The sequence below is a fragment of the Lagenorhynchus albirostris genome, chromosome 3 (genome assembly GCF_949774975.1).
Source record: "Lagenorhynchus albirostris chromosome 3, mLagAlb1.1, whole genome shotgun sequence".
Taxonomy (NCBI): domain Eukaryota; kingdom Metazoa; phylum Chordata; class Mammalia; order Artiodactyla; family Delphinidae; genus Lagenorhynchus; species Lagenorhynchus albirostris.
In genome coordinates this window covers 63,340,409-63,484,587 of record NC_083097.1, presented here as the reverse complement: position 1 = coordinate 63,484,587, position 144,179 = coordinate 63,340,409, and the positions used below count along the sequence as shown (strand labels likewise).

Genomic DNA, 144,179 nt, shown 5'->3' with positions numbered 1-144,179 from the left:
TTCAGCCCACATTCTACCTTTTTTGGGGGGACTCCGATGACACCAGTGTTAGATCCATTTTTATTCCAAGTGTCTTGAGACTGTGGGTTTTTTTCAGCCTATTTTTTCTGTTGGTCAGAATGGGTAATATCTATTTCTCTAATCTTCATGTTGATGGAATCTTTCCTCTGACATCAACATTCTACTACTGAGCACATTCATTGAGTTTATTTTACAAATTATATTTTTCATTTCTACAATTTCCATTTGTTTCTTCTTTATATTTTCTGTTTCTTTGCTGAGAATTTCTATTATTTTTGTTTTTTCAAGTGTGCTTGTAATTGTTCAATGAAGCATTTTTATAATGACTGCTTTAAATTTCTTGTCAGATAATTCCAACAACTGTGCCATCCCATTGTTGGCACTTGTTGATTGTCTTTTCTCATTCAAGTTGAGATTTTCCTGATTCTTGATATGATGAGTGAGTTTTCTATGTTTTCTGGACATTTGGGGCATTGTGCTTTGAGACCCTGGATCCTAGCTATATCTTCTCTTTTAGCAGGCTTTGGCTACACTGTGCCAGCAGGGGGAGGGTATAGGAATCTAGGCTACCTATGTGGCCTTCACTGACATTTTACTCTGCTGGGAGAAGGGGCTCAGGGAGGAGCACCTTGTTACCATCAGGTGGGAGTGGAACTCCAAGGTCCCTTCTCTGACACCTCTGTATGTACCACCCTAGAAGAAAGAAGGAGGAGTGCTTCATTACTCCCAGGCAAGTGTGAAAGTCTAGTGTCTCTGCTCAGTATTTGCTGATGGGGCTGAGAGTGGAGGCATGGCATTTTTTATGCAGTTTGGCCAGAGTAGGGCAGTTTTTTAAAAAGGTTTCTGTCTTGCCAGACTGTTTCCTCATCCCTTAGCAAGAGAACGCGGGCTTGTGGGGGTGGGTGCACGTGCATTTTTTGTCTAAATGCATTGGCATTTCTGGGTTATCGGCTCCCAGTATATATAAGAGACAAAAAGGAAACTCAGGGAACTTAACACTATGCTGTTCTTTAAGTCTCAAGGTCCCTGGCCAGTACATCTCCTTATCTCCATCTTTCAGGGTCTTCTTACATTCATTTTATACATAATGTCCAGGGTTTTTAGCTTATTTAATGGAGGAATAGGGAGAAATGCTTCTGCTCCATCTTTTCTGGAACCAAAAAGTTCAGCTTACTTAACAGAAGATACTGCTTTTTTCCCTGAATAACTCTACTGCCCCCACCTGGAGTAATGAGAGGAATTTTTCCAGCACAGAACAAAATCTAGACACACATCTATTCTTCTAAAGAAGCCAAGGTGTCCTTCCCCAAGGGCCTCTGCTGCCTGGTATGCCCACCATTTACTAGTTGAGGAGCAAGAAAGGAATGTTAGTAACAGTAGATCCAGGGAATAGGGAGATTTATGAGAAGAGAAAAACTGTTTAGGGGTGGTTCATCAGCTTTTTATTTTTTTTAACTCAACTACTGCCCACACTTCAGTGGATAATATCAATAAATAGGAAAAGGAATATGCATTTGAAAAGGGAGCTTTAAAGGTTCACAGTTAAAGTGTTATGTACTTTTTCCCCCAGAACTTCCTCCCCAAGGTAATGATTAAATAAATAAAGAAAAAAAACCCTTTCCTTTGTTTGTTGTGGTTTTTATTTAGATCTTTACTTATTTGGACCTGTAAATTCTCACTTTTGGTTTAAGTGTCATAGGATCTCTATCTAATAACTACAAAAACAGATTGTAAAGATGAAAAATGTGACCACAAGTTGACACTGATGGTCATTAAAGACCAAACTTACCTAACCACTGAGGTAATGAATAATGTTAAATGTTAATCTTCTTGTTCTATAGCTATTTCTTGGTTGAAACAAAAGGTCTATCCTAGGTTTGATGATTGACATGCCTGGAGCTGGATATACTGTTGTTTTTTAAAGAACTGCCTTTTCTTCTACTTTTGGTATTTTCTAACTTAGGCTGCTGGCTGGCCTCTTTTTTCCTACAAGAGCTCTTCTTGCAATATGAGTATTGAACAAATTATTACGAGCTTTCTTTTTATGACAAACATCCAGGCTTCTATAGAATTGGTCTCCTTTTTGAAACATTTCTTGCATGTTTTGCTTATGTATTTTGACCTTCTCTGCCTCTGATAGCTTCTGTTCTGTCTTGTTCTGCTCATAGTTTATCTGAATTGGCTCCCCTTGTAGAGGTCCCTCTTTCTGATGATGGAATTCCTTGAGAAGCTCTACCCTCTGCTCTAAGATTTGGCATTCATTCTCCAGCAGAGCTGCAATCAAATGCAGTGAATATGTGTCTTGTTTCAGTTTCCTCACTTGTTCTTCCAGCTCATGCTTAGCTGACACCCCATTATTCGTTTGAGTTGGGGAATGGGCGCCATTATTTTCAAGAGTTTTGATGTCTGTCTGAGATTTCTGATAGGACTTTATTAGTTCACTGAGCTCAGTATGTTGCACACTCCAGTGTTTTGCTTCCTGTAGTAACTGCTCCATATTGTACCTCAGTTTGATATTTTCTTCTTGGACAAGAGGAAATCTGTGCTTTGCTTTTTCCTTACTTAGTTGAGTTTCATGAAGGGCTCTTTTTTCTTCTGAACAGTTTACCAAATCCCTTGCACAACCTTGCATGGTGTCCTTGGAGTTCTGGTTTTCCAACATCATCTCCTGTTTCTTTGAGTTCTGTTCTTTCCCTAAGTCCCAACTAGCAAGTAGCTTTTCCAATAGTACTTTATTTATTTTATCAAGTTCTCTGATTTTTTCTTTAAGTTCTGACACATCCTCAGAGATATTGGTTTCCTCAAAAGATTCTTTTGTTTCTATGATCTTCTCTTCATAACTTGTCTTATGTTTAACAATATCTTTAATTTCTTTTAAGAGGTTTTCAAACTTCTTTGCAATTCGTTGTTCAGTTGCTTCATGGTCACTTCATGGTTTTTTTGGGAAGGGAGAGAACTGCAAGAAACAGGGGGAAGTGATCCAATTTCAAATAAGGCAATGATAATCCTAGGGTGCAAAGACTCTTCATTGAGATCAGGAGACTTAAGCATTTTGGAGAGGGTGGCCACTTCCATCTCAGACTGAATTAGTAGGGCTGATGACCAGGGCATGAGCAAAGCAGAAAACCTTAGAGATTCCAGGAAGGGAAGGTGGTGGTCCTCTGTGCAAATGGGTAGAGAATGTGGAACTAAGCAGAACTCAGAGACCAGAGTTAAGGTCTGAAACCAGGAAGATGATGTTTAGGTGGAAGGTAACATCTTACACAACTTAGGGGGAAGGAGGGTGGGAAAGGGGACAAGGAACTAGGGCTCCATCTCTCCTCCTCCAGGCTTTTGGTGTTTATTCCTTGATCCTGGAAACCAGATCTTTATTCTATCACTGAACCATTGTGGCCTGTCCCCAGATTCTGTTTCCTTTGAGTCACAATAGAAACCTCTTAAACTCCCACCGGGTGACTCAAAACCTAAAGCTACTCCCCACTCCAGAAAGATCTCTACACCAGTCCTTCCCTTCCTTACTTTTCTAGGTTTTTATTCATCTCATTCAGTAACTTTCATATTCATTGACTTTCCCCTCATCCCCACTATACACAACATGTTGTCAACTGTGGTATGTTTTTCTAACACTTAAGTGCATGGCTGAGAGAAGTCGTCCCTGGTGAGGGTACCCATTCTTTCATAGCACCTGGAGCCCTTATTGGTCCCATTCTAGGAGAGATGCTACTGCAAAAGAAAGTCATCCTTACAAAATAGAACCCCAAAAATGCTGCAATCTTTCTGTGATTTTAGGGAAATAACATCAGGAATTGCTCCATTAAAAAATATGCTAATGCAGTAAGAGAATGTCTGAATGGTTTCTTAACAACACAATTACAAATTGAGACTTTTCTTGGCTTGGAATGCAGGCATCCTTTTTTTTTTTTTTTTTTTGAATAAATGTTTACTTACTTATTTGGCTGAGCCAGGTGTTAGTTGCAGCACGTGGGATCTTCATTGCCGCATGCAGGATCTTTAGTTGCGATATGTGGGCTCTTAGTTCCCTGACCAGGAATCAAACCCAGGCCCCCTGGATTGGGAGCATGGAGTCTTAGCCACTGGACCACCAGGATGCCCTGAATTCAGGCATCCTTTAGGACAGGCTTAGTAAGCTTGCTCCTGAATCATTTACATCAGGGGATATAAAAGTTTAATTACTCTTTACAAGAACTTGTTTAAAATGGCATAATTTACCTAAAGTATTTGAAACAATTAAATACTATAGTGGCTTATAGAAAAGTAATTGAAGAGTATTGTCTCTTTGTCCTTAGGAGTCAGGGCCTTGAGAATATTAAGTTCAACCAAAGAAAACATTCCTTAGGTGAGACTTTTTCTTGGCCTTCAAAATCTTGCTAGCAGGCACTTTACTAACTAGAAGTTTGCTTCTAATCTTAAAGAAAACTCATTATCTAGCAGTTTGGTTTTTTTTTCCTTAGGGAAGAGAAATTTACATTTTTTTTCTTTCACAGCTCCCAACTCACTTTGACTTTAGTTTCCCTGAGTGTCATGCTCATCTTCCAACCAGCTGGGCTCAGAGCCATCACCTCATGACCATCCATAGATGCAGTTGTGCTGGTCTTGCTTTTTACTTGAAGAAGGAGCACTTTTCTGACCCACACACAATGATACCACAGAGGCTAGAGATTGCCCTATGCTTTAAATCCATCTCATAAGGTCCAACTTTGATTGATATTTTGGTTTTTCCCTTTGACTCAAGCCATCATTTAAGATACTTTTTAAATCTCCAGGACAAGGAAACTTTTTTTTTCCTGATTTGGTAATTAATTTCTAGCTTTATTGTGTTGTAATCAGAAAATATAATATTTCTACTTTTGAAATTGGTATTTTCTCTTTGGCCTAATAGATTAACAATGTTCATGGATGTTTTATGGATACTTGAAAGAAACTGAATTCTCTACTTTCTTCTTGTGCTTGCAGTTTTTTTAATGCTTTTGGACATAAGTCTGATATTACCCTGTCTTTGATTTTTCTGGAAACTGGTTTGAAGGTAGCTTGGTCAAGATACCATGAGAATTCTCTTTTCATCAAAAGGGGATTTAAATATTTCCTTCCTCCTTACAAATACAATGAATTTCAAATAAAATTTCTGTTAATTTTACTGAAATTTGAGTTTACTGTAGATACTGAAAAACCACCAGAGTGGTCTTCTTTTCTTTATTGACCCGTAAGCCCAGTGGATAACTATGAATGTTAAACACATTTGGATTGTCTTACAATTGCTATCTACTAAGTGTCCTTAGCTTAATGACTTAAATAAAAAAAAAGAAATGTGAAAAAGAAGAGCAAAAAGCTCTTAGAGAGAAAACATGCATAGACTTTTCTTTCTTTTTAAAACCAGTTTGTCTTAACAAGAATAGAAATCATATCAAAGGCTACATGATATCAACATGTCTTACTTCTGGTGATGTTAACCTTGGTCACTTCATTAAGTGATATCTGCTGCATTAAAGTATTATAAAGTTACTATCTTTCCCTTTATAATTAATAAACGTCCTGGGGAGGATGTTTTGAGACTAGAAAATTATCCTGTTTCTCCTCAAACGTTTGCTTATACAGTATAATTTTAGTGTACAGAAGTGAATATTGCCTGCAGCAATTATTACAGTGGTAATCTAATGGCGATTTTCTATTTCTCTCATTCCTTTTATATTTATTGATTAGAGTTATTTTGTAAAGAAGAGCTGTCTCTTTTCCTGTATTTACAGCTCCATTTTATTCATTCACCTATGTATTTATATACGTATGGACTCACAGATATTTTATTTGGGGGAGGTTATAAATGAATACTATCATTTTCTTACTCACCTATGTGTGAATAATTTTAACATGATGGATTTTTTGGTACAATGAAGTATATTTTCATTTCATGTAATTCTTCTACTTGCTCAGTAGTTTTTTGTTTGTTTTGTTTTTGTTTTTGTTTTAACCAAAGCATAATAATAGCTCAGTAATGATGGCTATTCAAGGGTTAGAGTCTTTATATTTACAAAGCACTCTATGTAGGGTGTGATGTTAAATATAATGCCGTATGACTGCTTTTATAGGTATTATTGTACGTGTGTAGCCATTTTAGAGGAGAAATGGTCTGAAAATGTGAAGTTTTCAAACAAGCAAAATGTAGATGTAGCTGGATATGTCTATTAACACTCTTCCTCAGTCTGTCTTCTCTTTGACCACCAGGTGGTGCTGTGGGCTTTAAAAATTACCATATAACCGCCCCCCTCCCCCCACCAGTTCCCCCCGCCCCCCTTTTTTTTTTTTCCCGCCCCCTTTTTTTAAGTATAGGACTCTAGAGTGAGTGGACCGATGGAGATATTCCCATCCACAGTCTTATTTTATCAGAGTTTTAGAGTGGAGATTCTAAGTGACTTGCCCAAAGTTACAGCTAGTTATGATGAGAGCTGGAATTAGAGGCCACCCTCCTGCCTTAACTCGTTAAACTTGCCCAGGAAGCCAGGTAGACTGTGGAAGAATTTTTCAATTTCTGCTAAGGGTTTAGTAGAAAAAGAATTACCTGGAAGAACAGGTTTTCACAGCTGCTGAGACGGGCTTGTTTTGCAAGAATGTTGGCAAACAAACCTACATAATGCAAATGGTATTTTGACTGACGAAAATGGAAAATGTGACCAGAGACTCGCAAGAATCTAACCTTGTCCACATTTCCCTTAGAAGCAGTATTCAAGTATCGGCTAATTCAATGTTGGCAGCGACCTTATAGAACAAAACTGCTGCAAATAATGACAGTGGCTGTATGCAGGGGAAAATTTAACAAAAAAAGTGCAAAACTTACTCTCTGCAAACTACAACATATTGTTGAAAGAAATTAAAGATCTAAAGTGGAAAACCTCTCATGTTCATGGATTTGAAGACTTGATTTGTTAAGATAGCAATACTCCCCAAATTGATCCACAGACTCAACACAATCTCTATCAAAATCCCAGCTGCCTCTTTTGCAGAAATCGACAAGTTGATCTTAAAATTCATGTAAAAGTTCAAGGGATCCAGAATTGCCAAAACAATCTTGAAAAAGAAAAACAAAGTAGGAGGACTCACATGACCTGATATCAAGACTTATTCTAAAGATATAGGAATCAAGACAGTGTGGTATTGGTGAAAAGATAGACACATAGATAGATGGAACAAAATAGGAAGCTCAGAAATAGATCCATACAATTATAGTCAACTGATTTTTATCAAAGACAGAAAGGTGCTTCAACAAATGGTGCTGGACAAATTGGACATCCATATGAAAAAAAAGCAATAAATTTTGACACTCACACCTTACAAAAAAATTAACTCTAAATGGATTTTATACTTAAATGTAAAATGCAAAACTAAAATTTATAGAAGAAAACATAGGAGAAAATCTGTATGACCCTGTATTTGGTGATTAGTCTTTGGATATGACGCCAAAAGCATAATCCACAAAAGAAAAGTTTGATAAATTGGAATTTCTCAAAATTAAAATATTTCATTCAGTGAAAGATACTGCTGAAGTGAGTGAAATGACAAGCCACAGACTGGGAGAAAATATTTGTAAATCACATATGAAATGAAAGATTTGTATCCAGAATACATAAAAAACTCTTAAAACTCAACAATAAGAAAGGAAAAAACTCAATTTTAAAACTGGACAGGAACTTCCCTGGTTGCACAGTGGTTAAGAGGAGAACACAGGTTCGAGCCCTGGTCCGGGAAGATACCATGCCGCGGAGCAACTAAGCCCGTGTGCCACAACTACTGAGCCTGTGCTCTAGAGCCCACGAGCCATAACTACTGAAGCCAGCATGCCTAGAGCCCATGCTCCACAACAAGAGAAGCCACCACAATGAGAAACCTATGCACTGCAACTAAGAATAGCCACCGTTCGCCGCACCTAGAGAAAGCCTGCGCGCAGCAACGAAGACCCAACACAGCCAAAAATACATAAATGAAAATAAATAAATAAATTTATTTTTAAAAAATAAAAATAAATAAAACTGGACAAAATATCTAACCAGAACACTTCACCAAAGAAGATATATGGATGGCAAATAAAGCATTGAGCATAACAAGATGCTCAATATAATTTGTCATTAGGGAAGGCAAATTGCAAAACAATGAGATGCTGTCATCTCATTTGAATATTAAAAAAAAAAACCTCTGACAATAGCAAATGCTGTCAAAGATTTGGAACAAGAGCTGTGGGAAAGCGAAAATGATACAGGCACTTTGGAAGACAGTTTCTTATAATGTTAAACATGGACTTACCATATGACTTAACAATCATGCCCCTAGGTATTTACCCAACTGAATTGAAAACTTATGCCTATACGAAAAGCTGCATGTGAATGTTTTTAGCAGCTTTATTCATAATCACCAAAAATTGGAAGCAACCAAGATGTCCCTCAATAGGTGAATAGATGAACTAACTGTGGTATACATGATGGAAAACTATTCAGCAAGAAAAAAGGAACATGCTATTCATCCACAAATTTACATAGATGGATCCTAAATGCATTTTCCTAAGTTGAAAGAACCAGAATGGAAAGGCTACATATTGAATGATTCCATTCATGAGACATTCTAGGAAAGGCAAAACTGTAAGGATGGAAAACAGATCAATGGTTTCCAGGAGAAGAAGGGGTTAACTAGGGAAAGCACAGAGTATCTCTAGAGTGATAGAATTAACCTGTATGGTACTGGGGTGATAGATATATGACTCTGCATTTCTCAAAACTTACCAGCACAGAGTAAACTGTAATGTATAAATTTTTTTTCTAAATCAACCAAGAGGTCAGGAGACACAAGGGGTGAAACGCAGATTGTGACAATGCTTAATGACTTGCCTCCAAAGAGTAGAGTATGGAAAGAGAGAGCAAAAGTAACTTCACAGTGAAGAAAGCTGGCAAACTCTGTCTGGGCCTATTAACGTCATCAGTGTTGAGTCATGTCAATAGCATGTACCCCTTCAGTGACTGAAGTTAACATCACTGGTAATGGGACAAATACAATTTTCTGTGCCTCCAGAATGCAATGAGAAAAGACACACCATCACTTCTGTGGTATTCATGGCCAGAAATGCGTAATCTCAATCTGAACATGAGAAAATATCAGAAGAACAAAAATGGAAGGACCGTTCTGTGAAATAAATAGACTCTACTCTTCAAAAGCTCAGAGTCATGAAAGCAAAGAAAGACTGGATTTGTTTGAAGGGGATTGAAGAGGCATGACAATTAAATGCAACATGTGATCCTAGACTGGATCCTGAACTGAAAAAAAATTGACCTTCAGAAGACATGAAACTAAATTTGAATGCAGTTTCTAGGTTGGAACCCAGGCATCAGTACTTTTTAAAGCTCCCAGTAGATTTCCACGTGCAGCCAAGTTTGAGAACAAGTAGAGTCCTTCCTCTGTTTTATTTTTTAATGAATAGATTTATTTTTTATTTATATATTTTTAAATAAAAATTGTGTATATATTTAAGGTGTACATCATGATGATTTGATATACATATACATGGTGAAATAAGTAGTAGAGTCAAGCAAATTAACATATCATCTCCTCACATAGTTAGCGTTTTGTCCAGTGAGTGCACCTGATATCTATTCTCTTAGCATATTTTCTGGTTGACACAGTATTATTAAGTATAGTCATCATGCCTATACATTAGATCTCTAGACTTATTTGCCCTGGTTTTCAGTTAGAACTCAATGCTTGCCCAATTAGACCAAGCAGTTTTCCAACTCCTGCATATGGTGTTTGAGAATCCCTAGGATGTTCTGAAGACAGATTGTCAAGATGACATGCTATAAACCTAACATTGGCATACCTTTATGGAAATTGATAAGACTAATGACTATAAAACTACATTAAAAGAATTGCACAGAACTTGAATTATGTTAAATAACCGATCTTCCCTCACAATGATGTTTCTTGGTCATCAATTCTGCCTTTTTTTTTAATTTTTAAAGACAAGCTTCTATCTCTAGAGCAAAAAGGGCCAACAGTGAAATCAATCCAAGAATAAAGTTAAGAAGGGCTTCCCTGGTGGCGCAGTGGTTGAGAGTCCACCTGCCAATGCAGAGGACACGGGCTCGTGCCCGATCTGGGAAGATCCCGCATGCCGCGGAGCGGCTGGGCCCGTGAGTCATGGCCGCTGAGCCTGCGCGTCCGGAGCCTGTGCTCTGCAACGGGAGAGGCCACAACAGTGAGAGGCCCGGGTACCGTAAAAACAAAAAACAAACAGAAAAAAAAGAATAAAGTTAAGAAGAACCTGAGTAGCTTGTCTCTAGGTGTCAGATTTCAGCTGTTTTGCCTATCAGGATGCCAGGCCTTTTCACCTCCTGAAAGACCAGGCTTTTTACCAGCTATATTGCACTATTTACATCTCTACAAAATAAAAAAGAACACTACATCCTCACCCATCCTCCAGCTAAAGCCCCATTTCTCTTGTCTTTCCAAGCAAGGGGCTGAACACTATTTTGGTTTCCTCACTCCTGCTCACTCTTCACACCGCTAGAATCTGCCTTCTTGCCCCAGTACAAAGGGTACTGTTTCTACTGAGATTCCGTCGATTTTCTTGAATAAACGCTTTTTGGATTCTTGCAAGCCTTTGGTTAATTTCCAAGTTCTAAAAAGTTGATTTTGACTTTTTTTTTTTTTTGTGGTCAGTGATCTTGTTGCTTACATGGAGGAGCAGATTTTCAGAGGTCCTTATTCCACCATCCTTAATCTAAAACCACTCATCATCTTCCCCCTAAGCCCCAAACTGCCCTTCCTGCTTGGTTTCTTGTCTCCTTAAATGGTAACCACAGAGTTTCATAAACCGGAAATCTGGAAATCATCTTTGACTCCCCCCACCCCCTCCTTTCCTCCCTCCCTCCTCGGATCCAATCAAACACCAAATCCCAATCATTCCACTTTCTAAACCTCTCTCAATCCCATCTCTTTCTTCTCAACCCCACTCTTATTACCAAGATCCCATTACCATCCCCTCTCCCTTTAACCCCCACCTCTAATGGGTTTCCTTCCCACTCTATAGCCTCCATTATACTACATGCATATGGATCATTTAAAAGTGCAGAATAGGGACATCCCTGGGGGTCCAGTGGTTAAGACTCTGTGCTCCCAATGCAGGGGACCAGGGTTCGATCCCTGCTTGGGGAACTGAGAGTGCGCATGCTGCTCGGCCAAATAAAATAAAATTAAAATAACAGCTTTACAGGGACTTCCCTGGTGGTGCAGTGGTTAAGAATCTGCCTGCCAATGCAGGGGACACCGGTTTGAGCCCTGGGTCGGGAAGATCCCACATGCCACAGAGCAACTAAGCCTGTGCGCCACAACTACTGAGCCTGCGCTCTAGAGCCCACGAGCCACAACTACTGAAGCCCACGTGCCCTAGAGCCCATGTTCTGCAACAAGAGAAGCCACCGCAATGAGAAGCCCGCGCACCGCAATGAAGAGTAGCCCCCGCTCGCCGCAACTAGAGAAAGCCCGTGCACAGCAACCAAGACCCAACACAGCCAAAAATAAATAAATAAAAATGTGGAATATTGGAGGATAAGTGTTCAGGCTTGGGACTCAAGTTGATATGGGTTCCTATGCCAATTTTGCTATTTAGTAGCTCTGGGTGTTTGGGCAAATGATTTATCCACTTTGTGACTCAGTTTCCTCACCTCTAACATTGATTCTTAACTCATAGAATATTTATGAGGATCAAGTGAGAAAAATCCTAGTATTTATTACATTGACAGACATGTGGTAAGGACTCAACATATGATAGTAATATGTTATTAAGACTAAAGTTTCAACTTTTTTTTTTTGCGGGCCTCTCACTGTTGCGGCCTCTCCCGTTGTGGAGCACAGGCTCTGGACGTGCAGGCTCAGCGGCCATGGCTCACGGGCCCAGCCGCTCCGCGGCATGTGGGATCTTCCCGGACTGGGGCACAAACCCGCGTCCCCTGCATCGGCAGGCAGACTCTCAACCACTGCGCCACCAGGGAAGCCCTCAACTTTTTAACATGACTCATAATGTACGATAGCATCTGGTAGGGGTTTACTCTTCTACCGTCTTCACTTATAACTCCCTGCTTACCTTATTGGAGCCATTAGAAGTTTTATTTTCTCATATGTATGAGAACATAGAATGTTCTCTCTCAGTTCTCACCTCTCAGCTCTCAGCCTTCAGACACGTAGTACTCTCCTTCGGAAACTCCTGCTGTTTCTCTAACACAAGAAACATGCTTCTGGTTCAGCGCCTTTGCACGGCTATTCCCTCTGCCTGGGAGGATCTTTCCCAGATCTTCACATGGCTCGCTCCTTTTTTCCATTCACGTCTCTACCCAAATGTCATCTCCTTATGCAGCCTTCCATGATCACCACATGTAAAGTGGTGCTCCCGTGACTACCCCTTCAATCTGCTTAGTTGTCCTTTGTAGCCCTATCCCTACCTGGCATTATATGATTACTTTCTAATTTCTTTTTTACCTACGTGTTTTCTCTGTTAAAATGTAAGCTCTACGAAGGCAAGATTTTTGTTTTGTTCTTTGTTGTATTTCTGACATTTGTAAAATCTCTGACTCATGAAAGATACTTAAATATTTGTGGAATGAATGAATACATGTGAGATCATGGTGAGTTTCCCTGGTAAGATTTACTGATGAAGCTACACCAAGATGCAGATAAGAAATAGATACTAGTTCAGATACCTGAAATGGCCTCCTAGGATCAGCTATACGACCAATGACAGACACAGGTTCACTTTTACAGATCTATGCCATTATGACAAGAGTAAGAGATTCCAGGTAGAAACAATACCAATAAAATAGAGGCTTTCACTAGTTTCAACGGGTGGACCAAAAGACTGATCTTGGATTAGTAACTCTCTCTTTGAAAGTTTCTATCATTATGGTATTCCTGGGGTTGGTTGGACATTCACTGACTTTTGAAAAATTATTGTCCTTTGACGCACACATATTAATATCTACCTTGGGCTAGCAGCTTGCATCTTCTCGCTAGAGCTCATTCTGCAGTATGTGCAATCAGCCAGCTGTCATGACCTTTCTCATCATGAAGGGAAATCTGGGTTTCGTAAGATCTTTGTTTTCTGTACTTCATCCTCCGCTTCTTGAATTTTCTGCTTATGGAATCTTACTTACTCTCTAGCTGGTATTTCTGCTCTCTCTCTTCCTTTTCTTATTCTTCCTGAAATAGCTTCTTTGGAAGAATGCTGCCTTTCTGCCCAGGAGTTTATTAAGAATATCAGCTTTCTGATGCAAAGTTTTGTAGTCATTTTCCAGTAGAACTTTGGCTTAAATAAGTCAGCAAGATTCGTGTTCCAACATCTCTGTTTTCCAGCCCTTGCCGAGTTAGCATCTCAGCATTTAGTTTAGATTGGAAATGGCCTTTATCTTTTTCAACTATTGTTAACAAAGGCTCCTTTCGTGAGCCATCTATCATCTGTTTTTAACTTCTCAGTCTGGTCACCTGCCAGCTACTCCCGCTGCACAATATCATTGCTCAAAACCTGCGTTTCATTTTCTTTGTGAGCCAGACCACTTGCTTTGTCTTTTTGGAAATTTCTGACAAAGTTTGATTATATCACTCAGCTCCTTTCAGTTTTCTGCTCCCAGTTGTAAGTGTCCAAGTCTCTTAAGTCCAGTATATTCTTTATTAACCCTTGGGAATCCAGGTTTTGTCCCTTTACTAAAATTAACTTCATTAAAGGCTCTTTTCAACTCTGAAAGTTTGCAAAAGTCCTTGTAAAAATGAGTAATATTTCCACTGAGTTCTTGCATTCTAATATTTTATCCTGGTTTTTATATTCCTGTTCTTGGGGCCTAAAATAACAAGTGGATTTACCACTGGCATTTGATTTGTTCCTCCAAGCCCTTTGATTCCATCTTTAAGGCCATTTCCTCAAAGAGATTCTTATTTGTCTCTTGGGTTCCCCCCAAAACATCTTTGTAGCTTTGATCAGTTGATAATCTGACAACTCTAAGAATTTCTTTTTTCCCCCAAGAAGCTTTTAAATTTCTGCACAGTGCCAGTCATTTCATATCGTTTTCTCTTTATAGAGAAAATCGTTTTCTCTTTCCCCCTGGAAAATGCCAAAGTAATTACTTCTTAGTAAGACAGTTATGCTTATAGATTCCGAAGGCACTTATTGAAAATCAGGCTATGGAGGCTGCAGTGGGGGACCATGATGAGGCAGAGAAGAGAGAATGCTGAGGCCAGCAGGCGCCAAAGCTAGGAGCCTCGGCCCAGAATGGGCAGTGGGTATACCAGATGAAGCAGATTCCTGGCAGAGCCAGTTGGGAAGAAAAGTCCAGGAAGAGCTGGAGCTCAGGATTCATTGGTCCCCCAGGACCTCCTGCTGTACAGAGTCTGGGCCTGACACCCAGATCTTAATTCCAGAATCAGGCAGGGCTGGTCCATCTCCAGATCTTATTCCAGCCCTGCCATAGTCAGACTCTCTCCTCAGCAGTACAGGTAGCCCAGTGGCACCTGTGTAGGAATTAGAAACAGACATTCCTTCCAGGATACTGTCCTGCTATCTGCCTCAAGATGGTTGTAATAAATGCACGAATCCACAACGAGTAAGATGTGACTGGTACCCACTGAGTCATGCCATCGCCAACGCGCACAATCAGACAGAGTGGTCTGCCCCTCCTGCACCCTGCGGTGGGACCTCCTTCTCCAGAGGCCCCTCGGGCTTCTCTAACTCCCTACGCTAGAATGATCCTAAAAACAGGTATCGCTTTCCTTCTGGGAAGGTCTCCAGTTCATTTAACCCCTCTGCTGACCTCCTTTCCTCCAGCCTCTGCCGCTATTGCTACTTGAGATAAAAGGTAAATCCCCGAGGTTATGAGTGTCCATAGAAGCCCAAAATATTTAAAGGGGATAGTTAAGCTGCCATAAGAAATTGATGGTTTAATACTAGAAAATCTATCAGTGTAATTCAACCATCCTTGAATTATTTTGGAATCATGTCCTTTTTGAATACACTATTGGACTGGATTTGCAGATGGTTGTTTTTTGGTTTTTGTTTTGGCTGTGTTGGGTCTTTGAGGCTGCACTCCAGCTTCCTCTAGTTGCAGGCAAGCGGGGCTACTCTTCGTTGCGGTGCATGGGCTTCTCATTGAGGTGGCTTTTCTTGTTGTGGAGCACGGGCTCTAGGCGTGCAGGCTTCAGTAGTTGAGGTACACAGGCTTAGTTGCTCTGCTCAAGTGGGATTTTCCCAGACCAGGGATCAAACCCATGTCCCCTGCATTGGCAGGCGGATTCTTAACCACTGTGCCACCAGGGAAGTCCCTTGCTTATGTTTTATTTGGGACATTTCCATCTATGTTTATAAACCATGTTCTAAGCACAAAAGAGAACATATTAGCCCATTTAACTGAAAATTCCAGTGTTTATAAGTGAGAATGATTTTTAAATTTCTCTTTTTGTGCTGACCTTGGCAGCACCTGGTTTTGGTGTCACAATTAAACAACTCTTTTAAAATGAGTTGTGTAACTTTCCTTCTTTTCTGTTCTCTGAAATAATTTGTATAAGATGAAGATTAGCTGTCCTTTGAAGTTTTATTAAACAAACCTCTAAAAATACCAGAGTGAACTTCCACTTGGGCAGGAGTAAATGTTTTTAAAATTATATAACTGTCTTGCTGAGGTGGCAAAAAAAAAAAAAATCAAAAGAGAAAGGAAAGTAGGAATTTAGAAAAAACAAGAAACCATATTCTTCCTTCAGGGCATATTCAAATCCTCATAAACTTAAATTTCAGTTTTGACAGTTGAGTCTAATGCAGGAGGATAGGTGACAAAACCCATCTCAGAGTCTAATAGAAGATTTCTCTATAAATCTGGGTCTGCAAAGTGCTAAGCTCTTTGTGTAAGGGTAAAGTACAAATAAATGCACATCACGCAGGGGGCCAGTAAGGAAGCTTGCTTATCTTGATCTTGTTGCTGAGTGGAGAGAGACAGAAATGACTTCTTCAAGAATTTAAAACCAATTTTGGGGGGGCACAAGGCTGCCTGGCGTAGAGTATATTTTCCAGTCTTCTTAGCAACATGATATGGTCATGTGACTGTATGTTTTGGCCAATGGAATGTAAGTGAAAGTGATGCTTGTGTTTCATTGAGGACTTTTCCAGGTATGTTCATAAATGAGATTGATTTTTAATGTTCTTAACTTGGGCTGACGTTGTCTAGTTTGAGAGTTCTCAGAAAGGGAGAAAGGTATTGAGGTAGTCAACTAGCAGTCTCTGCTGTCCTGGTACAAGAGGTGAAGGAGACATGGAGCGGGGTGTTAACAGAAACAGAATTTTCACCTGAGCAGGAAGGATGCTCCTTCTTTAAGGAAGATCCCAGCCCTGGGATTGTCTAAGTTTCAGCTACGATAGCTGCCTTGAAAAAGAATAACTGCTGAATTAGTGATGGAATGTGAAGGGAGATGAATTATTTTTGTCTTCATTGGAAAGTCATCTGGAGCATTTTGTGGGCTAGAAGTGGGGGGAGTTTGGGGTTGAGTTACTCAGAAAGGAGAAAAAAAATGTGAGTGTGTTTGTCTGTGTAAGATAGAGATCCAATACAATTTAAATATTTCTTGAATGATCTCTTTTCCTGGATAAGCTTGTCACAGCTCTTGTTTCAAATAGGCCTGAATTCAACCTAAATCCAGTCTTCTGCCTTCCTCAGTTCCTCCTCTCATTTGTCTTAACCTGCCTCTGTGCCCCTCAAAGGCATTTCATATTAACTGCTAATCAGTGCCTCACTCTTGAGCAAACCAGGCCTCCCCCGTTCACACTGGCAGAGCTCTGGGCTCAAGGCCACGGTGCTGGTCTGAGCTGCAGTGGACCAGTTTAATGAGTTCCTTTCTCTGGGAGGAACTGCTGACATAAGGACTCCATTCAAATACCAGCAAAAAGTAGAAGATAAAATATGCATAACCCCACTGAATTCCACTGGTCCAGATACATGCCTTATTTTCCTATCACTAGGTTGGATCCTGTGAACACCTACATGTTTGTCAATGTTCTACGTTATTAGTCCTCAGATCTCTTTGCTAGTATTGATCTCAGAGAGGCAGCAGCAGTGAGCAGTGGCTTGAAGCGGGATCTTAGTTCCCTGCCCAGGAATTGGACCTGGGTAGCCTGGATGAAAACCAGGAATCCTAGCCACTAGGCCAGCAAGGGCTAGAGGCTAGAAGCAAATTTTTCCTGGCTCTTACCCAGGAATGCATTGAAAAATGCATTTCTCAAGAAGGCAAAACCGGTAAAAACAGGTACAAAGTTTATGATTAGAGACACAGCACAACAAGTGGGAGAGCACACAGAGAAACAGTTTGTTTAGTTAAGACAGAAGCAAGGCAGAGATACACACCCAGAGAGAAAGGGTGTGGGCATCCTCCCTAATGAGGAGAAGCACAGTAAAGAGGTTGTTACACCATTTATATAGGGCAGTTCTTCCAGGTCTTTGTTTACCTTTGGCCAATCATCTGGTTTCTTTTCCCACACCTGACCTGCCCTAGGGCCCTCCCCAACATGTGTGTGCAACTTTTTTCCAAGGTGGATTCCAGCCCAGAGGGCTTTGGGGGGACTTGGCATCATCTATTCTGGGGTGGTGCCTCCTCCTTTTTGACCCCCAAGGAGCCTTTCTGTGCAGTGTCTCCCTTGCCCCAAGGATGGGAAATATGTGACCTCTTGATGCTTTACTCAAACAAGGTTTAGCCCCTCTCTGTTCCTGCCATGACTGTTATCTTCAAGTGTCCTCAGGAGACAAAGCCTGGAGGCTGGTTGTAAATATCTAACCTGGAACCTACTTATCTCCTGTCTCAGGAAATGCAAACAGGAGGTTAGTTGTAAGTGTCCAGCCTAAAGCCCATCTTTTTCTCGCCAAGAAATGTAAACAGGAGGCCAGTTATAAATGCCTAGCCTGGAGCCCATCTATCTCCAGGCTCAGAACACTGTACATAAAAGTTTTTTGAAGTATGTATTCCCTCACACATTTCTAGTTTGACAGCTAAAATTTCTCATCAAATTTCATTTAAGTACATAGGATATTATTCCTGCATGTTAAAGTTTTGACATAGATTTAACTGTCACATCATTCTTTTAAATGTATCCAATAGGCTCTAAACACTATAGTGATTTTGATATGCACCACCATTCACTTAAAAAATATACAAACAAGCTTCTCGTTAACAATGGGAAATTTCTTATCCTTGTATTTGTATTTCCAATCCACCCCCTCCCCAGAATTTTATCCTCATGTAACATGTATTTATGCTTGAAAGTTTTTCTTATCAATTCTCATAATTCTTTACAACAAAAGTGTGTGTATAAGTTGAAATATTCATTTTAATTTCCTGTGACCATTAAAGATCTAAGCCTTATAAGTTACAATTATTAGTGATATAAAATTAAAATGTTATACATATTGAAAGAGCTTTAAAAAAATACTGATATAGTTTTTTTAACCTTGTAAAATAAATAACTGTGTCAGCGTGGCTCATACAAATCATGACTTCCACTTGGAGTCAATGTCCTTTTTGTCCCATACAACAGGGGTCAGGGGCATCAAGAGCATTGGTGAAGCAGCATTTCCTAAAAAAAACTGCTCCTCTGTGGTCTCGGGGGTTTTCCTCTAAGTTGTTATTTGTTCTTTAGAGTTTGATGCTGGCACTTTTTGTTTTGACCAGAGGGTGTCAGGCAAAGACAACTCTGGCAAGACTGTCACTTGTGAAGGGGGAGGTAGGAAAGGAGAGCTATATGAAGCTAGGCACAGCACATTTGGACATTAGGGATCTGGAAACAGACTCTTTATAATTATCTGTGCCTTGTATACACCTTGAATAGTGCAACCAGGTTGAAGACCATGCCCTAGAAGAACAGTTCTCAAACTCAGGACCCTTTTGCACTCTTAAAGATTGTGGAGAACAACAAATAGCATTTGTTTATTTGGGTTATAGCTATTTACTGTATCAGTAATTAATACAGATTTTAAATATTTATGTAATTCATTTTAAAAAATAATAAATCCATTTGCATGTTAGCAAAAATAACAAAATTTTTGTAAAATAACTATCTTCTACAAAACAATTACTTTTTTAAAGACCTTTTTAATGTTTGCTTAATAGAAGACAGTTAGATCCTCATATCCGCTTCTGCTTTCAATATGTTGTGGTATACTGTTTTGGCTGAAGGATATGAAGAATATTTGAACTCAGAAAGATATATATTTGGAAAAGGGAGGACCTCCTAGTTGCCATGAAGGAGTCTCAGGGACTCCTAGGTGTCCTCAGACCACATTTTAACAACCACTGACCTAGAAAAATATATGTACTTCTGACCCAGAAGATACATACAAACCTTATGAGCATGAATTTTTATAACAGCGTTGTTTTTAATAACCAAAAACTGGAAATAAGACATACCCAGTAAGAGTAGAATAGGTAAACAAATTTTAGTATATTCATACAATTAAATATATATTAGTGAAAATGAATGAAAACAGCTAGATGTATGAAAATGGATCACAAAATCGCAATGACCAAGAGAAGTCTATAATAATACATACAGTATGATGCCATTTTTGCAAGGTTCAAAAACAGGCAAAACTAAACTAGTTGGAGATGCATACAATGGTAGTAAAACTATAAAGAGAGGCAAGGAATGTGAATATTTCCAGGGTGGAGAAAGGAAGATGTTACTGAAGACAGGCACAGGGAACTTTTATAGTACAACGTTTCATTTCTTCATTTGGATGGAGGTTACATGAGTGATGGCTTTATAATTACTCTTTAAACTGTACATATATGTTTATATACTCACTATAGATATTTTTAATTTTACAATAAAAAATATATGGTTTGCAATAACAATACAAAACAAAAGGACTCAAGATTATGTTTAATAAAAAACTATGTGGAGAAAATGATATAATTTTAATGAAAGTTAGTAAAAAGACTCAAACAAATAGAGAAGTATATACCGTATCCTTGAATAGGAAGCCATTCTTGTAAAAATGTCAATTCTTTGCAATCTACAAAGTCAATGAAATTACAATAAAAATTCCAACAGGCTTTTCATGAAACTTTATAAGGTGATTCTCAAATTTACATGGAAGAGCAAAAGGCCAAGAACAGTTAAGACATTCCTGAAGAAGGGGTGGGGCTTAATCTACCATACATCAATACTTATTTGGAGGGCAAAGAATTTTATAAAGCATATACAGTGCAAGGATAGACAATTACATGAATGGATTGTAGTGAAGAGCCCAGGAAACAGATCCATACATATATAAAAAACTTGATTTGTGACTTAGAGAGTATTGCAGATGAATGGGGAAAGAACAAACTATTCAATAACAACAAATATTTGAAAAAGAAATAAAGAAAACAATTCCATTTACAATAGCATCAAAAACAAACAAAAAACTTAGTAATAAACTTAACCAAGGAGGTGAAAGATCTGTACACTGAGAACTATGAGTTTGAGGAACGAAAATGAAGCAGACATAAGTAAATGGAAAGATATCCCATGTTTATCAGAAAAATTAATATTGTTAAAATGTCCATAATACCCCAAACTGTCTATAGATTCAATGCAGTCTCTTTCAAAATTCCAGTGACATTTTTACAGAAATAGAACAAACAATCTTAAACTTTGTATGGAACTATATAAGACCTTGAATAACCAAAGCAATTTTGAGAAAGAACAAAGCTGGAGGCATCACACTTCCTGGTTTCAAACTGTGGCAAAGCTTTAGTATTCAAAACAGTATGATACTGGGACTTCCCTGGTTGTACAGAGGTTAAGAATCTGTCTGCCAGTGCAGGGGACACGGGTATGGGCACCTGTGCACCACAACTACTGAGCCTGCACTCTAGAGCCCACAAGCCCCAGCTACTGAGCCCACGTGCCACAACTACTGAAGCCCATGTGCCTAGAGCCCGTGCTCCACAACAAGAGAAGCCACCACAGTGAGAAGCCCACACGCTGCAAGGAAGAATAGCTCCTGCTCGCTGCAAGTAGGGAAAGCCCGCATGCAGCAACGAAGACCCAACGCAGCCAAAAATAAATAAATAAATAAATTTTTAAAAAAACAGTATGGTATTGGCATAAAATCATACACAGAGACCAATAGAACAGAGTAGAAAGTCCAGAAATAACCCCATGCATTTATGGTCAACTAATACTTGACAAGGAAGCCAAGAGTACTTAATAGGGAGAGAATTGTCTCTTCAATAAATGGTGCTCAGAAAACTGGATAATCACATGCAGAAGAATGAGACTGGGCCCCTATCTTACACTCAAAAATAACTTGAAATGGATTAAAGACTTAAACATCAGATCTGAAACCATAAAACTCCTAGAAGAAAAAGTAGCAGAAAATCTCCTTGACATTTGTCCTGGCAATGATTTTTTTAAAATGACACAAAAAGCACAAGCAACAAAAGCAAAAATAAGCGGGATTAAATAAAACTAAAAAGCTTCTGCACAGCAAAAGAAACAATTAACGAAATGAAAAAGCAATCTGCACAATGGAAGAAAATTTGCAAACCATCCATCTGATAAGAGGTTAATATCCAAAATTTATAAGGAACTTATAACCAATAAATAAAATAGCCAAAAAACAGTAGCCAAAAAACAAAAGCAATAGCCAGAAAACAGAAAGTCAAAGATCTGATTTAACAATGTGCAGAGGACTTGAAATGACATTTTTCCAAAGAAGATATACAAATGGCCAGCAGGCACATAAAAATTGTTCAGCATCACTAATTGTCAGAGAAATGCAAATCAAAACCACAATGAGTTATCACCTCAATCACTTCACACCTGTTAGAATGACTGTTATCAAAAAGGGAGAGACAGCAAGCATCAGTGAGAATGTAGAGAAAAGGGAACTCTGGTACATTCTTGATGGGAATGTAGATTGGTGCAGCCACTCTGGAAAACAGTATGGAGGTTCCTCAAAAAAATTAAAAATAGAACTATCATGTGATTCAACAATCCCACTTCTGAGTGTATGCCCAAAGGAAATGAAATCAGGATGTGGAAGAGATATCTGCACTCCCACATTCATTGCATTCATCACAATAGCCAAGATATGGGAACAATCTAAAATTGTCTATCTACAGATAGATAAAGATGATACAGAATATATATACAGTGGAATATTATTCAGCCATGAAAAAGAAGGAAATTCTGCCATTTGCAACAACATGGATAGACCTTGGGGGCATTATGGTAAGTGAAATGTCAGAGAAAGACAGACACCGTATGATCTCGATTATATGTGGAATCTAAAAAAGCTGAATTCATAGAAACAGAGAGTAGAATGGTGGTTGCCAGGGGCTGAGGGGTGGGAGAAATGAGGAGATATTGGTCAAAGCGTACCAACTTCCAGTTATAAAATGAATAAGTCCTGGGGACCTAATGTACAGCATGGTGACTATAGTTAACAATACTGTAGTATATACTTGAAAGTTGCTTAAGAGTATGTTCCCACTCCACATACTCAAAAGGTTAATTATGTGAGGTGATGGAGGTGTAAACCAACCCTATTATGGTAATCATTTCACAATATATACATGTATCAAGTCATCACATTATATACCTTAAACTTACCTAATATTATATGTCAATTATATCTCAATAAACCTGAAAAAAAAAGAAAGCATAAAGTATTTAATAGAGAGCATAGGGACAATTCATTGGCTATATTGGAAGAAAATTAGATCCCTACCTGGAACCATATGAGAAACTAAGTTACAGAAGAGAGATTAAAGACTGAAAGCAATATTATAAAACTTTAAAAATATATACAAGGAGAAGATCTTTATTCTCATACAGGAGAATATCTATAACCTCATGTAGGGAAGGATTTCTTAAAAGGACTGACAAATTCAACTATAGTAAAATAAATAATTTCTGTTAATCAAAAACATCATAAAGACAGTAGCCATACACTAGGAGAAAACACATATAACTGACAAAAGGTTAATAAAGGTAGTGGTAGTAGTATTAATATAATGATGATGACTTCGATGATAACAATAATAGCAAATATTTATATAAAACATATATCAGGCACTCTTTTAAGCACTTTCCGACGTTTTCAATACTTGTCATTGTATTTTTAATTTTTACAATGTGGTGGGTGTAAAATGGCATCTCTTTGTGATTTCAATTTGCGTCTTCTGATTATTAAATAATTTGAACATTATATCTTGTGTTTATGACCATTCCTGTTTCCTCCTTAGTGAAATGCCTTTTGGGCCCAAGTTTTTTTTTTTTTTTTAGTTTTTTTAAAAAAAATTTATTTAGTTTTGGCTGAGATGGGTCTTCTTTGCTGTGCGCGGGCTTTCTCTAGTTGGAGCGAGCAGGGGCTACTCTTTGTTGTGGTATGTGGGCTTCTCATTGCAGTGGCTTCTCTTGCTGCCGAGCATGGGCTCTATGTGCCTGGACTTCAGTAGTTGTGGTGTGCAGGCTCAGTAGTTGTGGCTCACAGGCTCTAGAGCGCAGGCTCAGTAGTTGTGGTGCACGGGCTTGGTTGCTCCACAGCATGTGGGATCTTCCTGGACCAGGGCTCAAACCCGTGTCCCCTGCATTGGCAGGAGGATTCTTAACCATTGCGCCACCAGGGAAGTCCCTTGCCCCAATTTTTAAAATGTACATTTTCCTGTCTCATTAACTTCTTAAAAGTTCTTTAAACACTCTAAACTCTATATGTCTTTAATCACTCAGCATAGTACTTAGGGCAGTATAGTACAGTTGTTACACACACACGCTCAAGCTAGACTGCCTGGGTTCAAATCCCAGTTTCTTCCACTTACTGCTTGCATGCCAAAGTTGGGCAAGTTGCTTAACTTCTCTCAGCTTCAATTCCTTCATCTACAAAAAAAAAAAAAAGGATATAATAATAGCATCTAACTCTACTAATTCATAAATTCTAGAGAGACCAGACTCTTCATCTGCACTGGTGGGGATAAAAGTTGGTATCACCAGGGACTTTCCTGGCAGTCCAATGGTTAAGACTCCATGCTTCCACTGCAGGGGAGTCGCGGGTTCCATCCCTGGTTGGAGAACTAAGATCCTGCAGGCTGCATGGTGCGATCAAAAACAAAAAAGTTGGTACAGCCACTATGGGAAGAGTTTGCCATTAGCTAATAAAATGCAAACTCCACCACCCAGCAATTCTACACTCCCTTGGACATGTTCACTAAGAGAAAGGGACAAGAATGTGCTGTCAGGGTCTGTGACTTTATCCTACAAGGGTTTTGACATTCCTTGGGCTTTTGTGATGTCCCCTCTCAAATCAGTGGTTGTGACTCCTCCACCCCTGTTTTTTTTTGTTTTATGTTTTTGTTTTTTTTAATAAAGTCACACCTGCATATGAATAAAAATTCAACCATGAAATGAGAATTTGGTGTTGAAACTGCTTCCTCTACCCCACTCCTCCTCATCACTGGTCTTGCTCCTTGGGGACAACTAATTGAATCTCAGTCTGTTTCTGTTTTCAGATCTTTGGGTGGTTAAGTTAACTTGTTTTATGGATACTGGCAGAAAATGAGATTCTTGGGTCAGAGACAAAGGACTTTATTATTCATAGCACAGCAAGCTGCCTGAGTATCATGTTCGTACAAGTTCTCCTTGTCCCCAAGTCCCAAGGAAGGGACACTGGAGGGGTTCAGATGGATGTGACACATAATGGGTTTACATCACAGCTGAGGAATGCTGAGCTAGAGGAATCAACCTCTTTTACAGTGAGCCTGTTCTTTGTCCTGGAAGGAAACAGTATTTCACATGTTTAAGGTTTCTGGCTGTAAGCACAACCCTGAGAAATGGCCTAAGCAAAAAGCAATCAGGACCTTGTATTCCTGCTTGCATGGAATGTACAGGGAGGCTCTGGGCTCAAAGTATATTACCTGTCCCATCATGTGCACAGCAGCATTCTTCAGAATGGCAGAAACTTGGAAATGACCTATGTGCCCATCAACAGTAGAATGGATAAATCAATTGCAATTTATTCTTTCAAGGGAATATTATACAGCAGTAAAAATTAATGAACTATAACTACATGCATAATACAATTTCATTTCAAAGACATAATTTTCAGCCAAAGAAACTATTCATAGAATATATACAATGAGATTTCATTTATAGAACATTCAAAACTGCATACATAGTTGGTAAAACAATACAGAAAAGGAAGTGAATAATTAAGATAAAACTGAGGATACACATTAACTTTGGAGGGGAAAGGAAGGGCATACACAGGTGTTCCCTATATTCTTTAAACTGCTACTGATTTACTTTAAGTAAATGACTGTTATATTTCACAGTTAAACACATGTAGACAGGTGTTCCCAAAGCATAAGCTCCTGAGGACTGTTTTAGGGTGGGTGGGTTTTTAACCCCAGCTCATTATTTAGGGTAAGTCTTCTGGCACAGTAGCTCCCTGGCTTTGATCCTTGAGACCCATGAGGAATGGCATTGACTCTTGGGACACCTCACATGGCATACCAGGGCATTTGTTTTGTGTCCTAGTATGTGGTCAGTCCTAGAGAATGTTCCGTGTGGACAGTAGAAAATTCAGGCTCCATCCCTTTCTTGTCCACCCAACAAAACACTTGGGAATGCAACTGAGGGGCAGATAATCTAGAATGACTCTAATTAATTGTCTAAAGTAAAACATTATCAAATACTGGTTTGTTAACTCTTAAATGATGAAACATTTGCCATAGACATCAGAACTGATTGTTTCTGTGGTCCCCAGGTGTACGATCAACCTCCTCTTAAAGAAGTGCCCATTCAACCTTGGGATTTGGAAAATCTGACATTCCTTGGGCCTTTGTGATGTCCCTTCTGAAACCAGTATTTGTCCCTCCTGCCTTTGTTTTATGAAGTCACATCTGCATATGTCTAAAAATTCAACCTTAAAAGAGGAGTTTGATACTAAAAAGCAGCTTCCTCTACCCCACTCCTTCTCACTACTGGACTTGCTCCTCAGGGACAACTTCTTTCAAGCTATTTTTAAAATTGACAAATAGAAACTATACATATTTAAGGTGTACAATTTGCTATTTTGATACATGTATACATTGTGAAATGATCATTACAATCCAACTCATTAACATATCCATCATCTCACATAGTTACAATTTCCTTTTTTTTGTGTGGTGAGAACACTTAAGATCTACCCTCTTAGTAAATTTCATGGATACAATACAGTGTTGCAGAACTTATTCTTCTTGCATAACTGAAACTTTGTACCCTTTGACTAACATCTCCCCAAATTCCTCTATCCCCACCCCCACCCTCCAGCCCCTGGCAATCCCCATCTACTCTCTACTTCTGTAAGTTTAACTGTTTAAATTCCATATTTAAGTGCGATCATGCAGTATTTGTCTTTCTGTGCCTGGCTTATTTCACTTAGCATAATGTCCTACAGGTCCATCCGTGTTGTCTCAGATGGCAGAATTTCCTTCATTTTAATGCTGAATACTATTCTGTTGTGCATATATACACATTTTGTTTATCAGTTTGTTCATCAATGGACATTATGTTGTTTCCGTATCTTAGCTATTGTAAATAATGCTGCAATAAACATGAGAGTGCAGATTTCTCTTCCATATCTAGATTTCATTTCCTTTGGATATATACCCAAAAGCAAGATTGCCAGATCATAAGGTAGTCCTATTTTTAATTTTTTGAAGAAATTCCACACTGTTTCCCATAATGGCTACACCAGTTTACATTCCCACCACCAGTGCACAAAGTTTCCTCAGGAACAACTTCCTGAATCTCAGTGTTTCTGTTTTAGCTCTTTGGACAGTTACCTCCTTATCCAAAACTAACACCCCCGTATCGGTATTTTCATGCTGCCATCTCTCTGGCTCTCTCTCTTGTGCATTCCTCTTCCATTTATAAGGAGTCTTATGATTACATTGGGCCTGCCCAAATAATCCAGGATAATCTCCTCATCTCTGGGGCAGTTGTTTAGCAACTTTAACTCCATCTGCAAACTTAATTCCCCTTTGCCATGTAACCTCACATATTCACAGGATCCTGGGATTGGGATGTGGACATCTTTGAGGAGCAATTAGTCTGCCTACCACAACTCCTGACTCAGTAAGACAAGGATATTAATGGCTCCACTCTCCCTTTAACCCCCTCACCTCAAACCTCCCATCCTCTGACTTCTCTCATCTACACTTAGACATCACCAAACTTTCTGTCATTTACATACTGTTCTGTACCCATAATTAAACCATTTGTAGTATATTCATGAATTCATTCTAAAATCTGAAATATCAGTACCTTACTTTATTGTACTGTATAATTCTAGGCTCAAAGTAATTTCCCCTCAGAATTTTGAAGGTGTTGCTCCACTGTGTTACTAACATCCAGTGTTGCAAATGAGATGTCTGGTGCTAACCTGATTTTATCTGGGGGAGTAGGGGTAGGGAGAATGCTGTTCCAAAGTATTTTATCCACAGGAGGTTGGGTGGGGGTGATGATGGGAGTAATTTACTGCTATTTAGGAATTTCTATTAATTTTCTTGCTTTTTCCTGGAGTTTCACCCTGGCCCTCTCTTGTCTCTAAAGGGCCTCTCCAGGGTTCTTTTTGTCAAACTAGTGCCCTCCCTGGGAGCATCTCGCTGGCTTGTGGCTTGTACTGTAGGTAGCAGCTTCCCCACCCAGCCTCATGCACCACCATTTTCCTCTTCCAGCTTTCTATCTTTCAGAAACTGTCCATATCTCTCATCCACTCTTATTTGCTTTAATGTGGGGAACTCGTTCCTTTTATTCCTTTACTATCATTTTAAAGGAATAAATGTAAGATACCTATCTTACACCACTAAGATAACTCAAGATTGATTAAAGACATAAATATAAGACTTGGGACTTCCCTGGTGGTCCGGTGGGTAAGACTCTGTGCTCCCAATGCAGGGGGCCTGGGTTTGATCCCCGGTCGGGGAACTAGATCCCACATACATGCCATAACTAAAAGTCCACACACCACAACTAAGAAGCCCACGTGCCACAACTAAGAAGTCCACATGCCGCAACTAAAGATCCTGCATACTTCAACAAAGATCCCACGTGCTGCAACTAAGACCCAGTGCAGCCAAAATAAATAAATAAATATTTTTTAAAAAAAATAGTTGAGGGCTTCCCTGGTGGCGCAGTGGTTGAGAGTCCACCTGCCGATGCAGGGACATGGGTTCGTGCCCCGGTCCGGGAAGATCCCACATGCCGCGGAGCGGCTGGGCCCGTGCATCCGGAGCCTGTGTTCCACAACGGGAGAGGCCACGACAGTGAGAGGCCCACGTAACACACACACACAAAAAATAGTTGAATTCTTAATTATAAATAAATTAATTAATTTTAAAAAGACCTGAAATCATAAAACTCCTAGAAGAAAACAGGGAAAAAGCTCCTTGACTTTGGTCTTGGCAATGATTTCTTGGATATGACACTTAAAGCACAAACAACAAAGGCAAACAGACAAACGAACAGACAAAAAACAAATGGGCCTATATTAAACTAAAAAGCTCTGCACAGCAAAATAAACTACCAACAAAATCAAAAGGCAACCTATGGACTGGAGGAAAATATTTGCAAAACATACATCTGATAAGAGATTAGTATCCGAAATATATAAGGAATTCAAACTCAATAGTAAAAAATTAAATAATTTGATTAAAAATGGGCAATGGACCAGAATACATATGTTTCCAAAGAAGATATTTGAATGGCTAACAGGTACATGAAAAGCTCAACATCACTAATTATCAGGGAAATACAAATCAAAACCACAGTGAGATATCTTGTCACACTTGCTAGAATGGCTCTTATGAAAAGGACAAGAGAACAAGTGCTGGCAAGGACGTGGAGAAAAGGGAACCCTCCTACACTGTTAGTGAGAATGTAAATTGGTACAGTCACTGTGGAAAACGTTTTGGAGTTTACTAAAATAAATTAAAAATAGATCTACCATATGATTCAGCAATTCTACTTCTGAGTATATATCTGAAGGAAGTGAAATCACTATATGGGAGAGATACCAGCACCCTCATATTCATCACAGCATTATTTATAATAGTCAAGACATGGAAAAAACCTGAGTGTCTATCAATGGATGAATGGATAAAGAAGCTGTGAGATATATAATAGAATATTATTCGGCCATAAAAAGGGAAATCCTGCCATTTGTGACAACATGGATGGAACTTGACGGTGTTGTGCTATGTGAAATAAATCTGACAGAAGAAAAATTCTGTATGCTCTCACTTATATATGGAATCTAATAAAACTGAATTTACAGAAAAAACAAGTGTAGATATTGTGAAAGAGGGGAGATAAATTCTATCACTAAATCTGCCCCTTTGAACCCCAAACCTCTTCCCTTTTGTTTTAAAGTCATTTCACCAGAACAAAAATATAAGACAAGCCTCACTGTATGAGCTGTCCTCATCTTGAGGTGCCCTGTGACCCCTTGTCCTGATTTGGACATAAGAGCGGAAATAAGGCACTATGTTTAAGCTTGGAAATCAATGGGACATGATGGGTTTCCCTTGCCCCTGCCTCCCATCACATAAGAGCTGGTAGTTCTTGGCTCAGGCGCTTCCCTGAAACCCAGGGGCCCCAGTATCAACTATGGTAAAAGAGAAGCCCAGGAGTTTATACCTTAACATTTTGCTTCCATCCAACTTCCAACAGCTGTTCAAAGGCCTGTTTGCCCCCGAGCACTCCCTGTGTAACTGACCCCCAAAGTTAGAGAACTCTGATTAGGTTATCAATGAAAAAATGTTGCCTGCCATATCAGTAAACAAAGGATGTTGCAGCCATCAAAGCCATCACATTACAGCCATCAATCCATGACATTACAGGGCCCCAAGAGTGAGTCCTGAGGGAACTCAGGATAGAAACAGGATGCCTGCCATCTAGCAGTCAGCTGCTGCAGTCACTCCGGACGGTGCACCCTGAGGAGACTCAGGATGACAAAGCACAGGATACTGGCCCCAGATAGCTGAGGTGTATACCAAAGGAATGATTTCGGTGAGCCCAGACTCTTGCATCTTCCCATATATAGAAAAGCGCTAAATGCCTTAACTTGAGATGGCTGGTTTTCTTCAACTAACAGTAATCTTCTGATGTTGTGACTACCTGGTCTTTCTTGCAAAAACGCCTATATATCCTGGCTCCTCCCTTACCTCTTCTGAGTAGTCCCTTAAAGCTATCTGAGAGGCTGTGTCCCGGGCTTAAGTCCTCAGTTTGGTCTGCCAAATAAGACATAATTTTCAACTTTTAGGTTGTGCATTTTTTTCAGGTGAGAGGGTTAAGGTACTGTCACCTCTTGGAGATTCCCATGGAGCAGGGCTTGAGGAAAGATGGTGACAACATCACCTATGGACCAGGGTCCGGGCTGATCGCCACCGTGCATATGGTTGCAGTGGACATATAGGTAGGGTCAGCATCTGGCATTCTTAAAGACATAAAAACCAAAAGGCTTTACATCTACTGGTATTTTTTTCTCCCAATCACTGAACCTCACACCTATTCTTAGGGTAGAAGCTAAAACATTCTACTCTGTCTCCTACTTTTCCAAAAGTCTCTGTGTTCCAGAGGAATTTAAAAATAACAGCAGCAGGAAACCTAGTACTGCTAAAAGGGAAAATCTCCCCAAGTTATCTCATGATAAAGGTATGAAGTCATCACTATTAACCTTTCCGGGGCGAGAAGGTAAATCTGGAGACTGACTACGTACAGTACAGGCCTTTCACAAATTGGTATCTAAGGTTTTTCTTGGGGGAGACTTTAGTCGAGACTTTTCTCTGCTAAATGGACAGTCTTCTGCTTTCCTCCTTCCCTTGTCTCTACCTCTCCAGCTTCAAGTCTACAATGTGGCCTTAACTCTGCATTTCTACTAATTGCCCCTATGTCCCAGCAAAATAAATACATAAATAAAAATTGGTGCTTGTTCCCTGCCTCAGTTTACTTAGCCACACACTCCCATTTGGATTTCATACTTTGAGGGGTGGGTCAGAAATGAATGTGCCTAAGGCTCCATTTGCTTCTTCAAAAAATGTAGTCCAATTATGGAATAGAAGCCCACTGCTTTTATATAAAGCAAAGGAATAGGAGTGTTTAATCTTGCTTTCAACCTGTTAGAATCAGCATGGGAGAAAACACAGAAAAATACTGAAAATTGTTGATTGATGATGTCAGTTCAATAAATGCATTCATTTTTTCCCCCTTAAAGCAGCTGTTTTTTAAAACTTTTCATTTGGGCTTCAGAGTTATTAACTTTCTTCACTGGGTGTATTTCCCTTCCTTTCGCATTAAAGAGGGAAACAAAAATGAAGTGTTCTTTGAAGTTTTTCTTACAATTTTTCTCAGCCATTTAAAATTCCCCTTACTGTTGAATCTAAAATGTTCTTCTGTAATTGAAATCCTATTATGAATAAAGAAGCTGGATTGTCTTTCTGTGGAACCTCAGGAAGCTTCTTTTGCTTTTCCAGTCTTCACAGAACAGTGTAAACACCTTTCAAGTGAAACCCTCAATGAAAGCCTTTTATTGATTTTCATGAAACTGTATGGCTTCACAGGCATTTAACTGGCCATGATTCTTTTAAAACCAATCACCTCCAAGGATCTCTTACTTCAAAGGATGCATCTTATGAAGCAAATTTAAAACAAACCAGCAGGAGTAGTTCCTTTAAATACACATTAAAAAGATAAGACAACACAAAGTGCTCTTATTTGAAGAAATGGGCTCACCTCTTGTTCTTCTGCTCAGGAAATTAATTAGAATGGATTAACCAGGAAAACTGAAAAGGATGCCTGCTCTCTTTTTTGTCCCCCTCCCAGCCCCCCAAACCCCAACCTCCAACCTCAAGCTTTTCTGAATGTGTTTACTTGAAATCAGCAAATGGAAAGTTTTCTGGATTGAGTTTTAAAACCAAAGAAGTCAGAATAATTTTCCTTGGTATGCAGAAGAACAGAAATGAGTTGTTTTCAGAAGTGTTCATTAGAGTTCATAATACGATTGAATAGTGATTGTAATAATTATTTGCCTGATCTACCCAAATATTTATCTCTAAGAGAAGAAATTGGAACCTTTCAAAAATCTACTCAAAGACAACTATATAGTTTAATTAAGTTAGAGACGCAAAGCCTCTCTAAACATTCCTACTGAGTTTTCTTAGAAAGAGGTAACTTAAAATCTGAGTGTAAGTGATACATCTCAGAGATGGGGGGTGTGTGGGAAATATATACATATTATATATGAAGAATATACATATATATTCTTTCCACTGATATGAAGAGTAGGCCCTTAGTCCAAGAGGACTTTAAAAATATTAATTTGTTCCTAGAAGGGTTGAGTAATGCTGAAAAACCTGTTGAACAACGCTCTACCCTCTTCATTAATTTGGAATTTGGGTTCCCTGGGGTGTTATATAGGAGTATATTCCTTTGTATTATTTACACTCCAAGGACTTTCCAAGCAAATTAATAATGTGAAATGGATTAAAGGAAGAATCTTTAAAATACTGAGACAAAACTTTTAAAGCACCCATTTGAGTGCTGAAGAATCATTAGTTTTCTCTAAGTACAAAATAACTGAGGATGATTACAAAAGATTTCTCTGGTTTTCCAAAGCATTTACCCTAAAAATCTTGACCAGGTAACACATTGTTAGCTTATTTGTTGTCATTAGTTGAATTTGGAAAAATAAAAGCACATTTCTTTAAAAAATCCTCTAAACGGGAATTAGTGGAGTAATATTCAATTTTCTTTCTGTGTTTGGATAAAGAGATAGAAAGAAAATGATTTTAAGCAGGAGTTAAAGCAAATAGGAGGCTTAGGAACAGGAGCTGGGGGCCCCAGTGACCTCAGAAGCTGCAGCTTCGGTGGCCTAGAGGGACAGAAGCCAGGCCAGAGAGAGTTCAGGAGAGTGGAGCACCAAATTTTGTTTTCTAGAAGTTTTAAGATGAAGAAAAGAGGAAAGGGTGGTCGCTGAGTTGAAATGAGGTTTTCGTTTGTTGTTTAATTTAGGAGAAATCTGACCATGTTTGGAGCTTGAGAATGATTCAATGGAAAGCAAAGGCTTAAAATGCTTGGAAGAGAGAAAGTCGAGGAGACAGGAGGTAATGGAATCAAAGGTAGGATGAGGGTACAACAGAATGATTAGAGTTAAAAATAAAGATGAATAACTTTTATTTTAAGTTAAGCAGGTCAAGGAAGGTCAATATAGGGTTAAAAGAAGGGGTTTGGAGTCCCAAAGTGTTGATGTATTCACCAAAGCAAGGGAGAAAATCAAGAAAGAGGACTCCAGGAAGCCAGATATCCGGGACGAGAGTAGCAAGGGGAATGCCAGGATGGCAGCCATCAGTAGCAGCCTGGAGGGATCCAGACTGCAGTAGCTTGGAGATGTCTGTGAGAAAGAAAGGACTCTTGGGGAAAATGGAATTGATAGATTATCTGACATGGTTGCTTATCTGGGAGAAAAGAATTATGACAGATCAGATGGACAAATGGAGAAAAATCAAGATTAGGTAGAAAGAAAGCCATGCGAGTCAAACACAACTCCAGACACTTAATACATGCTAGGTGCTATTTAAGTGCTTTAATCTGTATACTTTTATTAATCCTCAGCATTTAAAGAGGAAGGAACTGAAGTACAGAGAGAAGTCACTTGCTTAAAATCACAGACCTAATAAGCGACAAAAGCAAAGGTCTGATCGCAGGGTCTGGCTCCAGAGTCTCTAACCCTAACCACTAAACATACTGCCTCTCCAGGAAAGGGAGATGGGAATGAAAAATAAAAAGAGACAAGAAAGAAATGCTATTATTATACACTATGTGGCTATGCAATGAATAATTTTTACTAGCCAGAGTTACATATTAGTTTATGAAATTAATTACACATTATTTTATGAAAAGTGATAGAATTAGATTGGCAAGATAGCAGATAGAAGTGCTCAGTGGGTTAAGCTTTCAGCCCACATGGAACATAAAAGATAATACACAATAAATATAGTCAACAGATCAGGAAATAACCGCATAAAAATATTATTTAGGGCTTCCCTGGTGGCGCAGTGGTTGAGAGTCCACCTGCCGATGCGGGGGACACAGGTTCGTGCCCCGGTCTGGGAAGATCCCACATGCCGCAGAGCGGCTGGGCCCGTGAGCCATGGCCACTGAGCCTGTGCGTCCGGAGCCTGTGCTCTGCAACGGGAGAGGCCACAACAGTGAGAGGCCCACGTACCGCAAAAAAAAAAAAAAAAAATATTATTTAAAAATATGGAGTTGGGACTTCCCTGGCAGTCCAGTGGTTAAGACTCCGTGCTTCCACTGCAGGGGGCATGGGTTTGACCCCTGGTTGGGGAACTAAGATCCCTCATGCCGTGTGGCATGAAAAATAATAATAATAAAAAAAAATGTTAAAAAAATATGGAGGTAATAAGGAAAAACTGCTAAAGTAATTGAAAGTGGTTGCCTCTGGGGAAGGGACTGAAAGAAAGGATGTGGAGAAGGGAGATGCTACTTCTTATTTTATGTTTTGTAGTATTTGTGACATCTAAAATACATTGTACATATATTAATTTAATGGAAATAAAGGAGAATGCAATTACCATAAGGAGTGGGGTGGGGGCACTATAGCACGCCGATTGTTTTTTGCCTGGGTCCCAAATTTATAGCTATTTGTTTCTAAATGAATACTTTGTTGTTTACTTGTAACTGAAATTAATTAAACTTTCAATACTAGATTGAGATCCCTAGAGCTTTATGAGTGAAAATTGGAGAAATTTCTTCTTTTATATTTAAATACCAATAACACATCACTAGGTTTTTTTTTTCAAAGTTGAGAAAATTTTAGGGAATTAGAATAATTAATTTTATTGGCTTTTAAGCCATTTCTTGAACTGGAAATTAAATTTGTAATGAAGTTTTCTAAATTCAAAGTTAGAAAAAAGCAAATGTATGACTTTTCTTCTTTAATAACATATGTATATAACTATTGTTTTCAGTTCAGTGAGTGGTGTCTTTAAGCTCAACAGTGGCTTCTCCTTCCTAAAAAGGAAAAACCAAAAAAAATCTTTAAATTCAGGAGGGGAAAAAAGCAAATTATAAGCTGGTTATTTATAATATGTCATAAATATACGTGTATAATTAAATCGTATAAAAGGAGCTAATTTAGTTAATTTAAGAACATTTTTGTGGGCAGAATATTTCACATGGTCTGCCAAGAGCTACAGTCTATTGAAACAGGTCTATTACTGCTTGTTCCTGAAAAATCCACATCAAAAGGGATGGACTGTAAAATTACCTTCCTGGTAGGAACAGCATACAACTGTCTTTCTTGAAAAGGCCTGCAGAGTACTTAAAATAAAATTAAGGTGCCACTGTTTTATGTTATGTCTACTGACATTACCTCTATTCTCTCTAACTGACCACAGATGCAAAGGATGCTATGGACCAGACCTTAAATAGTAAGTGTGAAGCCCTCAGAGCCAGGAAAGGAGTAAACCTTCAGACCTAGCATAAAGAAAAAAATGTTGCCAGTCATTCCATTTCTACAGGGATCAAGCCATTAGCCACTGTCACCCACCAACAACGCGCCCTGAGGGGACTTCAGGATGGAGAAAAACAGGAAGCATTCTGCATTTTGCCCCTAGATAGTTAAGATGCGTATCTAAGGAAAAACCGTCCTGGCCCCTATATAGTTAAGAAGCACATCTACGGAAAAATTTCAAGAACCCCAGATTCTTGTATCTTCCCATTCATAGAAAAGTATTAAAATAATTAACTTGAGATGTCTGTTCTTTGTGATTAGCAGTAATACTTTTATGTTTGACTACATATTTTTTTTTTCCAGCAAAAAATTCACATATATCCTGGCTCTTCCTTTATCTCTTTGGAGCAATTCCCCAATTTGGAGTTATCTGAGAGGCTGTCTCCTGGGCTATGATCCACAGTAAGTTCTCTGAATACAACTCAACTCACTTTACATTGTACGTTTTTCTTTTGGTCAATGATATTCATATTCGTTTGAGATTTTCCAGCAGGGAGGAGGAATCAGCCTGCATAGATTACTTGTTATTGTCTTTTTAACTCGTTTGTTAATACCAGTCAGGGCTACTATTTAGTCAGTGCTTATGAAGGCCAGGCCCTGTACCACATGGTCTGTAGGGGTGAGTTTAATGAACTATTAGTCCCCGTTTTGCAGATGATGAAACTGAGGCTCAGAGGTCACCCAGCGAGTTCTTGGTGGAGTTAAAATTTACAACTTTATGGCTCCAGAGGCTCAGGCTTCTACTATGCTTTTTGGGTACCTTGGGCACAGTCTACAAATCCTCCAGTTATTAAGTCATATTCTCTCTTTGCCAGGCTGATGGTAATATTGTCACAGAATCCTCCCACGTTGGCATCCATTTGGAAAAAATGAGTTTAGGATTCAGGAGGCCTGGATCCTACTACCAGCTCTGCCTGTAACCCAGTGGTGCCTGATGAGGGATCTCATCTTCCTGAGCTCCTCCTAAAAGGTGAGGAGACCTTGCAGTCCCAGCAGGCTCAAACGTAGGTAGATTTCACATCTTCCCCCTCCCCAGAAGCTGCCTGGCTCTTCCCAGGGTATAGGAATCTCCCGGCAAGCAAGTAATCTCCCAGGGCAAGAAATGGGGTCAGAGTGACCACGCCAGCCAACAGTGAACCTAACTAGACAGTCTTGGTGAGATCCTTGGCTTCTCATGAATCACAGGCTGCCACCAAGCAGGTGGCTGCACTGGTCTGATACTGCTTATGCTTTTTTTTTTTTTTGCGGTACGCGGGCCTCTCACTGTTGCGGCCTCTCCCGTTGTGGAGCACCGGCTCCGGACGCGCAGGCCCAGCGGCCATGGCTCACGGGCCCAGCGGCTCCGTGGCATGTGGGATCTTCCCAGACCGGGGCACGAACCTGTGTCCCCTGCATCGGCAGGCGGACTCTCAACCACTGCGCCACCAGGGAAGATCCCACATGCCGCGGAGCAGCTGGGCCCGTGAGCCATGGCCGCTGGGCCTGCGCGTCCGGAGCCGGTGCTCCACAACGGGAGAGGCCGCAACAGTGAGAGGCCCGCGTACCGCAAAAAAAAAAAAAAAAAAAGAAAGAAAGAAACAGGTACCCTTGCCAGCTCTCGGAGTGAAGCTGCTTGGGTCCTTAAATGGGGTAACAACAGGGATGGATGGGTGGGTTTGGCAGGAGGCATACATTACGTGGTCTGTCCACCTCTTTGGTGGTGCAGTGGACAGGATCATGCACAGTACCATGCTTTAGCTCCTGGCCCCTCAACAACTTGTAGTTTGTTCCTGGTCTTTTTGTTTCCTATTGCTCAGCTTTGCCTCAACTGTGCATGTGTGCAGTTATTTTTAGTCACTTATAATTTTTTGTATCCTATTGCTCAAGGAGACGTTTGTCCAGGTGCAAGCACTCTTGTAGAGGATCCCAGTTCCCAGCCTGTCTCAATTCTAGATCTTGTGCTGCTCCTAATCCAAGGATTGGTTTCCATGCGACTTTCCTCTTAGTCTCCACCTCCTAAACTGCTCTCAAAGACACTACTTTGCCAAAGGCTTAATGTCAAGCTTTGTATCATGCCCGAGGGGATCAGACACGTGGATTCCAGTCCCAGTATTGCTTCTTCAGCTTTGCTGTTAAGCTTAGGGCAAGTTATTTAACCTGTGTGGGCTTCAGTTGCCTCATTTCTAAAATATACACAGTAATGCTTATTTTAAGGAGTAAAAAGGCCTTGGCACAAAGTTTGTAGTAACAGAAATTCCTCTTCTTGGGGAAGTGGCCGCGAGGAGAGAAGATTTGGGTAGGGAGATAAACTAGGGGCACCCTCTCTGCCTTCTGCATGTAACAAACAAATATAGGGAACCCTTTTTCAGTGGAGCTGGGCGAGAGTAAGTAGGGATGCAAACCAAGTCCCTGGGCCAGGATGCGCTCTCACTCGGGTGGTGGAGGAGAGATTAGAAAATAGATCAATATCCAGGGAAGCAAAGAAAGGGTTCTCCCAGGATCCCCCAAGTGCCATGGTAACGTCAGGGCAGGACAGCCAAGCCCAGGGATTCGAAGCTTCGCTCGAGGGAACTTTCCCAAAAGTTGAGAAATTTTCTTGGCAGATGAGGGAGATAAAGGGATTTCTGGAACAGGGATCCCGTGGATAACCCAGTTTGGCGCGAGGCGCAGCACAGACCAGCACCCGGCCACCCCTATTGCGCCTGTGCAGTGCAGGACACTCAGAATCGCTCACTAAAGGCTCCAAGGTTTATTGGAGTCAGCAATCAGCTCTTCCACCACAGCCGGGGACTAGGGGCGCCGCGCCCTCCTGGGTCGGGGACCGAGCGCCGCCAGGCCGTCGTAGGAGCCCGGTAATACCTGGCCGGCGCGTTGGAAGACAGCCTTCGCAGTCCAGCAGTGCACCGGGAAGTGATGACCACCGCCCACCGCCTGACGCCAGCGGAAGCGAGAGCCGGGAGCTGGCGGGCTCGGAGGCGGTGCGCCCGGGAAGGGGCGGGCACGGGGCGGGGCTGCGGGCGGCCGCCGCGGCTGGAGCGAGCGAGTGGGGCGGGGCCGGGGGTGGCGGGGCGGGGCCGGGGGTGGCGGGGCGGGGCCGGGGTGGCGGGGCGGGGCCGGGGTGGCGGGGCGGGGCCGGGGTGGCGGGGCGGGGTTTGGCGGCAGTTGTTTTTACCAAGGCCTCAGTGCATCGCGTTCAGCTGGGGCTACGCCGCGTGGAGGCGTGAGCGGGTTCGCAGAGGAACGCTTGAGGCCGGAGGGAGCCAGGAGGGCCAGAGGGAAGCTGGGAGCCGGCAAGCGCGCTGGTGGTGGTCGGCCGCCACGATGTCAGCGCAGTGCTGTGCGGGCCAGGTGAGCGGGGAGAGACAGGTCGGGAGACCGGGCCAGGAACCGAGGCAACGCGGGCTTCTCTGGGTGCACGTCCCAGCTCCGCCGCCCAAAGTGGGGTGGGTGACCCTGCGCCGCCTGGGTGAGTGCTCCGGGCCGGAGCGCGGCGCTCGGCCTTCGGGGAAAACCGTGTGCCGCGGCAGGCGGGCCAGAGGGACACGGGGAAGCCCTAGAGGCTACCCCGAGGTCTTCCCGTTCGGCCTTAGGAACTTCGCTTAGGGCGGGGCGGGCAGGGTTCGGGCGGAGGATCCCGACTGTTTCAGGAGCGTGTCGCCTCCTCCCCAGGACACAAGTGTGTGGTGCTCAGCTCCGTAGGCCACCTGGCTCTGCGAACCCGATGAACCCAGGAGAAGACGTGGGTTTGGGCAGCCACTCCTTTTCCATGCCCTGAACGGGTCGTATGTGGCCCAGACGAGTTGCGCTTGACATCTCGCCAGACTCTGGAGCATTGGCTCTTTTTCTTCGAGAAAGTCTGGAAGACTGCTTTCCAAACCGCTGTGCTCAGGTCTGGGCGCTGGGAAGACTCAGCCCTGCTTCCTGAGTCTCCCGACCCAACCCTGGCTGGACCCAAACGCGGCTGACTGGGTAGAGCGCGAGCCTGAAGCCATCCCTCCTTTGAGCTGAACTTGCCCGAGCCTGTTTTGTAACTCTCGCCTGTTTAACTCATGAGATCTTAAAACACCTGTGTCCGCTTGGGATGGGCGTCTTCTACCGGTTAGTAGTGCAGCAGGGCAGAATTAGTAGTAGTTTTTAACCTTTAATGTTGATTTCACTCCTTCCTGCAGAATTAGAAAAAAAAGAAGTAGGTAAAGCCTTCCGCACGTCGCGCTCCCTCCTTCCTAGCCGTGTTGATTATCGTCATTTCTGTACAGTTTTTAATGGTGCGTTTTCTCAAATGAGTCTAACTCCGGACGGCATACCGGGCTTTTTGCTTCTTAATACATTCAGCCTTGCGACAATCAGAGGCCAGCCCGTAACTGATGCAGGGGTTAAGCTGTGGGTTTCTCTAACCCGCCGATTACACTGGTAGATAATCCGTCCTCTTTGCAGTGGCCGTGTGAAGTTATCACTTGGTTTTTGAGGTCTAATACTGTACTTGGCATGCATTCAAGCTGGCCTTTGCAGAGATGAGGAAATTGAGGTTTTTAACTTGAGGTGGAATGCCTTGCCCTGAGTCAGGCAAGGCGACAGGAGGACATTTAATACCTTCTCAGGGCTTTGGAGACCAAAGTGGATGGGAAAAGGCTGTTTTCAGAATATTCCAAATCTCAACAAAGCTTTGCAAATCGTTCATTGTTGTTATTTTGAGATAGTTCTAATTTGATGTGACACTTCATTATATAGTGATTACGTTACAGATATTTCAGGGCACCTGTTCTCCAGTCCCTTGAAAGCCCCTTGAGGTTTTCTGTGGCTCCCAGCAGGTGATTTAGGGTTCTGAAAATTATTGCCAGTACTCAAGTGTGTCTTATAAAAGAATTATTGGTATGGTTGATATTTTGGCAGGGTTTCATGACTTGTTTCTTTTTGTTTGTTTTAAAGTGAGAACTTTTAAAAATTATTTATTTATTTTTTTGGCTGCGTTGGGTCTTCGTTGCTGCACACGGGCTTTCTCTAGTTTTGCGAGCGAGGCCTACTCTTCACTGAGGTGCGCGGGCTTCTCATTGCGGTGGCTTCTCTTGTTGTGAAGCACAGGCTTCAGTAGTTGCAGCACGCGGGCTCAGTAGTTGTGGCGCACGGGCTTAGTTGCTCTGCGGCATGTGGGATCTTCTCGGACCAGGGCTCGAACCCATGTCCCCTGCATTGGCAGGTGGATTCTTAACCACTGCGCCATCAGGGAAGTCCTTGTGACTTGTTTCTGAAATCCCCCTCTCAGGACTTTGGAAAGAACCAAATCCTGGCCGTTCATCACAGGAAAATTAACTTCTGCTTTCTAGGGACTGCTTGAGGCTTCACTGTGGTGGCTCTCAACACAGGGAGGGGGTGATGACACTATAATTTCGTATGAATGGGGCTGTTAAGTTTGCATTTAAAAAAAATGCAGCACTGTCAGAATATATCTAAGTCTGTGAATCCTTTGAAAAAAAATTTTGAGCACCTGTGCATTGTTTTTACCTACATCACTTATGAGATCAGTGTACGGGTTTTTTGTTTTGTTTTTACCCCCGCACCAGCCAGTTCCCCAGCTCCCCAGATAGTAACTGGCTGTACAACAATTCAATTCTGACACTACCTGGAGTTAGTATCCCACAGGTTAGGGGTCCGCCCTCCTCCCCCTCCCCTCCCCCGCACACTCCAGCTGCCAATCCCAAGTCTTCTGGGCCTCCCACACCAGGGTGGAAGACCGAATAAATATTTCTGATCATATCACAATATCACAGCACCTCCTGTGTGCCAAGAGCTGGAGATACGGCAGTGAGCCAGGCAAACGTCATCTCTGCCCTCAGTGACTGGGGTGGGGCAGCATTTCATAAGCATGGAAGCAGCGAAACCAGTACCAGCAAGTGCTGGTACTGCCACAGGTCCTGGTGGGAGAGTGGCTTTGGGTAGGGTTGCTGGGGAAGTCTGTCTGAGAAGATGCCCTGGGAATTGAGACTGATAAAGGAGGAGAGGCACCCACGTCAGGGCCTGGGTAGGGGGTCTTCCAAGGTGTTGGAGGAACAGAAGTGGTCACCTTGGGTGCTGTGAAGACTTGACTCTCAGGGACTGGCATGGAGGGAGAGCCGTCAGAGCTGGCCACCCGGTGAATACTTTTTTTTTTTTTTTTTTTTGTGGTACGCGGGCCTCTCGCTGCTGTGGCCTCTCCCATTGCGGAGCATAGGCTCCGGACGCGCAGGCTCAGCGGCCATGGCTCACGAGCCCAGCCGCTCCGCGGCATGTGGGATCTTCCCGGACCGGGGCACAAACCCATATCCCCTGCATCAGCAGGCGGACTCTCAACCACTGCGCCAGCAGGGAAGCTCCCCGGTGAATACTTTTAAGCTGCCTCCTCCTGCGTGTGAGCAGTGGTCTGGGCTTCCGCCGTGAGCCCGAATTCTTCTTGATGAAGCTTGAATCCTGGCAACCTGCTGTTGCCCTAGGCCAAGGAGGGGAGAGTGTGGTACCTTAATTTAGGGCGTCGTGGTGCTTACGGTGGGGCGTCATTGGCTTCTGGGCATATTGTAGAGGTAGAGCTGGACTTTTACATGGGTTAGAAGTGGGGTGTGGGAATGAGAGAGATTCGGTTTATGACCTGAGCAACTGCATAGGTGATAGTGCCTCACTGAGGTGAGGTAGGAGGCTTGAAGGGAGGAAGACATTTGGCAAGGAAAACCCATAGTTTTCTTCTGGCTCTGTTACATTTGAGATGCCTATTATAAATTAAATAGAGATGGCAAGTCATCGGTTGGATTTTTAAGTTGGGAGAAGTTTGAGGTTGGAGATAGAAATTTGGGGGACTTTAACTGATATTGTCAGAAACAATGTGTAACCCAGAAAAGAGCCTGGGCTTTGGACTCAGGTCTGGGTTTGAATTGGGAAATCTGGACACGGAGGGGTGGTGTGACTGTGCATGTCACTTACCCTCAATTAACCTCAGTTTTCCTCCGAGGTTGAATGGGTGTGATAATACCTCCTAGGGTTATTATGAGTATTACATGGGATAATGTCTCTAGTATAGGGTTTGACACAGAGTAAGGAACCCCCAAAATCTTAGTGACCATTATCCACCTCTACCTGGACAGTCTCCGGGTCATTTTATCTTTGCATTGACCCTGACATACTTAGCTTTTGCTTAGGCTGTTGGCTGATCGATGCTAATGGAAGCAGAGATCACAGGACAGTGGTCAGTCGACACCTTCTGGGTACCCAGCACTGTGGTAAGGCCCCTGGGCATTGGGTGATTAACAAAGTGCATCCTTGCTCTCCTGGAACTTAAGGGCTAGCTGGGGGTTGGAAGTGTGGGGGAAGCTCACTACAGAAAGTGACAGGACACCCTGTCAGAGGTGAAATGAGATGTGTAATTGGAAGATCTAGACACCCCGTCAAGGCAATTTGAGAGTAAGGCTTGGCAGGGTTACTCCAGGCAAGTATAAGCATTAATGATAATAGTAACAATAGCTGAAGCTTATTTCATGCTCACAAGTGTGCTGTTTTTACCTACGTTATATCGCTCATTCTCCACAGCAACCCTGCGGGGTCGGGGAATGTTCTAATTGGCCTCCTTTTGCAGGTGAGGCAACTGAAGTGCAGAGAGATAAATTAACTTGACTGATATTTACATGGTGGTGGAGCCAGGCCTTCCACACTGGTCCACCTGACTCAAGGGAGCTCCTAACTGGGAAACTGTTATTCCTTATTATTCTAAATACAGTATGAATAAATCATTAGGAACTGTTGCCCATTGTTGTTGCTTATAATGGCCCTAAGGCAGCTTTGAATGCATAGCTGTGAGGCTGTCTTGGTAGATATTGGTGGTTGCCAGGAGTTACCAGTGGGTGGGGTTTAGCTTCTTCCTCACAGTCTGGTCCAGGTTATAAAGACAGCAAGTCTCACCAAATTCTGTCACTTGTGCGGGCATTTATTGGCAGGCAGGCACAGCACAGTTACGCAGCCTGATCTGCGGCTTCACGAAGTTCCAGCTCTTTGCCCTTCTTGGTGCACTGACACGCAACTTGCATGTTCCCCTGAGGCAGATGTGACAACCTTCTAGAAGGAAGAACTTGACCAAGACTGCTGAAGCGCAGGACCTCATGGATGGATCAAGCCCACGGTACCACTCTCAGGCAGAACACTCCTTGTCCTTGTAGCCGGCTCATATAAGGGTGGGAATGCCTACGCCAGGGTGTTTCCAGCCAGATTGTATTACTTGATCCCTGAGATTTTCCCCAACGAAAGCAAATTTCTAACGTCTTTTATATTAATTGATTGACAAAGCCACAGAATGCCACCAGGGGCTGTCCACTGTCAAAGGTAAATAAAGCTGGACGTTAGTTAAAGCAATGAAAACAGATTTTGTTCAGTAACCACTTACTGACAGAAAGACCTGAGCTCCATCCTGATTAGCACAGATCACTGGGAGTTTTCAAGGGACCATGAGGGAATAGGGAGGAGTGAGTGAAGGCCCAAGTAGAGTTAGGGAAGTGAGACGTTCCAGAGTTTGTTTGGAGTATGGGTGATGAGGCCATCTGGGTCTGATAGCTGGCAGGTTAGAGTCTGTCCTTCCACTGAGACTAGGAGATAGACCCTATCCTTCCTGATTGATTACATTTCAAAGGAATGGCGTTTAAGTCCTTGAGAAAGACACTCCAGACTTGTAGGAAATGTGTCCTATCTGTCCTTCTCCTCATGGGCAGAGGAAGGATTCACAATTATTAGCCCTATTTAGCAAATGCTCTTAAGAAAGGGAGGTTAGGGACTTCCCTAGTGGTGCAGTGGTTAAGAATCTGCCTGCCAATGCAGGGGACACGGGTTTGAGCCCTGGTCTGGGAAAATCCCACGTGCCGCGGAGCAACTAAGCCCGTGCGCCACAACTACCGAGCCTGCTCTCTAGAGCCCGCGAGCCACAACTACTGAGCCTGCACTCTAGAGCCCGCAAGCCACAACTACTGAAGCCCGCATGCCTAGAGTCCCTGCTCCGCAACAAGAGAAGCCACTGCAATGAGAAGCCCACGCACCGCAACTAGAGAAAGCCTGCACGCAGCAATGAAGACCCAACGCAGCCAAAAATAAATAAATTAAAAAAAAAAAAAAGGGAGGTTAGGGCCTATCTTAGGTGCTGGCTAGAACAAACAGTAAATTTCTTTTTACAGCCCTGAACTTTTCCAGACAAGAACTCAAAAAGGCAAAAGGCAGCTAGGTCATCCCAGGGATGCAGCCTCAGGCTACTAGAAGCCTGTTAAAGTTTGGTCAAGTCCTTCGTGCAGGGGTTTGAGCAGAGTTGCTGTATATCGAGAGTTCTTGCAGTTTTCACCATGTCTCATCATTACGCTGGTTAACAAAGCCTGGGGTCATTGGTGTTAGAAGTAACTGAAGCCCACGCAGGAGGCATTTAGAGGTTGGCTTTTGTTAAGTGTTAGCTGGAATGGGTCTTCCTCATCAGGGCATCTGATCACCTCTAGACTGTAGCTTAAAACACACACACACACACACACACACACACACACACACACACAAAATCCATGAAGACTTCTTTAAAAAGTAAATTACATACCACATAAAAGTACTAATTTCCCTGAGATGTCCTTCCTTCTCTATAAAACCCAAATCTCTGCTTTTAAGGCCAAGCTCAGGAAGCATTTTCCTAAGAAGTGACCTTCCTCTTGCTTTAAGAGTTCTCAGAACTTGCACACAAAACCTGTCCACACCACCTAGTATGTGGTCATCTGATGCACTGGAGTTGTTTCCTGGTTACTGTGTGGGTGCATTTCCTCTCTCCTAGACAGAGCATGTACTGTGTGACCTTTTGTGCTTTTGGTTACAAAACTTTTTCCCTACAGCTCTTTGTTTATAGTGATTGGAAATGTTAGGTCCTCATTATATCACGTGTTGCTTCCACCCTTGGAAGGGATCTAGGCACAAAAGTCCATTCTTTGCATGACTGATGCTTTTTTGAACAGTTTGGGGCATTTGTGAAATACATATCACCCAGAGAGAACCGTATTTTGATATTTTATAACAGTCACTCACATTTAATATATATGATTTTACTTTGTGGAGTTGGGATTATATTGTAGGTGCTATGTTTGATTCAACTCTGCTGAATTACAGGAGTTTTTCAAGTGCACCAGCCACTCATTTGCAGCCGTGTTTTCTGGGCTTATACCCAGAAAGTAGTGCAGTCCTCTGCCTTCAAACATGACAGTTTTTCCAGAGGTATTAAGTAAACGTAAATATGTGAAAGTCAGTTAATAGGCTTATGTGTTAATACGAGTGTGTGTGTGTGTGTGTGTGTGTGTGTGTGTTTCAATTCCCAAAAGACTAAAAATAATGAAGAAAATCCCAGTTACACCTCCTTTAGATGCCATCGACAATAACCATTTTCAACATCATCTTTAACTTTGGTCTTTTTACAGTCACTTATGTGGATTCCATCCACAGATGGTGTTTTCTGTCTCTGTTTCTTGCTCTATAAAGGTGCCCTTCTTTGTTTCAGTTGCATTAAATTTGAGTCCTGTGCTTATCACTAGTATTGGCAGTTTTATTTTTCTATGCGTTTTATAAAATGCGGGCAAGTTGCAGTAAAATGGCCACATCATTGCTCTACCATACTGACAAAGGTGGTGGTGATTCGGCTGACGGTGAACTGTTGCTGATACAGAAAGAGTGGTTTGAAGATGCGTCTGTGTAGTTAGCCAAGTTCACGTTGTTGGAAAGATAAGTTTGTCACTGACCTTGAACAATGAAGAGAGTGAAGGTTGCCGTTGTAGGTGGAGAGTCAGCATGAAGGTTGCTCATTCAGATTTGTTTTCTTGAGTGGCTTTAGAGCTGACCTGGGCAGGCTGGCAAAATAGCTTTGGGCTGCGGCAGGTCTGAGTGGGATTGCTTTACTGGGAGGGCCCATCTGTAGGGAGTAGAGGGCAGCCTCTGATTCATCTCTCTGCTAATGAGATAAAAGGTAACACCCCCTTGCCCACTGCTTGCTTCCCACCCCCGTTTTCTCTATGAATATCGCCTGTCAATTTCCCAGAGCTATTGAATATCTGGGAGTGAGTTAACTGTGAGACTCAGAAGCTTACTTTTCAGTTTCCCAGGTGTTTTAATGTAAATCGCCTTTTAGAAGCCTTTAGAAAGGACAGAGCAATAACGATGGCATTGTCTACTTGTATTCAGAGCAGGAGAGCAGTATGTGGCCTGTTCACCCATGATAATTTAACATTAAAAAGGAAGTCCTAGTGTAACGTGGTATGTCTGCAGAACTAGCCATTGGACACAAGTTCCATTTTACCCTTTGACTAAAGTGCTTTCTGTGTCTTTAATTATAATGGTAATTATAGATAAAGATCTTGTGTACTTTCAGCGTCCTGAGCCAACCGGCATTGTTAGTGAATTGTCATTACATACTGCTGTTGTTAGTTGAATTTGCGATTGCGATGGGATGCTGAGAGCAAGCATCCAATGGATCAAGTTACTCATCTAGACCACCTTGATTGTCCCTAACGATCAGGTTTTTCAAGTAGTCCAAAGTGAACCTTTGCAACCCTTGTTAAAATGAATTTTAAACATTTCCGGGGGGACATCCTCTTATTTTCTAGCTTGTGTATTAATGATATTTTAAAAGATTTTAGAACATAATCTGGGAGTCAGTGTAGTGTGTGTGGGTAGGAAATTCAAACAATGGATTTGTTTGATTACATTAAAACATCTGTTTGAATTTTGAAGGAAATAGGACTTTACTTTTGGCTTTTCTTCTGTAGTTTGCCTTGTGAGATTAAAGTTGAGCTGATGTTTAAGGAAAGCAGTTGTTATGGAAAAACTTAGGGTGGGTTCTTATCACAGAATAAATTTTGAAACAATTTCTGTTTGAAGTAAGGTTACAAAATATAGTGATTAGACAGCATTTTCCCCCTCATGAAAACTGTCTAGTCTAAACAAAAGTAGGAAAAACACATACACACAACCGCTTAAATCTTATTTAGGCAGAGATAACTAGGAGAGATGGAAAATCAGGCTAATGTTTGTTTAAATATCGTTTTTTATAAACTAGCCAGTTGCTCTTTGAAACAAAGCTCACGAGGTCTTTACGGGATTTATTTTCCAGTGTTTTGTTCCTTGCATTGTATCTCAGTGATTTAACGGAGGGCTGAGTCGCCTAATGCTATGATCCTTAGCCCAGGTTGGGCTATTTGTGTGGTGATTGATGAGGCAGATCGTGGAATCAGAGAAACTTTTGGAAGAGGCTTTAAAAGGCATCCCTTTTAATTCCCCATCTGAAGCTTAGACGTCTTGTAAAATTGCCCCTCCTAAGTGTACCTCTGGTGTGTTTGAGCCTCTCCAGTGTTGGGGAGCGCACTGCCGTTCCCAGTTTTTAAGTTTTCTGAGCCTTGGTTTCTTTGTTCATCAAACGGGGGAAATTTGTGTCTTGCCTCCCTTATATGATTGTTGGAAGGGATGAAAACAAGACAATATTAAGACTTTTTGTTATCTGTAAGTTGGTGATGCAGGTGTGTCAGGGTTCAATGCAGGAAACTGAGACCCCTCTGGGTATTTTAAGCTGAACGATTTAATGTACGGAATTAACTGTTGAAGAAATGAAAGAGCTAGAGGAGCAAGAGTCAGGGGGCCGCCTTTGAACTCTTGGATTTAAGGGCACCCCACTCCAGCAGTAATCCAGAAGTCTGAAAGCCCAGGCTGCTGCCCCCCGCCTCTTGACACCCACACAGCTGATGGCTTAACATGGGAGCCCCAAGTCTGGCCATTGTCCTAGGACCTTGCTGGGAAGCAGACACTGCAGCAGGAGGATGGCCCCCACCTTGTTCTCACCTTCCAAATATTGTGAGTGTTGCTAATTGTCAGGTCCCCAAGAGCAAAGGAGTCTGAGAAATGTGGTTACATTTTCCAGATTCTTCAGTACTGGAAGACCCATAGAAGAAGGTGGGAATGTAGGCTGAATGAGAGAACTATCCCTGTGGAGCACAAGCTAGGAGGAACTAGTGTAATAACCCTAGTGAGTGCTGTACTTCCTGCCCATCGTGGCTTGACTAAATGACAGCCTCACAAGTAAGGCCAGAGTGTTGAGGGGGTTGACTTAAAGGGAGGAAGATGGAAATACGTTATCGTGCAAACTGGTTTTCCTCTCCTAGTCTCTTCGCTGCCTGCTCCTTTTTCCATACTACCAGCAGGTTGATCCTTCTACCAAAGTATAGTCCTAATCATGTCATCCCCTGCCTGATTTTTCAACACCATTGGGGTTAACATAGTGGATTTTCTAAATGCAAGTCTTTTGTAGGAATCTGTTAGTGGTCTGTATCGAGATAACTTATATTCTAAAAAAAAAAATGTGCTTAATACGTCTCTTCAATCATTCCTGATATTAGTAATTTGTGTTCTTTATTCTTTTTTTAATGACTCTAGGAGTTTATCAATCTGATTAATCTTGTGAAAGAAACAAGTTTTTTATTGTTAGTTATTCTCTATTTCATTGATTTCTGCTCTTTTTCCCCTTTTTGTTTACTTAATCTATTATTTATTTTAAATTATTTTATGGATTTTTTTAAAGGTAGAAACGTAAACCCTTATTTTTTTATTTTTATTTTTTCGCGGCATGCGGGCCTCTCATTGCTGCGTCCTCTCCCGCCGTGGAGCACAGGCTACGTATGCGCAGGCCCAGCGGCCACGGCTCACGGGCCCAGTCGCTCCGCGGCACGTGGGATCCTCCCAGACCGGGGCACGAACCCGCGTACCCTGCACCGGCAGGCGGACTCTCAACCACTGTGCCACCAGGGAAGCCCCGTAAACACTTACTTTAAATATTTTCTTTCCCCTCAAGGGAATATTTAAAATCATTTTACATCCCACACATTTTGATATGCTTTGTTTTCATTATCATTCAATTCAAAATTTTTTCTAATTTCCCTTGTGATTTCTTCTTTGACCTGTTGGTTATTTAGAAGTGTGTTGTTATTTTCCAAGTATTTGAGGATTTTCCAGGTGTATTTTTGCTATTGATTTCTAGTTTATGCTTGTGGTGATAAGAGAACATATTCTGTATATATGTATTTCTTTTTGATGGCTCAGAAAATGATACATTTTGATGAATGTTCCATGTGCTCTTGAAAAGAACATGTTTTCTACAGTTCTTGGGTAGTTACTGTGCCCATCGTGGCTTGACCAAATGACAGCCTTACAAGTAAGGCCAGAGTGTTGAGGGGGTTGACTTAAAGGCAGGAAGATGGAAATGCGTATCGTGTAAACTGGTTTTCCTCTCCTAGTCTCTTTGCTGCCTGCTCATTTTTCCATACTACCAGCAGGTTGGGTATAGCGTTCAAGTTGGTTGCTAGTGTTGTGCAAATCTTCTCTATCTTTACTGATAGAGGGGTCTAATTCTGTCAATTACTGGGAGAAGGGTGTTAAATTTTTCAAATATGATTGTGTTTTTGTCTCTTTCTGCCACTAGTTATGTCAGTTTTTGTTTAGTATATTTTCAAGTAGAATTTTTTTTTTTTTGCGGTACACGGGACTCTCACCGCTGTGGCCTCTCTGGTTGCAGAGCACAGGCTCCAGACACGCAGGCCTAGCGGCCATGGCTCACGGGCCCAGCCACTCCATGGCATGTGGGATCCTCCCGGACCGGGGCATGAACCCGTGTCCCCTGCATCGGCAGGCGGACTCTCAACCACTGTGCCACCAGGGAAGCCCCTGTTTAGTATATTTTGAAGCTCTATTATGTATACACACATTTGGGATTCTTATGTCTCCTTAATGAATTGATCCTTTTATAAAATGATCCTTTTTATCTCTGGTAATGCTCTTTGTCTTCATGTCTTTGTCTGATGGCCATACTACCCTTTTAACTTTCAACTCATCTGTGTCTTAGATTTAAAAATGTTCTTATAAACAACATGTAGTTGGGACTTGCTTTTTGATCCCTTCTGACAGTCTCTGCCTTTTAATTGGATGTTTAGATCATTTACATTTAATGTAATTATTCATGCTTGAACTTCAGGCTATATATTGTTGGTCATTTCCATTTCCTCATCTGTTCTTTGTTCTTTCTTGCCTTTTTTTGGGAGGAGGGGTAGGATGGGCATTAATTAAATGTTTTTCAGTATTCTATCTTCTTTATTACCTTTTTATTCCTTAAAATTTTGTAAAGATTATAGTATGTATTATAGCATCTTGAAGAAAGGATAAGAGTGGGTCAGTTTACTAGACTCTTTTTAGCAAATGACAAGTAACAAACAGTACTTTCTGCTTTATAAAAATAATATATAGTTATCATAGAAAATTTGGGAAATGCAGAAAAGTATAAAGAAGAAAATGAATATCATTTATAATCCTAGAGAGAACAAACCCTTGTTAGACTTGGAATTCTCTGGCAGTCCAGTGGTTGGGACTCCGCACTCTCACTGCTGATGGCCTGGGTTCAGTCCTTGGTCAGGGAACTAAAAATCCCACAAGCCATGCAGAATGAATGAATAAATAAATAAATGAATGAATATTAGATCATGCTTTATGTACTGTTTTATATCCTAGCTACTTTCACACAACATTATGGACATTTCCACGTATCATAAGAATGAGAACGTTTTAATGGCAGTATCACATTTAATTGATCACGTGGACATTTATTTCACTATTTACCCTTTATTAAATGTTTAGTACATTAAAAAAAACAAAAAACTTAAGTAACTCTTATGTAATCTTTCTTTAGTCCCACGCCCCTTTAGGTTAGAGCTCTGGAAATAGTCCTTCTGTAACACAACATGAATATGCATTCCTAAAAATCACACTATGCAGAATGGAACAGCAAAAACCACAGGCCTTGTGGGGAAAATGGGGTTGGAGCACAGCATTGAAAGTTTTGTCAGTGACGCACACACACACACACACACACACACATACAAAAGGGAACCTGGTAAAAATGATATTACAGTTCTACAGATGTTAAATGGTTAAGAGATATGTAATACTACGAAAATTTGGCACTTGACCTTGAAAAAGACCTGAAATTTGCTTGTGGAAGCAGGTGTCGGAAAAGTTGCAGCTGTGAGTTGTTGTGAAGTGGTGGATGGAGGGTTATCTGAAATTGGATGGAAAGTTGTTAACACCAGATGTGCTTTTGAGTGACTCATCATGCAGGTGGAGTGGAGGAGTGTGTGTTTCATATGTTCTGTGTAGCTCAGTTCAGCTGGGCACAGTGTTCTGCCTTCAGTATATGTTTCTCACAGACAAAACTGCTCGTCCTGTTTTGCCCTTATTGTCCCCTAACATGGTAGGGGAGGAAAAAGTTTTTCTTGACCCTTTCAGGGTCTCTGGCTGGATCTGAAAATTAAACTGACGAAGATTAACAGGAGAAAAACATACACATTCATTTAACACAAGTTTTATTTGACCTGGGAGCCCTCATAAGGAAATGAAGAACCAAGAAATAGTGAAACCTACTTTTATATTAGATTGAACAAAGAGAGGCAGTTGTGGAAAAATGACTAAATTATGTGGGGAGGTGAAAGGAAGATAAAAATTATTTTAATAAGGTCTCTTTGTGTAGAATTCTCTCCATCTCAACTTCTTGTCCTTGTTAAGAATGTCTTCCTTCTGGTACAGGGAGGGCACCTCTCACGTGGGAATGTCATCTTCTGCTTTCAGGAAGAAACATGAAGGTCAGAGTGCCCTTCTTGCACCTGTTTCTCAGGTGCCTTAACTCAAAATAATCAATATGCCAAAGTGGCATATCCTGGGGTGAGATGCTCTAAACTCCTTCCATCAATCCTGTTGGAACAAATTTGTATTTTCAGAGCAAGTATAGCAGAACCAACTATAAAATGCATATGTCAGAAGCCCTGGACGTTGCAAACCTTCAGAAAGGCCGACCAGTTCGTATGCCTGTTAGCTGCGTGAGGGAGGAGCTGGGCCCGCTGCTTCTCTTTGGACCAACTCCCAGAAAGTTGGTACTGGAAGTGGCTGGAAGGGTCTTCTGCTCCTCCCACCCAGTTGTGCTCAGATTTCTTGTACTATAGTAAGTGAACAACTTCAGAGATAGGAACTCTTCCTATCTTTGGAAACAGCTCTACTTCATTTTAGGGAGCTCTGGTTGAGTTCCTCTTCCTGCCAGCCTCCCCAGGCTGAAATGACTTGCTGTCCCGGAACTTGGAGAGAGTTGCAGTGGTTTTGTATAGAAGAGGCAGCATTGAAGGTGGGAAAGGGCTCTGGCTCCTGGGGAATAGAGGACCACAGTTGGGTTGACGCAGCTCTCCTGGTTACAAAAATCCTCACTGTCTACCCAAACCTTAAACTGAAAATTGGGACATGCTGACAGAAGGGAATTGTACCTCTGGGTATGAGAAGTTTCAGTCGGAAGCCAAATTATTGGAACTTCTAGCACTCCCAAATAGTTTTTAAGGATAATGGTCGGGCAGTTTGAAATTAGAACCATCATGGGAAGTTTTTGGTTGGCAGCAAGCCAGAGAAAGTCTCACTGCTGACCATGAGGTTTCTGATGTGAGTGATGCCTGTCACTCCTTTGGCAGGTTACCATTCTCAGGTACCTTATGGACTGTGAGAATCTTGTTAGTTACACCGTCATCTTCTGGAGCTAGATGAATCCTTAAGGGAGTGGCATGTCCACCCTCTCATGTTATTGAAGAGACAGGCCTGCAGAGCTCAGGCCCTCTTCCAGATTCACACAGCTAAACAGCGTGCAGCAGGGACTGCCACCCTGGCCTGCTACCCTGGCCTTTGGTGTGCCCCCCGTGGCCTGTACACAGTGGACATTTGGTAAATGACAAGAGGGAGAATGGGTGAGTGTTGGGCTTTTTCTGAAGACATCTGCAGTTCAACAGAGAGCTCATGGCTGCAGATTTTAAACATAATCTTATGGTTGAAATCTCACATTGGTTTTTTTCCACTGTATTTTGCTGCAGTCAAATCAGTTTAAACCTTTTGTCCTCTCTCTTCTCTTAAACTCCCAAGCAGTTGTTTGAATTTCTTTTTTCCAGGAAGTTCTGCTTCATCTGTGGATCATGGGCTTTAGCAGAAAGCAGTTTTTTAGAATGTGCTTTTTTATTTCTTACCAAGCTGTGTAGTTTGTGAAAGTTGCAGGTTGCTGAGTAAGGGGTATTAGGCCATTTAGATTGAGCTGGTTAACCAATGAGGCGCTCTATGCAAATTGTTATACCCAGCAGTGGCTTCTGGCTGCAGGCTTTGAAAAGCATGAAGCAGTAAATTATTTCCTTATGATGGGGGGAGGAGAGGGATGAGGGTTGTCATGGGATTGTATTTTCTTGGAAGCTAGAGGTGCAGCAGAGCTGAGTCTCTGACTTCATTTTCCTGCTGTGACATGGCAGAAAGAAAGCAGGGCACAGAGCGCTGGAAGAGGCTGATACTTATCCCATTTCCCCTTCATTGTGAGTCTGACCTGACCGAATTCCCAGATTTTAGAGAGATGCCCCTCTTCTCCTCCACTCAGCACTGTCCTTCCATTCCCCCTTCCCGATCTTTCTAAGACTCTGAGAGTAATAAAAATGCTTGAGGTACTAAGAGAAAGTAGGGAGGGAGCTCCTGATCAAAAAAAAGTATCTATTCTATAAGGCTTTTATTAGAAGAGTTAAAGAAAAAGCTATAACTAATCAAGTGAGTTGTGGCTTTTGGGAGGAACGATCTTTAACTAGTGGGTCCCCGGGGCAGTGCTGTTGGAATTTTGGGTGAAGCAGTTCTTTCTCTTGAGGGAGTCCTGAGCTGGTATTTAGTATGCTTGATAACATTAAGATTTAGTGCCTAAGCTAAGCCAGTTAGATATCAGTAGCACTCCCTAGTCTTTGTGAAAACAGTCTCCACCTTTATAAGCAACAACCCACAAGGCCACAGAGGGAGGATGGTGCTGCCCAGATAAGAACCACTTGGTGGTTTGGCCTTGATAATTTTTCCATGGAGTTTAGAACTGCAAAATGGACTGAATCCTACTTCCAGTAGTACATACGGAAATGAAAAAGGGCACAGATAAGCAAGGTAGATGATTCTACCACAGCACCACCTTGACTTATATAACATGCATTCAAAACTTGACATACAGACAGCAGGTTGTATTTTGGATGTAGTTTACTTTCAGTGTTGCTCAGAAGTGTCATATTAAGATTGAGTGCTTAAGCTAAGCTAGTTAGATAAAGTTATGTGTTTGATAGGAGAAGGAAAAGCATGCTTTAAGGTGAGAGAGTTCATTTAGATATATTTCCGGTATGCATTTTGTGAGCTTTTTTTGTGGGTAGTCCAGAGACAGTACAGTTGAATAATTAAGAGCCAATTCTGGTGACAAGGAGCCTGAGTCCAGAGAGACAGGAAACTGAGATTATCAGCTTGGTTGCGCCGCTGATAAGGGTGTGTGGTATGATTTATTATTATCTGCATTACCCACAAGTTACATATGTAAATGCAGGCTTTTCTTGACTAAAGTGTACTGAAGTGAACAGAACTAGAAAAAAAAAAGTGTGCCACCCACAAAAGTGGGTGCCAAGATTATAGTTAAGCTGTCAGATCAGTCTTTGTCGGGGTGCTGCTGCTGGCTGTGGGTTACTAGGAAGTATTGAAAGGGCTGTTTTTGATACAAGAAAATTGTTAGAGGAATGGGAGCCTCCAGTACTGAGAATCAGCCATTTCCAATGTGCAGTCTCTTAAGAAAACTCAATGTTGAAAGATCCGTGAAATACTTAATGTAAACTTTACAAAGCATTTTATAGCTGACCAATAATTTAAGAATCACATGGAACAATTTCAGCTCCAAAGTGCTGGGAATTTGCCCTTGGGGACACTTTATTCCTGTTTAAATTAACAGGTGTTCAAAAAAACCTCATAGTTTTATTCTTATCCTTAAAGTGAGCTGGAGCAATGCCCAAGCGTTTACTTCTCTCTTGAGCAGAAATGTCCAGCCTTTTAAAATTATTATTTTAGGTTTCCTCTTTTTTCTTTTTTTGGATACTTCCTTATTTGTCTTATAAAAATGACAATATTAGGTTTTTTTAATTAAAGAAATTCTTTATAAAAATTTAAAAGTTAGTTTTGAGATATAGTTCACATACCATATAGCTCATCCATTTATTTATTTTTTAAAATATTTATGTATTTATTTATTTGGCTGCACTGGGTCTTAGTTGCGGTGTGCAGGATCTTTTAGTTGTGGGGTGCTGACTCTTAGTCGCGGCATGTGGGATCTAGTTCCCTGACAAGGGATTGAACCCGGGCCCCCTTCATTGGGAGCCCAGAGTCTTAACCACTGGACCACCAGGGAGGTCCCTAGCTCATCCATTTAAAGTGTAAAAATTCAGTGGTTTTTAGTATATTCACAAAGTTGTACAACCATCACTACAGTCTAATATTAGGACATTTTTATCACCTCTGTGACCATTAGCAGTTGTTCCCAGTTTCTCCCCAAACTTCCTCAGATCCCTGACAACTGTTAATTTACTTTCTGACTCTATGGATTTGCCTGTTCTGAACATTGCATGTGAATGGAATTGTACAATATGTGGCTTTTATGACTGACTTCTTTCACCTAGCATGTTTTCAAGGTTCGTCCGTGTTGTAGTATGTGTCAGTACTTCATTCCTTTTTATGCCGTGTACCACATTTAACTCATCCATTTTTTAGTTGATGGTTGTTTAGGTTGTTTCCACTTTATGGCTGTTTTAAATAAATCATTTTCCGAAGAGGCTGCTGCCTCTTATATTCCTACCAGCAGTGTATGTGGGTTCTAATGTATCCATATCCTCACCAATGCTTATTATTGTCTGTTTTTTTCTTTTTTTTAAAATTATATCCACCCTAGTTTGTGAAGTATCTCATTTTGGTTTTGATTTGCATTTTCCTAATAACTAATGATGTTGAGCATCTTTTCAGGTGCTTATTGTCTATTCATATCTTCTTTGGAGAAATGTCTGTTCAGATCCTTTGCTCATTTCTAAGTTGAGTTTTTTCAAAATTGAATATTAAGAGTTCTTTTTATATTCTAGATACCAGCTCTGTAAGATATGTGATTTGCAAATGTTTTCTCATTCTGTGAGTTATCTTTTCACTTTCTTGATGGCCTCATTTGCAACATAAAATTTTTAAAATTTTGATGTAGTCCAATGTATCAATTTTTTCTTTCCTGGCTTGTGCTATATCTTGTGTCTAAAAAGTGCTTGTCCAACCCAAGGTCATGGAGATTTAGTCCTGTGTTTTCTTCTAAGAGTTTCATAGTTTTAGCTCATACGTTTAGGTCTTTGGTCCATTTTTCGAGTTAATTTTTGTGTATGGTATAAGGAATGGGTCCAGCTTTATTCTTTTGCATTTGGGTATCTATCAATAGCTCTAGCACTGTTTATTGAAAATACTGTTTTTTTCCTCCAGTGCATTAACTTGGCCCACTTGTCAGAAATTAATTGACCATAAATGTTAGTGTTTATTTCTGGGCTCTCAATTCTATTAATTTTTAAAAATTGATCCTACATTGGAGGAATTATCCATCTGGGATTTAGACACAGTGGGACTGTTGGTCAGTGAGCTGGAGGTTGCAGTTTGGGGACTGGTGACCAGTCAGTCTTAGATGGTTGGCTCATTTCTTCGTGTGGTCATGAGATTAAATATTTTCAGATTTCTAACTGTGGGTTTCACAGGGCTGTGGTAGATGTTGGGAGGCATGAAAGATGGTTTTGTTTATACAAATCACAAAGTATAAATACGGTGTCAGTGGAAACTGGAGTCGTCCCTGTATCACTGTTAAACTGTGCTTCTGAGTCATGGAGTTGTCAGGGCTGAAGTACACTTCCTTGCTGTATGCAGCACTAGCCAGCTCTTTATGTAATATTTTCATTTATTAAGCAATAACTTCATTAGAAAATGAATTTTGATTGGATTTTCCAAAGCAGTTATTGTTTTTCGAAGGTGCTAATCCCTCTTTCCTTTTTTCTTTTCCACATTTAGTTTGGTGAGGCAGTTAAGAATGCTGACTTTAAATCACACCTGGGTTTGGGCCCTGTCCTCACCCTTAATGAGCTGTGACCTTGGGCAACTTATCTTCTTGAGCCCAAGTTTCTCATTGCCGCACTGGGGATAATAACAAAAGTAAGTATCTCACAGGTTGGAAGAAACTATCCACACGTAAGAGTCCATCCTAGCATTTGGGAGTGAGTGCTGCAGAAATGGGAGCAGTTGCCTTTGTTGTTGTTGTTTGTTTACATAGTTACAAAACACCCCCCTCCCACCCCCCAACAAAATCCTTCTGGAAAAAGTCGGCAAACAGAAATGCAAAGGGGAATAACTTTTTGGTTAGATGTGAGGTTTGGGTGATGGGGCTGAGGATGCTGAAGCTGCACATTGCTGGAGCAGGTGGAACTGCCAGGAAGAAGGGAGCCCGTAGGTTCCTTGTCCTTTGGGAACAAGCTTCCACAGGTTCCTTGTCCCCTTGTTCCTTGTGCTGTGGGAAGAGAGCTGGCAGCCGGGTAAATCTCCCTAAGCGTCAGCTCCAGCTTTGCGTTTGAGGAAATGAGATGCTAGCTACTTTGGAGCTACTGGGTTCAGACCCCCCGCCCCCCCCCCCGTAAGCCTCTCAGCTTCTTTTTTGAGGGCGCTAAGAATAATATTGGTAACTAACATTGTTGTTCTAAGTGCTTTACTACATTTTCTGTCCTAACAATCCTATGATGTTGGAACTACTGTTACCTCTATTTTGTAGATGAGGTGATTGAGGTGCAGAGCTGATAAGTAACCTTGTATTGATGGGATGATAATTTAATACAAGCTAATGTTGAACACTTACTATGTGCCAGGCACGTGGGCTGAGCACTTTACATGGCTGATCTCATGTCCTCCTTAAAGATGTCATCATTATCGCCTTGATACGGGGGAACAAGTCTGTTTGCATTGCTCCACTGGCCAAGGGATTCCTACCTACAAAGGAGCAAGTTCCTGTTGTTTGTTTACTTTTACTCTTGCCTAGTGTTGTCTTAAACTGTGAATGTTCAATGTAGGTGACTTCAAATTCTTGTTTGTTTATATTGATCACTTTTCAGTTAATTGATAACTTCAGAGGTTGGTTGAAAAACTATTTTGTTTTATGCAGTCTCTGAAGAGATGATCCCAAGAAGTTAAATTAAAAAAAGTTTCTATGTGATATTTTGAGGGAAAGGGAGTCTTCTGAACTTACCATGAAATTTACTTTAAGCCTAAGTGTAATTTTTGTTTTCTGTCTTTTGCTTAAGTATCTTGTTGTTGTATAATTCGTTTGGAAGAGTTCAGAATGATCTTTTCATTTCTATTAGAAAGCGTGGGAGGTGTTCTCATGTTAGCAATGGGAAAAATGTGAATCATGGGACAGTTTAGAAATGGACATTTTGTACAGTATCATAATGATTGAGAATGTAGGCAACCTGAATTTTTTTTCCTTAACGTAATAGTTGAAAGAAGAAGGCGAATGATAAAAGGAGATTTGGTTTGTAGTTCAGATTTTAGGCTTGCTGCAAAGTGCCAAACTCAGTTTCACTCTCTTTTATGCTTAGTGTCTGTTTTTAAAGCTAGAGTCCAAAATAATTGCTAGAAACTTTTAAACATCATCCCTCTCTGTAGACTATAATTTTATCCTGAGTGTATGCCGGTAGCTCTTGGTGGCTGCGCCATCCTAGAGATGGCACCATAAAGGTTTGGGTTTGAGTGTTAGGACCTGGCTGACTGAGTTCACATCTCAGGACCTTAGGAAAGTTGCCTCACTTCTGTCCACATCAGTTTTCTCGTTTGTGAAAAAAATGGAATCGACATTTCTTTTTTCCTTTTTCTCTCTTTTCTCCTTTCCTCTGCTTCTTCTTTTGTCTTTACATCACTCTTTCAAAGTCAGCATAACTTATAAATTTTTTCTCTGATTCGAAAAGTGGTACATTTTCATGCCAAAAAGTTAAGTAATACTTTCTCGTTTGTGAAAAGATGGCAAAAATACCAGTGAAAAACTGGTAAATCATTATCTGCATCACAGGATTGTGAGGATGAAATGAAACTATGTTAGGAATTTAGGGCCCTACCTGGCACCTAGAGAATACACAATACAATTTTCTATTATTAAAAAAATTATTATTACTACTGCTACCACAACTTATAAGAAGAATAAACACTGCCAGATATCTTTCAGAATGATACTTGATGCTGAAGGCCTTGGCTGTATTATACTACAGCAAGCCTTTGGAATGGTGCTGAGTGAGGGCCTGTGAGGACGATGCATATCTAATGGGCCCTTCGGACTGCCTCAGGTCTTGTGTGCATTTAGGTGCTTTTGGGTCTTTCTTGACTTTATGTTTCTGTATGGGGGCAGGTGGAGGAGGCTTTAAAACAGTGTACTCCAGGTCTCCTGGGGATGTGGTAATGTCACAGCAGTTTTCGAAATCCTGATGGGCTTTGCAATCAGAGATTGATGTTTCCTTATCTGTAAAATGGGGATTGTGATACTTAAATCATAGGGCTCTTCTGAAGATTAAATCAGGGAATTCCCTGGCGGTGCAGTGGTTAGGACTCCGCTTCCACTGCAGGGGGCACGGGTTCAATCCCTGGTTAGGGAACTAAGATCCCGCATGCCTTGTGGCCAAAAAAAAAAGATTAAATCAAAGAATGTCTTGAAAACACCTTAGTGTAGTACCTTGATACAGAGGAAGTGTTTAAGAAATGGTAGGTAACTATTATTTATAATGAGTACTGGGTAGAAGGATCTCCCTGGTTGCTTAAGACACTCCCAGTCTTTTTTTTTTTTAAGACATTCCCAGCTTTAATTTTTGGTGTTTTGATGGCAGAACAGTATATAATTCTTTGGATTGTTTTTTTTGAATTTTATGTCATTTTTTTAAACACCTTTATTAGAGTATAATTGCTTTGCAATGGTGTGTTAGTTTCTGCTTTATAACATAACAAAGTGAATCAGCTATACATATACATATATACCCGTATCTCCTCCTTCTTGCGTCTCCCTCCCACCTTCCCTGTCCCACCCCTCTAAGTGGTCACAAAGCACCGAGCTGATCTCCCTGTGCTATGCAGCTGCTTCCCACTAGCTATCTATTTTACATTTGGTAGTGTATATAAGTCCAGGCCACTCTCTCACTTCATCCCAGCTTACCCATCCCCTTCCCCCTGTCCTCAAGTCCATTCTCTACATCTGTGTCTTTATTCCTGTCCTGCCCCTAGGTTCTTCAGAACATTTTTTTTTTTTTTAGATTCCATATATACGTGTTAGCATACGGTATTTATTTTTCTCTTTCTGACTTCATTCTGTATGACAGTCTCTAGGTCCATCCACCTCACTACAAATAATTCAATTTCGTTTCTTTTTATGGCTGAGTAATATTCCATTGTATATATGTGCCACATCTTCTTTATCCATTCATCTGTCGATGGACACTTAGGTTGCTTCCATGTCCTGGCTATTGTAAATAGAGCTGCAGTGAACATTGTGGTACATGACTCTTTTTGAATTATAGTTTTCTCAGGGTATATGCCCAGTAGTGGGATTGCTGGGTCATATGGTAATTCTATTTTTGGTTTTTAAAGGAACCTCCATACTGTTCTCCATAGTGGCTGTATCAATTTACATTCCCAGCAACAGTGCAGGAGGGTTCCCTTTTCTCCACACCCTCTCCAGCATTTATTGTTTCTAGATTTTTTGATGATGGGCATTCTGACTGGTGTCGTGTCCCCTGCATTGGCAGGCAGATTCTCAACCACTGCGCCACCAGGGAAGCCCCCTCATTTAGTGTTTTTTTTTTTTTCTTCCTCATTTAGTTTTGATTTGCATTTCTCTAATAATTAGTGATGTTGAGCATTCTTTCATGTGTCTGTTGGCAATCTGTATGTCTTCTTTGGAGAAATGTCTGTTTAGGTCTTCTGCTCACTTTTGGATTGGGTTGTTTGTTTTTTTGATATTGAGCTGCGTGAACTGCTTACGGTATTTCTTCCCTTCTGATATTCTTTGATTTTGCCAAGGTTGTCTTGTTTTTTTAATGTACTCCAAGAGAATGAATTTTTCTTTTTTTTTGTTTTTTTTCTCACCGTACTGCGCGGCGTGCGGGATTTTAGTTTCCCGACCAGGGACCAAACCTGTGCCCCCTGCAGTGGAAGCGCAGAGGCCTAACCATTGGACTGCCAGGGAATTCCTAGAATGAATTTTATAAATAAAATAGACAGCTAGATAGCAAGTCATAGCATATGTGGAAGGTAGCAAATTAAATGGGCTTTGTACTTTTTTCCGGGTCGGAAGACTTCTACTCTTTTATTCTTCACTGATTAAAATTTTGCATAATTTTCTTTTAATTAAAAGAACTTGTTATGAAATTCATCCTAATGTTGAAAACCTGGAAAAATCAGGACAAGGTAAAGAACACAAAGATGATTTAAAAATCACAGCTCTGGTTAGTTTTAGTGTGTTTACTCTGTCTTTTCCCAAGGATGTGTCCGTGAGCATTTTCCCATATTAAATTATTTAACGACATCTTTTTCAGGGACCGCATACGTGTCTGTCGGAATCCCCTTATCTTGTCATATTGAAGCAGTGTTTGATCCCCCTGGAAATGTGCGTTCCCTATTTGCCATCCCTGAAGAGTCCTCCTGAGTAGAGAGCTCGGGAGCTTCCTGTGAGGGGTGTGAAATGTCTTCCTTAAACACACACCCACACCTGCCATTGGCTTGTTCCAGATCCGTGGAAGAGGAGGCCCTGCCGCTGCAGAAGCAAAGCCCTCACCCTAGTTCCCTGAGCTTGGGTACAGCATTGAAGGAGCCACAGATCACCTGGGAGCTTATTATTGAATAAGTGCAGGTTCCAGTTCTGAGTGGTAGTTGGGGGCTGGGACCTGACGGGCTCCCAGCGATGCCCACACTGCTGGCCCAGGAGCCACACTTGGCACCTTGAGCTCGGGCACCTCAGAATTTGCCGAGCGCTCTCTGCTCTTGCTGTGAAGCAGTCTGTGCCTTAGTCTACTCTGGGCCCGTCTGTTTGGGGGCCTTCCTGCACTTCCTCTGTCCATCCCCTCATCCAGGCTCTTGTCCATAGCCCTGTGCTCTCACCACATCCCCACCAGATGCGCTCTTGTCACTCCAGCAGCTCTTGGCTTCCTGGGCCTCCTCCTCCTGCCACCACCAAGTCAGGGGCCAGGAAGGTTTCTTCGCGACTTCGACTTCATTGCTGCCCCCATCGCCCCAGCTTCCTGTGCAGGCGCTCGGGCCTTGTGCTGGCTGATTCCCTCTCTCTCTGTGAGGCACCTTCTGTCAGTCCTGCCCTGGCCCCAACCTGGCATTTGCCCCACTTGGGCCCCTTGACCCTTGGATTTCCCTGGGGGAAGGAAGGAGGGGCGAGACAGACCAGACTCCTGCAGGGAACCCTCTAATCTGTCTACCCCCTATCCACTCCACCCAGCTGGCTTGAGAAACACCGGGTGTGACTGAACAAATCACAGTAATTCAGGTCCATTTCCTGAACCGCCTACCCCTTGGGCCTATTTACCTTGCAGCCCAATAACAGTTCATTGAGTATGTGTGTCAGCCTGGCTTTTTGATCCGTGGCGTTTGGTTTTGATGCCGGGGTACTGTTCTTCCACAGTGTAGGGCCAGTAGAAGGGCTCTATCTTTGTAGTTTTAAGTGGCAGAGGGAACACCACTCCCAACTTGGGAAGTGACTTCTGTCATTGAAAAGAATGCCCCTGGGAGAACATCCCTTAGACTCCCCTCTGCCCTCCTTGCTGGCATAGCCAGTGCTCTGATGGATTAAAAATATGAAGGTGAAGGTTGCGGCGGCGGGGGGGGGGCTATATAAGAATATTTTCATTTCTGTTGATATTTTGATAGAAAAAAATATGATTCATGCACTCCTTCGTGTGTGGCCTCGGTTCCTTTTGCAGAGGTATTTTAAGAACATTAACAGGAAGCTTCTCAGGATGGGGGCGCGGTCGGTCGCAGGGGGGAGTTGCACATGTGTGAGAGTTCTCTGCCGGCCGGTGTGATGAAAGCTGCCTGCCGCTGAATAAAAGCAACCTCACAAACCCTGACACCTAGGGTTTGGTGCCAGCTGGCCTTGTCAGGAGACCCAGGTTCAGAAGAGGGTAGGCGGGTTGCTGATAAGATCCACTGGGCCCCTGGGCAGCTCTTCAACCAAAAAAGGCAGTTAACTGTGGATATTTGCCTGGGGGAAGGGTACACACCTATTCATTCCTTCCTCTTCAAGCTACAAGTATGAGGGAGGAGGTAAACTTCTGGGGATGGAAGGAGAAGGGGGCTGGGAAGAAGGCTTCCTGAATCTTTGAGGGACTGAGGAATGGCAATCTCAACTGTGAGAAGGTGTTTTCTCAGCTGTAGGAAAACAGTGCAGCTGTTACTCCAGCTCTGAGAAAAGGCTGCGGGACCAGGACCTTTCATGTGGCCACCAGGCTTTCATGTGGAGAGACGGGTGAGGGCGTCCCTGTAGGAGGGTCCCAGTGAGAGCTACTGCGGCCCTTTCTCTCTCCCTTCCCCGCCCCTGAGGGCTGGCGCCGTACGGGAACAGGTTTTCCAAGCCAGAGGCCTTTGTCTGGCATTTCTCTTTTCCAGTTTTTCTATTTGTTTATGTGAAAACAGGTTTAAAACGTCACCTTCTATCAGGCATTCTGGGAATCCTAAAGAATAGGATTATATGAAATCCTGACTGCTGGAAAATCTAGGGCAGGAGGCGTGTGTGAGTCTGTCCTTGCACAGAACCACTGCAGCTAGTCTCACCTTCAGAGATAGCCAGCTTGTCACTTGTCAGGGGTCGGAGGTGTCTTGAGCAGTGGCCTCTTCCTACCGCGGCGGGGAGGGAGAGCGACCAGCAGTTGACCCTGCGGTTGTGTGAGGGATGCGGGGAGGGACTTGCCTGCTTCTCAGAAGTAGGGAGGGAGGCGCCTCAGGGGCTTGGGCACTTAGCAGCCATAGCCCGTAGCTTCCAGAGAGCTCAGTTTTGTGGCCACCCCAGGGCTGACTCATCGTGAGCCATCACTTTAACTGTGTTGTGATGGAAACCTTTCAAACTGTACTAGACACTTAGACACTTACTGCCTTCTTGCTGGAGTCGACAGAGCGTTGTTTCAACTACTTATGGTGCCACGTTTTAGTGGGTTTGCGTGTCTGTGAGTTGATTGCGCTATGGATGCAGAAGTGTGGGACCCACGGGCTGAGTTTTTAGCTCGTCCTGCCTCCAGACTGCTGAATTGTCTCAAATGCTGTGTTTTTTGCTGGTCCACTGATGCCCACCACTAGATTTGTCCTTCAGTCAAATAACCTAACCTTTCTGGGCCTCCGATTTCATATCAGGAAAATAAGGGGACTGGACTGGATCAGAGGTTTTCAACTTAGGTGCTGCGACATGTCCCAATTTGGGTGGAATTTGGGGGATGCCGTGTTTGATATAAATCGACTAGAATGTAAGCTTCATGAGGGCAGCGACTGTACTCCTAGCTCCTAGAACAGTGCCTGGTCACTAGTCAGCATTTGATAAATATGTGTTGCATGTATATATAAGAACATTTGTAGTGTTTTAGTGCACCCATATGTTTTATACATTGGAGTTGCACATGGGATTTCACTTGGTAGGGAAAGGAGTGCACTGCTAACCCCTTGAAACTGCTGGCCCACCTGAGCTCTGAGGTCATGCCTGCTGGAACTGTCTGTGAAATGAGCCCATTTCTGTTCTCCTTCCCAGAGCACACTTGGATCTAGTTGGCTCTGTGGCCTCCATCACCAGGATTGGCAGCGTCTGGGGATTGGGCTGGCGTAAAGGACCTCTTAGAAAGGGCTTGGCACATTTCTTCATTGCGGCGTAATCTCCACGACACAATCAGGCACATTTTGGGCTTTGTGTTTCATTAACTGTTTGTTGATAAGCTATTATGAAGTGGAACAAGCAGGATTTTGCCCCCCTCTCTCATTTTGATGAGAAGCCTTAAAACTGACTTTTAAAAATGGTTTAAACCTAATGAGCACTTTTCTTCCCATTGTCCTACACTTTTCCGTTTTGAATTTCAAGGTTTTGTTTTCCTACAGCATTTTTTTTCTGGAACTTGCTTAACTCATCTTTCTCAGAACTGTTCTGCGGCAGGTATTTGTGGCTTCAGTGGGTGCAAATGAATGTTCTGATTGCCTTGCTTGTTCCTCAGTGGAAATAAAGAGGGCACGTGGGAAGTGCTTCCACACACATGACAACTTTTCCCCAAGTTGCTAGGATGCTTTCCTGGGTTTAGATCTCAGAAGTTTTATTTCTGAAAGTATTTTCCTTCAACAGATGCATTTATCATTCACATTAGGGCAGAAAAATGAAAGCATTGTTATAAGTGAGGTAGCAATGATTTGATCCCATCCCCCTCCCATCTTTACCTCTTTCCATATCTACCTGATGGACTGAGGAGGGGGGCCTCTCTGGGGAGGAGGGACATGACTATTGATGTAGATGATAAGTACAGGTGGCTTTCTTGGGAAAGTGGATGGATACCCTGTATTAGGCTCTGCGCTGAGAGCTTTTCCTGAACTGACTCATTTAATCCTCACAACAACCCTGTGAAGTAGGTATTTTTATTCCCATTTAACAATGAGATAATTGAAACCTGGAGAGGTAAAGAATTGGCCCAAGGCCGCTTAACCAGGCTGCATTGGAGCTTGGGTGTGAACCCAGACAGGAGCTTGGGTGTGAACCCAGACAGCCTGGCTCCATCGAGAACGGGGGAGGGCATTTGTCTGAGACATTTCTGATCGTCTCCACTTGTGAGGGAGAAGAGGAGGGGTTGCTTCTGGCATGTAGTGGGGAGAGGCCAAGGATGCTGCTAAACGTGCCACAGTGCACAGGACAGCAACCCCCCCCAAAGAATTATGGGGCTCCCAATGGTGCCCCAAAGAGTTTGACAAACTTTGCTCTAAATGATCTGTCTCCCACGAGTGTTTCTGCTTTCTGGCAGTTCAGCAGAAAACAGTTAGTTTACCTTTTAACCTTAAACCTTATAGGTTCTCTCCACCAACTTACTAAAGTATATCGAGTGTGGTATTTTTTAGAAGATGCATAAGCGGAGGGTGGTGTGAGGGAATGACTCAAAGAATCCAGCTGCTGTCTGAGAACAGAGAACTCAATCAGCATTCTGTAAGTAACCCTAACCTCGTGAGAAAGAGACTCCCAACAAGGGGAACGGTTGTGTCCAGATTCGTTGTGACCCAAAAGCCAGTGCTGGCTTGGTGGGTGTTGATGACCTGTCCTTTGCCTGTTTCAGATTCGGTCCCAGTGGCTGTGGGTACTCAGTGCTCATGAAGGAAGGACACTGACCCTTGACAATGCTTTTCATGGAAATGCTGTTGAAACCAGCATGTTCTAGAATGTTGAAACCTGTGTGAGAAACCTCCTGTCCCAAACTCCTTTCCGACAACCCTCCAGAATCGTGTCGTGACAGTTATGGAAAAGATTGTGAAAATCTTGGAGCTTTAAGTGATTCTCTGAACTCAAAAGGGAAAAACTTAAGAACCTGAAATGAAGGAAACACAAGAGCCAATTTCTGGGCCAGGCAAATACACAGCTTCTTGTTCAACTTGCACTCTTAGGTAGCCATTTAATTTTTCCTATTTCATTTTCATTTGCTTCAAATTCTACCAAGTAGAGGTTTATTTATAGCAATTAAACTCTAAAAAACTTTATAAGGGTTAAAAAATTTTTAAATTGAGGTAAAAACAAAATTCACCGTCTTAACCATACTTAAAAATACAGCACAGGGCTTCCCTGGTGGCGCAGTGGTCGAGAGTTCGCCTGCCGATGCAGGGCACACGGGTTCGTGCCCCGGTCCGGGAAGATCCCACATGCCGTGGAGTGGCTGGGCCCGTGAGCCATGGCCGCTGAGCCTGCGCGTCCGGAGCCTGTGCTCCGCAATGGGAGAGGCCACAACAGTGAGAGGCCCGCGTACCACAAAACAAACAAACAAACAAAAAAAACAGCACAGTAGAATTTTCTAGTTTTATGCCTCAGTTACAGTGATAGTTCACTCTGGCTGTTTTCTACCAATCATGTAGCAGAAGTAGATCTCATTTACTTGCTGGCTGGTTCGTTTAGCAAATACTTGAGTGCTTACTACCTGTAAGGTAGAAGAGAAATGTTGTTTTGTTTTCTTCCAAAAGAGAAACTTGAAGTGTTTTTCTAATTACAAGATATGTGCTGGTTACAAAGAGTTCAGAAAATACAGAAAAGCGTAGTCACATAATCCTACAATTCTGTTAACTACCATTGACATACTGGTATTTCCTTTTAGATTGTTTTTTGTTGTTATTATTGCAGATCTATATCTTGTTATAATTTTACCCCAAATGCTATCATGCTCTATACTGTTGTGTTATTATCTATTTTCAGTTAATGCAGTGTGGACATCTTTCCATGGCCGTAACTTTTCCTGTATAATCATTTCAATGGGTGCATTGGATTCAGTGATATGAATGCACCATTATGTCAGCGATCAGTACTCCTTCCAGTACAGAAAGGAGCATCCAGGTTCCTTTCTTCTAAACAACTTGTTATGTTAACGCAAGTTCGTGTGCGCGACACGCAGTGAGGACAAACAAACCCAAACATCGGAGTTTGGAGCAGAGAAAGGTTTGTTGCAGGGCCACGCAAGGAGACGGGTGGCTCGTGCCCCCTCCAAAACCCCGAACTCCCCGAAGGGTTTCAGCAAAGCATTTTTAAGGCCAGATGAGGGAAGAGGGTCACAGGGTATGTGATCAGCTTGTGCACAGTTCTCTGATTGGCTGATGGTGAGGTAACAGGGCAGTGTCACAGGGGTTAACACTACCAGTCCTTAGGCACCAGTAGGTCTGGGGGCTATGTGCTCATGGTCATCAGGTAGTTCACGTCTTTCATTTGGTGGAGGTTTTCACATCTGCCAAGCAACTCAGGAATGTGCATTAGATGCTGTTATCTAGGTACTTCAGAGAGGAGCTGAAGCAGAGGGTTTGGGGGAATGCCCCATAGGGTCATTTCACGGGTAGAAACAAGGTCTGTTGTTTATTGCTGCATTCTCAGGAATTAACATTGCACAACTGGGTATGTAGTATACTAACCATTAGTTGAGTGAATGAATGGCCTGGTTATTTTCCATAGGATTAGGGGTAGTAGGGCTTTTAAAGTGGGCTAGGGCTTGGGGGTGAGAGAGGGGGGAACTTGGTAATGGGAGTGGTTGAGCTGCTCTGGCAGGGCGCTAATAGAGGGCATCCAGGTCCACTGCAGCCAGAGGTTGCCAGGAGAGAGGAGGGGCACACAGAGGGAGATGCCTTCTTCAGATACCTGTTGAATGCTTACTGTACCCCTGAGAGCAGGAGAGAAAAACTGCTTCCTCACTTGCTGCTTCCTTCCCACACAGCCAATTTCCCTTCTGTAGGAAACCAAGGTTTCAGGCCAGTGTTGTCTGTCCAGTGCACCCTCTGTATATGCCAGCAGTGAATAGAGCAGAATGGCAAAGAGCCTACAGATTCAAATCCTGGCTCTACCACTCACCAGCTCTGTCCGGTGGGGTTGATATAATAGCTCATGATAAGTTGTAGTACCTTGCAAAGAGCAAGGGATTAATAAGTGTTAGCTAATATTATTATGGATTCAGTAAGCTTTACTAGGTTCCCCTATATTCTTTTGTGTGGGAGAAATCCACTGTAAGCTCCAAACAAACCAACTTACTAACACATGTATAATATGTGTTGAGGTTTCTAAAACACAATCCTTTTGTGAATTAGCGACTACCTGCCACCTGTATTTCTTGTGCAGTAAGATACGCCTTTATTGAGCAGAGGAATTGTGTGTTCTTGTTCTCCCAGCTTTCAAGTCGCATCATTCTCTCGTATAGCTACCGGTAAAGGGCAGCACGTGGCACCACGGTGGCAAGAGTTGCTATTTACCACTGCCTCTGCCTCCTGACTGTAGTGGAGGAAAAGGCCTGTATAAGCTCAGTGGGAGGCTGTTTCTGAGCATCTAGTGAGGAGAATGAGGTGCAAAATATTGGTTGTGTAGTCCAGAATTTAAATAAATACTGCTATCAAAGTAGAATCAGTTGTTCCTTACCTCTCTGCTGACCGCTGGTGATTCATAGATAATCCTAAAACCTCAAAGGAGAAGGAAGGAAAGTGGGCTGTGACATGGCATGAGTAGTATTGTGTGTTACCCAAAGATGTGGAAATGGAAATTAAAAGATAGCACCGTTCACTTTAATAAAATATTCTGAACCTGGTTTTATTTCTTGTGTGTTTTTCTTCTCTTTCCTTGGTATTAACGCCCCCCCACCCCCCAGCTTGCACAGGAACACCTGGGTTCTGCTTCCAGCAGCTTCAACAACTTCAGTTTTTTAGGAACTTCCTTACTGCTGCCCCGCCTCCTCGCCATGTATTAAGGGACAATATTGTAATTATTGTAGTTAACAAAAAATCTCTAAGGTCTTTCCTCAGTTCTGCTAGGGCTCCTGCATTTCCAAGTCAGGAAAAGGGACTGAATGAAGGTCCGTGTCAGGTTTGAAGCAATCTTTCCTTTTGCAGTTTCAACTTAGTTTTGACGTGCTAAAGCCAACTAGGCTGTCCAGAGTTCTCAAGGAATAAGTCTGAATGAATGAATGTTTTCCGCTTTGCTGAGGGATTTACATTCCCCCAAACTAAAGCATTGGAACTGAAAAAAATGTGATCTGTGTTTGCAGTGATTCTTGCGACAGAAGTGTCCTACGCAACTCATTTGCCTTCCTAAGTGGAACGAAGGGAACCCGAGTTAATGGGGTGCCTGAGTCATTATGATGAATTTGAGTTATCTCACTGCCGCGGGAGCTGAACATCGCAGAATGTAGCCCAGGAAGCAGTGGGGTGATGCTCATAGAACCTGCGCCTGCTTGAAGAGCTTTTGACTGCTCCACTTTTTAATTCTTCCCTTTCTGATTGATTTTTCTCTCTCTCCTTGCTTTGGGTTTAACCCAGTGTGTTTGCCTCTTGCAGGTCATTTTTCAACATCTAAGAACTTGTGGATGGTAGGGATCAATCAGATCACCTCTTACAGGGATGAACAGACTGTAGCATGGGTGCCACCATGCACATGGTGCTCATTGGTCCTTGCATTTTCCCTGTGGATTGAGACATTCAGCCTTAAAACCTACCTCAGGACCGCCACTGCCAATGAGTTGAGCGTCAGATGAAACCTGTTTACCTATCCTCTGTCATCTGCCGAGGCTCCTTCAATGTGCAAGTGAGGAAAACCAAGACCCAGAGCTGCACAGAGTTAGAATCCAGGCCTTCTGGTTCTCAGACCTGTACTCTTCCCACCAGTGGACTTAAGCAAGCCTGTTGGAACTGTGAAAAAAAGACCTGAGGGAGGAAGAGGGGAACTCTCACAAGATACATGAGCATGTGTTTGTGCTGATTCTATGACGTCTCTTTGGCTTTCTTCCTGATTCTTTGCTATTTCCAATTGGTGGTGTTGTCAGCAGGGAATTCTAGGTAATAAAGGAATTGTGCTTTTTAGTTTAACAAAAGAACCCGGAAGTTACTACCAGCCCTAGCTCATGTTTCGCTTCTGTGATCACTTCCTCACGTGCCTGGCATCAGTCCTTAGAAGAACTGTCAGCCCAAGGCCAGTGGGAGGACAAGGAGAGTGTGTATTTATTTACTGTGGTTTTGGTAGTGTGTGTGTGTGCACACGCGCACGAGCGCACGCACCTTAGACGGGAGAAGAAAACTAACACTAAGGGGGAGGCCCAGCTCCAGGTAGCAAGAGGCTGGCTAATCCTTTCATTTGGACTCTGCCCCGGCAAGGACAAAGCACCTTCTATTTAGAAAAGCCTTTGCTATTCATGCTGTTGCTATTGCAAAGGAAGTTAGATAGAGGGTGTGAACGGCTCTTTGAAATTTTTCTCTTTCAGTATATTTGGGGGAGGGAAAGTTTCTTCAGAAAGGAAGAAAACACACAAGTCAATACCACACTGCAAATACTTCTGTATCATTATCTTGAAACTTAGTTACTTTTCTTAAATAGTCCGTTTTCTTTTTCTGATCACGAGAGTAATACATGCACATGGTAAAAACCCAGACAGGAGAGCAAAACAGTGAGACATGGCTGTCTTAGTCTCCTCCCCACATCTAGGCCCACTCATCTAGGCCCAGGTGATCGATGTTAGCGGTCTTTGTGTCCACACACATATTCCCCACGTACAGATATGCGTATGTATAAAATATCCGGGCATACTGGCTGTCTTCGTTTGCTGGAGCTGTCATAACCCAAGTACCACAGACCAAGTAGTGTAAACAACAGAAATTTAATTTCTCTCAGATCTGGGAGCTAGAAGCCCGAGATTAAGGAGGCTTCTCTCCTTAACTTGTAGATGGCTGTCTTCTCCCTGTGTCTTCACATGGTCTTCTTTCCGTGTGTCTCTGTGTCCTAATCTCTTCTTCTTACAAGGACACCAGTCATATTGGATTAGGGTCCACCCCAGTGACCTTATTGAATCTTAACTACCTCTTAAAAGGCCATCTGTTTAAATGAAGTCATGTTTGGAGATACAGGGGGTTAGGATTTCCAACATATGACTGGAGGGGCAGGGGCAGGGACACAGTTCAGCCCATAACACTGACTTATTCTTTTAAACTATGTCCTATTGTATGGATAGTCCATAATTCATTTATTTTGCCCCTGTGTAGCTGGAGAATAAGACCTTTTTTATGCTTTTTTTCTTTTTTAATTTTATTTATCTTTGGCTACGTTGGGTCTTCATTGCTGCGAGCAGGCTTTCTCTAGTTGTGGTGAGTAGGGGCTACTCTTCATTACGGTGCGCAGGCTTCTCTTTGCGGTTGCTTCTCGTTGCGGAGCATGGGCTCTAGGCGTGCAGGCTTCAGTAGTTGTGGCACATGGGCTCAGTAGTTGTGGCTCGTGGCCTCTAGAGTACAGGCTCAGTAGTTGTGGTGCACGGGCTTAGTTGCTCTGCGGCATGTGGGATCTTCCCAGATCAGGGATCGAACCCGTGTCCCCTGCATTGGCAGGCGGATTCTTAACCACTGCGCCACCAGGGAAGTCCCCGTTTTTATGCTTTTAATGAACAACCTTATACCTAAATCTCTGTGCTCTTGTGTAAGTATACCTGCAGGATGAACTTCTAGAAGAATTGTAAGCATCGTCCTCCCAAAAGATTGTCCTGGGTCCCTCTTGAATGTCTACTGATTTCTTGTGGAAAAAGATTGTGTGCAGTATCTACAAATTAAAGCCCTTAATAATGAACTCTTTGTGATACAATGTGGGTGTGAGAAATTCAGAGTGCAGCACATGACTTGTGCCCTTGGCCCTGTGGAGTGGGATTGCCAGCCCTTTTGTTTGAGGAGTGTTGCTGTTAGGACTTTATCATATATTATTCATTCATCATTTATTGAGCCATTGATGGGCACTGTTTTGTTCATATGTTGTTGTTTGTTTTTTGATAGACTTTATTTTTAAGAGATATTTTAGGTTCACAGCAAAATTGAGAGGAAGGTACAGAGATTTACCGTATACCCTCTGCCCCTACACACGCACAGCTTTCCGCATTATTCACGTCCCTCGCCAGAGTGGTACATTTGTTACAACCAGTGAACCTACATGGACACATCATTATTATTTAAAGTCCATAGTTTACATTAGGGTTCACTCTTGGTATTGTCCATTCTACCTTTGTTTTTTATACCTTGACTTGTTCAGTAAAATGTTTAGGTCCTCTGGAGTCGGGGGTAACAAGACAGAGGCACTTCTCTCCAAGCTTGTGACAGCCCCCGAAGTTAGGTTGGCCAGGAGTTGCTTTCTCCAGTTTTAAGGGTGAAGAGTGGGGAGTGACATGTTCACAGTAATAAAGCTGTAAGTGGCAAGGAATAAAAGGTAAACCCATTTTATTCTAAATTATGCTCTTCTGGGAAGAAGTAGTAAGTCAGCAGGGCTGTGAGATTTTCCTCACTGCTAACATAACATTGCTTGTGTGGATGCTGTTTTGAATTTCCACTTCCGTATCAGCGTTTAGCTTAAGATAAGGCACTTGTACTATGGTATTGGTGATTGGCATAGTTTGCTTTCATAAATAACTTTTAGGCTAGTAGAGAAGTGCTCTTTGATTCTAATATTAGGCATGTGTGTATGTATGTACACTTGTCTGTATATATGTATACACACATAAATATCATAGCACCACATGTAGGGTGAAAGTGAAAAATAAGGAGAGTTTAAAAAATTAGATCCGTACAATGACACATGACTTTAATGACAGAGTAGGATTAAACCAATGTGATTTTCTCTTCACGTTTTCCATGATCACATTCCTCTGTCACTATTTGTCTTTAAATGACCCATTAGGCTGACATTATGTCTGTATGTGCTCATTTTTCCCCTCTGTGGAGATAGTAAGTGTAAATGTTGATTCTGCTATGGGTAAGTTCTCTCATAGGATGTATCAACTGCTTCTAAGTATTTCTTTTTCCAGATAGGATAAATATTTGATCACATTTGAAATACAGTAAAACTGGTTATCTAAGACCATAGAGCTTAAAGAGTTAGCAACCGTTGAATGAGGCAGTTTGGAAAGAATTTGGCAGGCAGAGGAGGAGGGAGGCGGGTCTGGGTCAGAAGCCAACTAAGCCAGTGGGAGCGGAGAAGAGGGAGCCGGGGAGGGAGAGGAAAGAAAAACTGGGGCATATGAGTGGAAAGGGATCAGTAAAATCGGGGACAGAGAATATGGATGAGTGAACTGTAAAGGAAGGTGGCCTGTACGAACACCACACAGGCAGCAGTGTTAGGATCCCACTTATGTGATCTGTTAGCTTAGCCTGATAGAATAGCTTGTCTTGCAGAGCAGTCCCAGCCTCTGAGGCAAGAAGAGTCTTGAGAAAAATGGCTTAGAAAACTGAAGGTAAGATGGAGAGAGTACATAAAGAAATTTTAAGTAATGAAATAGTACAGAATGACAAAGGGCTCCAACAATGGGGGTTCCATGAAGTAGATGAAATATCTTGGGAAATGTGTATGTTTCTAAGATCTGTCCTAACGTCATTATGATTATAACCTGTTGTGGTCTTACACCTGTGATCTCTTCTCACTGTAAGTGATGTTTATAGTGTAGCCTTCTAATTGATGCTTGTTTTGAAGCCATGCAAAGCTCTGAACTTCCTGCTAAATAATTATCAAGAGATTGCATTGTTAGGTTTTATGTATAGTGTTAATACATGTAGGTTTGGTTGTTATTCGTGGTTTATGGTAATCTCTTTTGTATTATACCCTATTTGCTAAACGGATATCCCTCCCTAACACCAGGTGTGTCTGATTAGGTTGTTCAAGAGACCACCAAGTACACTAAGTACTGTTAGCACCCTCACTTTAAAAAATGAGGAATCTGGGGCTTCCCTGGTGGCGCAGTGGTTGAGAGTCCACCTGCCAATGCAGGGGACACGGGTTCGTGCCCCGGTCTGGGAAGATCCCACATGCCGCAGAGCGGCTGGGCCCGTGAGCCATGGCCGCTGAGCCTGCCCATCCGGAGCCTGTGCTCCGCAACGGGAGAGGCCGCAGCAGTGAGAGGCCCGCGTACCGCAAAAAAAATGAGGAGTCTGAGTCTTGAAAACGCTCATAGCTGGTAGGTGGCAGAGCCAGGGCCCAAACCCAGGCTTACTAAAGATCTAGTTTCCTTTTAGGGCAGTGAAAATACTCTGATACATAATGTTGCATATATGTCATTATACATTTATCTAAACCTGTTCAATATACGACACCGAGAGTGAACCCAAAATGTACAGTTCTGGTGACTGATATTGATAACGGGGGAGGCTATACCTGTGTAGGAGTAGGGGCCATATGGAAAATCTCTGTGCCTTCCCCTCAGTTTTATCATGAACCTAAAACTACTCTAAAAAAAACAAGCTCTTTAAGAAGAAGAAAAAAATTAACACCAGACCCAAACCTGAAAACTTAATCCCCTATTTTATTTAATATTCTCAAATAAAATTATGTCTGGTTGCATTGACCAGTAAAGCCCAATCCTGCCCCACTCATTAGCCTAAGGCCTACCCTTAGGGGCGTGAAGCTGTGGTCAACAACACACATGTAAGAGGCACCTGTGCCTTTTGTGCTTCAAGTTACCCCCCCCCGCCCCCGCCCCCGCCCATGCAGTTCATTCTTTGGCTCATGGATTTTGACAGGTCCCTTTCTTGGGCCCAACTTCTTGGTATTCCCGTCCTTCCCACTTCACTTAGTCCTTTTTCTAGTTCTTGGCTTCTTGCTCTTCACCAATTGGTTTTTGTCTAAGAGTGATGACAGTGCTTCAGGTGAAGTGTGCCTTTTCTGTTTAAGTATTGGGCATCTCCCAAGCCATCATGTTTATTAAAGACAATGTCAGACCAATTCTGGCGAAAACTTTGTTCACGCACTCAACTGTTCACACATGTCCTATGGGCAGGACGCCTTGGAAGAACGGTAGCTCACCTGCAGAGGTCTGGGGTAAGCAGGTTTGTGAAGGAGAGGCTCTGAGAGGATGTTTTGTGTTCCTTTCCTAGTTGGCCTGCTGCTGTGGGAATGCTGGCTGCTCCTACTGCTGCGGCTGCTGCCCCAAGATCCGCCAGTCCCGGAGCACCCGCTTCATGTACGCGCTCTACTTCATCCTGGTCGTCATCATCTGCTGCATCATGATGTCCAACACCGTGGCCAACGGGATGAGGGAGCATGTAAGTCAGCCCTTCACCTCTTCCTACTGCTGATGAACGGTTGATGAGGGTGTGTGGGAAACATTCAGTTTAGAGGATGGGGCCCACCCACCCCAGGGTGGTTTAGGGTTATACCCGCTCTCCCTAAACTTCCCTGAAGCCTCTTCAGTGCTTTCCTTCCAAGTGGGAGAACCCTTCACCATCTCTATCTTTAGTAGAAGGACAGATGCCATCTGATGCTTTTGGTGCAGAAGATTGTGTGTGTTGTCTTGGCTTCATTTTGGGGTTTTTTTATTGTTTGTCTTTTTTCCTTTTTGGCCATGCCGTATGGCATGCAGGATCTTGGTTCCCTGATCTTAGTTCCCTAACCAGGGATCAAACCCACGCCCCCTGCAGTGGAAGCACGGAGTCTTAGCCACTGGACCGCCAGGGAAGTCCCATCTTAGCCCTGTTGATGGCCGTTCCTGATTAGATGTGTAGTCTTTTCTTACAGACCTTTGTACTCTTCCCTTGTCCTAAGGCTGTCTGCCAGTGTCTCTGGTAGCAGCTGTTATATATAAACACTTAATGTAGCCAGTATGGTAAAGCCTACATAATCCCACAGGTAATGAGGAGTGGGCTATTGGGCAAGTTTTACTTTTCTGGACATGTCACTTGTGGGGTGGGTGTCTCCAGGGGTGAGGGATGGATTTGCTTCCAGCCATTTCCTGGGCAGTGTCTACAAAGGTATCCCTGGTACATGATGCTGATAGAGACACAGATAGGGCCTTTTTCTGGAATTTCCTCATAGTAGGCCTGATTATGGGGGGAGGTGTTGGGGGTTCTGAGGGCGCCCAATAAATAACACCATCCTTCCGCTCTGAGGTTTTGAACAAATTGACAAAAAAGACTACAATTTCAGCGGGTAGATGCCAAACATTGCCTTTATCCCCCCAGAAGTTGATGTAAGACATTGTGGCTCATATCTGCAAGGAAGTGGTCTTCCTACTACTGAACCCAAAAATGAGTTAGACAACCCATCTGGGGACCCCACCTGAGCCAGGGAGCACTTCCTCTGCAGGGGCACAGTTTGCTGGGAAGAGCTGCAGGTGTGTTCTCTGGGGGCAGCTCTCCTCGGAGGGAAAGCGGGAGAAGAAAGGCTCGCCAGCCAGACCCCATTTGCCCCACAGCCTTAGTGCTGAGCACTGCATCTTCCTGGGGCCAGCAGAGTGGTGGGGGGGCAAGGTCAGGGCAGTGCCCTACTGGAAGCCTGGAGATGGCATCGCCAGGAGCAACTCCTGAGGAACTGTTTGTTCTCCCCAACCTTATGCTGAAACTGCAGACTGTTTTAAATGCACTCAAGGGCTTCAGAACAATCATGTTTTTAGAAGCACTTGTTATATTCTTATCCGTTAAAGTAGTCCCTTTGAAGCTTTCTGTTGGGTAATGCTTTTATAACTGTGGTGGTATGATCTGGAATATACTGGAACTAATGTGAAAACTTGTGAAGTTTAGATTCTCCTCTGATTGCTTTAAACAGTGGATCTCTGTTCAGTAAGGCCCTGCATGGGAGCCATGGGTCATTCAAACTTGAGAGAAAAGGAGCTTCTAACCCAGAGACAGGTATGAAGTCTTCTGAGGCTTAAAACCAGGTAGAAGTTGTGTCTTATGAGAGCATGCGTGAAGTGCTGTGGAAGTTTGGAGGCAGGGAGACCAAGGGCTAAGGCTGCCTTGTTCGTCTACACCAGGTCCTACTCCATCTCGGTGGTGTTTTCCACTCTTCTCTTCTTCTTAACTTAGTTTAATCTTAAATGTTTGTGACAAGAAGTTTGAGAGGAGGAATACTTGAAAGGGTAGATTTTAACTCTTATTCTGAAGGTCTGTTTAATCTCCCACTTCTTACCTTAGCTTTTCAGGTAACTTAATATTCTCTTTTTAAATGAACAAGCATTGGCTTAAGGACCCAGTGTGGGGCTTCCATGGTGGCGAAGTGGTTAAGAATCCGCCTGCCAATGCAGGGGACACGGGTTCGAGCCCTGGTCTGGTACGATCCCACATGCCGCGGAGCAACTAAGCCCGTGTTCCACAACTACTGAGCCTGCGCTCTAGAGCCCGTGAGCCACAACTGCTGAGCCCACGTACCACAACTACTGAAGATCGCACGCCTAGAGCCCGTGCTCCGCAACAAGAGAAGCCACGACAATGAGAAGCCCGCACATGGTGACGAAGAGTAGCCGCCACTCGCCGCAGCTAGAGAAAGCCCACATGCAGCAACGAAGACCCAACACAGCCATAAATAAAGAAGGAAGGAAGGAGGGAGGGAGGAAGGAAGGAAGGAAGGAAGGAAGGAAGGAAGGAAGGAAGGAAGGAAGGAAAAATTTAAAAAAAAGGCCCCAGCGTGTCACTGTGATAGGAACTGCCAGTGTGTCCATGGTGCTCTTAAGAAGCTTTCAGTCTCCGTGGAATTAGGCTTTGGATCCCAGAAACATAATCTGAAACTACAAATGTATAGTACCTCTTAGAGATGAACCCATCAGAAACATTGTTACTGGAGGTAAAGATAATTTGGGAACCACAGGACCTATTTTAGGATATGACTTTAATAATAATAATTTTAACATTTGATTACCATCCAAGTAACCTGCCTCATGGAACAGTCCCTAACAACTCCAGTCAGTATCTGACTGTTCACAGAACGTTTAAGAAACAGAAGATTTAAAAAAAAAGAAAAGAAAGAAGAGAAACAGAAGGTGTTGACTGGTGTTGCTAGGGAAGGCTTCGTGGAAGAAGTGACTTGTGTGATAATAATGAATATTTCAATTGCTAATATCTGTTGGGTGATACCATGTACCAGGTTTTATTCTAGGCATTTTACATTATCATCTCAGTTCATGACCACTGTACTCACCTGAGCAGTATTATCCCTGCTCTACAGATGAGGAAACTGAGGTACTGAGTCATTTAAGTACCTTACCCAAGGTCTCCAGCTCTAAGTGGTGGAGTTGGGATTTGAATCCAGGCTGACTGAGTTCTTAGCGACTAGGCTCTGTAGGTAGAATAAGGACAACACATGTGTAGAAGGGAGGAAACATGGGCAGGTAGAATGACTTGCAGGAATCTCAGTGCTAAGGTGAGGCATTTGGCCGTGGTCTTGTGGCAAGTGGGAAGCCATTATAGATTCTTGAGTAGGAGGCTGTTGTCATAGAAACAGGCCGAGATACTCAGGGAGGTGAGCCCAGCAGCGGTGTGTGTGCAGTGTGACTTGGGGTCAGAGCAGAGGGAAGGAGGAAGGGAGGGAGAGAGGGAAGGAGCAACCCCGAGGCCTCACCGAGGCTCTTGTAAATGTTTCTCTGCCTGTTCCCTGAAGGTACTGATTTGAAAATGGTTTGGCTGGGCTTCCTGAATAGGGAATGAGGCCCCTGCGGGTGAAACCAACAGTTTCCCATCTCTAAGGCCTCACAGGGGGCCAGCCAACTGGTCGCCAAGTTTCTGGGCCTATAGAATAGAGGCTGGCCTCACCCTCAGGCGGTGCTTGAGGGCAAGCGCTGAAAGGTCCCTTGGGGGATGCACACTGGGCTTCTGCTGCAGTCCTCCCTCCTCGTTGGCCTGGGGAAATGGTTAAGGGTGTGACAGGAAGAGGGGAAGCACGCATCCTTGTAACAGCCCAGATGGGAGAGCGCAGTTGCCTCCTACCCGGCATCCTTGCCTTCCTGTGCAGTGGCCAGGGCTCCGTCCGGAGCCACGTGGCCTTTGGTGTGCGGATTTTGAACACAAGGCAGCACCTTTTCAGTTGTTTTCAGTTTTTGCCTTGGCTTCCCAATGCGGCCTGTGTTGTAGTTTGAGCGAGAGGGAACTGCAAAGGGCTGCTGGGCCAGACTTCGTCCCGCCTCATCCCTCTCGGGAAACTCCTCTTTCCCGTGAGAACTTCGGCTCTGCTGTGCTGGTTGAATGGGACGCGATTTCTGTCTTCTCCTGGAGCATTTTTCCCATCTCAAAACATACCAGCCATTTTATTGCAGGTCATTCTTGTCAGTGACCATGTAATTCACGCAGGAACAGTCTTGAGATATTTGATGCTTGTGGGGATTAAAAATCCATTTTAGAATGTAGAACGGCAACCACAAAATGGGCGAGAGATTTAAGCCTCCTGACCGGCACCACTAAATCCAGGTGTAACTTCTGTGTGGAGACCAACGATGACACTTTGAGTTTGGGCGTCCTAGGAAGCTGCGCGGGCATTTGGGGAGGGAGGAGAAGGGAAGGCTCTTCTTGTTTCCTGTGGGACAGGAGCCCCTAAGACTAAGCCTGCATTGGAAAAGGGAGGACAGGGCATCTATGTGGCCCTCAGGGCTTCTTTCCTGTGAGCTGTGTGCCAGGCCGAGGGAAGAAGAGCCCTGAAGGTTCCTGAGTGGAAGAATCCATTTTCTCCATCCCGCATTCCACTTGGTGCCCAGGCTGCTCTGAGGCATTGACATGGGTGGTAGGTAGTACCTGAACCTTTGCGTTTTTTTTGTTTTTTTTTCTTCCAGAACCAAGACATACCTCCCACATCGTGGAAGACGTGTTTGTGTTGTTGTTTTAGTGTGTTTCTTTGCTTGCAACTTAAATCTTGAAGAATCATTCCTTGTATTGAGAGGAGAATCTCCCATGATGTTTGTTTTTGGTAGCAATCTTTTTTTGTTCCTTCAGTTGTTTGTTTGTTTGTTTGTTTTTTGCCGTACGCGGGCCTCTCACTGTTGTGGCCTCTCCCGTTGCGGAGCACAGGCTCCGGACGCGCAGGCTCAGCGGCCATGGCTCACGGGCCCAGCTGCTCCGCGGCATGTGGGATCATCCCGGACCGGGGCACGAACCTGTGTCCCCTGCATCAGCAGGAGGGCTCTCAACCACTGCGCCACCAGGGAAGCCCCCTTCAGTCGTTTTAAAAGGTGTTAACGTTTTGTTTGTACTCCTACTGAATCTCTTTTGGAGACATGGTTTGCTTTATACATTATTTTCTGCTGGTGGGTTTGGGTCAGTTTTCCTCTGAGTGAGTAAGAATGTGGAAATTGAACCATTCCCATGATTGGATGAGAAGAGCTCTTCCGTTCTTTTCAGCACAGGGTGATAATGTTGCAGGGTAGAGTGGGCTTCAGAGGAGGGTTGGACGAGAGCTGACAGGGCCCAGAGGTGAGGGGGGCTGAGGGCTGCAGTCTCCTCAGTGTCTTAAAAGCAGCTTCTGAATTCCATTCTCTCCCTGGACTTAATGAAAACCAGCTCTTGTTGGTAGAACCCCTGATGCCCCAGCCTCCCCCACTAGCCAGTGATACACCCAGAGACTTCAGGTGCACCTGGAAATCTCCTAGCTCAGCCATTGTTAAGTTGGCTTACAGGCTCTTGTTTGGCCAGCAGAGTTTTCTCTTTTTAATGTGCACTTGGCCGCCTGCTTCTTGCATTTGGCAAGAAGGGGCTAGCATGCTGTAGCTCGCCACAGGCCCCATCACTGGGTGTTTACTTACATCAGGTCCCATACATTTCCCCTTACTTCTTGCCCCCCAAGAATAGCATTTGGATTTGAAACTCCTGAAATAGCTTAAACTCTTTGAGTTCATGAGTTTCTGAAAAGGCTGTAAATGTCAGAATGGACACCAGGCTTCTTACCCACCCTAGACGGTGAGCGGTAGGGAGGTTGCTGAATGTGCTTGAGTGGTCTTTGCAGATCTTCACGCACAGCCCCAGGCCGGGGCCCGAGAAGCCTGTCTCTGCCGTGACTCGTCTACCCTTGGCACGCTGGAATCTTGCATTTTTATCCAAGTGACTATTTAGAAACTGTTCTGGTCACTTTGGTCCACTGGACTCAATGAACCACTCAGTTTCAGGACTAAGTGGAGGTGGGACCCTGCTTGGATCTAAATCTGCCCCTCCTTCAGTTACATTCCCAAGTTACAGTCATCACCTCCCCCCACCCCTTTAAAAAAATCTTAAGTAGGTATTCTACTCGCGATTTCTGCAGTTATCATGAAGTCCATAGTTTGCCAGGGAAGGGGGACAGGGATGCATGTTGAGGCTGCCAACTGTGGATTTAGGCCCCTGGAACAGAGGTAGCAGGATGGGCTTAAAGGACTTTTCTCTATTTATTCAGAAAATCCAGTTCTCTCTCAACACATTCCCTAGAGGTGATGTATAAATTAGCTTTGGTCTGTATTTCTCAGTCATTTTCACTGTTCATTAGAAGGAGAAGGAGATGTGGTAATGGGAAATTCATGTATATTAGCTGTATTAACATAGATTATGTGGAAGTAGATGGATGAAAATGGAATAAAGGAGGACTGTTTATAGCCAGGCTCGTTCCGAGGCCATATCCCCACCCCACCCCACCCCCGCCCCGCCGTGTGTAGTGGTCACCTCCTGGCCTGAGCCCTTCTCCCTCCTGGCCTGAGCCCTTTTCCTTTGCCTGCTTTCTTGAGCCGTGCTTTCATTTCCAGCTTTGGTTATTCCTAATGTTTATCTGCTGGTTGAGGAACACTTTTCTCAGGACAGTGCTGGGGACAGATCCATTCTCCCCCTTTTTTCTAGGTCCAGTGCTGACGACATACTTGCCCCACGCAGGTCATAAAAGGGTTGGGTTTCTACTCTGCATTCAGGCAGTCCTGATTCGACCCCACCAGGCTCCTTGATGTCCTGTTCCAATTGTCTTATTTAGACTTGGGTTGTCCCCATGTCCCTAGCTTCACACGTTCACTTCCCCTCAGACTTCTTTCTCCAGAGAACTAACCCCATGGGTGACCCCATGAGGTTGCTGTTTGTACTTGTATGTCTCCCAGATGATTCTCCATTTTCAAATTCTGGAGTTCCCACAGTGTAGCAACTGTAGATGAACACAGAAGCTACTTTCCTTAGAGACGACTTAGATTTCAAAATGCTTTCCTGAGTACACCCTGTGGTCAGTTCACAGTGACATTTAACCATACTTGGGTGGTTCTTAGAGTTGACAGAGCTTTGATCCAACATGTTAGAGATGCTGAAATTTGGTAACGAGCTACTCTACTTTTTTTTAACCTACAGTATGAGGAATATGAAAGCATTATAGTAAGTATTGGTTTTGGGAAAGCCCTCCCATTCCCGTTCCCGTGCCAGTCACAGGGGGTTAAAAAAAAAAATACATGAAACAAAGTTACTAGTTAAAGGATCTAGTTAAACAGATAAGAAATGGAAAAAAGGATGCAGCTCCCATTCATAAGTGTTCTGCCCAGTGAAGAGACAGCAGATACTATGCGATGTTAAGTGTCATGCAGAGAAAATATTGCTCTCTTTTTAGAGTATAATTTGGATAAAACATTATTTTAAAGTGGAAGAATCTTGTTATAACCCTAACCACCCCCCTCATTTGACAGATGAGAGGATGTGGCGCAGGGCAGTGAGGTGGCTTGTCCAAGGCCGTGACACCAGGTAGAGCTGGGACAAGGACCCAGGACTGCTGGTCCCTGACCAGGGGTGCCTCTCTGGCCTGTACGACTGGGGTCGGCTGTTGCTCAGATGTTCACAGAAGTAGCAGAAGAAGGCTTAGCAAACTTATCCTTCCTCTTGATTCCTGGTCTTTCTTCTGGACTTGGTGGTGAGGGAGAAGTATTTCCTCTGGAAATAGTACCACCTCGGGCCCTCAGTGGCTTTCTTAGCTTATCTTCCCCACGTGCCTCCTTCCCTTTGTAAAGCCAGAAGCTGGGCTCAAGGGATGATGGTTAGTCTGAAATAGAAAATAGGGGCAACCACAAATCCATCCAATTTATTCATGGGCGTTGCATGTGAAATAGAACCTGCCTTCAAGCTGTGTTTGGTGTGACCGTCTTTTCAAAGTAAACAAACAGCAGCAATGAAAAATATTCCAGTTTGATCCTGAACACCATGTAGTTTGTCGCAGCATAGAATGACAGGTGTTCACGCTGAAGCTGGAAAGTCTGGCTCCTGTTTTGATCTTGGTCTTTACTGGTTGAATGTTAGGAGAACTGTGTACCTGAGACATAGCATCAGGTGTTGCTATCGTGCATTGAAGTTCTAGGAAGTAGAACTCTCCATTCTCAGCTGGCATTTTATGCTTTTGTGTTAGAACAAGTGTTGAATTAGCGCCAAAAAAAATATTGCTGACCCAGTTATTTGAGTCTGGAGTATTTTTTTTTTTAATCCAGCTGAGATAGAATGCTCTTCAAAAGTCCTCGTTCTGAACAGCAGCTGAGTTCTTTGTACTGTTGTACCTTATATGTGTCCAGTGTATCAGCGAGTGTGTTTCTGAGGTTAAAGGTGGGCCTGGGCCACTGAACTTCAAGTTCTTTGTAGAACACAGAGGAAAGATTCTCACTGTGGCCTGATCAGAGTTTCCCTGGGGTGTGCTGGCAGTGAGGTTCCACCTCTTAAATCTTGTGGGTCCCCTCCTCTCTAAATTGGGGTGACCCTGGGGACACATGTTTCCAAACAGTTTTATCTTAGGTCTCAAGTTCATCCAGGCATAACACCACCTGGAGAAAACAGTCCCTGCAGCCCTCCCATCCCTCGCTTCTCTCATGGCTCAGGCCCCAACCTCCTGCGCTCAGTGAATGCGGGGAGAGTGATTGTGGGAAATAGTCTGGTTCTACAGGCAGTGATTTGAACTAATGTAAACCCTGCTGAGAGCCTTTTTGAGTCTGAACCAAAGACAAAGAGGTTTGATCCTAGTCCAGTAATAATGAGCTTACCAGGAGCCAGAAAACAAGAAACAATAGTTATTGTCCTTGGTCTGGAGGATCTGTTACCCAGAAGCTTTGGGGGAGCATCAGATGTTAACAGGATCTCTGTTTCAGGATCCGTCCAACTGTAGGAGGGGTACAATGATAAGATGTGAGAACTGAAGTTTTCCTGATCCTTTTTTCTGTGACCATCAAAAGCACCTGTTAAGCAACTGTCCATAGACGGGACCACGCAGCTCTCTGCAGATAAATGGGACAGACAAGAGCTTATGGTTGGAAACAGCTCTGTTATAAAGTTGGAGCCAGAGGGAACAAATAGCACAATACACAAACAACAGTAGCCTCAGATCGCTGGGAGCAGGAAATATAAATATTGTGAATAGTTGAGTCTTGATACTTGATAACAGAGTTTAAAAGGGTGATCGTGTTACTTGGTTAAACTGTAATCTGAGTTCATGTTTTAAAATATCTTTTAAGTCATGTAATTGATTCCTTCCTCCCTCCCTCCCTCCTTTCTTTCCTGCCTATGTAAGTACCAAGCAGTGTGGCAGGTGCAGGGGGTGTGGGTGTGAGTAACATACAGTTGTCCTTAGAGAACTGGGCCTCAGGTGGAAAGTGTATAAAGAAGGTGCCCCCAGCGTTAGGCTGCATAGTTAAAAATAATCTGGGGCTTCCCTGGTGGCGCAGTGGTTGAGAGTCCGCCTGCCGATGCAGCGGACACAGGTTCGTGTCCCGGTCCGGGAAGATCCCACGTGCCGCGGAGCGGCTGGGCCCACGAGCCATGGCCGCTGAGCCTGCGCGTCTGGAGCCTGTGCTCCGCAACAGGAGAGGCCACAGCAGCGAGAGGCCCGCGTACCGCAAAAAAAAAAAAATCTGAATTCCGTTAGCAACTGTTGGAGACGGTGGTGTCAGCTGTCCCTTCTGTTGACCTTTGGGGTGACGTTAGAACTCAGGAGTGCTTTTTCCCCCGTCCTCATGAGAGACTGGGAGCCGTCCTCATAGGAGACTGGGAGCCGAGGTGAGGTAGGAGGTTTGTAAAAGGGACTGGAGTGTGTTGCCCTCTAAAGCAGGGTTGAGCTTAATCGCAAGGGGGGTTGGGTATTTGGGGGGTGTGGTTTTTAAATTTCAATGAAGCTGTTTATACAGTCTCAAAATTAAGTCTAAAATTATCTCTCTACATGCCGGCTTTCATCAGTGTGGGTTTTATTTTTGGTTCTACACGCCATGTTTGTGTAACAGATGTGAGGTTTTTTTCCTACTATGCGGGTTTCTGACCTGCAGAAAAAAAAAAGCATTGAACTCGCAGGCATGTCCTCCACCACCTCCTCCACAAAGCTTTTTTTTTTTGCAGGCAGATAAATTAAAATCCTTAAGCTGCAGCTCTGAAAATGACATACGGGAGACGTACGATTTAATTCTCTCAAAGCACAAGTTCCGCCAGTCGCGTCTCCGCTGTTCCTTTGACTTACGATCCGTAGAGTAAGTCATCACCAGTTGTCATTTGCCTTTGAGATGCTAATTCATGCTTCAGCAGCAGCTCAGCACAGCTCCTCAGCTCTGCTTCCTAGTCCTGGGCCGGGGGAACTTTTCCTGTAAAGAGTCAGCTAGTAAACATTTCAGCTGTGAGGGCCTTGTGGTCTTTAGCAACTACTCAACTCTGCAGCCAAAACAAAATGCCAGCAAACGAGCGTGGCTCTGTTCTCTATTTACATGAACAGGAGCTAGCTGGATTTGACCCACACTCTGCCCTTTGCTTCACTGGCCTGTGGTAGACCTCAGTGGCCCTGTGCCTGTCATATGCAGTTATTCTCCCCTTCTCCCTGAAGGGGAAACTTGAATGGCCTCAACTTTGTGCTGAGGGTACCGGAGCTCCTGATTAAGTTGCAAATACTGGGCTGTGTGAGCTCGTATGTACTGGGTTGACTAGGCAAGAACAATGTAGGGATACATTCAGTGTGACACGTTCAACAGTATGATGTCTTACTCTTCCTGGCCTTTTGAAATACGTGGTAAATCATTCACAGGTTAAAAAATAATAATAATAATAATTAAAAATAATAATAATAATAATAATAATCAGCCCTTCTTCTTAGGTAGCCAAGCCAAGCATTTTGGTGACTGGGAAGAAGTGGGGATGGAGAGAATGAGTGTGTGGGTACCCCAGTGCTTTGCTCCTGGGGGCCCCCAATTCCTGGTCCAGTGTAAAATGGGAAGGATGCTGGACCAGAAACTGAAATAAATGTCTGCCTGGCCGGGTTCTCAGAACTAGGATTGGGGAACAAGTGACTAGGGGCTCTCAGAGCCTTGAGGGTATAGGTTTGGTAGGATTCAGTCTTTTGGAGGAGATTAGGTTCTTGTGTCCCACCTAAGGCAAAATCACGGATAGTTGAAATTAAACCATGAAAATGCCTGAAATATCCATAAAGCAGAGCACACAGGCTTTGTGTGTACAGCATGTCACTAGAAAGGGAGCTCCTTGTTAGCATGGATCTTTTAACCTATTTTATTCGCTGCTTGAATCTCCATATCCTAGAACAGTACCTGTACATAGTAGATATGAATGAGTCAGGGAATGAGCAAACCCTGTGCTGTGACGCTTAGGTATAGTTATATAATATATCGTGTGGGATGGAGAATACACACGTAAACTCTATTTTCACTGGGCTTTTAATAATTATTTACAGAAAACAGCCATGAGCATAGTTGGATTTGCATTTGATATGTCACCACTCTATTCCGGGTTCACAAGTTCAAGAGGAAGCTAGCTGATTTGGTGCTCACTTAGGCCGTAAGCACATCTTCCCACTGATGAGTGGTCTGACTAGAAAGCTCTGCCTGTTTAGACATTTAGTCCTCTTAATAGAAACTTTAGCATCTCTGTGTTCAAGAGAGAACTGTCAGTGGGCCTTGTTCCTCTCAGGGGGCACAGAGTTCTCTATCAGACCCTGCGTTCTGTGGGAGGGAGTGTGGGCCAATAACCGTATTTGCCATCTAAAACAAAGTCCAGGCCGCCATAGCTGCAGTTTTGTCTCTGAGGTTAGGTGTGGATTTGTTTTCTGGACTCAGAGGGCCCCCTGTTTCCACCCCTTTTCTCTTGATTATGGGGGGCAGTGCTTACTGAGGTGCTGACCCTAGGGGGGAGCAGCAGAGACTTTCCTCGCTCCGAGATGGGTGTGTAGGGGGCTCTGTGGGCATCTCTGTGCCTCTCTCCTGCTCTCCCTGTTCCCCCCAACCCTAGGGTTTTCAGAAACCCTCCCTGGGGAGAGTTTGGCAGTGTCGGTTAAAATTTAACCAGTTTTATGACTCAGTATTCATCTTGTGGATGTCAGTCCTCCTAAATGCTCTACATGTGCAGAGAGAGACATGCACAATATGGGAACTAACCATTGTACATTGTTTATAAGAGTGAAAACTCAGAAACAATGTAAATGTCTGCCACTAGCGTCACAGAAACTAAATTATGATTGGTCTGGGTTGTGGATTTCTGTATAGTAGTTAAAAAGGATGAAAACAGATTTATGTGTTGAACATGCAACAATCTGTGAGACGTAATGAGAGGGGAATAACACAGCAAAGGGCCTAAAAGGATACACATGAAAGTGTGACAGTGATTCCCTCTGGGAAGCAGTCAGGTTAGGGTTGGAGTAATGATGGGCAAGGGGATTCAGTTATCTGTATCTGTTATAATTTACATTATCTTTGGCAACAAGAATATAATTATGTATTGCTTGTATAATTGTAAATAAATATATTTTAGAATGATGCTTGGACTCTTATGTTTGCAGTTAGATTTCTTGAAAGCAGGGGTGAAAGGGCTGCTGGGTTCACTTCTGCCTGCTACCCAGCCCTCCTGACTGTCTCCTCTGCTCAGCCTTCAGCCATCAGTCTGGCTTCTGCCCCCATCTGCTCTAGAGAATATTCTGATCACTGCCGCAGATGACTGTTGGCAAATCCAATCTGCGCTGTCATCGCATTGGTGGTATTTGACACACTCTGCTTCTTGAAAGCCTCCCTCAACTTCTCTCTGGTTCTGTACCTTTTCAGTTTCTTCCTTGTTTTTTTTCCCCTTCTTCCCAGTCCCCAAATGTTTGCATTCCCCAGCATTCTGGGCTGTTCCCACCTGTCTCCCTCCCCCTCCTCTACCCACATTCCTCTCCAGGTGAGTTTATTTACTCCACTGAGTGCCTCCTTTGCCATCTCTGCTGGTCACTACCAAGTCCTTCTCTCTAGTCCTGCTGTCTTTCTGGAGCACTGCACCCTTGCTTAGCCATCTGCCCACATTTCCCCCGGATACTGGCCGCCTGTCGTTAAGTGAATGACTGCCCCTCCATCCTGAAACCGCTCTTCTGTGATTCCTATCCACTGCTGGGCCGCCATCCAACCAACTGCCAAGCTAGGAACTGGGAATCTTAGTTCTGGGTTCCTCTGCCTTTCTTCCTAGGCCCCATCAAATCAGCACACGGGACCTGTCTATTCCACGGGACCTGTCTATTCCACGGCCCCAATCCCCACTGCCATTGCCTAATTGAAGATTTATATGAGTTTTCGCTGGGATTAACTCTTATCTCTCCTTCAAGATTAGTAACTGGCGTGATTCTTGCTCGTACATTCTGCCTTCATGTTACCTTAATTCCCTGAGCAGATCGACGTTAGCTGTCGCCTGCTTCCCTCCTGAGGAAGAGCCCTTCGTGCCATCATTATTAGTTAGTTCTCTGCAAGTTGTCTTGTTTGGGTTGAAAGCTTATTATTTAAAGTTTGGTTGGAGTTGTTTTCTAACTGTCTAATCATATTTGGGGTGGTTTGATCCTGACGAAATGCTCATGGTGGAGGAGAAGCTGTGAGCACCAGTGCTGTCTCTGTCTTGCATGCTTCCGAGATTCTGGGGAGTTACTATTTGGGGATGTTAAGTTCCTGATGGCAGAGGTGGCAGGGTCAAATAAAACCAGGCTCGGTGAAATTTTAGTTCCCCTTATGGCTTTTAATAATGGCACAATGTAGACTTTTCTTGTAAAAATGTCTAGAAACCCGAACAAAAGAGATGTAAGATTGTTACTGTTTGTAAAAATAGCCCCCCCCCCAAAAAAAGGGCCTCAAAGGTAATAATTTACAGAGAAATGAGCCTTGGTTGCTAGAGGCCACTGAGGGGAGGATGGAAGCGGATCTTAATGTTCCCTGTTTCACAGCTCCTGTCCGTGGGTGGGTAACAGACAGGCATCACTCTCATGGACACTGGAGTTTTTCCACAGACAAAAAGAAATTGTCTTAGAAAGTATGAAAATAAGTGGAATATCAAAAAGGAGAGAGGGTCTCAATTCTGAAATTCATTTCAAGTAAGAGATACTAAAACAGAACCTACAGATGTGGTTCTTCTAGGTTTTATGGTATCACTCCTGCTCAGCTGCCCAAAGCTTTCTCTGCAGCTTGGTTTCATTCAATGCCCTAAAAATTTGATGTAATGAAATGTAAGACTCATTCGCTTTGCTAATATGCCATGTTCTCATCTCTCCCAAATAATATTTTAATATTATAGGAACACGCCGCTCCTTTTCCTCTTCATTTCTGTAAGAAACACTCCCAAATTCTATACTTTATTTCTAAGTTTGCAGCATGTGGGCCCCTGGCCAACTAGACCTGTAAGCCTTTCTGTAGCTCTTCTATTGTTTGTTTATATTTATCTACCTGAGATTGACATTGTTTTGGAGGCATAGCTAGCCTCTCTTCTATATAGATGAGTTACAGGGATTTTCTACCTTCCATCTCTTTGAGCTTAATACTTGTGTTGATGTTTCAAAATGTCTTCCCTGATTTGGGAGTTCAGACGTGTTTTCTTTTGGGTGGCAACTAGGTCTCTGAAAGATAGGTAGTGAGCACTGTTTTTTAGAACTCAATTCTTATACAGGCATACCTTGTTTTGTTGTCCTTTATCGCACTTCTGCAAATACTGCGTTTTTTGCAAATTAAAGGTTTGTGGGAATGCTGCATCTAGCAAGTCTGTTGGTGCCATTTTCTCAACAGCATTGTTCACTTCATGTCTCTGTGTCACACTTTGGTAATTCTCACGATATTTCAGACTTTTTCATTATTATATTTGTTATGTGATCAGTGATCTTTGATGTTACTGCCATGACTCACTGAAGGCACAGGTGATGGTTAGTGTTCTTTTAGCAATAAAATATTCTTTAATTAAGGTCTATACACTGCTTTTTTTTTTTTAAAGAAAAACACATAGTGCCATTGCACACTAAATAGACTGCAGTGTAGTGTAAACATAATTTTTATATGCACTGGGAAACCAAAAGATTTGTGTGACTCGCTTTATTGAGACATTTGCTTTATTGCAGTGGTCTGGAACTGAACCCACAATATCTCTCATGTATGCCTATATATGTGCCAGGGAAGGATTCATCTTATTGAAAGTTACCCGGTACAGTTGTCTGTTGGTATCTGTGGGGGATTGGTTCCAGGACGCTATCGGATACCAAAATCCACCAATGCTCAAGTACCTTATATAAAATGACATTGTATATTACTTAGGCACATCCTCTTATATTCTTTAAATCATCGCTAGATTATTTATAATGTCTAATAATATGTAGATAGTTACTGGTACATGACAAATTCAAGTTTCACTTTTTGGAACTCCCTGAAAAATAAAAAAATTTTTTAAAATATTTTCCATTTGTGGTTAGTTGAATCCACAGATGCAGAACTGGCAGATATGGGGGTCCAACTGTAACTTTCAATATGAATCCTTTGTAAAGTGAATAGAGCATCTACTGAGTTCTAAGATGTTCATGTTCCCCCATGTTTAAATCAGTATGCATCAGCCAATCAGGGGTTCGTGTAATGTGCCTAACTCCCTCCTCGAGAAGTTCTTTTTATAAAAAGAGTTAGAGTTAAGGAAGTTTACTTAATGGCTACTATGGATTAGGAACTGTGATGAGCACTTTTTACAACGATTCACTGATTTAATTCTCAGGGTTGGAAGTCCATGTGAGCTTTTTATTCTTCCTGATAATTTGTGGCTCTGAGTTTGGTTGCTTGAGGCTTGTGGGGAAACCGTTGCCCTTGGGTCTGTACAGAACCAACACAGATGCAGCGTCCTTGGATGCCCAGAACCAGACATAAGAGGTAACACCCTTAGCAGGCCTGTCCCCTCTACCCCATGGTGTGGAATCTGTGTGTAATGAATGTTTTCTTTTTCTAAAACCGGGATGGAGCTTGGAACAGCAAATATTTAATCAGAGCAGATTCCCCTCGCTAAATCTTGCCAGCTTGTTCAACTCGGAGATTCTTTGCCTAAAAATATTCACCACATACTGAAGGCTAAATGACTAAGTCACCCACAGAGCATAAAGCAGGTCTTAGAATTTGGAGCAGGGGGTTGTTTGCCTACTGATATTTTGGATGAAGTATGCAGTGCCACATACTCACCCTTTGATGAGCCTAAGGGCCTCTGGCGGTAAACAAGGGTTTTAGGGGAGGGGGGATTTGTGGGGGATGGTAGGGTAGGCGTTCAGGCCTGCTGGCAGTAACGTTCTTCTTGAACTGATCTGAGAAGAAGAGAGAAGTGGGTGTGGGGTAGGGAGGTGGAGAAGAGTCTAATCAGGAAAGATGGGCTGGTGTAGACGAAAGGGATGCTGCCATGCTCGTGTTACAGTGGAAGTGAGGGCGGCAGTGTGCAGCAGGGATTAGCTTTGCTGATAGAGTGGGACACGGAAGGGAGGGGAAAGAAGAGTTCCATGAATATTACAGAACAGTAAATCCCATATGAACAAAACAGGAGTAAGTGAGGTGGCATGGCGCCTCCTTTTACAGATTTAATGCAATGTTACCTCCTTATTATCGGTACCACGCATACGGGTGCAGCTTTTGTTTCCTGCTAGAGGCTCTGAAACGTTCACTTGTGTGGCATCCCCCATCACTTCAGTATATGAGGATCTTAACCATGTGAGTTTGCTCACTCACTGTGAAACACTGCTAAAAGTTCAAGGTCCTTCAGAAGGCCCTTCCTGACTTCTCATTACCTGTGTGAGGGCACTTCCTGTATCCTGTATCCTTATCGCTATACTGAAGCAATTTCCAGACCAGCCGTTCTCACTGGGATGCTCCAAGGCGCTTCCAACCCTATATGTTAAAAGCAAACTCCCGATCTGTTCTTTTCAGTTCCACTCTTCGTCCTCTGCCAACCCTACTCCCCCACCACCCCAAACAGCTTTAATAAAGCAGAAGAGAACCCTCCCCCCATCCTTCACAGTCCTGCCAACTATGACTTCTAGCCACAGAATTTGTTTTCTCTGCTAGTAGTTTACCTTCTTCGATTGTTATCTGGACTGTTAATCCAGTGGCCCTCTAATTTATCCTCCTGCCTCAAACCTGTCCCTTTCCCATATGTTCTCCACTCTGCAGCCAAAGGCATTCCAGCTTAAATAGTTGTTTCCCTTACAGGGTGGGAGCCAGACTCCTTAGCATGGCACACACCTGGCCCTTCCCACCAAGACCCTGCCTTCTTTTGAGCTTCATCTCTTGCCAAGGAATGCTTTTTTAGCATAAATATGTCCCATGCAATATTTAGTCTAAGTATGTCCCAAGTGTTGTTATGTTAAAAAATTAGTTATTATTTATCCAAAATTTAAATTTAACTAGACATTCTGTATTTCATTAGGCTTAGTATTTTACCTGGCTTGCTCAAAAATATAGTAGTGTCTCTCTTTATGCATTTATTTCTTGCTCTGATCAAAAAGAAATTGGAGTTGCAGGAACTTGCTGACTGCAAAATATTTGGCATTTCTTTATGAAATCTTTTTGTTTTTTTGGCTGTGCCACGTAGCATGCAGGATCTTAGTTCCTCGACCAGGGATCAGACCCGTGTCCCTTGCAGTGGAAGTGCAGAGCATAACCCCTGGACTGCCAGGGAAGTCCCATGAAATCTTTTATAGCTATTCATGGAAATGGAGCTATCCTAATAGGGTCTCAGTATTAATGCTTTTTTGCCTGAGACACTAATTTTGAAAAACATGCTTTGTTTGGAAAAGCATGTTTGAGATTCAGGTGTAGTAATGATTGCAGCCCTTTTCTGAGGGAGGGAACCCTCGTGGAGGAAGATGAACTGCAATTAAGTGTAGTCTTCCTTCTGTTTATGGAAATCTTAATAACCTCCACTGTTGTTGTTTCTTTAGGATATTTTCTGGAGAAGAAACTAAATTATCATGCTTCAGTTTTACCTCTAGTTTTATGTCATTTTTTTCCTGTTTTTTTTTTTTGTCTTGTGAGTAAAGGCTGTAATGTGATTTTCAACTTATTTTCTGTTCTAAAGAGTGTTCAGCTTTGATGTTGGTAAGAAGCAAGTTTTTTTTTTAACACTGACTAAATCTTTATTTTCTGACATGAATGGAAACGTGCTGCTTGTTCTCATAATGTAAGATTTTAATTATTCTGATAATGTAAGTGGGTTTTACATTAAAACCTTCTAATTGTACTAGAATAAACCATTATCAACATTTATCAGAAGATTAAGGTCCGTAAATAAAGAGCTCCAGTGGATCAAGAAAAAAATCCAATTAACTGCCAATTCACAGAGAATAGTACAAATGGCCACAAATTTAAGAAAAGATGTGAACCTTACTAGTAATGAGGAAGACGGACATTAAAACAAGATAGTGGTTTTTAACCTTTAAATTTGGTGCTCAGGTTGGGAATGTGAGCAGTCTCAAATATTACTGGTAGGATGTAAAGGCAGCCTTTAAAAGTGTGATTTGACTTTATCTCTTGAAATTTTAAAATGTAGATACTACTTGACCCGCTGATTTCATTTCCAGGTCAGGAGCTTATCCTATATAAATAATGGCATATGTGCAATTATTCCCCATATTTATGCATTTCAAGAAAAATATACCCGTGGGACTTCCCTGGTGGTCCAGTGGGTAAGTCTCCGAGCTCCCAACGCAGGAGGCCTGGGTTCGATCCCTGGTTGGGGAACTAGATCCCACAGGCCGCAACTAAGACATCTGCAACCCACAATGATAGATTCCGCATGCCGCGACTAAGACTGGCACAGCAAAAATGAATGAATGAATAAAGAAAAATATACCTGTGTATTATAAGTATCATTTTTTAAAACTCTGATGCTGGATTTCAGAATTCCTTAGGAGTAAGTGGAGGTGGAGTGGTATGTTATGAGCACTATATTTTTAAGAAAGATTCAGAGAAAGAAAGAGGTCTTTGGAAGAGAGACTTTCTTCTCAGTCTTAATTTCTCTCTGCACATGGTGTATTTCACATTGGATTTTGACTTGTAGGCTGAAAGAACACTCCATTGGCAGCCCTTCTTTTCCTAGTTTTAACAAATTACTTTTTCTCTTTTTCTTCAGATCCCTTTTTTCGAAGATATCTGTAAAGGCATTAAAGCTGGCGACACCTGTGAGAAGCTGGTGGGGTATTCTGCGGTATATAGAGTCTGTTTTGGAATGGCCTGTTTCTTCTTTATATTCTGCCTCCTGACCTTGAAAATCAACAACAGTAAAAGTTGTAGAGCCTATATTCACAATGGGTGAGTCTTTGTGGGGATCCTTTCACCCTTCCTTATATTCAGAGCAACATTCCAGGACCTCTTCCACTCTTCAGACCCTCTGACTGCTTTCCTCTAGTTGAAATTGTTGACACCAATTTTAGGGAAGGTGGAACTTATACTTACCACACAGTGGCCTAAGAACTGGAATCCTATTTGTAACACCTGGTACCATAATGAGAAATGCATTGGAGATAAGAGTTTATTTCTTGTACCAAGAGCTTCCCCCAGGTCACTTCCACCCCTGCAACAAAATGGTCTTGCACAATCAGAGGCCACACCGAAGTCTGTCTAATTATGGGAAAAGGCAGTCTCCAGTCACTTAATTACTTCCCCTCCATTTGGAGAGAACAGAAGCGTGAATTGACACGCTTACCTCTAAGAGGTCTTTTGTCCTTCCTTGAATATCATTTAAATACATTTCCTTTTTTTTTTTTTCTTCCCCTCCAGCTTTTGGTTCTTTAAACTTCTGCTGTTGGGGGCCATGTGCTCAGGAGCCTTCTTCATTCCAGATCAGGAGACCTTTCTAAATGGTACAAATGGGGTATTGGGGGTATCTATTTATTGTGTTTTTATTCACTTTGTAAAACTGTTCGAAAGCGTAGTCCAGGGTGCCTTTGATATTGTAGGTTACTAACTTTCTTGTAGCTTAAAAAAAAAAAATCCTGCCTCAGCTGCCCACACTTCACCCACCCTCTGTACTTCCTCCCTACCCCCCCCCCAACCTCCACTTCTCCCTCCCTGGGAAGGGTGAGAGGACCTTTAGTTACTCTACCGGTTGAAGAATTGAAATTAAGGTTATTAGCCTGAAGGGAAGATGAAGAACTTAAAACTTGTTTGAAAACTAGTTTAGCATGTCAGCGTGACCCAGGGAGACCTTGTTCTTTCTGAGCACTGCACACAAACCCAAGGCTTCTTAGCAGCTTTAAATCTGCTGTAGCTATAATGGGGTAAGAAAGGCATCCTCCAGACCATTTCTAAACTTGCCTTATGTGAAACTGTACAACACTGAATTATATTCCTTATCGATAGAACCTACCAAAGTTATTTAACATAATGCATTCAATCATAGCTGAAACAAGGGTCCCTTCTTCATATGAGGTAGGGAGGAGAAAAAAAGCCTGAGTTTTAGAGGTTCAGAACACTGTTCAGACCCAAATGGATTCACTTTCCTTATTAAGATAGTAAAAATACTCACATTGTGAATAAGGAACAGCCATAGTCCCTCTAATAGCCACATATCAGGCTCCAGCTAGTTTCTTAGGGTCATACCGGTTTTATGTACTCCTTAAGGAAGTTGTATCCAAGTTGTCTTTTTACCTAAAATACTGGTAACTAGTTTTCTATTCTCCACAGAGGTCCTTGTATATATTAGAATAATATACTTAGAATGGGACGGGACCTAGCTGTCCATCCTTTAGCACAGCTCAGTTGTATTATAGACAACCCAGAGATGTGATGCGCTTATCCAAGGTTTGGGCTTCTCTGTGGCCGAGCCAGAAGTAGAACCTGAGTCCGTGGCCCCCCATGTGAACCTCATTTCCTCACTGGACATTGGTGGGTCTCTATCCGGTGAAATTTGAATCCTTGGTTTTTTCTGGCATTGTGTGATTTTACTTTTAAATTGAGGGTCATTGTTGATTTTATGAATTACTGCATGTTAGGATATCTGGCATTTATTTATAGCATGGAGGTGAAGCTTGGATGCTGTGGATTGCCTGTGTTCACATCCCAGCCCCACCCTTTGCTGGCTATGGGACCTTGTCAGCTTACGTGTAGACTCTCAGTTTTTCTCATCTGTAAAGTGGGTGTAATAGTAGTACCCGCCTTGTAGGGTTGTGTGGGAATTAAATGTGTTACTGGTACAGGGAGCCTGCAGTAAAAATTAACTGTAGTCATTACTCTCATTTGAGTTAAACACTTGGGACAGTCACCTCATCTCCTTTCGGACGGTCTTCTTTTGCAGCCTGGCGCTATGTGGGAGCCGTCGGAGGCTTCCTGTTCATAGGCATCCAGCTCCTCTTACTTGTGGAGTTTGCACATAAATGGAACAAGAACTGGTATGTGCTTTTATGGAGAGCTTCCACGTGAACTCACCCTCTGACTCAGAGAAAGTGCCCATTGTTGACAGGAGCTCTACCCCGAGTTGTATTGCCAGCGATTAGCAGCCTGCTTACACCAAAAACAATTTTTGCTTGTTCTCTCCCTTCCCTCCTGCTCTTTGGACCTCTTCATTTACTCCTCTCCCATACTGTTTTTCTCGCCTTTCTACTTTTCCTTTTTCCACTTCATTGCTCTTCACTCTTTGGCTCTCTTTTCCCTGCACCCTCTCATTTGGGCTGTAAGACTTAGCCACACTCAACCCCACTGCTGGCGCCTCGCAGCCCCTGCTCCGTGCTTGCGTTAGTGGCTGAAAATTTGGGTAGGCTTTATCTTAGGCTCCCATCCTTAGGAGATTAAAAAGAAAAAAGTACTTTGGAGCTGGAGGTTCATTTTCTGCAAAGAATATTCAATGAAATAGTGCTTTTCTTTTTAAAAAAATTTTTGTTCCTTCTCAACTCCTAAGAGGGGAAGGACCCCTTCATTAGGAAGATCTGTTGTTCTACCTTAGAAAGCCTTCCCGACTTAAAAAAAAATACAGACCCTTGTTAAGTGCCTTGAAAATAGAATTCACATCCTAGAATACATGGGGAATGCCAAACTATTAATGGCTCGTTTTATTTCTTACTGAGCCACATTGAGGAAGTGACAGCTAGACAGGGGTCCAGCTCCTTCGGTGCTAAGGCCAGGTTAACTCTCTTTGTGACTCTGGGCAAAGCACTGAAGTGCTCTGTCTTACGTTACTTACAAAATATGAATGAAAATAACTGCCTGCTATATCCAGTAAGGCTTTTGTAATTTTGTAGATTTTGTAGGCATCATGTTATTTTGTACTGTTTGGGTGGGTATCTGAAAGTTCTATATGAATGTGAGTTTTATTTTTTATTTTGGACAAAACAAAATATACTGTCCAAATTCTCTCAAAACACTTTTCATCCTGATTATATTCCTCAGCTTGGTAGTAGTAGTAGTTGTTTTGTTTTGGTCTTGTTTTTTTGAAAATCGAATCATGAGATGCCTGAGTGAAAAGATAGGTTAAACGTTTTATTATTTGGTAAATATTGGAGTAAGCACCCAAATACCAATTTAAAAATGTTTGCAGCACATTGAATAGTCATACAGGTAGCACTACAGGCGTGTTTTGGTATTTTTTCAAATCTTTATTTTTTAGGCGGGGGCGGGTGCCGCGCTGCGCGGCATGTGGGAATCTTAGCTCCCTGACCCGGCATTGAGCCCGTGCCCCCTGCGTTGGCAGTGCAGAGCCGTAACCACTGGACTGCCGTGGAACTCCTCTCAAATCTTAATCTCTATGATAATACAGATTTCTAGGTCTGAGTACATATATAAGTTTATTATTGCATGCTGTCCTGCATTTTGAGTCATCCCTGAAACCTAGTATGTTTGGGGCTTCTACTAAATCTTGTTTCGAGGCAGCAGAGTTTTCCTAAAGATAAGTCAAATGGCTGACTATAGTTTTATGTGACCCTGTTCTCAGTTATGCAGAAGAAATATGCACAATAAGTTGGAAATGCATTTTAATTGATTAAATACCATTCTTTCCATTGATGATGATTCTTTTTTCCGGGGGGCCGGGGGCGCTGTACCATGTGGCTTGTGGAATTTTAGTTCCCAGACCAGGGATCAAACCTGGGCCCTTGGCAGTAAAAACGTGGAATCCTAACCACTGGACTACCAGGGAATTCCCTGATGATTCTTATGTACTTTCATTCTGAATTTTTTATTTGACAAAAGGAATGCATCACACTGTTTTTTCTAAAATTTTTACAAATAAACTTCGAGTAAGGAACTTATGATAAAATACTAATATCTTTGATACTGAGTGCCTGACTTGCCCATTAAATAGTATGCTTCCTTGAGAATACTTGTGCTTTTTTACTCTGACTTTAATGTTTTGATTGATTCTGAAGCCATTTTCTGGGACTAATTATCGATGCCAAGTTTTAACGGGCATTTTGGAAGAGTTTGATTGCTTTAAAAACTTTCCAGAAACCACCCAATAGGAATGGCTTAAGAGCTTTGCAACGATTGATGTTGCTGTTGTCCCGGCTTTGAGGCCAGTGTCCCAATAAAATCTCTTTTGTCCACATACTCACAGCTGGTTGGTCTGCCTAAAATTAGGAGTAAGCTAGGAAATGTACAAGTATTGTTATTTTTATGTAAATTCATCTAATTTAGTTTAAGAGTTTGTCCGAGCAAAAATTGATTCAAATTGGGCGCCCTCCAATCTGGCAGATAGAAAGGAGCTCCGAGGAGCTGTACAAAATAAAAGACGTTTATAGGCAGCAGAGAGCAGGGACAAGGAAGTTATATTAGGCAAAAAAGCAGGTTGGTTATTGTGAGGTAACTTCCCTTCAGGGGATGGCAGGCATCTACCAATTAGGTGACATAACTAGTGCTAATCAGGGGATTCCTGATTGACTGGTTTAAGATTCTGTTTCTGGGAGAGCTGAAACTCTAAGTTGTGTTGGTTTGGTGGTGTGGGGCTTAGCATAAGCGACTCCTTTCTAAGCCTGTTGTCTTGTTTTTGACACTTTCTAGGTCAATTTTTATAATTCGAAGCATCAGTTCTATATTAAAACTGAAATAACAAAAAGTAAACAGTATATTTAGGTGTTTCTTTTTTGGAGGGAGTTGCATTTTTTTTAAATTAATTAATTTATTTTTATTTTTTTTGGCTGCATTGGGTCTTTAGTTGCGGTGAGCGGGGGCTACTCTTCGTTGTGGTGCGCGGGCTTCTCATTGCGGTGGCTTCTCTTGTTGTGGAGCACGGGCTCTGGGCACACAGGCTCAGCAGTTGTGGCTCACGGACTCTACAGCATAGGCTCAGTAGTTGTGGCGCACGGGCTTAGTTGCTCCGCGGCACGTGGGATCTTCCCGGACCAGGACTTGAACCCACGTCCCCTGCATTGGCAGGCAGATTCTTAACTACTGCGCCACCAGGGAAGCCCTATTTAGGTGTTTCTAATAAAGACCCATTTTCTAGATTTTATTTATTTATTTATTAGATTTTATGGATTTTAAATTAATGTTGTTGTTGGGTTTTGTTTACTCCTAACCCTCACCCGAAGCCTGAGCCCAGACATCTTTCCTAACCTGATAACCTGCTTGCTTCTGTGTCCATACACTCCTCCCCACTGCCCGGTCTTTTTCTAATCTCCATCCAAGGGCTTCTTATTGAGCACTGATTCAAAATTTTTGGACTATTAACTGTGTGCCGGGCACCAAGAGTATAAAGATAATAAGTCACAGCACTTATTTGGGGTGTCTATAGAAGATGTCATTGGGAGGACCAACTGAGTCTGGAGCATCAGGAATCACAGCCACTCTGCCACCTTTGCTGCCTCCAGTTATCCTCTGACAGTTGGCAGTCCTTGCACCAATATTCATTAAGCACCTATTATTTGCCAGGCACTCGACAGTAGGAGAGCAGCAGTGAATGCAACCGTGTCCTGCTCTGTGGAGCTTACATTCTCCTGGGGAGAGGGGCGATAGATAATCAACTTATAATCAAGCAAATACGTACTAGGTTTAATGGTGAAAAGTGCTCTGGAGAAAAAGAAAGGGTGTGGAAGTTGGGGTGAGCAGAGCAGGGAAAGGCTTTCATGACGAGGTGTGAGGGAGACGAAGGAAGTTGGGGAGAGCCTAAGGCAGGATCGTGCTGGCTTCTTTAAGGGGCACAGGGACATCCACTGTGGCTGGACCCCAGTGGTGAGGGAAGAGTGCAAACCACATGGTAGCAGCAGTCAGATTCTGATATAGTCTGAAGTTGGAAGCAGTGGAATTTGCTGCTGGGGATGGCATGGTGGTGGGGAGAGGAGAGGAGCAGGGAGAGAAAAAGCAGTCAAGAGCAACTGCAGTTCTTTAATCTCCCCCCACCCCCACCCCCACCCCAATGGGAAGAATGGAATTGCCATGTTCTGAGGTTGGGAAGATCACAGAAGAGCATGTTTGGGGATGGAGGTTTGAATATTGGGAAGTTAATCTGGACCTGCCAAGTTTGACATGCAGATTAGACCTCCAAGCGAAGACATTAACAGTTGGATAATAGGAGCCTGGAGTTGAGAGGAGAGGTTAGGGTTGAAGATTTAACCTTGGGAATCTAAGCATAAATTAACTGTTAAGAAAGTCCTTCTTATAGTAATAACATAGCCCAAAAGACTAGTGAGGAAACAGCTGGACCCCACCTACACACTGGTCAGCAGTGTTCACCTTTTTCTACTTAATCCATTTTCTCTCCCTGTCGTCGATTACCATTTGGCTCCTTCCTTTCTCTAGTTTCATTTTCTCTTCATTTGCTTTGTGTGCCTTCCCTGTTAGAATAACTGTGGTCATCGGAGCACCTGGCTCCGTTTCAGGAATATGATGGTCATTGTCATTTTGGCCTTTCCTCCCTGTTTTCTCTGTCTCCGGGCTGCAGTAACTTCATAATTGAAACATTTTAGCTGGGTTGCTTGAACACTCTCCAGCTTTGTGAAGATAGTAAGTATGTTGCTTTCTCTGTGAAGGTTTGTGAGAGTGTGGTTACAAAGGGCAATTGAATCCTAAGGCAGATGACAGTGATTCAGTCCATCCCCCTGTTGTTCTGTCCTCTTCATTTAGCATCAATAAGCCCTCTTTTCTTTGTTCTGAACAGTTTCTGTAGATTGTTAAATCACTACTTATTTCTCCCATCCCTTTATTAATGTTTACATAAATCTGAGAGCACATTAACCTCCTCTTTTAGATTCTTTATTGTAAATCCCATTAAAATTTCTACTCTTTTCCCGGCTGATTTTATTCTCCACCCCCCCCCCTTTTCTTTTCTTTTCTTTTTTTTGGCCGTGCTGCGTGGCTTGCGGGATCTTAGTTCCCCAAACAGGAATTGAACCTGGACCCCTGGCAGTGAGAGCACTGAGTCCTAACCACTGGACCACCAGGGAATTCCTGTCTTCACTTTTTCTAATGTCAAACTTCTTAATCATACCTGGCATTGTTTGGGAGAAGCAGAACTAGTACAGATTCTCCTTTTCAGTGCAGAGACAGAAGAGCTGAGGTCAGCCAGTCTTTCTCCGGGTGAAGTTCATTTGCTTCTCTCTCCCTAAAGGGAAGATGAGTGTCAGCAGGAGCTGCTGGCAGCACTTGGCTAAGAGACTGGCACCTCCAGGCTCTGTGTTTATGGGGAAAACTCCAACTCCAGCAAAGAGCCACTTTTTAATACTGCCAAAACCTGTCCCAGGGTAATTGACATCCAGAACGGGGAAGCTAGAATAAAGTCTGTGGTGTATTCATTTTAGCTGATGAATACACTTGAGTCAAAGATGGAATTTTATCAGTGTTTAGAAAAAATTCTATCCTTGAGCCAAGAACTTTTTGCATATTTACCTGTACCATCTAGCTTCTAGTGGGTAAAATGATAGGCCTTTGGATAACTCATTACTATGGGCTGGGGCCTGATAGCATTAGTGAATAATGCCTGAGGGATGATAGATGCTGTCGGAGAATCAACTGACCTGTCTTCTCTCCCCTTCCTCTTCTCCACTTCCTGGAGAAACAGGACCGCAGGCACAGCTAGCAACAAGCTGTGGTACGCCTCTCTGTCCCTGGTGACTCTCATCATGTACTCCATCGCCACGGGAGGCTTGATTTTGATGGCAGTGTTTTATACACAGAAAGATGGTTGCCTGGAAAATAAAATTCTTCTGGGGGTAAACGGAGGCCTGTGTCTGCTTATTTCAGTGGTAGCCATCTCACCCTGTGTCCAAGATCGTAAGCACAGTTTTTTTTTCCATTCTTATTCATATTATAAATGTCTTTGAGCAACACCCCTCCCTTTTTGGAAATTATGGTCATTCCTTAATTTACCATGGGTGGATCAGCAATAGGAAAGGTGGGACCCCAGTGTCCCCTTCATGCCCCACACTGGGGCGAATGTGATAGTCACGCATGCCTTGTGTCCAAGATTTGAGTGTAATGAAGCCAATAAATAAGGAGATAGATGTTGCCATTACATAATGCACTACAAGGAGCCTTTCAATGGAAAACACCTTTAGTGGATATTTAGCTCTTCCCTGTGATCTCTGTGTAAAACTTGAATGAGTGAGAGGGCTACGGAAGGAGCTGTTCTGGGGCTCATCTTTCACTTAAGACCCCTGTGGACCACAAATTGAGGACAGCGTGGTCCCAGAGTCAGGAAGCAGGAAATCCAATCCTGGCTCTGCCAGCAGCTAGCTCCGGGAGCTAACCGTTCTCATACCCCAATCCTTCCTCTGCGAAGCCAACAGAAACCTGTGAGCCTGATCTTGCTCATGGTTGTTTCAAAGCTAAAAGGAAGAGATGATGGAAGTTCATTATTGAAATTGAGATGGTTATTACTCCTCCAGTTCCTTTAATTGATCAATTAAGAATTTCCTAAAGCATTAGTATTCAGATTAAAATGTTCTTTGGGTTAAATCCTACTTTTTGAAATAGTTATAATATTTTGAAATATTTGGTTTAATGCCATTAATTGTTAAGGTGAGTCTTATTCCCATGCCAAAGAGCAACATTATAAAAGGGCCTATTTTTTACCTTTATGGGTCATTATAATTTAATAATTATAACTCTGGGAATAAATTTAATCAAATGGAAGACTGGGCGAAACTAAATCCTTTTATGTCTGCAGGTGGTTGAAAATTTCACCAAAAAAAGGATAAATCCCTTTTGTCACATCTTGGTTACTCTCAACCATCCGAACAGTTTAATTTAAATATTGTAACATTGAAGCCCTTTTCCCAGTGAATGCTCAGTCCCATAGCCTTCTTCTTTGGTTTGGACCAGCTCTGGTATTCCCAAAGGATTTTTTGTCCATTGACAGATATGAGCTTTCTCCCCATCTGGAATCCAGGCCCTCCCTATAAAATCCATCATTTACCCCACTAAACTATGTGATCTCACAAATAACGACGGTAAATTTTCTTTGGAGGTTTTGTGATTTAAGAACTAATGTTATGAACCTCACGGAGACCAGGCAATATGTTTCAGTACAGCTGTAGTTATTATCAAAATAGGGTGTTGGGCGAGAACTCGGTAGAACTTGTCATCTCTAAAACAGCAGTTAGGTTCAGTGTATCACTCCCCGCCCCGCCCCCTCCCCAAATGTTTTGGTGTCATCTGAGAAACACATTACGTACCTCTTCTTACCTTGAAGGGTGGGGCTCCAAGTTGGAGGGATATCATTTGGGGGAGACCTGTTTTTTTTAAGGCACATATGCTTTCTCATCATTGATTTAAAACACTGTCTCTTCTCATTCTCCAGGACAACCGCACTCTGGGTTACTGCAGTCGGGTCTCATCAGCTGCTACGTCACGTATCTCACGTTCTCAGCTCTGTCCAGCAAACCTGTAGAAGTAGGTAAGCCAGCTTGTTAGGGAGCCTGTGCTTGCAGGATGAATGTTGTCATTTGTGGAGTGAGCACTATGTCTCTGTGAGCTATCGTTTTAAGTATCAGGGATACGACACATCAAAATAGAGAGATGATCTAGACTTCTTCATTAAATGAGGTCCTCAACATGGGATATGAACATGAAACTTCCTTCTCCTGAGTCTTCCTGCTGTTCAGGAAAGATGTGAACTAAGGAGGGCTGTTGAGTTTGCTTTGAGGCCTAATCTGCATTTTCCTGCTCAGAAATACTCAAATGTTCAAGAAATAATCAAAAATATTCAAGAAAAAAATTTTTGCTCTATTTTTTTTATTATTTTTAGATGGTTATTAATTTTCTTTAGGTGATCATTTCTCTGACTGTAACAGAGAGTAGAAAGAGCATGGGAGTGGTTCTGCCACTTAAGTAACTTGCATGAAGTCACTTTTCTCTCCCTAGATATCTCACCTTTAAAATAAGATTTTTTTTTTTTTTTTTTTTGGTTGCATCTGGTCTTTGTTGCTGCATGCGGGGCTTTCTCTAGTTGCAGGAGCGGGGGCTGCTCTTTCTTGTGGTGTGTGGGCTTCTCACTGTGGTGGCTTCTCTTGTTGCGGAGCACGGACTCTAGGCGCGCGGGCTTCAGTAGTTGTGGTGCTCAGGCTCAGTAGTTGTGGCTCACGGGCTCTAGAGCACAGGCTCAGTAGTTGTGGCGCACGAACTTAGTTGCTCCGTGACATGTGGGATCCTCCCGGACCGGGGCTCGATTCTGTGTCCCTTGCATTAGCAGGTGGATTCTTAACCATTGCACCACCAGGGAAGCCCCTAAAATAAGAATTTTAATTATTATTTTAAGAAGATAATTAAATAAAATTCTTCTTTTATAGGGTGGTTTTTAAGATTTCAATGAGTATGTGTGTGTATGTAAGTATAAGTACAGTTCCTGGCATGTAGTAGGTGCTATATAAGGGGTGCCTATTATTCTTGTAGAGTGGTTGCAATGAATATTTGAGAACTATAAAAGCACTATTATATTATAAGCTTTCCCAGTAAAGGACCAGATTTTCTTGTGTTGATTTCCAAACTCATTATATTTCATCATCTTTATCACTTTTGTGATATATAAATGTGTATATAAATGTATACTCATATACATGTGAGTATGTTTGGGTACATTTTATCTTATATACATCAGGTGAAATACATGTACTCTCTTTTCTCTAGAATAGAAAATTGAAGTTGTTTTCCTTTTTTAAATTTAGAAAGCAAATGCAAAGATAATTTGAAACTTTTAGCATATACATGTACTACATATGGGTCTTGCCTTTATAGCTATTTATAGTACAATGCAAATATAATTGTACATCTTATATTAAGTATAGTCTATCCTGGATATTTTTTTTTTAAATCTCTCTTGACTCTAAATTTATTTAAGTCTACTCTATTTAAGACTTTTATGAGTGTTTTGACTATTTATGTATTAATCTCTGCTTTTAACTTAACGGGGTTTTTGGTTACAACATTTTTCTTTTTAATGGCAGGTATCACTTAAATACAGAAAAAAACTTTTATTTTTAATTTTGGGTGGTACTACTTAAATAGCAAAGTTCATATTTTGGTCAGTTTTGTAAAGAAAATTTTCATTGGCCTAAGAATAAAGATTCCTTAAACCACAGCACACACAGTTTACAGTTTCAAGTGGGAGCACCAGTAATAATTTTAGTCCAACTTTAAACTCTTAGAATGTGCATGTTTGTAAAATGGTTTCTAGCCTGTTATTTTATGTTTATGTTCCTTATTTTGGGGCAGAGTTGGCAAACAGACCCAGCTTGGGTGTTCAAAATTGAAGACTCTGTGATAGATAAAAAGTAAACGACTAGTGATGGTAATATGATACAAATCTTTGTTATGTAGCCTCTCACAATTTTTTAAAGCTCTAGACCACTTGAGGAGGTTCCCAGGTTACAGCCGTAAGATGTCATGACTGTCCTATTACCAACAGTAAAATGACTTCTCATCTGGGTGGAGGCTGTCGGCCAGATAGCAGTTCCTGCAGGTTCCTGTTTGATGTAATAGTCTTGACACTCCTCCAGGGAGGATAGACATGGAGGATGCTCTCAGTTAGCTGCACGCTACCTGCCAATCAACTGCCCAGTCAACTGAAATTCAAATGACCTAAGTTTACTCTTTACTATCGTTTCAATAGTACTGAAAAATAGCACGACTCTTAGAAAGTCCTGGGACTGAAGATCCCTTTAGCACTAAGCTGGAACCCGAGGGTCTTGCTCCGAGAGGCTTCCTAGGTGGCAGAGGGTGCTTCACAGTAGTAACAATCTAGTCTGAGTCGAGTGGGACAGTAGAGGAGAAGCTTCCAGTGCTGAGTCTCACTGTTCTGCACTGCATGAATTTTCCCAAAGTGAATGCATCCCTGAGTTACAGCGGGCTTTTCTAATGTGGCTCTGATTCCTTTCCCTTTTCTTCACAAGTTCTAGATCAACATGGGAAGAATGTCACCATCTGCGTGCCTGACTTTGGTCAGGACCTGTACAGAGACAAAAACTTGGTTGCTGGACTGGGTACCACTCTGTTGTGTGCGTGCATCTTGTATTCCTGGTAAGTTTCAGGAGTTACCTAAGGCCATCTTTGCAGACTTTAAAAGTATAAGAGGAGAATTTAAATACATTTTAGCAGTGTGAGGCAGCCAAACAAATACCATCTGAGGAAGAGGGAAAATGTAGCCTGAAGTAAAAAGGTGGTATTACAGCATGAAATCTAGGTGTTTGGACTTCATTTGCCTAGCTTGTATTTCTATGTGGTAAATAAAATAAATATATATGGTACGTTGCAATGCTTTAACAGACGGTTGAGTACTACTTGCTAAAGCATTTTTGAAAGGTAAGGGAGCACAAAGTGAGGAAGAGGTGGAATGTACCAGAGTGTTTTGGCAACTTTCTACTCCAGCGGAAATATCGTTTGTTCTCTTGTTGATGGAAAGAGTACAAAGTACTCCATGCACAGTCATTTTGTGCTTAGTCCAGGAAAGACAGGAAACATCCCTTTTCTTTTATGCTAAAACCCACATTGCTATTAAGGAGGCAAAGTCATTCCTCCAAAAGTAAGTGTGATACATAAACAGGCTGTGTTGCAGATGCTTGGGGTGAGGTTTATTCCACCTTCAAAATCTGTAGAAGATACGAGAAGGAGAAAAGTAAAGGGTAGGAATGATAAGTTTCTTACTTCAGGTACATATTTCACTGATGATCAAGCTTCCCTTAGACAGTAACCCTTTCATGTTTAGGTTTTACTCCTGTGTTTTACATTTCGTTTGTTATATTTCTTCTTTATTTTTATTAAAAATATATGTGTGTATATATATATATATATATATATATATGTATATTTATTTATTTATTTATTTTGGTTATGCCGGGTCTTAGTTGCGGCATACGGGATCTTCGTTGCAGCATGTGGGCTCTTAGTTGTGGCATGCATGCGGGATCTAGTTCCCCAACCAGGGATCGAACCTGGGCCCCCTGCATTGAGAGCATGGAGTCTTACTCACTGGACCACCAGGGAAGTCCCTCGTTTGTTATATTTCAGCGTCTAAAAATTTCAGCTAGTCACAGGCACATGGTAATCTTCCTCTGGCCAAAACTGTACTATCCTGGTGGTGATAGCTTGTATAAATAGAATGTCTCTCTGAGCATGTTGGCTTTTTCTCTTAGAGCTTCTAACACCCCCTAATGCCATAGAGAGACCAACAGACATAGACGACAGACATAGACAAGAGAACTGAGTTTTATAAAGCACGTGTTCACAGTCATGCATCAAGCTCTCAAACGTGTGCAAGCTCTCAGTTTGTCTGTGATGTGGTGACAGCCTTTCCATGATGCAGCAGAAGGGACTGTGGTGACCGGTTTCTGGACTTGCACCGTTATTAATTCCATACTTGTTCACTGATTCGGGCCCTCATCAATGAATGTTTTCAGGAAAGCCATAAAGGCCACCCACATTTTAATGCTGATTCTCAGCCCTTCCTTTCTTAAGTTTTTCCTTCCTGAGTCTGTTATTGTTGGGCTTTGGGGAGAAGTGTCAGCAACATGACTAATTTTGCAATTTGTCACTCACATTTTTTTCTGCATTGGTATGTAAAAAAATATTGGTAAATCCAGTGAGGAGAAAGTAGGTTACTAAACTGTAAGTGTAGAATATTCCATTTTTAAAATAAAATATAGTTGTATTTACACATGTAGAAAAACTCCTGGAAGGATATAAACCAAGCTTGTAAGAGTGGTGGTATTAGGGATAACTTCTTTCTGTTTTTTTTTTAAAAAATAAAAATTTTTTTTTTTTTACAATGAGCTAAGTGTTTCTTTTGTTTGTGCTATCAGAAAAAAAAAGGCTGTAAAGATACTGGATACAATAAAATCATGTGTTTTTTGAGTTGCTGAATGCCTAATCCTGCATGATAAAAAATGTTTGTGCCCTTAGATAAAAATAAGGCATAGATTTGCTATAAGCCCATCAATGGAAAAGATGGCAAAAATGCTATTTAATGTGCCGATAGAACTGCCACCAGTGGTGTTGGTTTGTGGTGTGGAATTTCCACCCTGTTAGATTTTCACTGCCACCCTTGAGTGAGAAATGATGAATAAAACATTGCTCCTTTTGGAATTTAGAGGCACTTTAGTGGAGGTTGGTAAGGTCTAATCTGATATTCACAAAAGATAACAAATTTCAAAGCTGACAGCTGCTATTTAACATCTGTCTAAATGCCAGTAACAAGCTTTTTTTTTTTTTTTTTTCTGGTACGCGGGCCTCTCACTGTTGTGGCCTCTCCCGTTGCGGAGCACAGGCTCCGGACGCGCAGGCTCAGCGGCCATGGCTCACGGGCCCAGCCGCTCCGCGGCATGTGGGATCTTCCCGGACCAGGGCGCGAACCCATGTCCCCTGCATCGGCAGGTGGACTCCCAACCACTGCGCCACCAGGGAAGCCCAACAAACGTTTTTGAATGCTGGTAATCAAACTGCAAAACCATAGTGTGCAAAGGAACGAGGAGACAGAAAACAGCAGCCACACCGAGTGGAGATGAGGAGTAGCCAGGCAGCTCCAGGGTATTGGTGTAACACATGGCGCGGACACACTGCCTGGTGATGGCAGGTGATTCCTCAGGGGTCAGTGAAGTGCTGCACAGGGTGGGGTGAGGGTGTCTGAGTGACTGATGTTTGCCCTGATTACCCACCACAGCTCCAGGAGGAATGGGCTTTGAGAACTTTATACCAAGCATCTTGGAGCTCAAGGGGTACTGAGTTCAGCCGAGGAGGGCCTTGAACAGGGAGGTGTGAGAGGTGACCCAATTAGGAGTGTTTCAAATCTTGACTTTCCTAGACTCAGAGGATTGAGAGATTGGAAGATACTACAGAAGGAGGCTGCACTGCCTGGGCGAAAACTGTCATTTGAAGATGATTGCAGGAATATGTAGAATTCTCCATAGACTCTGTAGGAAGCCAGAAGATTGGGTGGTGTGTGCATTGAAAGGAGAAGAAATCACCCGTTTTCAATGGAAGTCCAGGATTGCTTGGGATTGGGGTTAACTTTTTTTGGTAAGATCTTAGAGGCTCACTGTGCTATGTTCTCACCCAACTGGAGTCTCCTCGCCCCCGACACACTCTCTCTCTCTCTCTCTCTCAGACACTTCTTTAGGAGGCTCTCATGATGGCCTCCAGTCTCAGTTTCTGGCTCTCTGTCCCAAGTCCTGCTTCTGGGCACTCACTATGAGGATGTTTTACTCTCGGCTGTCTTAGCTTGGAAGAAGGGCTCAGCCAAAACTCACTCGCCAGCTTTCCAACTGAGGCTGCCCTTTCTCCCAAAGCCTCTTCTACTGTACCCAGGCATTGTGCTGTAAAGAAATGTCACAGCCCGGACCCCGTCAGGAGTCCCCTGATGGCTCTTTCTATAAGCGGGTGCCCCTGTACCCCCTTAGGCCTGGATCCTTGCTGTCATAGGCCCTGGCCTCCCCCAGCTATTCCTTAAGTCCCTCCTTGGTCTCTAGATTTTGATTGAAATTGTTATTCTGTTGGATTCAAGTTCACAAACTGTCAGATGAGACAGGATCATGGAGTCGATCAAGTTCAATTCCCTCTTGGGAATTCTCTGACGGTCCAGTGGTTAGGACTCTGTCCTTTCATTGCCGACAGCCCGGGTTTCATCCCTGGTTGGGAAGCTAAGATCCCACAAGCTGTGCACCCCACCCCCACCCCCCAAAAAAAAGAAAAGTTCAATTCCCTCATTGTACACATAAGGAAAATTGAGATGTGGAGACTGCTCCTATATTTCTCCCCCAGTTCAGGAAACCTTTCCTTACATCTCCTTTGCTGGCGTATTGGGAGAGACAGGTTCATAGTCATTTCCCCCCCGCCCTGGGAAAACTTGGAGTAAGGTCCTTCACTTAGGTGGTACAATCAGCTGGATGACTTGCATAATTGCATTATTAGGAGGCATTTGTGCTGTAAAATGTTCCCCGGCTATTTCAGTTTTAGCTATGCTTAAGAGAAAAAAATAACTCTTTTTTCAGCTGTCTTAGGAATTTGAGAACAAAATTGGAAAAACTAAGAATCTTTAGTAAAGGTCAAACAACTTGCTAGTTCCAAATGGGACATTTCACAGCACTATAGCAGACCATATGGAAATAGGTGCAAGATTGGTAAGATGGCACTGGAGAGATTGATTTAAATGGAGAAAAGTTGGCAAATCAAGGAGGGTTATCTATTCTTTTGGTGTGTTCTGGACCTACTGCTTTTATTTAAGAAGGGGGTGGGGGGAGTACCTTTTGGGAATCCTGTTACTGCCTAACCTGCCAGCTAGAAGTTTTCATGTCTCTGCATCAGGAACATGTTGAGGACCCCTTTTCACCATCTCTGGTTTCCACTGGGAACATAACTGAACTTGATTATACCAAGTCTGAGAACAGTCACGGGATCTCTCAAGGGCCCTGTAAGTTTGTCGGGGGCAGAATCTGTGGTCTCCGATAGGAAAGTCTGGACGTGTTGTCTAGAGATTTTCTGTGACCTAGTGGAGTTTGGCCAGTTCCCGAACCGCTGAAGCAGATGTGGAGGGGCACCTGCATTGCAAATCATTCTTCCAATATGGAAGAGATTCTGGGCATGACAGAGGTTGGGAGGGGTTGGGGGTAGCAGGGAGGCGTTTTTCTTTTTTGGTTGTCACAACAACTGCAAGATGCCCCTGGCTTTTGGTGAGAGAGGGCTCGCGATAGTAAACAAATAAGGTGATTAGACCTTCTCTGTCCACTGAAGCATTGTCCCAACCAAACGCTGTCAGGCTCCTCCCACCCCCACAGGAAGTACTGGGTTAAAGTCACTCAGGCCTTAGCCCTGGAAGGGAAGAGGTTATGGATAATCCGGGAATTGTTGTCTTGTGCCGACCAGATGGGTCTTAGTAATAGCCAGAGTGCAGACAATAAGAATTTCCTAGGCTTTTAAAGAGTTTGTAAAAACAATATTTTCTCAGTAATTTTAAGAAGAGTGTTTTGTGGGTAAAGGCCATGATTGAATAAAGACCTTATTTTATGGTAACATCTACTTATAGAAGTCACATGTCACTAATGATGAACTGATTATAGGTATTTTTAGAAGAACAAAAGCTTCCCCTTTTAAAGTGCTCTCTGATGATGGAAGCAAAGTGGCAGAGGTGTCAGGATCAAAAGCTTTGCTTTTCTGAAACCATTTTATTCCCAAGAATTTATGAAATGGAATATTTATTTGAACTTTTTAAAAGAATAAATATCATCTTTCAGATGAAAATTCCAGATATTGATCTCTTCCTAAAGTTGTTACATTTTCCTCCATGGAAACGATATACTGTGTTAAATCGTAATTCATATGCACAAAATGGAGCATGCCTTGAGTGCAGGAGCAAGGTGTATGTGTTTCTTGGGTGCACAGCCATTGGGAATTGTTTCTATCATTCCTCAGACCAGGTTCAATGTCAGGAAGTGGGAGTGGAGTGGGCCTCCAGTAACATCCATTTGTTCAAAGCAGACGTGAAAGTGATGCCATTGGACTTGAGTGGACCACAAAAGAAGCAATGCTCTTGGATCCCAGAGGACCTTTTTATGAGGAAAACTTTTTTTGTTTATTTGCATCTCATTGATCTCTTCTCTCCTTGGGAGAGAGGATGAGAATGAGCAGAGAAGGTAGTGCTGCGTCTTGCAGTTTATTTGGTTGAAATGAGTCTGCTAATTCCTGCCTCTCCACTAGCCCCTCTGCCCCTAGGCTAGCGCATTTGCTGCAGGAGGGCAGGGATTGTTGTGTGTTTCACCGAGTCCCCAGTGCTTAGAACAGGGCCTGGCACGTGGCACACCTTCAGTAAATATTTGCTAAATCAATCTGTAAAGATTATTCATATATATTGAATATTTTTCTATTTGCTTAAAATGGTCCTTTTTTTCCCCCAGGAAAAATAAATACTCTTTTTTTTTTTTTTAACCCCTGTAAGCCAGATTTTATAACATTTTACCTCTCTAGGCAGAGTGGTAAGAGTGGGGAGAGTGGCAGGAAGAATGTTTTTTAATCACACTGATAACTACTCTGTGCTGAATTTCCAAACAGAAAACCTTGCTCTGCCAAAGGCTGATTATCACAGAAAATAGTGATGACCTTTGCTTTTCATGCCTTTGCGTTTTGTTGCCATTTCTGGCTTCTTTCATTGCTTTTGATCCCTTCTAAGTGAGACTAGTCAAAGGGAGGGGAAAGATAAAAATGAAATCTGAAAATTATTGGCATTTGAGGGAGGAGAAGCGGAAACCAATAGTGAAAAACAAGATAATAGGATCAAAAAACTACTTTTATCTTTTTTAACCTATAAACTTCTCTTTGCATAAAATGATCTCATGCAACATGGGTAAAAAACATCAGCCATCGAACAGGTCAGGCAATTTTGGAATAAAGTGGGTTGTTAAAATAGACAACTTGTATTTAAGCAGGACTGTAGGTTAGAGTGAGCCTCTCACTGGAGCCTCCGCCAGGAGACTCTGCCCTCCTTCTGTGTGATATAACACGTCAATAGGCCTTGCTGACCTTTTTTGTTTATCTCTTAGTTTGACATCGACGACCAGATCAAGTTCGGATGCTCTGCAGGGGCGGTACGCAGCTCCTGACCTGGAAGTAAGCTTATTTCCTTTTCTGGCCCTGCTTCATCTCAGAAGACCCATTTTTCAGAAGGCTTTTTATGTGTTTATTTGCATCCTTAGTGGTCTGTATTCCACGATCCCATTTTTCTCCTCAGGAAGGAATACAATTTTCGTCCAGGAAAAGAAATGTCCTGAATATACTACAGGATTAAAATAAATCCTTGATCTTCCTCCAACAAATTTGGCCTCTGGTGTGGCATTCGGCCGCCCCACTCCCACCAGAGGCCTGGGTAGCTCGTTGGGCTGCTCTTTGCTCGTTTCCTCTGTTGTAACAATGTGTGCGGGTTGTCTTAACTTCTAGCCCATCCCCCTCGTCTTTACCTGTCTGCGCTCTCCGTACACAGCACGGCCATGAGGTCATAGGGTAGCTGTGGGAAGGAGAGGGGAGGAACGCGCCTGCGCTCTGTGCCGCCCTGCTGGGCACTGCCTGTACGTGAGCTTGTTAACTGCAGCAGCGCCAGCAGGCGGGCCATCCCATGGGGTGAAGAAGAATGGTGAACAGTCGGCGTCCGAAGAACCAGGCTGGTCAGCATTTGCCTGTCGGTCAGCAGAATGTCATTTTCTTTCTTGTGCAAACGTCTTTTTTCTGGGGCCCTCAGTGGAACATCCACCAAGGTCACAAAAGGTCTGATCAGATGGAGGCAGCCAGGAAGAGACTCAGCCCTGACCCCAAGAATGGAACGAACAGGAGGTTCCGATGATGGCTAAGACTAGCTGTGTTCTAAGCGCTACATCTGTGACTTCACTTAATCTTCAAAGAAACCCAAGGAGGGTTTTATCTCCATTTCACAGAAGGGGGAAAAACAGAAAAGTTAAGTCCTTGAAACTTTTGATTTGCCAGCGTGTAAACCGTGCCCTCTGGTTCCAGAGTCTATGCTGTGTTCCTAACCACCACTGCCCGAGATTCAGCTGCTCTCTGCTGATTCTGCCTGGCGTCCAACCCCGGCTGCATGGAGGAAGAGCCCTGGCGTCTGTCCAGATATGCGCACTTTGTTCTGCAGTGGGTCTCTGGGGATGGCCCTCCCTGCACCTGACCTGGAGATAGTGGACCATTATGAGGGGTTGTCAGTCTGCCAGTATCATTCACCAGCTCTTTCTGTCTCTTGAAGAAGGAGAAAACTGTGCTGAGTTTGAATGGGTTACTGCCTATTCTCCAGAAGAGAATGGCCTCTAGAAGGCAAGTGGTCGTTCACACCGCTGACTGGGTCACCCCCTGCTGAGGTTGGACCGCTCTGGCTTCAATATCCCCATTGTGTACACAGTTAAAGTGCAAAGAACAGCAAGTCTCCAAGTTAGATTTAAGAGAGGATGTTTTTCTTCGCATTCCAAGGAAAGAGCCCCAGCGTTTCCCTCTGAACTGGAGAGCACACAGGATGGAAGTTGGTTTGCTAACTCCTTGCCTCACGTTTCACAGGATATACCTTTGAAAGAGAGAGAGAGTCATTTCTTGTAACTTAAGCTTCAAAAGAACTGGGACCCCAGCATACGATGTCTTGGCCCCATTGAATGAATTAGTGAATCTTAGACTGTATCACTTGATCCAAGATTCTGTCAGGGCCAATCCCTCTATGACAAGTTTCCTTGATGCACGAAGGAAAAAGGGCTTGGCTTTGAGATGTATAAATGGGACGAAGGCTCAAGCTCCCACGTCCTTGCCCCTGGCTCTCTGTTCTTTGTCGTGAAACTGTTGTTAGCCGGAAGGTGCTGAGGACCCAGCACTTCGCAGACTGTCTTGGCGTGTGTAGCATTTCTTATTCTGTTTACCAGAGTACTTCTGGAAGCATGGAGTAATTTTTCGTAACCTGATTTTTTTTTTAAATTGTTTATTGTTTTGAGTAGGTCAGAAACATGGCATGACATTTGGAAGGAACCAAGGACTGTTAAAGGAAAGCATCCCATCCATCGCTGTCCCCAGCACCCCTGCCCCCATGAGGCAGCCAGCTCAGAGCCCGATTTTCATAGGAAATGTGGGCAGGCCTCCTGGCCCCAGATCCCTTAGTTGTTTTACCCTTTCTGAGTCTGTCAGCCCCACCATCTCCTAGATACCATGTGCTGCCTATTGGGGTTCACTGCATTCCTCTCCCAGGTCTGTCACCTAATTTTGTGACTTCAGGCCAGTTATTCAGCCTGCGGGACCCCAGTTTCCTCACGTGTAAACAGGATAATGATCCCAGCCCCAGGCGCCGAAGAGGATCTCATCAAGTAGCAAGTAGAGCAAAGCACCAGGAGTGAGCTCCATGAGTGTGGCGACCTTGTCTCATTCACTTTGTGTTCCAGGTTGAGTTTTCCAGAAGCAGCCACCGAGGCAGAGCCTGATATGCGGATGTTTATTAGGGATCAACACGTGTGGAAGGAGGGAAGGGGGCAGCATGGGGCAGAGGGTGAGGTCGAAGGGCACTGCAGGCTGGACAGAGCCACTGCTCACCCCCCGGGCACTCGGAGCAGATACACGACCCATCAGAGCTGTCCCCCAGGGGTCAGTGGCTGCGCCTTTACAGCCCTGCCGTGAGCGGTCATTCTGTGTGGGTTGCCCAGGATAGGCTCCCTCGAGGGTGGGGCAAAGCCTGGAGCTGCCTTCTAGAGCCTCGCAGTAGTAGTTGAGCAAGCACTAAGGGAGCACCTTGGAACGGGATCTGGGTGGCTCACCTCCATGTCCTTACTTCCTGTCACTAGCCCCCAGAGCGTCTTGGAAGAACACACGTGATCAGAACCTTTCGAAGGAGTGAAGCGTGCAGTTCGGGGCTTGGGATATAGTTCAGATGGAGGAGGTTTGGCACATAGGTGGCCTTTAGTTCTTAACCAATGTGGAGATAGAAAAGCAGAAAGCAAGCCGCCTGACTGTTGGTTTTGCCCTCGCAGGTAGCCCGGTGTTGTTTTTGCTTCGGCTCTGGTGGAGAGGGTAAGTAGACAGCTTTCCTTCTGCGCTCCGTGCGGCCCTGCAGACCTGTAGCTCTAGTCTGTAGGCATTTGGGATTCAGGCACAAATAACTTGAGTGGTGAGAGGAAATTTTTATTCCAGAGCTGGTTTATTGTTATGTGTTACACTTTACGCATGCTTCCCAAAGGGTTGCTGGGATTCGTTTGTGTTGATATTCTGGCAAGCGAAGAACAGTCTGTATTTTGGGTCGTGTTTATATAAGTTACATTACCCAGTGAGATTTCAAGGAGCGGGAGGTGCATTTTTTAAACGAATGATAATTTGGAAATTTTCTTTCGTTCAGCTTACTTTTCTTCTTGAATTAGAGCATCCCAGGGGCTTGAGAACTCTTGCTCTGCCCTCTCATTTTCTTCTGAGCTTATAATACGTTTTGTGTGTTTAAGGGCTCTCTTCTGTTAAACTAAACGTGACCGACATTAGGTAACTCATCCTGTTATAGAAGGTTTTGGGGTGAGGTGGGCGTTTGGGGCTTATGGCATAGATGAAATTGCCTGAGGGTACAAATGATTTTTGACAGCTTTTCTACTCAACAGCCCCTGGGATGGAAACTAGCAAGTGTGGCTTTACGAAAATGGTCAACATGCGTGTGTTCACTCACTGGGCTTGTGCTCGCTTTGTGGTTCACAGACACAGAAGAGCAGCAGAATGTGAAAGAGGGCCCGAGGGTCATTTATGATGAGAAGAGAAGCACTGTCTACAGCTATGCCTATTTCCACTTCGTATTCTTCTTGGCTTCCCTCTATGTGATGATGACCGTCACCAACTGGTTCAAGTGAGTGGCTCCGTTGTCTTAGATGTTTTAGAAGTTGTTAAAAAAAAGTCTTTTAAAAACATCCTATCCTTTTTTTTTTTTTACATCTTTATTGGAGTATAATTGCTTTACAATGGTGTGTTAGTTTCTGCTTTATAACAAAGTGAATCAGTTATACATATACATATGTTCCCATATCTCTTCCCTCTTGCGTCTCCCTCCCTCCCACCCTCCCTATCCCACCCCTCTAGGTGGTCACAAAGCACCGAGCTGATCTCCCTGTGCTATGCCGCTGCTTCCCACTAGCTATCCATTTTATGTTTGGTAGTGTATATATGTCCATGCCACTCTCTCACTTCGTCCCAGCTTACCCTTCCCCCTCCCCGTATCCTCAAGTCCATTCTCTAGTAGGTCTGTGTCTTTATTCCTGTCTTACCCCTAGGTTCTTCTTGACATTTTTTTTTCCTTAAATTCCATATATATGTGTTAGCATACGGTATTTGTCTTTCTCTTTCTGACTTACTTCACTCTGTATGACAGACTCTGGGTCCATCCACCTCATTACAAATAGCTCAATTTCATTTCTTTTTATGGCTGAGTAATATTCCATTGTATATATGTGCCACATCTTCTTTATGCATTCATCCGATGATGGACACTTAGGTTGTTTCCATCTCCTGGCTATTGTAAATAGAGCTGCAATGAACATTTTGGTACATGACTCTTTTTGAATTATGGTTTTCTCAGGGTATATGCCCAGTAGTGGGATTGCTGGGTCGTATGGTAGTTCTATTTGTAGTTTTTTAAGGAACCTCCATCCTGTTCTCCATAGTGACTGTACCAATTCACATTCCCACCAGCAGTGCAAGAGTGTTCCCTTTTCTCCACACCCTCTCCAGCATTTATTGTTTCTAGATTTTTTGATGATGGCCGTTCTGACTGGTGTGATATGATATCTCATTGTAGTTTTGATTTGCCTTTCTCTAATGATTAATGATGTTGAGCATTCTTTCATGTGTTTGTTGGCAGTCTGTATATCTTCTTTGGAGAAATGTCTATTTAGGTCTTCTGCCCATTTTTGGATTGGGTTGTTTGTTAAAAACATCCTATTCTTTACAGCCCGAAGATCAGATCTCTTGGAGTCAACTAACTTCTTCTCCAAGTGCTGCTGTACTCATCTTCACAGAAACAGTCCGCGTTCCTGACAGTCTGTCAGCATGCTTTTTAAAACAATATTTATTTATTTATTTGGCGGCGCCAGGTCTTAGTTGAGGGATCTTTCCATTGCAGCATGCGGGATTTTGTTCCCTGACCAGGGATCAAACCCGGGCCCCCTGCATTGGGAGCGTGGAGTCTTAACCACTGGACCACCAGGCAAGTCCCTCTGTTGGCATGCTTTTAAGCCTGGCAGTTGGTGATACTTACTGCAGCTTTAAGAAAATGGGAGGTTAATGGCACGTGGGCAGTCTTGAGAACATAGTAGCAGTGAGGAGGAAGAACATGGGATTCTGCCTTTAAGAAAGAGAAGATACTCTTTTTTTCTACTTTGTACTTTGTCTTTTTTATTTTTACACTTTCATTACAAAAGTTTGAAACATCTTCTTAAAAAAAACTAACATATGGACTTCCCTGATGGTCCAGAAGTTAAGACTCCCTGCTTCCACAGCAGGGGGCACGGGTTTGCCAGCGTGGCATAGCCAAAAAAAAAGAGGTGAAAGTGTGAAAAGTAACAATGGACCCCCCCACCCCATAACCACTGCTAACTATATGGTATGTATCCTTTCATTCCTTTTCTCTGCATTTATAAGCCTATATAATTTTTTTTTTTTTTTGAGGTATGCGGGCCTCTCACTGTTGTGGCCTCTCCCGTTGCGGAGCCTGTGCTCCGGATGCGCAGGCTTAGCGGCCATGGCTCACGGGCCCAGCCGCTCCGCGCCATGTGGGATCTTCCCAGACCGGGGCACGAACCCATGTCCCCTGCATCGGCAGGCGGACTCTCAACCACTGCGCCACCAGGGAAGCCCTAGCCTATATAATTTTTAAAACATAAACGTGATTACACATATTCTCCCCCTTGAGGGTTGTTTTTTAACTTACGTGATGGACAATACATCATGGGCCTGACTTTCCCTGTCACTACATGGAGATTCTTTTTGATTCCTTTTGGAGATTTCTTTGACCGATCCAAAGTTTCTGTTGCATCATAATTTGTTGTGCCTGAGGATATACCTAACATAGACATTAGAATAACTTAGGATAGACATTAAGACTCATTGTACAACAAACATGTGAGTGGCTCCTTCATGCCACACTGCTGTGGGTGGTAGGGACTATATTCTAATAGGGGAGATGGACGGTGATCCACATCAAATACAGCGTGTCAAATAGTGATGACTACTGGGGAGAAAAATGAAGAAGAGGAATGAGGAGTACCCAGTGGGGTCGGGGATGCTGGGGGCAGCGGTTTCAAATAGAGTGATGGGGAAGGCTTCCCTGAGGAGATTTTTCCCCAACATCCTGAAGGAGAAGAGGGTGTTAGAGCCTCTAATGCTTCCCAGTGATACCTGGAGAATTCCTGGAAAATTTTGGCTTCGGAAGTTTAAGAAAGGATGGAGGCAGAAAATAACGTGTCAAGGATGTGGAGAAACTGGAACCCCCTCTCACTCCTGGTAGGTAACATGGTGCAGCCACTTTGGAAAATAGTTCCTCAAAAATGTTGAACACAGAGTTATTATATGATGCAGCAATTCCACTCCTAATTATATAACCAAGAGAAAAAAAACCCACATATGTCCATGTAAAAACTTGTACACAAATGTTCATAATAGCCTCATTCATAATAGCCGAAAAGTGGAAACAACCAAATGTCCATCAGCTGACACATGGATAAACAAAAGGTGCTATATCCACGCAATGGAATATTCCTCAGCAACAGAAAGGAATAAAGTACTGTTACATACTACAACGTGGATACACCCTGAAAACAGTATGCTGAGCGAAAAAAGCCAGTCACAAGAGGCCACATGATTCCATGCATGGTGACATGTCCAGAATAGTCAAAGCCATACGGACAGAAAGTGGATACATGCATGGCAGGGGCTGGCAGGAGGAGGGAAATGAGAGGGCAGCTGAAGGGTGCAGGGTTGCTTTCTGGGGGGATGAGAATGTTCTAAAATTGATTGTGGTGATGTTACACAAGTCTATGAATATAATAAAAATCGTGTACTTTAAGTGGGTGTGAATTACACCTGAATTGAGTTGCCAGGGAAAAAAAGAAAGGCTGGAAGTGGTGGAAGCAGGGAGAGACAAGACTTGGTGGAAGAGACCTTCTCTCCACCTGTTCTCACCCTGCACTGATCACAACTGGGTCTCTTGTTTCCGCAGCTATGAAAGTGCCAACATTGAAACCTTCTTCAGCGGGAGCTGGTCCATCTTCTGGGTCAAGATGGCTTCCTGCTGGATATGTGTGCTGTTATACCTGGGAACGCTGGTCGCTCCCCTCTGTCGACCCTCTCCGCACTTCTCCGTGTGAGGATCGGAGCAATCTCCTAGGTTCTGCAGGCTGGAAGTGACGTCCTTTGAACAAACGTACCAGGAGTCTGAGCAGTGACTGGTACTTTGTGATAAGCTGGCATTCCCCCTGGCTGGCTTGAGTGGGTCTAAAAAAACTTAACAGGGGGAAAAAAAAAATCACCTGCTTATCTTTTTTAATTCTGAAATTTGAAAAGAAGCTACCAGTTTGTCCCCCGAAAATTGAAATTTTCACCCGAGTGGATCCTGAGTGATATATTTTGTATGTGTCTTACCCCTAAAAACTGGGATAGTAGTTAGGCAAGTATTTTCCTTCTGCATGTTTTTACCAAAACAGAGTTTGGGACATGACATTTTATCACAGGGAGAAAAGCTTACCTTGTGTGGCCTATTATTCCTATCCCTGAAATAGAAAGACATGACAGAATCTGGGGCCCTAAGCTCCTGACAGAACGCAGACCCCTCTCCCACACCTCGGCCTGCGGGACCCCTGCTCCTGGTTCCCTACTATTTATTGGCTACAAGAGGAAGCATCTGCTTTTAACTCCACCCTTGTGCTGTTTCCTCCCAGCCCCCAAACGTTTCCCTTTGAAGTTGTGATGCTGGGAATCACAGACTTCACTCTGTCCTTGCCCTTCCCAGAGCTCCCCTCATCCTTTCTGGGTTCAACATCTTTGTTATAATGTGAAAAAGCACAATTTGTCATCACCACCCCTGTGATCCCCCACCAGGTTATCACTACCTGATCTGAGTTACTGCAATACTATGACTCTTACACGTGGTGTTACTCACATGATTAGAGAACAATATTCGTGTTGTTTTCCTTGCTATAGTTCTTGTTTGTGGATTGATATTCATGATACTTTAGGACCTTACCTGGGAAGTTGCTTCTTGACTGAAGCCTGCTGCGCCCCTCTTTCCATTACTAAAGTCAGCCAGTTTTCTCTTCCACTTGAGGCCTTCGAAATTGTAAAAGCAAAAGGACTTTTGTTTTCCAGACCTGTAATGTGACCACACCGTTAATGTCCATTATGATTTTGGGGGTGGATTTGCTGAGGTGAGGACCACCACCTCAAACAGGGCTGACCAGGTAAGGCCTCCAGTTATACAAGTTGTACAAGTGACCAAATATACTTAGAAGAAAGGGGGGGGAGGTATTTAACTAAGCCATAAGCAAAAGCCGCAGAAGTTTCCAAAATACATACTTTTAAGGTGATACTGAAGAAAGATTTGACTCTAGGCAGCTGCCCAAGAAGACGTCCATTTTCAGTGCTGATACTCTCAGCCAGGGAAGAGTTTACGCAGTGGAAAGTCCATCAGAGACCCTGGTGGAGGACGGTGGGCACCCTCCTCTTAGTATTTCATGCGGGATGGAAAGAATCCTCTCAGCACCCAGGCAGAGAGGGTCTGAGGATGAAAAGATTTGGCCTGTACTTTTTGTGCCCTGCTGTATGCATTGGGTCCCACCTAAGCTGGCCTCCAGTGTGCCAAATGCCGGCCTGAGAAATTAGTCTAGTTCTTCATTTCCACTCACTGCTTTGCCCTCCTTTCAAGAAAATTGGGGGGCGGGGCTCAAACAATGGATGAATTCCTCCAGGAACTTATTTACAGTGTTGGAGGTTCGCTCATTGTGTGTGTGTGAGAGCCTTGTTTTGTAAACTTTACCAAGTTGTTTTCAGACCAGGAGCTCTCTGAGCTCGGTGGTCCAGAGGTCTTCTGTAGGCACAAAATGAATGGCCGCTATGCGTAGCCCGAGCTTAAGCCAGTGGGAGCGTGAGCTCTGTGGGTCGGACAGGTGGAGGGAGTGGGGTTGTGTGTGTCGCAGCATCCTGGCAGAGGCCACCGCAGCGGCCGGTGCAGTGACACGGGCTCTGGGTAAGCCGAAAGGAGAGGCAGCTCAGGAGCCGGGGTGCCGTCCGTGACTGGTTTCGTTGTGTCTTCTCCCTGCTGGGGTCTAGTGGGGTCTGGCATCCAGCCCTGTGACTTCAGAACTGGCCCTTCTGGCAGGTCAAGGTCAAGCTGACCAGGCCCTGTGTTCCTTAGCGGGCCTTCGTTGGGCCCTTCCTGTGCCGAAGGAAGCTCAGGGAGACACAGAGGAAAGGACATTGCCAGTGGCCAGGCCCTCGGAGCTTCCTTCCTTAGCCGCCCAAATTCTCCTACAGCCAACCCCCATTTTCCAGCTGCTTAAGACTAATAATGTTCCTTTCTGAAGGTTGGTCTGACACAAGAAGGAGAGTTACAGTCACTCTGATTTTATTCTCAACTGAGAATTTAAGCAAGCTTATCTGAATGATCAAGAGATGTAGGTGTTCTCTGAGGACAGAGGGCATATAAATAAGTTGACTTTAATGATTATTAATTGTAATAAACAATACTCAGGTGATAAGTCAACATTCATGGGTTTAAAAAAACCTACATTTTTGTGCTATTGTGTTTTAAGAAACTGGAAACATTGTGCCAATTGCTCTGAGTTGCTCTTAAGGATGATGTTCATTTGATAAATTCACTGATAATCTTTTTAAAATAATAGACTTCTGCTTCCTACAACTTTTTATACATGATTTAAAAAGTGCATTCCCAGAAGCTGCTGGTCAGACTCCTTTAGTGATGAAAGCCGAAGATATTTTAAAACTGTGTATGCTTCCTCTGTGCCGTTCATCCGATGAGGAAATTTTTTCCCCTCTCATTTTCACGAGTACAGACACTTAAGTAGGGGAAGGGATTCTTCTGGGAGTGTTGCAGTGTATGTCTAGATGTGTCACCTGACTGAAGACCAGAGACTTTTTTGTCAAAGGCTTTTGGAAACCCTACTTTGTCCTCACTGGGTTGAATTTTTTAATACTGGTTAGTTGGTTTTTTTGTTCTCACAGTTTCTTGGGAAATGGCTTGAAAGAATTGTCCCAGAGGTCTTTGGAGCTCCTTTGTAGAGTAGATGGGCCATGTGCATGTGGACTGATGGAGGGTGGGGTTATTGGGGATTTCGGGTTCTGGTGCCCATCAGAATGGCTAACAGAGGGGCTCCCACACCCCATTGTTTATTTCCAGTTGCTCAGCGGTGCCTTCATTATGGGTGATCTCTGTGCAGTGCTAATTCCCCCCCAAATTGTCACCTTCTGCCTTTTTAAGATTATGTGCTTAATTTTGGCCAGAAGTTTACTACCATTGGTGCTTCCTGTTACCCTGCAAAGGGAATTCCAGAGCCTGTGTGCATTTAAGCTGCCTAGGCCTTTTTTCTCCTTCGACTGCCTTTCTAACGAGCATCTCGTCTTGGTATGTATTCATGTCCTACCCCTCTTGGAAGTGAAAGGCGGTTTTAGTTATAACTAAGAAGGTTGTGACCTTGGGCCAAGACCCCACGTGTCCAGAGAGCACGCTGGGCCCTCCTTAATCAGGTACAGTGCCAATGCCCCTGGATTCATGGCATTCTCTATAGGGTATTCTCCTTAATTTACTAAATCCCTTTGGCCTTGTTCTTAACTGTGTTTCCTGCCATCTTTAATATATTGTAAAGCCTCAGATATTTTAATCCAGTTTTGCATTTTAGGCAGAAATGCGTTCTCTAATGTTAGACCTGCTTCACAGGACACAGATCTTTTGAATTGATGCTAGCCATTCTAAAGACCTCTCGCTCTTTTTTCTTTTTTTCACCCTTCCTCAGTAAATCATTTGCAGAGGCGTTCATTTTGAAAGGAGGAAATATTTGGCTTTTACCAAAGAGGTGTTCTTTTTTTAAAAGCAAAATCCTTTCAGCAAAAACTTACTTGGGGAAGGGTGGATTAAGAATGCATTTGTCTACATCCACTTCTATAGGTGTTTAATCATATTTATGTGAGTAAAGTGTTGGAAGAATTCTTTTTTTTTTTTTAGAAGAATTCTTTAAGGTAATCCTTTGTGGTGAAGGATCCTGGGAAATTCTCTCAGGTAAAGAAAGCTTGTAACAGATGGGTAATATATGTCTTGAGAGCTATTTATAAGAAATTTAAGGATTGTTTTGTTTTCCTTTATTAAAGATTTAAGGTTTTTTTACTTTGCAAAAAAAAAACTACAAAAGTTTTATAGTCATAACTTTGTTACTTTTTTTTTAACTTTTCTGAAATAATTAGATGTAGCCAAATTATGTGGTTATGTTTTGCTATGTTAGAATTTGAAAATGTAATATGTGTGGTAAATCTACTGTTTGAAATTTATAATGCTCTCAGATATGGTTGGAGTTTTGGTAACTTTTAAAATAGTTATTGTTTTTCCTTTAAGTCACAAAGGCAACTATGGATTAATGTTTGTTATCTTGGATGCTAATTTTTCTATGAAGCAGCCGAAGTTGACCAGTCTTTTCCTAGGTAGAATACTCAAAACTTGTTAACTTTAATAAAATTGAAAACTGTTGTTTTTTTCTCCCTTCTGTTGAATGCATTTGTAATTAAAGTCTTCCAGGTACTGTTTTCCAAAGATGTCTTCAGGTGTTAATTCGCTCTCTCTTAAGCTTCATAGAGTCTGTTCTGGTTCTAGAGAATGAAAATTCAAACAGGAAAACCCAGGCTTTTTGCCTTCTTTCTCTCTGAAAGCCCCTGCAGCCTGCTTCCTTTTTCTTATTTTTACAATAACGACACTCTGTCTTAAATATGAGAATTAGAGTAAGTCTTTAAACAAGGTAGTGTGAGTTCTCCAACATGGTTCTTCTTTTTCAAGATCTGGCTATTCTAGGCCTTTTGCATTTCCCTCTGAAGTTTGGAATTAAGTTGCCAGTTCCCTTGATTTGGGATGGCATTGAGTCATTAGATCAATTCAGGAAGAATTGACATGATAACATTAAGTCTTCTGATGTATGATTGTATCTTTCATTTACATAGGCCTTTTAAATTTTCTTTAGCCGTATTGAATGATCCTTTTGTTTTTATTAAAATATCTTTGTATGGGATTTAATCTTGATACTTCCAATTCTCATTTGTATGTGAGGTTAGTATCCTGATTTTTTTAATAGTATGTGTCGCATAATATAAAACTTACTATCTTAACTGTTTTTTAATGTGCAGTCAGCAGTGTTAAATACATGTCGACTGGAAAAAAAAAAGCACAACGTGAGAGTTGTGAGTTATGTTTTATTTGGAGCAAAATGGGGACTATAGCCCAAGAGACAGCATTTCAGATAGCTCCGAGGAACTGTTCCGAAGAGGTGGCGGCGGGGGGTTGGGGGGGAATGTCAGTGTATTAGGAGCAGGCGTCACCATGAAAGATTTTAGTGCTTTTCTAGATATGAGGAGGTGCAAGAATTGGGCTCATAATCTTCTCCTGCAAATATCTAACTATCTGAAGGCCTGTTCTGCCAGTTTTTCCCGGAGCACAGAGTGCCTCACTCCTGATCTCCACCCTGAACTCCTTTCAGGGGGTGTTGAAGGTCAGCGGTCCCAGCAGCTTGTGATTTAATCCTTGTAGAGGCAGGTGGCAGGTGCCAACCTTGAGTTGGCATACATCTACATTGTTGTGCGGCCAATCTCCAGGATTCTTTTCCTCTGGCAAAGGCCTAACTCTCTACCCATTGAACAGCAACTCTCCGTTCCCCTCTCTCCAGCCCCTGGCAGCCACCACCCACCATCCTACTTTCTACCTCTATGAATTTGCCAATCCCCACCCTCTACCACTTCTTCCCACATAAATGCTGACATTGCTCAGGTCTTCTGGCGTTTGTGTTTTGAGGTTCACCGCTTTTTGTTGTAAGTGTTTTCCATGGGGTTTTTGGTTGTGTTACCCTCTCGCACTGTTTTTGTGTAGGAACTCAGGAAGATCCAAAAACTGTGCTTCTGTCATTTCTTCTATTCACTCTTGAATTGAACCTCCTGCAGTAAAGCTTACACACATACCTTTTTCAGAAAGTGCTTTTCAAAGTCATTGGTAACCTTCATGTTGCTGAATCCATTGTCCTCATCTTACTTGACCTACCAGCACTTGGCAGTATTAACTGTCAACTAAATTACAAACCTTGTTCAGATTTTACTGGTTTTTACATACACTCATCCCCACCTTTTGAAAGGAATTGTCTATTGTATTTATCATGTCCCTGTTCACATTGCCCTTAAGATCATGGGAGGCAAATAACTTGTCTTTTGGGACTTCCCTGGTGGTGCAGTGGTTAAGAATCTGCCTGCCAATGCAGAGGACACGGGTTTGATCCCTGGCCCGGGAAGATCCCACGTGCTGTGGAGCAACTAAGCCTGCGTGCCACAACTACTGAGCCTGCGCTCTAGAGCCCGTGAGCCACAACTACTGAGCCCGTGTGCCACAACTACTGAAGCCTGAGCACCTAGAGCCCGTGCTCCGTAACAAGAGAAGCCACTGCAATGAGAAGCCCACGCACCGCAACAAAGAGCAGCCCCCACTCGCCTCAACTAGAGAAAGCCCGCGCGCAGCAACGGAGACCCAATGTGGCCAATAAATAAATAAATAAATAAACAAAAAAACTTGTCTTTTTAGTTTTCCAGTCTCTGCACCCACAGAACGACATCCAAGGAACCACCCCTGGAAGCATCATCCACAACAGGACCTGACTTAGTTCTAAGCCCCACCTTCTGGGTCATCCTTCTTTTTCCTTAAAAAAAGGCCTGGGGCTTCCCTGGTGGTGCAGTGGTTGAGAGTCCGCCTGCCGATGCAGGGGACGCGGGTTCGTGCCCCGGTCCGGGAAGATCCCACATGCCGCAGAGCGGCTGGGCCTGTGAGCCATGGCCGCTGAGCCTGCACGTCCGGAGCCTGTGCTCCGCAATGGGAGAGGCCACAACAGTGAGAGGCCCACATAACGCAAAAAAAAAAAAAAAAAAAAAAGGCCTGATTTGTAGCTGAATAGTTTGCTCAGCCTGCTTCCTGCCCGTAAGTGGTTGGGAGCCCAGTGGCTTCAGTTTGAACCGTCTTACTGGGATTCACTATGTTAGGTAAAACCATCCCCACCAATCTTTTCCAGATACACTCCCCTCTACTTTGGGCTACAGGTCAGAGTGCTGTGTGACAATACCCTTACTCTTACAGAAGCCCTTTTATCTAGCTGAGATTAGGAGACGCACTAGCCAGGAGGATTTGAGATGCACCTCCTTAAATCTTTGAGGTCATAAGAGGCTTTATCTTGACCTTGAGGCTACACTTTATTTGTGGCATCTTAGAAATGATGAGTAGTTAAAAAAATAGTGTTGTTGAAAAAATATTTCATTGAATGTGTTTCAGTGTGTTGTTAAATGAAAAGTAATTTAGAAAGCCATATATACAGTGTGATCCAAATCCGGCCTGTGTGAACTCTTAAAGAGAAAATTATTCTCATACTTGTTAAAACAGTAATACTTGGGAATTCCTTGGCAGTCCAGTTGTTAGGACTCGGTGCTTTCACTGCGGGAGCCTGGGTTCAATCCCTGGTCCGGGAACTAAGATCCTGCATGCCACATGGTGCGGCCAAAAAAATAACAAAAAACAATGACAACAACAACACAGTAAGACTTTATTCAAGTCCATTCAATAGGAGTTTTGCAATAGGGCAGAGAGATCAGGCTCAACTCAATACAAGGACAGTGGGGATTGATAACCAACAAGCAGAGGGAGGGGGTCCAGTAGATGGAAAATTATAAGAGGAGACCTCAGGGGGTGGAGAGATTCTTGCTAAAGGTAGGCCAAGTGTAAGCAGATAGGGTAGGGGGCCCCCAGAGAAAGAACCAGACTTAACTTTAGTAACATAAGAAGCCATTTTAGGCCTCAGCCGTTTTGTGATCTAAGCCTGGCCACAGTGCTTGCCCTTGCAGAGGGATGGGTCTCAGTAGTCAGTGATATTAAGGGAAAAAAAGAAGGTAAAAACAGTTACTACCAGGACAAGGAGATAACCTAACTTTATCAGAGACAATATATCAGTTGTAAAGACTACCAGTTCTGTTTGAAAGGTAAAGATTACCCTGAAGCACGTTCTTGAGTTGTTTTGCAGAATTCAAACCCCCTGGAGTCCTCAACCATCAGATTAACTGGAACCTAAGGGATGATAATGTTGACATTTTCTGACCCTCATGACTTCTGTCAACTAGGGCCTGGACTCTTGTCAACCTTTGTCCCAAGTCTATGCTGAATTCTCTGCTCACACCCCTTAATGAATATGCATTTACCACACAAGCCCTTTCATGAATATGCAGGGACCCTTAGCTTAAAGCTTCCCCAAGTTTGCTATTCAGGGAGACACTGCTTTGAGAAAGATCCCTGGTGTTCTCCTTACTGGCTGCAAGTAATAATAAATCCTTCCTTCTCTCAATCTTTGGCTTGGTTGTGTCTTTTGGCTCAACATCCATGAAGAGGCGAACCCAGTTTTCGGGTAACACAAGGACTTATACATCAAAGGTAGAGGAGATGAAGAACTTGGTCAGATATCAAGGGTGGGGAGTTTTGCTAAGACTAGGCTGTGCCACCTGGCAAGGACAGGCTGGATGTGGAAGACTAAGGTTGAGGTCTAGTCAAGAAGAGAGCTCAGAGGAGCCTGACTATTTGGTCAAGGAGAGGGACTTGGTTAGAACACACATGCATGCTTGCGCGCTCAGAGAAAATGCACCCAAAGTGTTCACGTTGTTTTGTCTTCATAGCAGCACCCCCCGCCCCCGTGTTTTCCTCTCCACATTTTGGGAACTGTTCTCATGGCTGTAGCAGGAGCAGCTATTTTCTTTCCACGTAATTGTCATAGCTACAGTTAATTGATTCAGGAATGGACTTCCCATTTAAGTTGGGCAATCATCCTCTCTGGAAATTTGGACTTGAAACGAGGAGTTGGGAAACTTAAAAGACGTTGCTAGTGACTAGTTTAGGACACAGGGAGAAAGCCAATTTGCAGGAAGATCTAGGATTAAAATGGATGTGTAGAGGGGTAGTTGTGAAAGAGAGAAGGGGTGGGGCAGAGAGAGAATGGACTTCTGGATTTCTTAGGGTGTTCTTAATGTTCCCCACTTGAATTCTGTTCTGGAACCCCAGCTTGAAATAATGATGATAGCTCTTATTCACTGAGCACTTGATGTATGCCTGGTACAATTCTCACAATGATCCTGTGGAAGTTCCTGTTCTAATTCTCATTTTACTCGTGAAGGAAAAGGCGAACTTTTCTTAAAATCCTTACTAAATGCAATTGTTTTTACAGAGGTTGCCACATCTCACCTCTCCTCACCCATCTTTCCCATCTCCTTTTCTCTTTACCATTCTCCACCTCCCAAGGTTTCCTTTGTAGATCAGTTTTTCCTTTTAGCATATAGAGCTTTCTCTTGGTTTTTCTATTTGCATAAGGATTATATCAGTAAGGACTTGCATTTGAGTAGCACAGTGAACCTCAGTGTCTTAAACACCTGGGATTTTGGTTCAGCATCTCAATGTCAGGCCAAAGCCTACTGTGAATTTCTGGCTTTTCTTTTGTGGACTCCAGGGACTGCTTTGCAGATCCATCCTATCTACATTACAGACAGAAAACCAAGGAAGGGTGCAGGGCTCCCTGAAGAGAAGCACACTGCACATGTTAGGGCAGGAAATATAAAGGTCTGGAATATCTTGTTATTACCAGAAGACAAGAATAATTTTAAAGACGCTCTGATGACAAGCTAAGTTATGTCTAGCAATGACTATTATCTAGAAATAAGGTTTGTAATCATTATAGTACGTTATGCGTTTTTCTGCCTTTTAAGGTGAGAAAGTGAGTGAAGAGACTGATGAATTAAACTTATAATACTAATAAAAATTCAAAAGAAGATACAGGTAATTAAGTTTAAAGCCAGTGTTTAAGTTATTATAGTTTATTAAGTTCATAAGGTTAAACTTTTTAGGTGTCATGTGTTTTAAATGTTTAGAGAGTTTTGTCTGTACTTATGTGCATCATCTTTATTGGGTTTTTGAAGGGCTTGAGAAAATCAAATGTATTAAAATTAGATTGTACTTTGAAATTTCTAAGACTTAATTTTTAAAACGTGATAAACATTTGGGTGTATGTATCACATTTATAAGCCAAGGAGACATTAATCAAAACCAAAATTGACTAATAATATTAACGTAAAATTAATCAATTTGTAAATAAAATGACATGAGTTTAAAGGCTTAAAAATTATTTTTAAAATACATATAATTTAAGTATATAAAATGTAAGTTGAAACTCTTTCAATGCATAAAAGCTGTCTTCAGACATAAGAAAAATTTAGTTGATACTTTGGGTGTGTCAGTCAGTATAGGCTAAGATATGCTGTGGTAACAAGCAAGTCTAAAATTCTCAGTGGTTTACAATGACTAAAGTTCAGTTCTCGCTCACATTACATTTCAGTTGTGGGCTGTCTGCAGCTCTGCTCCAAGTTCTCTTCACTCTGAGAGCCAGGCTGATACAGCAGCCCCTATTTGGGACATTGCTGATGAAGGTGGGTGAATTTGCCACTCCAAAATATGCTACTTTGGAAGAAGAATTCTTCTGAGCTGAAAGCAATTGAGAAGATACAAGAAAACTTTTTTGCCCTCCCCCATTTGCCTAAGAGCAGAACATAAATTTAGAAAAGCATCCCTCCTCCCCTGTCTACCAGGAAGGACAAACAATACCTGGAGACAACTTGGACCCTTATCAATGGAGAAGACATTGACTTAAATCTGCATAATAAAACTTACTCTAGTTTACCATGCTTTTCCTGGTCACCTCCTCCTACTTGGCTTCTCCCATACTTTTCCCTTGTCTTTAGCTAAAGATGGTATATAAGCCTGAGTTCTAAGCTACTTCTGAGAACTACTAATTTTTCCAGTATATCTCCCATGTATACATGTGGTATAGAATGAAGGGTAGCAAAATGTGCCACCACAGAATATGCCACTTTGGCATACTGATTGTTTTGAGCTATAGCAAGTAGGGAGAAGCTTTATCTGAATGCCCCTTACCTGCCTACAGACAGATCCTCCAAAAGAAGCTAAGTAGTCCCTGGGAATTTCATCAACCAGAGGAGACTAGAAGTTGACACCACACCCAGACGGACTTCAACATAAACTCCCATCTGTTCTTCTAAAGGTCCATTCATCTTTCCTAAAAATCATTACTCTCCCCTAAAAGGCCTACATCCTCTTCTTTCCCTATTAAGATGGTATTTAAGTGAATTCTAAGCCACTTCGGGGAGCCATTTTTCCCTTGGGTATCTCTCATGTATACATGAAGTATGCATGTTAATAAATGTCTTTGTCTTTTGTTAACTGTTTTATTACAGAGGTCTCAGCTAAGAACTTAGAAGAGTAAAGGGAAAATTATTTTTCCTCCCCTACACTGGTCTCATGGAAGAAAGAGAGAACATGGCAGAATCACATGGTGACTCCCAAAGCTTCTTCCTAGAGGTGGTACACATCACTTCTGTTATCACTGCATTGATCAAAGCAAGTCCTATGGCTACTCTTGAGGTCCACAGGGTGGGGATATCTAATCTTCCCACAAGGAGGGGTGCCTCAAGTCATAGCCAAGGCTGATGCAATGAGGCAGGGAAGTATTACCCTCCCCCAGGGTGGGGCAGCTGATATTTTGAACAATAATACAACCTACTATAATGGGGAATAAGGAGATTTTTTTAAATTCTTATAATTTACTTTTTTCCCCTGTCATACATGATGTCAGTGTGTCTTAAATTACAGAAGTGATTGGTTCTGGGTATTGGAATTAGGGTAATTTTAATTTTCTTCTTTGAAAATTTCTATAATGAATATATAGTTATTTTGAAACCAAATTAAAAATTTTAAGTTTTAATTAAAATTTTCATAGCCAGATTAAAATTTATAAATTTTATTTGGACAGAAAAGGCAGTGGATAACTTGTTTTTGTTTTTGTTTTTTTTTTGCGGTACGCGGGCCTCTCACTGTTGTGGCCTCTCCCGTTGCGGAGCACAGGCTTCGGATGCGCAGGCTTAGAGACCATGGCTCACGGGCCTAGCCACTCCGAGGCATGTGGGATCTTCCCGGACCGGGGCACGAACCCGTGTCCCCTGCATCAGCAGGCGGACTCTCAACCACTGCACCACCAGGGAAGCCCCGATAACTTGTTTTTAATATAGGAAGGGTGATGTGTGTAAAACAGTGTTTTAATATCTCACAACATAGAAGGAAAAAATGTATGTTGGAGAGCTTGTGTTTTAGGTATCTCTCTATCCAACCTGTCAGCTCAGAAAGAGTGTGGCTATAAAATGGAATGTGTTTGTTAAATACATACCTCAGTAACTGATGAATGTTGGTTAGTTGGGTGGGGAGAGCATAGTCTCATGATGGCATAGAGGCATTTTGTATTATAAGATACATTCTTTTGTGGTTATCTGGCTGATGTCATGAAATTCTCACTTTTGCCACCAGGGAAGATGATATTTCTCTTTGGCAGGAAACTTACAGTTAGTACAGCTTGGATCTCTTTGCATATTATCACAGCGAAGCTTTTGTGCTTAATTGACTCTTCATTTGCTTCTGATTTTTACAGTCAGTACTGATCTTACTGATGAACTAGCTTTTTGTAATCCAAATTGGATTTCTGCCTAATTGGTTGTTTCTGTCCCAAATCTACTTGGTGGTTGAGATGAAATCAGATTTTCAGTTCTCCCCTCTACCCGACCACTTTGGTTTTTCAGTATATTTAAATGAATTTTCATAATTATAATCCTAAAGTGTTCTTCTCTTCCTTTTTTGTCTCTTGGAGACAAGAAAGCTCACAAGACCACATTGACAGGTGACTGACTCATTAGCTCCTCCTTGCTCAGATAGAATCTCTGAACTGAACAAACTTTAGATTAGGTTGCAGGAAGGCTCATGATTCAGCCTGTGATCCTGCCGAATAAATGGTGATAGAATCAATCTTTCTCAAACTTTCTTCCATTATTTCAAGTAATAACTTTATTTATATATCTTCCCCCCACCACCTCATCCACTACATGGCCTTTTCTTGATCCATGTGGTAACATCTCTTGAATCAGTTTGCCTTCTGTCTTAGTTCACCTTAGAACCCCAAGGTTACTGCACAAGTTGCCCACCTGGCTCTCTCCATTTTCAGGTACACCCAATCCTTTACCAGCCGTGGTGACCTTTCAGGAATGTAAATCTAGTAATCTAGGTCACTCCTGTGTAAGGGGGCCCATTGCCTTCGTCATATATTTATGGCATTCAAGTCCCTTTGAAACAGGAGGGAAGGAGGCAGGGCACAACTTTTGAAAGAATAACATAGCCTGAGGACATGACATAAACTGATTAGAACCAAATGGGTCCAAGATGGCAGACAAGTCGACTTTTTCCACTAGAACTTGAGCTTCAGTATATGCTCACATCAGCAAGCTAAATGACACACCCACAGGCGCCATGACAGTTCCAAGGCCGACCATAAGGATCAAAAAGTGAGCCCTGGCCCAATTCTTGGAAATCCCCGCCCCTTCCTGAAATAGCTGGAATACTCCTCCCACTCATTAGCCTGGGAAATAACCCACTTCTATAAAAACTGACATCTCCTTACCCTCGTGCCTTTCTCACATTCTGAGATGACCCACACTCTGTCTGTGGAGTATGTTTCTCTCTAAATAAATCTGCTTCTTACCTATCACTTTGTCTCTCACTGAATTCTTTCTGCAATGAGACATCAGGAACCTGAGCTTCATTAAGTCCTGAAACCGGGTGTGCAGTATCAGTTGGAAGACTGTGGGTTTTGGCCAGGTTTGAGTCCCGGCATGTGGCTTCAAGTCCCAATCTGGGTTTTGGCCAGGTTCGAGTCCCAATCTGGGTTTTGGCCAGGTTTGAGTCCCGGCAGTGTGGCTTCAAGTCCCAATCTGAGGGTCATGGTTTCACCTTTAGACCTGGTCTCTGACCCCCTCTCTAGTCTACCTCCCCAGTGCTCTCACCCGAATACTCCTCGTGTCAACCTTACTATACTACTTTCAGTGTTCCTAAATGCCCTTCCTTGACAGTGAAACTTGCTTCTGCCTGGAACATTCATCCTTCTTTTATTTCTACCAACCTCCCTAATTTTCAAGATTTCCTTTCAGATATCATTCTTTTAAGAAAGCATTTCTTGAAACAGCTCCCTCCTCAGCCCCACCCGGATCAGATTTGGGTTATAATTTGAGCATAATACTCTTCACCGTATTTTAATTTTCCATTTATGTGGTGATATCCTCCTCTCCATGAGGGCAGAGATGATGGGTTTTTTCACCATTGTACACCTAGCACCTAGCGTAATGCTGGGATGTGCACTTGCTGTCTGTTAAATGGATGGATGAATCTCTTCCCAAGGAAAATCAGTGACTAGACCATGTCAGTTAGTGATACTGGGAGGCACAGAATCTAGCACCACATAACCACTCTCTCCCTGTGCCATCAGGAATGGAGTGAACCCCTACTGGGTTGTCTGCCCCTGTACATTTTCTCTGGGAACTGTCCCCATCCCCCGCTTCCCCTCAAACAGTTATAGTGATGGACTCCTGATTGCCGTGGTCATAAACAAGACCGCCCACAGCCACTGACCACCTGGGTTCGGGGTTGGGGACTATTCTAGGATGAATTATTTTATCCTAGAATATAGAATTATAATAGTTGGTGAACTGTTCTAAGATGGCCCTAGACCCAGTGGCCTGGTCTGTGTCCCTTACCCTGGAGCTTGCAATTAGGACCGAGACAGAGAAAAGAGAACAGAAAAAAGGAGGGAAAGGGAGGGGAGGGGAGGGGAGGGGAGGGGAGGGGAGTTCTCTCTGCAGATAACTCCCCCTTGGCTGGACAAGAACCATTAAACACAGGCCCTGTTCATGGTCACGTTTTCTGCCCTGTGGGCCAGAAAAGCAGAGATTTCTGTTTGCAACAAGATAAGGTAGAGGAAACTTTCTGAGATAAGATGCAAGATAGAGAGCTCTGATGGCTTTTCCAGACTATGGTTCTAGGTCTTCCTGTGGCCCAGATGCTCTCTTGACCCTGAGTTTCCAGTAAACACTCCTGTAGCCTACTATGAAAATTTCCTTTTATTATTGGAATTCGTGTGAATAACATAACACTACTAAAAACAATCAGTATGTCACTTTATGTCTCAAAGCTCTAAATCTGCTTGAAAAATAAGTACATAAATGAAGACTACCTAAAAGAGAACAAGCAAAGGCTCTCCAGATCTTGCTGTATCGCAGGGGAGTGAGCCACCGTCAACAGTGCTTGGCAGGCTCAAAAAAACAAAGGAGTGGGAAAGCTTTATAGTGGAGAAAAGAGAAGACTTCAGTGATGCTCTTATTGGAAGCTGCTGCCATGAGGAAACTGTTTGCAGGCTAACGGGCTAACTAGATGCAGGCATCCTGTGTGATTGGTGAAGGTGACTATTTAGCTTTCTCTGGTTAGTCCTAAATTGGAAATGGGGGCAAAAATTAGGGAAGCTATCAGTTATTAATCAAGTCCTGGCCATTTTGAGTCATTTGCTACAAGGGTTGTTTGGATTCCTGGTCTGGTTGCTGCATGTTGTGTGTCAGAGTTCCTTTGTTTGTTTGTTTTTTGGGGTCTTTTTTTTGCCACACCACACGGTTTGTGGGATCTTAGTTCCCTGACCAGGGATCGAACCCAGGGCCCCTGCAGTGAGAATGCTGAGTCCTAACCACAGGACTGCCAGGGAATTCCCCAGAGTTCTCTTTTTATATATAGTCTGGCCATTGTCCGTTTGTATATTCAGTATCTCATGATGATACTTGTATGTACTGAACTCCTTTACTTCAAAAAAAACTTCTTAAATTCATCTTGGTCAAGGGCATAATATGTGCGGGAACACTTTCTGCTTTTGGAGGGTGTTTTAGGGTAAGAGACATGGAAATAAGATATATGCATCAGGCCAGGAGGGTTCCAGGAGATGTGATCAGAATAAGCCACCTTCCCCGTTCATGACACCCAGAGCTGGTAGAGAACAGTGGTAAAGGCTGGATCCTCCACATTCATCAGGCTTGGAGATCTGCTCGGAGATTGAAGGTCAGCACAGTAGGCTTTGGAATCACTTTGCCCAACTTTGTTTTCTTTGACAGCAGTGCTACTTTTAAGATTTGGATTTGGGGGCTGGTGAAGTGGGAGTGGATCATCTGCTCATAAAGCTACAACTAATACCCAGACTGTGCCATGTTCACACCAGATTCCAAGTGCCGTAGGGCCATGGGGCTCCCTAATATACAATGGAGACATGGAACTGAACAAATGTAAAGCTAAAAGGATGCCTGGATATCACCTAACCTACTTTCTACCACCACCCCACAGAATTCGTAAAGACATAGGTGAGGAAACATTTAGAAAACGTATTGGTTTTCTGTGGCAGCTTTAGTGGTTTGAGACAACACAACTGAATTCAGTCACAGTTCTGAGGTCAGAAGTCTGGCTGGGCTTGGCTAAGTTCTTTTCTCAGGGTATCACAAGGCCAGAAAGCAAGCGTTGGCTAGACGGGGCTCTTATCTGCAGCCTCCGGGAAGAATCTGCTTCCAAGCTCTTTCAAGTTATTGGCAGAATCCAGTTCTTTGTGGCTGTAGGTCTGAGGTCTCTGTTTTCTTGCTGCCTGCCAGCTAGGGGCCACCCTCAGTTCCTTCTCAAATGGTGCTCTATCTCCAAAGCAGCAAGGGCATATGGAGTCTTCTCACACTCCAATCTCTCTGACTTCCGTATCTGTCCTTTAAAGGACTCCTGTGACTGGATCAGGCCCACCCAGATAATCTCCTTATTTTGAGGCCAGTTGACTTGGAACTTTAATTATATCTGAAGAATTCCTTCACAGAAGTCTCTAGATTAGTGTTTAATTGAATGAATAACTGGGGGGGGGGGGTGGGGGGAGTGGGGGGACAGGAATCTCAGAGAGGCCGTCTTTAGAATTTGCCTACTACGAAGAAATTCCGAGTGGAGATAAACTCTTGAACCAGTTCTGGGTAACGTGTAATTATTATTTGAAGACCGAGAAAGAAGATGAACATCTTCTGACCACCTATACATTAGTTGTAAAAAATAGATTCCCGAAGTATAGGGACTTAGTTCTCATTTGCAAAAAAAAAAAGTCCAAGGCAGGTATTCTGGTTGGTGGGTAGCTTTCCTCTAGCCAGTGATTCGGAGACCCAGGCTCCTTCCATATTGTATCTCCTTCCATATTGTAGCTCCTCACTTCCCTAGGGCCGTCACCTACATCCAGTTGGTGCAAGATGAAAGAACATGAGGGAGATGCATCTGTCCCTCAAGCCTTTGTCTAGTGGAAGTACACATCACTTAACAGTCCTTCCCTTGGTGACAGCTAGTCACATGGCCATGTCTAGCTGGCAGGGTGCTTGGAGATATAGTCTAGCTGTATATTAATGAAGAAGAAATGGACTGGTGAACAGTAGCAGTCTCTGCTTCAACCTACTGTGTACTGGCACCTTACATAATTTTCATTTAATTAGCACCAGAGCCCTGAGAGGTATATTGGTCTGCTTTACAGAACTGGGAGCTGAGAGCCAGAGAAATAATTTTCCCAGGGTCCCACAGCTGTTATGTGAAGCACCTCCGTTAGGATCTCAATCCTACTTGACTCCCAAACTTTTACTCTTCCCAGTTTGACATATAATGGTTCTTCGGTAGAACGTTTGGAGATCAAGCCCATGTTTAGGGATGTGTTGGTTGGATTATAATTTGATTATCATGGCTGGTTTTCTCCAAATGAATCAGAATTACCTAAGTGGTTTGTTTGAAATGTTTAGTTCCTAGCCCCACTCCACTAAAGTTTTATTCAGCCAGTCTGGGGTCGGGGAGGGGGTAGGAATCTGCATTAACTAAGCACCCTGGGTTATTCAGATGTGTTGAAATGAACATGAGTAGGTGAATTCCCAGTTCTGGTCTGGAAAAGTGCTCCTTGCTAGGAATTGGGGTTCTGATCTGTTTATGAAATTCTGGGGCTTCTCCAGAGTAGCTTCCCCTGCCCCACTCCAAGGAATCATGTCACTGGGGAGGGATTTTTTTTTTAATGGTAACAACAGAGATGAGTGAAGCCAGTTGCATGCCTGCCAAATGGTCCTATTCTCTGCCTAAAGCCCACCCATCTTGGCCCTGCAATGCTCAGGTTCGGGTGACTGTTGGACTCCTCTAACAGCCCCCTTCAGATGTGGAGAACATGAACCCAACTCCCTATCATCTGTAGAATCACATGTCATTGGTGATGTTGGTTGCCTGGGTTGCTTGTTCAGCCTATTTCTCACCCTGTCTTTACTGAGGATGGACTGCTTGCAGACTTGTGCTAGAAGGACCCATGAACGAAGCAAAGCAAGTTGTTGTCCGGTCTTACAAGCTTTTAGCCTGGTAAGGTAAACCTACCATTAATGAGAGGCAGTACCATTTTCAGAGGGAGTTTACATATTAGCTTATTTAATTCTCACAAAAAACACTGAGGAGTTGGCATTGTTTCCAAAAACTGAAGCTCAAAGATGTTAAATAATTTAATCAAGGTGACTCAACTAGCTAGTGGTTGTGGATCTGGTATTTGAATCCAGGTCAGTTTGATTCTAAAGCTCATGTTCTTAGTTTCTCTGAGCAGTGGGCTGAAAGAATATGTCCATATCCTAATCCCCCAGAACCTGTGAATGTGACCTTTGCAGAAGTAATGAAGGTACAGATCTTGAGTGAGGAGGTCATCCTGAACTATCCAGGTGGGTAACAAGTGTCCTTATAAGAGACACACAGAGGAGAAAACAGACACAGAAGAGGAGATGTGACGTCTAGACAGAGATTGGAGTGATACAGCTACAGCCAAGGAATGCTGATGGTCACCAGAAGCTGGAAGATGAAAGAAATGGATTGTCCCCGAGAGTATGGAAAACACCTTAATTTCAGATTTCTGTCCTCCAGAACTGCAAGAAAATAAATTTCTGTTTTCTAAGCCACCAGTCTATGGCTGTTTTGTTTTTGTTTCTAACAGCAGTCACAGGAAGCTAATACAACCTATTTGTTTTAAGCAAAATCCTCAGGGAGCATATAATTCAAGGATGAATTATGTTGTGTGCTGACAGATGGAAAATCAGAGACAGACATCACTGAAATTGGGTGTCAGTTAGCCCTATGTAATTATCTGTTAGTACCTGCCTGTCTCTTTCTCTGTGTTGGACTTACACCATCATCACCATCATCACCTTCATCATTTCTGATATTGTTGACTACTTAATATGCGCTAGGTACCAGACTAAGTGCTTTACTTGCATTACCTCATTTAAAACTCCCATCAATTCTATGAGGTGAGTACTAGTATTATCCTATTTTGCAGATGAGGAAACTGAGGCTCAGAAAGGTGATTTCCCACCTGTGGTTGTACAGTGAATAAGTGCCAGTGGGAGACCTGGAACTCAGGTCTGTCTCGCTCCTGAGTCTTGGCTTAAGCAGTTCCCTACACCATCTTCCCTTTTAGTAAATTCTTACATGCTTAGTCATTGTAGTTAAGGGCTCCACCATTTGGGGTGACTAGAGCCGGAGGGGTGGACGGAGCAATGGGCTCCATGAGCCTGAGTCCTCTAGTGTATGGCATGCCCCTCCAGGCCACAGCAGGCGTGCCTCCGCAGATGTTCGTTAATGAGTGAGATGTAATAGGACAGGATGCCAGCTGATCTCTGGCTGCTACAGGGCCCTTGGAGAAGTGTATGGCATCCTCTTGGAGGTGAGCCACCGGTTTCTGCATTCAGTTACGGAGCTGCTGCACACAGGGGTGGGGAGAAAGCAGGTGAGCGCTGCCTCTCACTGCCTGGAGGGAGGTATAGCATGCAAATCCCAGTGAAGGAAATAGGGAATATGGACTGAAGTTTCCTCTGGGCTGGTGGTGATCTGGACTGACTGGGCCTGTCCCACCCTCTGTTCAGTTGAGGAGAGGGACACGAGGCTGGATTTTCATTTCTATTCCTTTCTCAGAAGCTCTCAATGTTATGGACTTAAGACCCAGGTAAAATACCCTCAGTGCAAGAGGGAATGGAAAATTCCTGGGCCTGATTCTGACAGGAAAGCCTGGTTTTAGAATTTGAAAAGGTGATTGAATACAGTTTGCTTTTCTCCAAGTAGCGGAGAGACAAGACGGAGTGCTGTGCTGGAGGGGCCAAAGGTAAGGGGCCTGATTTTGCATTTTCCTGCAGCCAAGAAATGGCTTTCTGCTCTGCCCCTACACTCCTCCCCCATCTGCCCCCCGCCTTCCCCAGCATGGGTTTCCATGAGGCCAGACTGTTGATTTCTTCTACATTTGTGTGGAATTGACATCTTCTATCCTTCCAATGTTGAATTAACTTTGTGAACAATCTGTTAAGCATCCCAATCAAAAAGACTTCCCTCCTTTCTAGAATTTTCCCCATTTGTCAGTGGAGGTAGGAATCCCACTGAAGGTTTGTTAAAGAGCCATAGAAGAGTTCTAGATGGCCCTGCTCGCAGACGGTAGGTAAGTGCACTTTATATTTTTTGTAATACTCTTCCCTAGCCTTCAGGGATTCAAGTGGGATTGAAATTATATTTACCAAATTTCAGCATATCGATACCTTAAAAGAAGTAAATGTAAGACAGCAAAAATGTATAGACTTTTATGCGGTAAACGTAAACTCAGGAAAGTTTCGTTTATTCAACACAGTGTTGTTGCGTACCTATTGTTTGTCAAATTCTAGGAATGTGGAAAAAAACAAGTCTGCCTTCAACTTGCTCAAGGTCTATTTGGGGAAACTATTATGCAGCTATTGAAAATCATTCTTTCTGGTGAGATTACTTAATGGTTTCTCCAAAGTGGAGAAAAGGTATTAAAAGAATGACAGTAGAAAAAGGTAAGGAAGCTAGAAAGTAGCTGGATTTACCGCACGATATGCAATAGCCGATATTATTTTGAACTAAATTCCAAGAGAACGGTGTGATCTCTGTTCTCTTGGAATTTAGTTCTCTGATCTCTGTATACCTAATGTATACAGGTCTATCTATGAAAATACTGTGGAATAAGCCCAGGAAGGATGGATAGTGTTCCAGCCCTTCTGTAAGTATAAACAATCAGAACACAGGCTTTAAATTGTCAAAGTGTGATGGGAAGCTTTTATCGAGTAATAATCAGTAGAAAGTTAAGCAACTGTCTTAGTGATTTATTCAATGCCACTTCTTGCCATCATTTTGAAATTGATAAACTGGGCATAGTTCAGAAAGTAAACCTGATGCCTTTATGGGGGTTGGAGCCACATTCATGCTCTGGGTGGGATCAGCTCTGCGGGAGAACATTACATTTTTTCTTGAAAGCAAACTGCTTATAGGTTTTTTGCCTCTTTATTTTGTATTTACTTTTAAAGTTGCACTTGTTCACCTACCAGTGTTTACAAAATCCTGTATTTGGGATGCTTTTTCTATAATAAAATGTTAATCATTTGAAAAAAAAACGCTTTCAAAGAATTTGGGGAGCCCAATGCGTAACTGCATGCCGATGACATTTAAGCACATAAAGAACTGGAAGGACATTTTTCAAAATGTTAAAATGGATTATTTTAGAATTGTAGAATTGCAGGCTTATTCCTTCTATTTTCAATGTTTTCTAAATTTTCTAAAGTGAGTTGCTGCATGATTTTGATAATTAGAGGGAAAAAGATGTCATTAAAAAAATGATTGCACCTGAGTAGCTGCAACCCATGCTCTCTGTTGCCAGCTGATCCTCTGCCTTTGGCAAGAGAGAAATTTCATGAGCCTGGAAGCCCTGCCAGGAATAGTGCAATTACCCAGAACGAATCCACCCTGGGGCCTGGCCAGCCCCCACTGGAGGGAGGGAAGGTGCAGAGAAGCCCATCTGGAGAGGGGCTGCGTCGTTTCTTAGGGACACCCCAAAACTGAGCTGCGCCCGCTTATTGATTCCCAGGTTCTTAACTTAAAGATGAATTGCTGGTGCTGGACTGCCAGCTGGCTAAACGCTGCTTTGACTCGGGGGCTATGTGCCCGCCTGGAAGTGCGAGGAAAAGCGGCTGGGCAGAAGCCTGTGTGGATTTGCATCCCCCTCGGAGCTGCGGGGGAGAGCATCACGTTTCCCTCCTAACAGTGGTCAAGCTTCTTGACTGGAAGTGCTGGCCTCTGCCAGAAGGCGTTGGAGACTATAATTCCCTCCTGCTGTATTGTCTAGCGCTATTCCACTCTGACCAGTGACATCTGCATCACCAGGGGGAAAGGCAGAAGCTCAGGGCCTTGGGGCAGATTTGCTGAATCAGACTCTGCATTCTAACAAATCTGCAGGTGACTCAAGAGCACAGCTGCCTTTGCCTAGCTCTGCCCGAGTCACCTCTCAGGTGGCTGAATCCCAGACAGGCTGCAGGGGAAGAGGGGCGGAGTAGGAAGAGGACACCCCTGAGGAGCCGAGCCGGTGGGAAGCCTCGCCTTCAATCGGTGGCCTCCGAGCAGAAGCGGTTCCAGAGGCCAGGCCAGGGCAGCTGGCGAGAGCCCTGATGAGCGTCTTCTGCTATTGAGGGCGAAGGAGGCTGGGCAAGAGCCCATTCCAGGGCAACCTTCTCCAGGAATGTGGGGGGCTTAGTGGATAATCTCTCCCTGTCTCTCGCAGTCTCTGGAGCCTGGTAGGAAGCAGAGGCATTATTTTCATTTTCCAGATGGTTTGTGGGTGGTGGGGAGGAGGCAGGCGGGGATGCTGCCAGCTACTGAGGAAGCTCAGAGCTCTCTCCTCAGCCTAGCAGTGGCAGCTGGCTCTCGGGCCAGATATGAAGGCTGTGTCCAGACACACCATCC

The 144,179-nt window shown here is 42.9% G+C and overlaps 2 protein-coding genes across 6 annotated transcripts; one reads left to right on the top strand and one right to left on the bottom strand.

The window, feature by feature from the left end:
* Positions 1-1,975: 1,975 nt before the first annotated feature.
* On the bottom strand, positions 1,976-3,132 carry SPZ1 (spermatogenic leucine zipper 1). Its single transcript, XM_060146137.1, is given in 2 exon segments — positions 1,976-2,953; positions 2,956-3,132. Coding segments are annotated over 2 exon segments (1,155 nt in total).
* A 35,657-nt stretch (positions 3,133-38,789) lies between these two features.
* SERINC5 (serine incorporator 5) lies at positions 38,790-132,776 on the top strand. 5 transcript variants are annotated; one of them, XM_060143208.1, is made up of 13 exons: positions 38,790-38,975; positions 76,179-76,346; positions 95,367-95,545; positions 96,014-96,096; positions 97,530-97,623; positions 103,218-103,429; positions 104,958-105,053; positions 107,545-107,671; positions 114,175-114,241; positions 117,127-117,166; positions 117,833-117,977; positions 131,782-131,872; positions 132,698-132,776. In XM_060143208.1, exons 1-13 carry the CDS (start codon positions 38,949-38,951, stop codon positions 132,716-132,718), a joined length of 1,350 nt encoding a protein of 449 aa, XP_059999191.1. In that variant the 5' UTR covers positions 38,790-38,948; the 3' UTR covers positions 132,719-132,776. The 5 variants fall into 5 exon arrangements, with proteins under 5 accessions (XP_059999191.1, XP_059999190.1, XP_059999189.1 ...); XM_060143207.1 differs by lacking the exon at positions 132,698-132,776 and having other exon boundaries at positions 131,782-132,001; XM_060143206.1 differs by lacking the exons at positions 131,782-131,872; positions 132,698-132,776 and adding an exon at positions 121,341-122,622.
* The last annotated feature ends 11,403 nt before the right edge of the window (positions 132,777-144,179 follow it).

Coding starts and splice junctions, on each gene's coding strand:
- SERINC5 (XM_060143206.1), top strand. CDS start 38,949: ATGTCAGCGCAGTGCTGTGCGGGCCAG. Junction 76,347..95,366: donor CCAACGGGATGAGGGAGCAT/GTAAGTCAGCCC, acceptor CTTTTTCTTCAG/ATCCCTTTTTTCGAAGATAT. Junction 96,097..97,529: donor TCAGGAGACCTTTCTAAATG/GTACAAATGGGG, acceptor CTTCTTTTGCAG/CCTGGCGCTATGTGGGAGCC.